General features: G+C 41.6%; 1 protein-coding gene across 3 annotated transcripts; it reads right to left on the bottom strand.

The window, feature by feature from the left end:
* Positions 1-58107: 58107 nt before the first annotated feature.
* smoc2 (SPARC related modular calcium binding 2) lies at positions 58108-143909 on the bottom strand. 3 transcript variants are annotated; one of them, XM_029670024.2, is made up of 14 exons: positions 143220-143909; positions 116585-116747; positions 111747-111853; positions 106768-106867; positions 105743-105787; positions 101144-101227; positions 100413-100487; positions 93564-93750; positions 93361-93417; positions 92527-92609; positions 60997-61096; positions 60481-60728; positions 60242-60279; positions 58108-58892 (listed from the first exon to the last, which is right to left on the bottom strand). In XM_029670024.2, the coding sequence occupies exons 1-14, from the start codon at positions 143292-143294 to the stop codon at positions 58869-58871; spliced, it is 1386 nt and encodes a 461-aa protein (XP_029525884.1). In that variant the 5' UTR covers positions 143295-143909; the 3' UTR covers positions 58108-58868. The 3 variants fall into 3 exon arrangements, with proteins under 3 accessions (XP_029525884.1, XP_029525885.1, XP_029525886.1); XM_029670025.2 differs by having other exon boundaries at positions 101144-101194; positions 143220-143907; XM_029670026.2 differs by lacking the exon at positions 93361-93417.
* Positions 143910-144179: the final 270 nt, after the last annotated feature.

The raw sequence follows: 144179 nt of genomic DNA, 5'->3' as shown, positions 1-144179 counted from the left end.
AAAATTGAGAAATTAAATTAAATCTCTAAAGAGTGGTAAGATGGATTCCCTGGTGAATTTTATAAAACATTCAGCAACATTCTCTCTCCCTACCTGCACAAACTGTTGGTTCAGGCAAATGAGGATGGAGCTCTCCCACCTACTTTGGATGAGGCATTTATTACAGTTATACATAAAATACATTTAAAAAGGGAAAAGATCCGGAAGAAGTAGGGTCATACAGACCAATATCTCTCCTCAATACAGACCAAAATACTTAAGCAAAACTCTGTCTAACCAGCTTAGTACTTTAGTGGGCAAATTGGTCAATTCGGACCAGACTGGCTTTCTCCCTAATAGAAACTCATTCTTCAATATCAGGTGCCTCTTCAACATTATGTATTCTCTGAGGTTATCCAATGTGGACCTTGCCGTTATATCTCTTGATGCCGAAAAGACCTTTGACCAAGTTGAGTAGTCCAATCTATTTAAGGTCTTACAGAAATGTAATTTTGGAGATGGGTTCATAAAATGGATCCAGCTTCTATATAGGAACCCCTTTGCGAGAATACTCACGAACCAATTGCTGTCACCCCTATTTAACCTTTATAGGGAGACAAGGCAGGGTTGTGCGTGTACTCTTTGCTCTAGCCATTTAACCTCTCGCTCAGGCGATCACGTCTTATGTGGCAATACACGGTAATAATACTAAAGATACTCTAAAGAAGATTTCTATATACGCAGATGACATTCTCCTCTATGTAATGGAACCCCAATCTAGTATTCCAGCTATTCTTGATTTGATTAACCTGTTTGGTGCTTTCTCGGGATATAGAATAAATTAGAACGAGAGTGAATTAATGCCCATACAGTTGCAAAACCCCTCTTGGTTAGAATGTCTTTTTTCCATTTAAGTTAACTTGGGCATTAGAATTATGATCGGATAAATTATATTTTGTTAAACCACAGTTGACACATTTTAGGTAGACAACTAGTTATAACTCGGAAAATAACAATTCCTTTAAAAGGCGTCCCACTAGCCGGACAACGTCCTCTGAAGCTGAAGGGCGCGCAATTCAAATAAATAATAATACAAATTATGGATATGAAACTTTAGAAACACTTAAATTCGTGTTTATCTAACTACACTGTGCGGTTTACTATAGGCTTTACAGTGAAAGCAATGCCATGTGATTGTTTGAGGATGGCACCCGACATAAAAATATTTTTCAACCACACAGGTTTCATAAATTCACAAATAGCGATTAAATATTCACTTACTTTTTGAAAGTCTGATTTGTCATCCAAAGGGTCCCAGCTACAACATGTAGTGTTGTTTTGTTAGATAACATCTTTCTTTATATCCCAAAAAGTCTGTTTAGTTGGCTCCATCGATTTGAGGAATCTACTCGTTCAACATGCAGAGAAAGGAATCCAAAAAGCTACCGCTAAACTTTGTTAAAACAAGTAAAAATATGTTTCTATTTAATCCTCAGGTACCCTAAAACATCATTAAACTATAATATTTCATACAGAAAGAAGTATGTTCAATAGGAAAACGATATTAGCAGGTGCTCATCCTCTTCGTCACGAGCGCATAGACTGATTTCCAAGTCTGTATCCCAGTACTAAAACTCATAATTATTCCTCGTTTGTGAAAAAACAAGCCTGAAAACCTTGAACAAAGACTACTGACATCCAGTGGAAGCCATAGCAATTGCATACTGGGAGCTCGATTTCAGTTTTTCCCTATACATTCTAATGGAAGAGCATGGGCTCTCAAAAATAAAAAATCTGTTGGATTTTCTCATACCATATATATTGTGTTATAGTCTCCTACATTATTGTAACAGTTAAACAATCTTCAGAGTGTTTTCTTTCCAATAGTACCAATTATATGCATATCCTGGATTCAGGGTCTGAGCAACAGGCAGTTTACTTTGGGCATGTCAGTCAGGTCGGTGTCCATTTTGAATTTAGACCAATATCGTTCCTGCTCCCTATTGTGAGGAATCCCTCCTTTGCCCCATCTAACCTTGATAACACATTTGAGCGATGGGGAGAGTTAGGGATCAATACCATAGGCATTTCATATGTAGAAGGACCATTGCTTCCTTTGATTTGCTGAGGGAAAGCTATAATCTTCCCAGAAGTAACTTTTTCAGATACCTACAGATGAGAGACTATGTTAGAAAACATCTTCTGAAATTTGGAAATGTTAAACCTTCCGTGTTTGACAGATGCATAACATTTGTCCAACATCAGCAAACTGATATCTCATCTATATGACGCTTTTCAATGGGAGAAATAGCAAGGGACTGACATTTATATGGCAGAGTGGGAGGATAGCTTGGAGTATACAGTGGGGAGAACAAGTATTTGATACACTGCTGATTTTGCAGGTTTTCCCTACTTACAAAGCATGTAGAGGTCTGTAATTTTTATCATAGGTACAATTCAACTGCGAGAGATGGAATCTAAAACAAAAATCCAGACAATCAGATTGTATGATTTTTAAGTAATCAATTTGCATTTTATTGCATGACATAAGTGTTTGATACATCAGAAAAGCAGAACTTTATATTTGGTACAGAAACCTTTGTTTGCAAATACGGAGATCATACATTTCCTGTAGTTCTTGACCAGGTTTGCACACACTGCAGCAGGGATTTTGGCCCACTCCTCCATACAGACCTTCTCCAGATCCTTCAGGTTTCGGGGCTGTCGCTGTGCAATACGGACTTTCAGCTCCCTTCAAAGATTTTATATTGGGTTCAGGTCTTGAGACTGGCTAGGCCACTCCAGGACCTTGAGATGCTTCTTATGGAGCCACTCCTTAGTTTCCCTGGATGTGTGTTTCGGGTCATTGTCATGCTGGAAGACCCAGCCACGACCCATCTGCAATGCTCTTACTGAGGGAAGGAGGTTGTTGGCCAAGATCTTGCGATACATGGCCCCATCCATCTTCCCCTCAATACGGTGCAGTCATCCTGTCCCCTTTGCAGAAAAGCATCACCAAAGAATGATGTTTCCACCTCCATGCTTCATGGTTGGGATGGTGTTCTTGGGGTTGTACCCATCCTTCTTCTTCCTCCAAACACGGCTAGTGGAGTTTAGACCAAAAAGCTCTATTTTTGTCTCATCAGACCACATGACCTTCTCCCATTCCTCCTCTGGATCATCCAGATGGTCATTGGCAAACTTCAGACGGGCCTGGACATGCGCTGGCTTGAGCAGGGGGACCTTGCGTGCGCTGCAGGATTTAATCCATGATGTCGTAGTGTGTTACTAATGGTTTTCTTTGAGACTGTGGTCCCAGCTCTCTTCAGGTCATTGACCAGGTCCTGCCGTGTAGTTCTGGGCTGATCCCTCACCTTCCTCATGATCATTGATACCCCACGAGGTGAGATCTTGCATGATTGACCATCATCTTGACCTTCTTCCATTTTCTAATAATTGCTCCAACAGTTGTTGCCTTCTAACCAAACTGCTTGCCTATTGTCCTGTAGCCCATCCCAGCCTTGTGCAGGTCTACAATTTATTCCCTGATGTCCTTACACAGCTCCCTGGTATTGAGTGTGTGGACAGGGGTATTTTATACAGGTAACGAGTTCAAACAGGTGCAGTTAATGCAGGTAATGAGTGGAGAAAAGGAGGGATTCTTAAAGAAAAACGTCTGTGAGAGCCGGAATTCTTACTGGTTGGTATGTGATCAAATACTTATGTCATGCAATAAAATGCAAATTAATTACTTAAAAATCATACAATGTGATTTTCTGGATTTTTGTTTTAGATTCCGTCTTGAAAGGAAAGCTAGCTAGCTACATTATATCAAACATGTCATCTGTTTTGCCTGGTTAGCTAGCTAGCTAATAGCCAATGCCATGGCAAGCAAGGTTCAAATTAAGCTAACTAGCCTGTTATGCTAGCACTGATGCTAACCATTTAGCTAGCTAACGTTAGTAAGCTAAATACTTGGCTCTGAGTCTGGCTGGCACTGGCAGGAGTATGGGGTAACGTTAGTTACAGCATGGTGAGGATAAATTAAATTATTCAAGATCTTGCTAGGTAGCTAGCAACATTAGCAAAGCCAGCTGTAATCAGATTTTGGCTACACTCACCCACACAATCACCCCGCACACTGCGCCAAAGAAAATGAGGAATAGGGATTTTTAACAATGCAGATAATTCAGTATTCAAACTCCCAACCCCCTCGCATACAGTAGGAATGTGGGACTACATTACATAATTTATTTTTTCTGGAGGCAGTGGAAACGCAGTTGAGCTAGCCCACCAAGGCCAGCCCAACCTGTGTTCACTTCAATGTGTCAATGGAAATGGGCAACATGTGAGGTACTCTATATATAATATACTGTAAATATACATGCAAAATATTACTCCCACTATGGTCATTTTTCCTCTCTAAATTGTTAATGGCAATGAAAACCTATTCAAAATTATTACTTTTATGTTCAGCCATGTCTTTCCTTCGAAATGGCTATCCATGTTTTGACCTAAGACTTAAACACTACATTTCATTTAACATCCATAACATCCATTATTTGCTTTATTTCTCCAACTTGCCAATATTTAGATGTCCGATTTTTTGGCTATACACCCCACAAGGGTTACTACAGACACACATCAAAAGTTTAATTAATATTTTGTATGTCCATTTTGTGAGACCTTAAAGTTGTTATTTTACGTGCAAATGTAATGCTGGAATCGCCCTCACATGGAATCTACCCCGATTTTGTCTCAACCAATTCAATGACAGCCTGTGAGTCTGTTGAGAGAGGTGATGGTTGGCCTTTGAGCAGGCTTCTTCCCTGAAACACCTTGCTCTTATTGACAACCATAATGATTACATTTGGTTCAAATGCCGCAATGAAAATATTGTCTCTGTAAAGCTAGTGCAAGTGTACAGAGAAGGGTCTAAACAAAACAGTCCTCACAAGAGGGGGTTTGTGGATGGAAACCTTGTATGTTTGCAGTGCAAATGTTAGCTTTAATAATTACAGTAAGAGTGGGACCATGCCATTTTTTTTTGCCTAGATTCTCCTAGTCAATCAGATCCAGTTGACAAATTGCTCACAGAGGACATGTTAAAGAGAGCGAGAGTGAGTATGTTTCTTTGCATTTTCTTCTAAACACGTGTGTCTATATTTGATGGTGTTTCTGTAACCTTAGATGTGTGTGTGTGTGTGTGTGTGTGTGTGTGTGTGTGTGTGTGTGTGTGTGTGTGTGTGTGTGTGTGTGTGTGTGTGCGCATGTCAGTGCGCCTCCTGAATGAGTGTGCGTAAGTGTAGTCCCACATTCCTACTGTATGCGAGGGGGTTGGGAGTTTGAATACTGAATTATCTGCATTGTTAAAAATCCCTATTCCTCATTTTCTTTGGCGCAGTGTGCGGGGTGATTGTGTGGGTGAGTGTAAATTAAACATTCTGCGCTCGATTCAGGACAGGGTTTCTCTTGACTCATCGTCAATCGTTGTATAAAGCTTGCTCTCCACCGTGAAGTAGCACATTCTTCTGCCATGGTGAGCCTGGCAGTAAATTCTAAGGGCCCTCGTTGTTGAAAGCTCGATCTAGACCCCTCTCCCCCTCCATCTTCACCAACATCTGCAGCAGCTTTGGTGGACCACAATTTATGCTGATGGCCGCGCGACTGTGCCTGGTGTGTCCATGTTCACTTAGTGGAGCGGGAGGCAGTCCCAATGGATTATTTAAAAAAAATCTAAAATAAAAATTACCCAGGCTCCATCCAACCATTTCATGTGGATGACTTAGCTGACGCATGAAAAAATGAACAGGCTGATGGAAACAGGAAATGCCGGAACAATTTTATAAATGTTGACAATTTGTTTGTTATTTTTGTGTCAGTAAAAAATCATAGTGTAAACGCATTTATGCGCAAATATTGATATAAAACCATCATATTAAAGTAAACTTTCACGCAATGATCAGCATGCAGTTTATTAGAATACAGATGAAATAAATGATTAACTTTACAGGGTGGTGAAATTGCACAGTGATTTCTTCATTCCAGTACATATCGAGGGCCTTATTCTGGTGACGTGATGATCAATGCTTGGCTGCCATTTTTATCCATAAAAATCTCATCATGTAGGTAGCCTTCCTTCATTTTATCTTTGCTATTTAATGCAACATTTGTTGTGATAAAACATTCATTCGAGTTGAAAATGCAATGGAAACCCATTTAATTAGTTTTTTTTACAAGATACATGGGAATTTAACCGCAAAAGTTATTTTCATGTGCACTTTGTTCATCTTTTGTTCATCTTTTCCCATCATCACGCACAGCCTTTTATTCACATTAAATCAGTTTGATGGAAACACATATCCTTGTGAGAAAATGCGCAGATTTTAGAATACTTGTAAATATGTCTCCAATTGGATGGAAACCAAGCTAGTGGCATACATTTAGCCATTTTGCCAGTTTCGAAACTGAATTTCAGATGACGGGAAAAGATGAATCCATGCCTAGTACTGTATTTCTCCTCCCATACCGCTTTCCATTGCATAGAAATGTATATCATATTCAGGCCTCAGAAAGGCTCCATTGTTGATCAGTATTGGCATAGTAGACACTGAGTGTTCAAAACATTAGCAACACCTTCCTAATATTGACTTGCACCCAGTCTACAAGGTGTCAAAAGCGATCCACATGGATTCTGGTCCATGTTGACTAAAATGCATCCCAACAGTTGTGTCAAGTTGGCTAGATGTCCTTTGGGTGGTGTCCAGTTTTGCAGTTCTTGACACACTCAAACCGGTGTGCCTGGCACCTACTAGCATACTTCGTTCAAAGGCACTCACATCATTATGTCTTGCACATCCACTCTCTGAATGGCACACATACACAATCCATGTCTCAATTGTCTCAAGACTTAAAAATCCTTCTTTAGCCTGTCTCCTGCACTTCATCTACACCAGTGGTTCACAAACTTTTTATAGTCCCGTACCCCTTCAAACATTCAACCTCCAACTGCATACTCCCTCACTTCCCACAACCCGGCTTGTGGGAAGTGACAAAGAGCTCTTATAGGACCAGGGCACAAATAGTATTAATAATCAATAATTTTGCTCTTTATTAAGCCATCTTACATATAAAACCTTATTTGTTCATCAAAAATTGTGAATAACTCACCACAGGTTAATGAGAAGGGTGTGTTTGATGATGCACAACTCTGCATTGTTGGGATGTATTGGAGAGAGTCTGTCTTAAATAATTTTCCATACACAGTCTGTGTCTGTATTAGTTGTCATGCTAGTGAGGGCCAAGAATCCACTCTCACATAGTTACGTGGTTGCAAAGGGCAGCTTTTGACATTATTGATCATAGTCTGCTGCTGGAAAAACCTATGGCTTTACACCCCCTGCTATAATGTGGATAAAGAGTTACTTGTCTAACAGAACATAGAGGGTGTTGTTTAATGAAAGCCTATCAAATATAATCCAGTTAGAATCAGGAATTCCCCAGGGTAGGTGTTTAGGCACCTTGCTATTTAAAATGTTTATTAACGACATGCCACTGACTTTGAGTAAAGCCAGAGTTTCTATGTATGCGGATGACTCAACACTATACACGTCAGCTACTGCAGCGACTGAAATGACTGTAACACTCAACAAAGACCTGCAGTTAGTTCCAGAGTGGGTGGCAAGGAATACGTTAGCCCTAAATATTTCTAAAACTGTAAGCATTGTATTTGGCACAAAACACTCACTAAACCCTAAAACTAAATCTTGTAATAAATTATGTGGAAGTTGAACAAGTTTAGATGACTAAACTGCTTGGAGTAACACTAGATTATAAATTGTCATGGTCAAAACATATTGATGCAGTAGTAGCTAAGATGGGGAGAAGTCTGTCTATAACAAAGCGATGCTCTGCCTTCTTAATAACACTATCAACAAGGCAGGTCCTACAGGCCCTAGTTTTGTCGCACCTTGACTACTGTTCAGTTGTGTCGTCAGGTGCCTCAAAAAAGGACTCAGAACATGGCAGCACAGCTGGCCCTTGGATGTATACAGAGAGCTAATATTAATAATATGCATGTTAATCTCTCCTGGCTGAAAGTGGAGGAGAGATTGACTTCATCACTACTTTTATTTATGAGAGGTATTGACATGTTGAATGCACCGAGCTGTCTTTCTAAACTACTGGCACACAGCTCGGACACCCATGCATACCCCACAAGACATCTCTTCACAGTCCCCAAGTCCAGAACAGACTATGGGAGGCACACAGTACTACATGGAGCCATGACTACATGGAACTCTATTCCACATCAAGTAACTGACGCAAGCAGTAGAATTAGATTTTAAAAAACAAATTAAAAATGGAACAGCGGGGACTGTGAAGCAACACAAACATTAGCACAGACACAGGCATATACAAAATGCACACACATATGATAACATACGCACTATACATACACATGGATTTAGTACTGTAGATATGTGGTAGTGGTGGAGTAGGGGCTTGAGGGCACACAGTGTGTTGTGAAATCTGTGAATGTATTGTAATGTTTTAAAATGATATAAACTGCCTTAATTTTGCTGGACCCCAGGAACCCCCTTCTGCACATGCCTTCCCATCCACACGCAAGCCTGGGTCTATGTCCAGTATCTTTGTTACACACTGTTCATAGTATTTATAGAGCCCAAGGCGTCCCTGCCTGTGGGTCAGTTTCCCTTCTGCTTTGGCACAGCTAATGAGGATCCATAATAAATACAAAAATACAAAATACCTGAGTCATAATTTTTGAGAGCGACGGGACCCAACACCCCCCTGCACATGGCTTCCCATTCACACGCAAGCCTGGGTCCATGTCCAAAATCTTTGTTACACACTGTTCATAGTATTTATAGAGCCCAAGGAGTCCCTGCCTGTGGGTCAGTGGCCTCGGGTCACCTTCAGGTCTTACAGTTGTGCTTGCCTCCCTTGTTCCGTCGAATGTCAAATTCAGTTCTCCCCAGAACCAGCCATCCTGGTATATGCTTACAATACCTTCTGCCTCCCCCGATCCACTGTTTCCACATACCCTACCTATGGTCTCAGTTCACATCCAAAACCCGAAAGCCAGACTTATCATTCAAGTCAGTGACCCCATTATCCATCAGTGACCCAATTATCCAGCCCTTTTGTACAGTTGTTACCCATATTGTTCAACTCCCTGCCCATTGCTTCGTTGAACCCATTCCACTTTTTGCTTATATTCCGAGCCTGAATAAACAACTACACTCTCCACAAGTTTTTAGCTATTATATTCCGACAACATTGACACTCAATATATTTTTTGTTCTCAACCATATCTAAGCCGTATTAAAAATGTAATTCAAGGCAGATAGCATACATAATTGAAGTTGTATGTTTCGTTAATATTGTAAGGTCATCTCGCTAGCTTAGGTTCCTGGGTTCAGGTCTCGTTCGAGCAGCCCAGCTATGGCACAAGTATACTAGCTTGTTACTAGTTACTAAATTGATTTGATTTAATTTGCATTGTAGAGTAATAGTGACCACGTCAAAACTATGAAATAACACATATGGAATCATGTAGTAACCAAACAAGTGTTTAAAAAATCTAAATATATTTTATATTTGAGATTCTTCAAATAGCCACCCTCAACCTTGATGACAGCTTTAAAAACTCTTGGCATTCTCTCAACCAGCTTCACCTGGAATGCTTTTCCAACAGTCTTGAGTTCCCACATATGAGTTCCCACATATGCTGAGCACTTGTTGGCTGCTTTTCCTTCACTCTGCGGTCCGACATCCCAAACCATCTCAATTTGGTTGAGGTCGGGGGATTGTGGAGATATAAATATATGGATGAGCAATGACAGAGTGGCATAGGCAAGATGCAATAGATGGTATAAAATACAGTACATACATATGAGATGAGTAACGCAAGACATGTAAACATTATTAAAGTGGCATTATTAAAGTGACTAGTTTTCCATTTATTAAAGTGGTCAATTATTTCAAGTCTGTATGTAGTGTAAGAATATTTCGAAGATAAATACACAACGCAGAGGACGAGAGGTCAATTAGAGCACTAAACGTCAAGAGGACTAGAAGTCAATCGGGTACTAACGATCAATGTAATTAGTGGCCCAGTTTTATTGCAAGGAATTCTAACTGGTCAACCACAGGCTAGGACTGGGTTATAAAACTACATCCTGTACCTTTGTTCTCTGGAGAGAATCACTGGAGAGTAATGTCAACTGCTAACAGTAGGCAGCAGCATCTCTGTGTTAGTGACGACTGTTTAAAATTGTTTTGCAACTTCCAACAAGTGAAAACCCAAACGTACAAAAATAATTAGTAATAATAATAATGAGCAAGCTATCATTCCCCCGCTAATAAGTGAATCCTCCCCCACGGAAAGTTTGATCGCTGACCTCAGCAGCGATGTAAACCCAAACTATGCCAAAGGGCAGAGAATGGTTAGATCACATTCTCAAAATAAACCATCAGCCGCAGGCCTTGTAAAGGTTCTCTCCAGTTTAGCCCTGAAGTATGGCCGCCAGCAGAGATTGACATCAGTCCAGTACCGTAGCGCACAGCAGAAGCACAAGCAAGAAACAGTTGAGATGAAAGGACAGGTTGAGAGAACCAGGAAACTAATGACAAAAGCCTAAAAAGAAAAGATACTGCAAGCCGAGGAACTGCGTTTAAGAACAGAACAATTTAAAAAACTTACGAAGAACGAGCAAAAAAATTGTCTTCGACAGAAACAAAATCGTCTTCTACAGGAACAAAATTGTCTTCTACAGGAACGACTGAATTAACCCCAAAAATAAATATGACAAATTCCACGCAAAATTAACACAATTTGCAAGGACATAAACTATCAAAATACCCCTGCGCACACTCAAAACCCTAACCAGGGCCTGCTCGATCAAGAAACAGGCTTTGACTAAAGACTCAGATACAAATATTGCGACACACAAGGTAAACCACATCGCAATAGCCAATTCCACTCAAACTCGATCTGTTTTCACAATGAACACAAATAACACATCACGCCAACAATCAGTCCACTTTGTTGGGAATATGACCATAAAACGCAACTCTGAAAGTCGCTACCTAGAAACAGCGCTGGAGGACTGCTTAGCCCGTGATGCGCTAATTGATTCAAGCTCGACAATATTGCTCGTCTTTCAAACATGGTTCAATAATCTCAAATGGGCTGTGAACCCAGCTATACGTTGTTTAAAAATGGAACGATGCGACACTAAACTTTGAGGTTTCATTTAGACTACCTCACCTCTCACAATGCGACTCATGCTGAAACTGCACTTCAAAAATGTATCTCTTGTTCACCATGTGTATGTCACCAGCCTCGAAACTGAACATCTGCTACTCTGAGAAGACTTGATGGATCGTTTAGTCCCACTGATGGATTGGAAAAACAATCAATTGTGGTCACAAGTAACCATGCCGTCTCCACTGACAAAACTGTCTTCTCCTAACACTGGCTCCAACACAGTTATCCACAAGCAGTATCTTTCGACGGGACCCCTTGGGAAAAATCGTTTTCCTGCCTCTTGTTGCAAAATCTGACTCAAGAAGATATTACGATATCCCTGCACATACACCTGATAAACTATTATTTTCATGATTTCGAGCCAGCAGTCTCTGTGAGTGAGCAACTTCCCTCCTCCTTGGAGTCATGTGATATTGTAGCTAAGATGAATTTCTCTTGTCCTTCAGACACTTCCGCAAGCACCACGGCCATCTCAGGAAACAAAGTGTCAACGTTCAGTGTGGACTCTGCTTCCAATGATACATTTTCCGCTTTGAGGGGGACAGAAATCCCTTACAACGAAATGAATGGTGTCAGTCCCGCCACTGACACTGTGACTCCAAGTGGTGAAACACTGTGCGATATCTCTGAAAGATATCCTTGTCTCAGATCGCAGGTACTGTAACGGTTGACTCACGTGGATGCTGTGGTGAATGGCAGGCCACGACAGCCACTGAGCACTTTGAAGCAAAAACACTGGGACTTTTAATTAAAAGGTTACAGCCACTACTAACAATGCGGCTGCTGATAACTTGTACAAAGGGCACCATCTTTTTGTTTGTGCCTCAGACACCAACACCAACTGCTTGTGGGGGGAGTGTCCTGAGACACAAAAGGGGGGAATACTAGCCCAGACCTATGATGAGCCTCGCGAGACTACGTGCAAACCCTCCCACTCAGGAAACAAATCAAATTGTGGGGCTGGAAGGGGTTTGATGTATTGTGGAGAGTTTGTTAGAAGTTGGTATGGTTCTTTTTGATTTATTTTCTAATATAGGAATAGGTAGGAGGTTTTAGTTGCTCTTAATTTTTGCCTCTTTTTCCAACATACAGACTCAAATCTCTGGCCACGATGAATAAATGGACTTAATAAAGGTATCACTTGTCACTTTAAATAACACCACTTTAATAATGTTTACATATCCATGTTTAGAATATAGTGGGGAAAGTCCAAATAGATTGTGAAAAATTCATTAAACACATACTCTATCATTTTCTAAATATTGTATCAAACTTTGAAAAGGCAAGGCAGACAGCTCAAAGGTCAAGGTAAGAAGGTTAATGGCCCTTTTCATTATTTGGACAGTTCCTCTTGCTCACTCTGCCCCCCTCTCTCCCCACTGGCCCCCCAACTTCACCCCTTCAGAACGGGCCCTTCAAATTCAGGCATAACAATATTTGCTTTCATTCTTGAGTATTTGTGAGGATTAAAACCCCTAGAGGCAGGTGTGAGAGGCTGAGGGAGGAGGGGATGTTGTATTGAAGTCTCATTCACACAATGTCTACCTTTGGCACGGCGGTATCCCGTTTGAGCCTGACCGGGATTGGGTTGGGGCCGCGGTGGGAGAGTGCCAAGGCTGAGGAAAGGGCTATGGTGGGTTGGGGTGGTGGTATGTGGGAGCTGTTGGGATGGCCTGGGCCTAAACTCAGGGGATTAACGGGGTGACTTCTCCTCTGGAATGTTCCGCTGACAGCCAAGGCCCTCCCACCCACAGGTGCACGGCTGAGACGGGGGCGGGGGAGTTGGGAGGAGGAAGGATGAAGGGGGTGGGAGAGAGATGGTGAATGGCTAAAGGAAGAAAACAATCCCTCAATGACAAGTATATCATTAAACAATTTTGGGCCAAGACATAGCCCTGGGAAGTAGTTTGGGGGTGGGGGTCCTAGACCTTTTTTGTCAACAGGGGAATGTTTGTGCTACAGATGGCTATATTGGTCTGCTAACACAGGACTAATAAAGGCACAGTGCACTACTACTTTCCCCGGCTATGGGCAGAGACACTCAAGCGTTACAAAGCAAACAGAGAGGTTCAAATCTTTCAACCTGTGGGCCATCCATTTTATTGGGAGTTTAACACAAGTGACAAGAGGAGAATCCCTGTCCTGACTTGAAACAAAACAGAGAAACTATTGTAAACAATATGAATGATTTTAGGATATGTAGAGCAAATAGTTATCCCTGTCTTACAATGGCTTATATCATAGCCTAGGACTATAAGCATTATGACTTGCATATTAACAGTACAGTTAGGGCATGTTTATATTTCACTGTTTACTCTCTGAGCTCTCTCTCTGGGCCTAATCCAGAATCCAACCCCTTGGTCCCATGTATGTACACCTCTGTGGCATAGACAATTGAACATACTGTATGTGCTCAAGGTTGCCACCCACAATAGATTTATTGTAAATCAGTTTAATCTCTAGTGGTCTATTCAGTTTATACCATTCAGTTAATACCCAACATTGAAATGCTACAGATCAGTAAAAATCTACTTGCTCGATAGGTACCTCTACGTGTCAGCCAAACATTAGTTTAATCTCCAAGTTCAATTTTCCAACAGTTAACCAATGACTATGTCTTATTTTACCGCAATAGGAAAACAATATGTACTGTCTCTCGACCAGTCTTTTTATCAGTGTTGTGTATGCAAAGCAGACATGGCAGCATGGGTAGTAACAGACACCAGAAGGTGAATACATTAGTCTTGTCAAGATGTATGTTTGGGAATGTACAAGAGCTTGCCTGTGCTTGTGGCGCAATGTCAAGCATTGCTTTGTAGAAATAGGAAACAAAATAGTATTTTTTATCCATTTACCATGTTTAGTCCTTATAGCTTAATATGCCAGACTACAGTCATCAACATATTCAGTATCAGATAAAAACAAAGGAGTAAAGAACGCTGCTGTTCTGTTACAAATAAGAAAACCTTTCTTTTGAAGTGTCCTTGATTGGGTAACACTTATTTGGATAGTCCATCTGTAGATGCTCTACAGTAACATGTCAACTGCATGTATGTTAACTTTCATCAAGAAAGTGTCTGTAGTCCATCTACAGATGATCTGTAGACTATGAGCAACATTTCAACAGAATGTCTTTAGCCTTTCAGTAGCATTTCAGGAGTATATCTAATCATTTTCAACAAGCTAGACAATAGATGCTCATCAAACCATTGCAGACTATCAGCAGCATTTTAAACAGCATACCTGTAGCCTGTCAGTATTATTTCATCACTGGCACAAATGCCAACCCGATCTATAGACGATCAACAAACAATCAGGAGACTATCAGCAGCATCTCAAATGCATATCAGTAACAACGCAACAGCATATTTGTTGTCATTCTAGTAACTATCTGTCAATATGCTTTGGGACTGTCCTCATGAAGTGAAACACAAGTTGAGCTTAGTTGATGGTCTACACAGACTATCTTCTTCCCATTCAAACATCTATCAACTAATGAGCATGTTCAGTGCATTCACTAACACTCTAGTAACCCTCTGTAGATATGCATTAGGACTATCTAAATAAAGTGAAAAACTGTTTAATTACGTTCATGTAACAATCACTCAACACACATAGAACACTAGGAACACCTGATCTTTCCATGACATAGACTGACTAGGTGAATCCAGGTGAAAGCTAAGATATCTTATTGATGTCACTTGTTAAATCTACTTCAATCAGTGTAGATGGAGAGGAGGACACAGGTTAAACGATTTTTAAGCCTTGAGACAATTGAGACATGGATTGTGTATGTGTGCCATTCAGAGGGTGAGTGGGCAAGACAAAATATTTGTGTCTTTGAATGGGGTATAGTACTAGGTGCCAGGTGCACTGGTCATCCAGCCAACTTGACACAACTGTGGGAAGCATTGGAGTCAACATGAGTCAGCATCCCTGTGGAACCCTTTTGACACCTTGCAGAGTCCATGCCTCAACGAATTGAGGCTGTTCTGAGGGCAAAAGTGGGTGCAACTCAATTTTAGGAAGGTAAATCAAATAAAGTGAAAAACTGTTTAAGTTAATATGAAATAATCACTCAACACTTCCAAATGTGCAACTGTTGTTGGGATGACTGAAATTACCTTGGAGCATCTGGGGAAAGAAATCAAGAGGGAAAAACAAGCAATCACTATGTTTAACCCCTAGAGTGTAAGGGCCCGGTGCTAACATATGGAATTGTTTTAAGATGGTCATCCAACAGATCATTTAGCTTCTCGATTTAGAATTTTTGGACCCCTGTAGGTATAAATATAACAATTATTTGATGAAACATTGAATTTGCCCTTATTGCTATTAGTCCATATAAACGTATTGATTAACACTAGAACTCCCAAGAGGGTCAATCTGACCATTTTCAATTTTGCTATATCAATAACTTCAATAACTAACCTTGAACTCACTTGTTTTAACTTTTCATAAATATATGTATTTTACACTCTAGCAGCACTTTCAGACAAATATGATGGCGCCGGAGAAGATGGCAGACGTTTTACGTGCCCCCAGCCAGCCGATTGTGTTTTGTTCGTTTATTTGGGTTGTTTGTAACTTATTTTGTACATAATGTTGCCACTACCGTCTCTTATGCACTGCTGCTCTTCAATTACTTGTTACTTTTATTTCTTACTCTTATCTTATTTTTTTTTACACTGCGTTGTTGGTTAGGGGCTCGTAAGTAAGCATTTCAATGTAATTTTATACTTTTTGTATTCAGTGCATGTGACTAATAACATTTGATTCGATTTGAAATATCACTAAAGACAAAAACTTTGAGCATTTCATCCTCAAAGCGTCAAAATTACCGTATGCATACCTAACAGTAGAATAGCCAGGAGTCGAGAAGTACCAATAACCACCAGTCTAATAAATCAATTTAACTGCATAGAAAAGCATGGCCTCATTGGACCCCCCTTCATGCCAATATAATTTTGTTGTGTTTATGAAGGCGTTGGGTAACATTATAATACAAAATGTAAATATTTGAAAGAACTTAACGCTTTTATTTGTTTATGTTACTAAACTCAGCAAAAAAAGAAATGTCCCTTTTTCACGACCCTGTCTTTCAAAGATAATTCGTAAAAATCCAAATTACTTCACAGGTTTAAACACTGTTTCCTGTTAAGCGGAGCGACACAGGGGAACGCAAGAGCAGACTCAGATGAATAAACATGGATGAATGAACCAAGATATTTCTTGTTACACAGGGAGATATGGAGTGCAGATCTAGGGAAGCTTGGATGAGTTGCATAAAAAACAGATATGGAGACTGAGGTTGGATTTAGCTGAGTAGAACAGGGTAAACAGGTCCTGAGGGGAATCCAAGGTAGTGGTAGTGAGGAAAATCCAGAGCAAGGTAGTTGGGTGGTGAGATGTGGTACAGGAGACAGGAGCCAGAGACAGAGCGGTAACTGCAATGAGAGGATAAACGTTGTCAGGCAGGGAAACAGGATCTTGAATAATCATAAATGGCAAGAATCATGAACTGACTGAGCAGAGATTACAATCTGGCAGAGTGGAAGTGGCAGGACTGAGTATTTGTAGAGGTCTTGATTATGGAACAAGTTGCAGCTGGTAGGGATCTGCTCTGACTTCAGCATACCTGTCTCCAACCACACAATCACACAGAGAGGGAGAGAGAGTGTACAGGGGGAGTAACTGCAGGTCAAGAAGACATCGGATGAAAACCAGCGGGCGTAGCAGAAGCAGATGTGACAGTTTCCCATGCTTGAAGCATAAACAATTAATGAACATGCACCTGTGGAACGGTCGTTAAGATACTAACAGCTTACAGACGGTAGGCAATTAAGGTCACAGTTAGGACACCAAAGAGGCCTTTCTACTGACTCTGAAAAACACTAAAAGAAAGATCCCCAGGATCCCTGCTCATCTGCGTGAACGTGCCTTAGGCATGCTGCAAAGAGGCATGAGTACTGCAGTTGTGGCCAGGGCAATAAATTGCATTGTCCGTACTGTGAGACGCCTAAGACAGCACTCCAGGGAGAGAGGACCGACAGCTGGTCATTCTCGGAGTGGCAGACACGTGTAACAACACCTGCACAGGATCGGTACATCCGAACATCACACCTGCGGGACAGGTACAGGATGGCAACAACAACTGCCCGAGTTACACCAGGAACGCATAATCCCTCCATCAGTGCTCAGACATTCCGCAATAGGCTGAGAGAGGCTGGACTGAGGGCTGGACAAGACAGGACTGCCAAAAAAGTGCTCTTCACTGACGAGTTTTGCCTCAAGGCTGATGGTCGGATTCACATTTATCGTCGAAGCGAGGCCTGTACTCTGGAGCGGGATCGATTTGAAGGTAGAGGGTCCATCATGGTCTGGGGCGGTGTGTCACAGCATCATCGGACTGAGCTTGTTGTCATTGCAGGCAATCTCAACGCTGTGCATTACAGGGAAGACATTCTCCTCCCTCATGTGGCACCCTTCCTGCAGGCTCATCCTGACATGACCCTCCAGCATGACAATGCCACCAGCCATACTGCTCATTCTGTGTGTGATTTCCTGCAGGAAGACAGGAATGTCAGTGTTCTGCCATGGCCAGTGAAGAGCCCGGATCTCAACCCCATTGAGCACATCTGGGACCTGTTGGATCGGAGGGTGAGGGCTAAGGCCATTCACCCCAGAAACGTCCGGGAGCTTGCAGGTGCCTTGGTGGAAGAGTGTGGTAACATCTCACAGCAAGAACTGGCAAATGTGGTGCAGTCCATGAGGAGGAGATGCACTGCAGTACTTAATGCAGCTGGTGGCCACACCAGATACTGACTGTTACTTTTGATTTTGACCCACCCCCCCTTTGTTCAGGGACACATTATTCCATTTCTGTTAGTCACATATCTGTGGAACTTGTTCAGTTTATGTCTTAGTTGTTGAATCTTGTTGTGTTCATACAAATATTTACACGTTTTCTGAAAATAAATGCAGTTGACAGTTTATTTTTTTAGTTTTTATAAGCTTTATGTAAAAACCCAAAAAATTCAAGTGTAAAATCTATTTTGTGGGCCTTTGTTACAACTATGAAACAAAAAGCATGCGCAACGAAACCCAGTAAAAGCTTATTGGCATTATAATGAATATAAGTGTCGAAATGACAGCGGTCAAAAATTCTCTATTATTGTCAGTTACTGGAAACATTATTTGTGGCCTCGGTTGTGCTTACAAAAGTTGGATCTTATTTAGCTGTTATCCCTTGTCCTAACAGTCACAACAAATCCTTGTCACTTTCACTTGATTGCAACACTTCCCACAAACAAGTCACGGGAGCTGTGCTCAATTTGGCTTGCGTGGAATCTTTGCTGCTGCCTTGGTCCTAATTTGTCTCTCACATAGCCTGTGTGCCAGAATCATTATGAAGTCTCTCCTGCTCATTGTGTTGTTCATGCACTGCATAAACAACATGTGTGTGTTGATTGCAGCCAAGTCAAGCATGTTGTAGAACACAGGAACAGGCCTATATTAGATGTATTTTTTATTTTGAATCCCAGGCCCCTGTCCCCGCAGGAGGCCTTTTGCTTTTTGGTAGGCTGTCATTGAAAATAAGAATTTGTTCTTAACTGACTTGTCTAGTTAAATAAAGGTTAAACAAATACATTCAAATGTTTTAAGTGGTCCGCATTACAGCGTAATTACATGTGTAATTACACTAACAATCATTGTAGTTAACTGTAGTAACTCATTGTTACACTGTAATAACAACATGTAACTGCCAATAATTGCAGTCCATAATTACAGATGTGTAACAACGAATGCTTGTTACCATGCTTGTTACAAATGGGCAAATTTCCACAAAATTAAAAAATGGTGTTTAATTTCTTCTCAGCTGCATCCAATTTAATAATAATTATCACAAGGTTGTAATCTCTTGTGGACAGATGTACTGGATGAATGCACACCTCAAAATGTCCACTCATTGTTGTTGCTTGGTTGAGTTTTTGTAAACTCAACCAAGTTATAGTGCAACCGTTGCAGAGAATATCGTCATCGAGTTTCATCTGGAAACGGCAACATGGTGTATAATAACATTTGCGAATACATTTCAAATAAATAAATAAAAATATGATGAGAAATCATTGTTCCATATCACCTTCCAGTTCAACTGTTCTCCAAAACCTAGGAGGTCTCAGTTTCAAATGGAAGTGACCTCAGGTGCACTCTTGTCAGTCGAGTTACATTTGGAGTGGAGACAAGGCCAACAGATGTGGGAGTATTCAAAAGAGTCCTGTTGGGGCTAGCCCTGAATACTGCCCCTTCTGGAGGAATTCGGCACCCATATAAGCCATGATAAATTTTTGTCAAAAGTTGCTAATATATGCATATAAAAATTATTATCGAATAGGAAACACTCTAAAGCTTATAAAACCATTTAAATTTTATCTCTATGTAAAGCAGAAGTCTCAGGGCATGCATTCTCCCAAAATCTCTCTTGTAATGGAAAAAGTTGCCACCACTTTGACGTCATCGTATACACACTTCCCAAGCAGTTATAACCATGGAAACAGTTTCTACGTCTTCAGCGTGAAGCCTGCTTTCGATGAGGCGTGTAACTGTGAGAATCGCGCGCTCACGAGACGTTCAGCGTGCCCAAACGTCCCGGTGACGCAAAAAAAAAGTTTCACCAATGGGAGCTGGGAAATTTCTCTCTCTTTCCCTCAGGATGGACTGAACAACGTGTGTTTCTCTGAACGCCCTCACGATTGCTGTAGACCTTTATAACATGTTAAGGCTTAATTATAAACATAGTTTGACAAGTTTACTCGAAATATAATGTATACTTTCGACGTTTTGGTGCGCATCCACTTGAAATTTGCATACATTTCGACCGAAAAGTGTCTAGTTTGAGAACGGAAAGACACAGACTTGAAAACTGAACGCTAACTTGGTGAGTATTAACCCTTTCAGGTCTTCTGCAGGAAGAACAGCCATGGTAAGGGAATATTTATGTCTTCATTTTGGGTTTCTGTCGACTCCAAGATAGAGGAGTCAGTATGCTAAATGAGAGCGCCGACTCTCTATTATAGCCTAGTGAACGCCAAATGTAACGTTAAAAATAATTGTAACATAGCGATTGCATTTAGAAGAAGTTTATCTTGCCATACATATGTAAAACATGCATATTTAGTCAAAGTTTATGATGTGTATTCCTTGTTAGCTGACGTTATCTGCCGGAGCTATTTTATTTCTCCTGACATTGCAGTAGCATTTTTGGAACGATGCATAATTGTAAACAGAGATTTATGGATATATATTGCATATTATTGAAAAAAAAATGAATGTACTGTGTAACATGTTATATTACTGTCATCTGATGAAGATTTCAAAAGGTTAGTGAAATGATTTTTCTTTTAATCCTGCGTTTGTTGATTGCATATTTTTTCCTACTTGGCTAAGCTAATGAGGTATGTATGCAGTGGTGGTTGGACATAAATATGTGCTATGTTTTCGCCGTAAAACATTTTAGAAATCTGACTTGCTGGGTAGATAAATAACTTCTTTATCTTTCATTTGAGCCATTTTTCAAGCGATTCTGTGGAGGTTAAATATTTTTAGGATTATTTCTTGCGTTCCCTGCGCCACATTACAGCTCAGGGGGGATGGGGGGTGATCCCAAAGGGGATCATGTGTCCCCATCACGAACAGATGTGGGAGTATTCAAAAGAGTCTTAACCAGTGGATGGGTGGCAATAAGGGAATCCCAGTGTAGGATTTAAGGTCATATGTACATGTAGGTAGGTGTAAAGTAACTATGAATAGATAATAAACAGCGAATAGCAGCAGACTAAAAAAGGGGTCAATGCTAAAGGTCTGGGTAGCCATTTGGTTAACTGTTCAGAAGTCTTAAGGCTTGGGGGTAGAAGTTGTTAAGGAAGCCATAGAAAATATAATATGTTGATATCCCATTCACTGCTCAATAGGGAAGCATAGGAAGGGACTCTTATTTAGAAACCGCTGCGTTCCTGATTGGATTTATCTCATTGTTTTGCCTGCAATATCAGTTCTGTTATACTCACAGACAATATCTTTACAGTTTTGGAAACTTTAGAGTGTTTTCTATCCTAAGCTGTCTATTTTCTGGTCCTGAAAAATAGCCCGTTTACTTTGGGAACGTTATTTTTCAAAAAATTAAAAAAATGACCCCTAGATTCAACAGGTTAACAACGCACGCACGCACACACACTCATGAAATATTTCATTACATTTCCTCCCAAATGAGCGGCGTTGTGGAACTACCTGATGGTTGTATGGGGAAGTTGTTTATGGCTCTATCACTTTCTACGTGCCGAAGAAAATGAAACAAAATGAATGAAAGCATAAACCAAACAAAATATAGTTATGCCCCTTTAATCATCTAATTGGATCGTATTCTATCTACGTCCATGGTCTTGGCAAAATGACCCTATCATGGCATTGTCTTATGTCATATCTAGGGCTTTCCTAATTTGCTTAGGGTACTATCCTAAGTTGATAACTATATGATAAGTGTACAGCTGTAAGGCACTAGTTTTGGGCAGTCGACTTCTGGGAAGAAAACTGGTGAGTACTGTAGCTGTAGAGTTAAAGGCCTCAAAATAAATGTTCAACTTTACTAAGGCTGGTATTTTGCTCGGACCCTTAAGTGATCCTAGCATAAATCCTAATTGGATGTTCCGTAGTGCATGTGCGTTTATGCTTACGCAAGCACACATGTCAAGGGAAGGAAACCAAGTAGCCTGGCAGATTACAACTCCAGAATGAAGAATGAGTCTGACGGAGTCAGGTAATTTTCAGTTCAATGCCCTGAGGTCAGTCAGAATTGGTGTCGAGGGAGTCAGTGACTGGTAGTAAAACCACTACAGTCTTCCACTATTGTAGTGAGGGTAGGTACGTGTGAAGAAGTATACTTCATAGCTATGTTATCCACGGAGGAGCTAACCTCATGACGGAAGACCTCTTTAAGTACTAGACCAGTCGTACGTGGTGTGATCGTGGTTCATGACTCTAATAACTTTTCTCCTGAACGGAGGGTTCTTTATTAGTGGCGTGTGTAACCATTGGAAAAGTGCAATGGAGATTCCATTCCCCGTGATGCACTCTGAGTGACTCCGATGTCGTTGTTATCAAAAGCAATTTAACTTGTGAGGTTACTAATCCTCTTACTGAGTGTTGCTTGACTGACTGTGGTATTGGTACTGGTACTCAAGGGGTCCAGTTGTCCTACCGAAATATTCAGAAATGTTATCCTACAGGAATACATGATTAGAGCATTTTACTAGTTGTTGTAGTGAATACTAAACATGGCAAGAAATTATTATTGTTGCCATTTTTTGGGGAGGTGGACAAGTCCACTGGACTTCCTTTACGACCAGTGTGGTACACCTCAGTACTATCTTAGATGTGTTCTAAGATAATCCCCGTCTAGAGGCCTGTCTGCTCCTCGCTGTTCTCAAAGGGGAGTTTACAACTAGATTTGATTTATGCTCTGGCGGCCTCGTACGGTGTTGTCCGTAGTCTCGACCCCCCCCCCCCCCCCCACCGGCCTCGATAAAGGCTCATCATGGGTCTGGGCTACTATTCTCCCCTTTGTGTCTCGGGACCCCCCCACCAGCGCGTGGTGTTGGTATTCGAGGCGCAAACGAAAAGTTCGAACCCTATGTATGAGTTGTCAGTGGCGCGTTATTATGAAAGTGGCTGTAACCTTTCAACCAAGTCTCCTGGTGTTTGTGCTTCAACACCCTCAGTGGCTGTCGAGGTCTGTCAGTCACCACAAACGTCCACGTGTGTCATGTGTTTCACCATTGGGAGTCATCGGGTCAGTTGCTGGACTGACGCCATTAGTGTCATTGTAAGGGTTTTTACAGTCCCCCACAAAGCGGAAGGTGTGTCGTCGGAAGCAGAGTATACTCTGCGCATCAATGTTTTTCTTGCCGGGACAGCTGCAGTGTTTGCGTTCCACTTTTAACCAACGTTTAGTTGGCTTCAAAGCGCTTTTTAGATCATCAAACAATGTTTGAGAGATGAGTGATATTGTCGCACCCAAATCAATTAGCGCATGACAAGTAAGCAGTCCTCCAGGACTGTTTCCAGGTATGGTCGTTTTGATTCAAGTTTAGTGGACATATTCCCCACAAAGGGGAGTGGTCGTTCCCAACGACTTGATGTGTCAATTCTGTTCAAGGTGGAAGCAGATCGACTTTTCCGATTTTGAGTGGGCTTGGCTTAAAAAGCGTATGACCTTTTTCTTCGCAACCTTTGTATCAGATTCTATAGACAAAGCCCGTGTGCTTGTTTCCTGATCAAGCGGGCCCTGGAAAGGGTCTCGAGTGAGAGCGGGAGAGATTTGAATTTTAACATCCTTGCTATGGGTGTTAATTCCTGCGGACCTGGTGTCCGGGATAATTCCCCGTCTAGTCCTTGTGACTTATCTTTTCCCCTTTTCTCAAATGTTTCTCGCTTTAGTTCATCACGCAGTGGACCTTCTGGGGAACATTGGTCTATGTTTTGATCATCCTTCAACCCTTTGTTACCCTTGTGCTCTGACACTTTGTGTGGGTTGGGTGCAGGAACGTAGTGAACATGTAGCGGTAGTTGTTTTGATGGCGACGTACTTTACAGTTATTTCGACAGCGGAGGTTATTAGAATCATGGTTTCCTGGTAGAAACTGTTGTTGTGCATCATCTCTTAACTTGTTATGGCTGCAATCCCACTATCGGGATAAGTGTCATCAACAACCGCTGAATAGCGTAGCGCTACATTAAATAAATATTACTACAAATATTTATATTCATGAAATCACAAGTGCAATATAGGAAAACACAGTTTAGCCTTTTGTTAATCCACCTGTCGTGTCAGATTTTGAAAATATGCTTTACAGCGAAAGCAATCCAAGCGTTTGTGTAAATATATCGATCGCACGACAAAACATCAAGTACACTTAGCATCAGGAAGCTTGGTCACGAAAATCAGAAAATAAATAGTTTACCTTTGATGATCTTCGGATGTTTTCACTCACGAGACTCCCAGCTACACAAAAAATGTTCCTTTTGTTCCATAAAGATGATTTTTATATCCAAAATACCTCCGTTTGTTTGTCGCATTATGTTCAGAAATCACCAGGAAAGAGCGGTCACGACAACGCAGACGAAAATTCCAAATAGTTTCCATAATGTCCACAGAAACATGTCAAACGTTTTTTTTATAATCAATCCTCAGGTTGTTTTTAAGGGAACATTTTGACATTTGCCATATGGTTAGTAAGAAAGTCCACATTGCAAATGTACGGTCCCTTACTAGACGTCCGACAACGTTTCTAAAATTTGCGGACGGCGGCGGGCCGTGTAGCAGGGCTGGGTCTTCCAGGAAGTCATCAAACAACGTCTCTCGGACATTCGGTTTCCGTTTTATAAAATGTTCACATTTTGGTCATTTTTCTGCTGTCCAGGGAAATCCCACAAGAGGGCGAGTGGAATCGTATTGCAATGTACAAAACATCACCAATCACGACGTGGCCTCATCTCCTAAACGGAAAAGACTTTGAAGACGATACTTAGTGAGCATAGGTTTGGCATAATGGGCAGTTGGCCCCGAACAAGATGGCGTCCAGGCCTCAACGGTTTTTGAGTTATGGCCATTTTTCTGGGGGGTCAAAAATTAAAATAGAGCAATAATTTTTCCACTTCACGTCAAAGTAAATGAACCTACGGTGTCAATAAAAAAAGAACCAGCCATTTATCTATCGTAATTTCAGAGAAATCGTACAATGTCATTTTAAAAAAAAGTTACAGATCCAGTTCCAGCGTGTTCAGACTAATCTTTTTGAATTGTGTTTCCGAGCTATGCAAGATTTCTGTGATTTTCTGTGATTTTCGGAGATAACACACACTCATTCAACCCTTTAATTTATGGATAAAAAACGTTCCCGTTTTAAACAAGATATTTTGTCACGAAAAGATGCTCGACTATGCATATAATTGACAGCTTTGGAAAGAAAACACTCTGACATTTCCAAAACTGCAAAGATATTGTCTGTAAGTGCCACAGAACTAATGCTAAAGGCGAAACCAAGATGAAATTTCAAACAGGAAGTGCCCCAGATTTTGAATGCGCTGTGTTCCAATGTCCCCTTATATGGCTGTGTATGGGTCACGAATGAGCTTAGACTTTCTGTCGTTTCCCCAAGGTGTCGACAGCATTGTGATGTATTTGTAGGCAAATCATTGGAAGATTGACCTTAAGAGACTACATTTACCAGGTGGCCGCTTGGTGTCCTCCGTTGCAATTATTGCGTAATCTCCAGCTGCGTGTATTTTTCGTTTGCTTCGAGGAGAAACACAGCTGCCACGAATGATTTATCATGGAATAGATATGTGAAAAACACATTCAGGATTGATTCTAAACAACGTTTGCCATGTTTCTGTCGATATTGTGGAGTTAATTTGGTAAAAAGTTCGGCGTTGTAGAGACTGCATTTTCAGATTTTTTTCTTAGCCAAACGTGATGAACAAAACGGAGCGATTTCTCCTACACAAGTAATCTTTTTGGAAAAACTGAACATTTGCTATCTAACTGAGAGTCTCCTCATTGAAAACTTCCGAAGTTCTTCAAAGGTAAATAATTTTATTTGAATGCTTTTCTTGTTTTTGTGAAAATTTTGCCTGCTGAATGCTAGGCTTAATGCTATGCTAGCTATCAATACTCTTACACAAATGCTTGTGTAGCTATGGTTGAAAAGCATATTTAGAAAATCTGAGATGACAGTGTTCTTCACAAAAGGCTAAGCTTGTGAATGAATATATTTATTTTATTTCATTTGCGATTTTCATGAATAGTTAACGTTGCGTTATGGTAATGAGCTTGAGGCTATAATTACGCTCCCGGATATGGGATTGCTCGACGCTAGAGGTTAACATAAAGACTTAAAACTCAATATTCTATAAGTGCCTACCCAAAGGAGGATATGTGTTCACTTTCACCTTCCTGTGTAAACCGGAAGTGCCTTAAAATGTTGTCATAGTTGCTGGGTTAAAAAGGTCTGATCTTTTCAAAACTTCATATGTGTTATTAGGCAACCCTAATGAACTGTAAAATCAGTCATTTCTCCCAACAGATGTCAAAGAAAAGCTCTCTCTCTCTCTCACACACACACACACACACACACACACACACACACACACACACACACACACACACACACACACACACACACACACAGGAAGGATGGAGTGACAAAGTGCAGTGCTTAAAGACACACAGAACCTGCATTTCCATATTGTCAAGGCCATGCCGAGTTCAACAAGATGCCCCGCTTGACCGTAGCTCGCTCTGAGTGCAGCGACCGTGAAAAAAGTAGGCCCAAAATGAAGCCCGGCCCTAAATTTAATTTGCTTTTGGGTGACAGTGGGAGAACCTTTGGGGTGAGAAGCACAATTTGACCTCAGGAAAGTTCCTGAGATCCTCCCGATCTGCGCAAGCCTAACCTTGACAGTGTGACATTAACCCTTAACCTCTCTGCGCACCGAACCCATAAGCGGGATTAAATTCGACAACATACGGTGATCGCTACATAAATAGTCATATTAAACATTCATGAAAATACAAGTGTCTCACATGGTTCGAAAGCCTAGAATCTTGCTAATCCAACTGCGTTGTCAGATTTAAAAAATGATTTATTGAGAAAGAATACGCTGCTATTATCCGAGCACAGACCCCCATATCAAACTACTTATTCAACCAGCACTAACAAAATCACAGATTGCATTGAAATAAATTGTTTACCTTTGAAGATCTTGCTCTGGTTGCAATCCCAAGGCTCATTGCTACACATTGAATGGTCTTTTGTTCAGTTAAATCTATTTTTTATAGCCTAACACGAAACATTTTGTGAACGCTTATCTCGTTGAATTTCGTGTCATTGAATTTTCGACGTAACATCCAACGTAAAATAGACAGACTTTCCCTGACTTTATCCAGTCATGTTTGGTTTCCTTGCAATCAACTGTTTGTTTGTAACACAACCAAACTTGATGGGTCATTTTGCGGGACGTATTGACCCGGGAAAAACGATTGGAAGACAACAAGTGACGAGCCCATTGTGCACCAATTATATGACCACTGTCTCGTTGATTGACTGTATTTTAACCCAATGACCACTGATTGTCTTGAAATCTAGCTGGGTAGATAGCCAATGTGCAGAGGTAAACGGCAATATCCCATGGTTCTTTGTTGTAAGACAAACCTTTCCATTGAACGCTGGCGTAAGGACCGTTCTTTCGCCATTGCCAATTCAACCGTGAAGGAGTGGCGCTTATTACGCACAGCAGTATTTCGGTGACTTGCATCTTCAGCTGTTTATTTATCCAACATCATGGCGAATAAGTCAAGGAAAGCTAATTCTAAGACTAGATATACGAATGTGGAAACAATTTTAGAAGGAATTGATCGTGAAAGTGAGACAGATCTGCTTTTTGAAGACTCCATTATCTCCCATAGCTTTGATTCTGAAACTGAGGCATATTTTTGAACGGAGAGGACATTGTTTTGGACTGGTAAGTTGCTCTCATGCTAATACCGTTATTTGAAATTAATATAAAATATTATCTGTGATTGTTTTTACATTTTATTTGCAATATATAAAGATAAAGTACACATTAGCTAGTCATTGTGAGTGAGGGTCTGTTTGTTTGTAATGAGAACGACCATAGCCTATGTCTGTGTGTGTGTGTGTGTGTGTGTGTGTGTGTGTGTGTGTGTGTGTGTGTGTGTGTGTGTGTGTGTGTGTGTGTGTGTGTGTGTATAAATGGTATGGTGTAGAATGCAAACCCATGCATCTCAACACAGCCAGCATGCTTCCTCCAATAAGTCTACATTAGAGGGAGCATCAAGGAGCTTGCTGGCTACAGCACCACTGCACCAAGCCCTGTCTCTTCTGCTCCTGCCACAAGTGTTCATCTGCCCAAATATATTTGTGCAGGCATGGGTGTGCCTATGAGCCAAAAGGGCACAGCATGGAGGCGTTGCTGTGTTATTTGCAAGATGAAGTCTCCCATCACATGCACCACATGCTCAGTGACCCTCTGTTTTACATCAGAAAGAGACTGCTATGACATCTGGCATCAGCAGCAGAATATTGTCTAGAGTTTTGGCAAAGTTGGTGGGGTTATATGGCAAAGTGGGTGGGGGCTAGGGTCAGTATGTTATATCTGGAGTACTTTTCCTGTCTTATCCGGTGTATCGTGTGAATTTAACCTCTTGAACCTCTGGGGGCAGTATTTCATTTTTGGATGAAAAATGTTCCCGTTTTAAACAAGATATTTTGTCACGAAAAGATGCTCGACTATGCATATAATTGACAGCTTTGGAAAGAAAACACTCTGACGTTTCCAAAACTGCAAAGATATTGTCTGTGAGTGCCACAGAACTAATGCTACAGGCGAAACCAAGATGAAATTTCATACAGGAAGTGAGCCAGATTTTGGAGGCGCTGTGTTCCAATGTCTCCTTATATGGCTGTGAATGCGCAAGGAATGAGCCTACACTTTCTGTCGTTTACCCAAGGTGTTTGCAGCATTGTGACGTATTCGTAGGCATATCATTTTAAAATTGACCATAAGAGACTACATTTACAAGTTGTCTGCTCGGTGTCCTCCGTCGAAACTATTGCGTAATCTCCAGGTGCGTGCATTTTTCCATTTTGAACAGAGGAGAAACCAAACTGCAACGAGTGATTTATCATCGAATAGATATGTGAAAAACACCTTGAGGATTGATTCTAAACAACGTTTGCCATGTTTCTGTCGATATTATGGAGTTAATTTGGAAAAAAGTTTGCGTTGTAATGACTGAATTTTCGGGGGGTTTTCTTAGCCAAACGTGATGAACTAAACGGAGCGATTTCTCCTACACAAATAATATTTTTGGAAAAACTGAACATTTGCTATCTAACTGAGAGTCTCCTCATTGAAAACATCCGAAGTTCTTCAAAGGTAAATTATTTTATTTGAATGCTTTTCTTGTTTTTGTGAAAATGTTGCCTGCTTAATGCTATGCTAGCTATCAATACTCTTACACAAATGCTTGTGTAGCTATGGTTGAAAAGCATTTTTTGAAAATCTGAGATGACAGTGTTGTTAACAAAAGGCTAAGCTTGTGAGCCAATATATTTATTTCATTTCATTTGCGATTTTCATGAATAGTTAACCTCTTGCGTCCCCCCGACACGCAGGCGTCCCATCTAGACATCTGGAAATGCAAATGCGCTATGCTAAATGCTAATAGCACTCGTTAAAACAAAATAATTAGCATAGTCGGCGCTACACAAAACGCACAAATAAAATATAAAACATTCATTACCTTTGACAATCTTTGTTGGCACTCCTAGATGTCCCATAAACATCACTATTGGGTCTTTTTTTCGATTAAATCGGTCCATATATAGCCTAGATATCGATCTATGAAGACTGTGTGATCAAGGAAAAAAACTGCGTTTTATAACGCAACGTCATTTTTTTTAATTAAAAAAGTTGACGATAAACTTTCACAAAACACTTCGAAATACTTTTGTAATGCAACTTTAGGTATTAGTAAACGTTAAAAATCTATCAAATTGATCACAGGGCGATCTATATTCAATAGCTCCATGTCTTCAAATAATTTCAGGATATTTCAAGACCAAAACACCCGGTCGGAGACCGGAAGAAATGGGCTGTCTCTTCTTCGTTTGACCTAGAAACAAAGCCTAGGCAATTGACAAGACTGGTGACATCATGTGGAAGCTGTAGGAATTGCAATCTCGGCTCCAGGTAATGTGGTTTCCTTTCAACAATAGATTCAAGTGGCGCATTGATATATTTTCCCATTTTCAGTGATCAGATTTTCCTGCGCTTTTCGATGAAACGCACGTTCTGTTATAGTCACAGCCGTGATTTAACCAGTTTTAGAAACGTCTGAGTGTTTTCTATCCACACATACTAATAATATGCATATACTATATTCCTGACATGAGTAGCAGGGCGCTGAAATGTTGCTCGATTTTTAACAGAATTTTCGAAAAAGTAGGGGGTAGGATCAACAGGTTAACGTTGCGTTATGGTAATGAGCTTGAGGCTATAATTACGCTTCCGGATACGGGATTGCTCATCGCAACAGGTTAAGTCTGCTCTCGCTTTCTCTCCTTCTTTCTCTCTGAGGACCTGAGCCCTTGGACCATGCTTCAGGACTACCTGCCACGATGACTCCTTGCTGTCCCCAGTCCACCCGGCCTTGCTGCTGTTCCAGTTTCAACTGTTCTGCCTGCTGCTATGGAACCCTAAACTGTTCATTTTTACTCTTGAGGTGCTGTCCTGTTGCACCCTCTACAACCACTGTGATCTCCACCCGGCACAGCCAGAAGAGGACTGGCCATAACCTGGTTCCTCTCTAGGTTTCTTCCTAGGTTTTCCCTTTCTAGGGAGTTTTTCCTAGCCACCGTGCTTCTACACCTGCATTGCTTGCTGTTTGGGGTTTTAGGCTGGGGCTATATAAATAGATTTGATTTGATAGAGGACTGAGGGTCTTCCAAATATTGAAAGTGTGTAAATAGTTACCCATGTTATTTTGTAAATGTATATATATATATTTTTTTCATATATTTTTTTTATCATTTTTTTTTTTATTTCATTTTTTTTCTCATTTTTTTTTTTGGGGGGGGTGTGTTAGAATACCATTTTGGTATTTTGTATATAATTATTTGTTTCAAAATGTATACCTTCACCAATTTGGCCACTTAGGTACATTTGGGCTACTTGTGTGGGACAACTGGGTGACTTCATGATAAATGTAGCACACTCATTTTGGAAGTTATCATTCTGAAACTTTGCACAAGTACTGTTGCCCTCTTATATTTTTCACTGAAATTGTCCCCATCATCCTATCTGAATGTTTGTTCTATCCTGTTCATTTTAAAGATGGTGATATAAAAATTAAAAAAGTATGTTTTTTTTCATTGTTTTATCTAAACCAGATCTATTGTTTTATATTTTCCTATATTCACATTTACACAAACTTCAGAGTGTTTTCTTTCAAATGGTACCAAGAATATGCATAGCCTTGATTCTGTGCCTGAGCTATAGGCTGTTAAATTTGGGCAGGTCTTCAGGCATAAATTGCACAAAGTAGGGGGGAGCTCTAAGTTAAAAGAAGGTGTTTACATCAAACAGTTTTCAATGACTTCTCTCCCCATAGGAATACATTGCCTGCACCCCTAAATTCAACCTGAAGCCTATGTGAGTTATGAATGCTGTATGAACCTGTCTTCGATGACAATCCATCAGGCCACCATGAGGTCTACCTGTGTTGATTCTAAGATTCCTGGATTAACCGGAAGTGGTTATTAAAATCACCCTAAAAGTGTTTTTCCATACCCAACCAGCAGTTTGTGATACATAGTACATTCAACCCTGTGTAAATCGCGCGATTCTTAACGTAAACACTTAAAATTCCGGATTCTGTAAAGGCATGCCCCAATCAGGATATGTGTTTACTTCCTGTGCCAACAGGAAGTGCCTTAAATGGTGTCATTGGGGCTGTTTCGAAAGGTTAAAAAGGTCAGATCTTTTCAAAACTTCATATGTGTGATTAGGCAACCCCTATGAACTGTAAATCATTCATGTCTCCCATAAAATTTCCAAGAAAAAAATCACACACACACAGCTAGGACAGAGGGACACAGTGTGGTGCGTAGAGACAGACAGTGCCTGCAATAGTTGCCTTTGTTTGAACTCAAAAATAACCGTCAGACCTAGAGTTCTGAAACTTTATAAACCTGTTCTAGACCTCAGGTCGATAGTACGTGGTGAGTTACATGGCTCTAGAAGGTTCTCGAACCGTGAAACAGCCTCGTACATTTGCAATAACTTCAATTCATTTTGACAATTACGAAAATGACGACATTTAGAAAAGTCCCAGAGTCGCAAGACTAGGTGCATTGAAACCGGCTCAGCCCATAGAGATGGACCCCAATGTTTCTGTCCGATAGCTCATTCAAGGACCCCGTACCAAGGCATGGAAACAATATGTTTTTTCAGCACCAATTAAGGTTGTTGCTCGGGCACCGAATGACCTATCGAGCCGAAATTTGGGGTCGCCTCACATAGGTCTACACATAATGTCAGAAATGGACCCGCAGCTAGAACATAACTACGTGTTTACGTTTTTACTATGTTTTAAACAGAAGGTGCTGTGAATTATGGGCCTGCTCTGAAATATATCATAGTTGGAAACGAGTTGGAAAAAGTGGGTGTGGTGTCAGTTTGTATCAGTTTGGTGTCAAAATTATATCTAATTGACTGATGGACGGTGACTTGCTGGCTGACTTTTGTCCATTTGCAATATGTTTCAACAGTGAGGTACCATCACCAAAATGACCTTCTGAAATCAACTCCAATGAGCGATGGAGAGGAACCACTATCACTGCCCGGCCATCCCGAGTTCATCAGGCTAGTCAATTTTGCTTTTCAGCAGTATTTTTGAGCATGACAAATTCGTGATGGTAAATGCACATTGAAGCATACTGCAAATTTACAGCCATGAACCTGGTGAATGGAACGGTTTACCAGGAGCACATTTAAAAAAAAATAATAATAATTAAATGCCATTATGGGGTAGCAAGGGTTCCACGGTTGGGTAGGGAGCACCCCCGACCCGTGCCCATCCAATAGGGGGCTCCCCTTGTCATTTTGGACGTTTAAAAAAAAATCTTTAAAAAACAACAGTCCCACTAGGTTGATTCATGGCTTAACATAGTGCTATATATCCTTTTCGCAGTATAAATGCCTTTTGGACATAGTTCACTGACTTTTGGGTTTGTAAACCGACTTCCATTGATCGTACATGGCAAATGGACATAACATCCTGATTTGGCACTTTCAAATCTTTCATATTGCTTTTGGACATTTTATATGGCATTCGGCCAAAGAACAAAAGTTTCCTTTGACTTTTGACTTCCTATGAAATCATATTGCAAATGGACAAAACATATGCCTTATGCAGTAGTAAAAAAAATATGAAACTCAAAATATGACAAAAGTATGTTCATACACATTTTATACATGTGTAATTGGCAAAAAATTGAAAGAATTTCGTAAAACGGTCCAGAAAGCGCTTTTTTAAGGAGTGATACGTTTTTGAAAATGTTTTCACATTTTCGAATTTTGACTTCCTATGAAATCATATCGCAAATGGACAAAACATATGCCTTATGCACAAGTAAAAAAATATATTCATTTTATGATAATAAAATTTGACAAAAGTATATTCATACAGTTCTTACACGTGTAATTGACAAAAAAAAATTAAAGAATTTCGAGAAACGGTCCAGAAAGCACTTTTTTAAGGGGGTGATAAATGTCCAATTTTTCAAAATTTTACTCTTGGGTCATGACTTGTGTTACATTTGCAATATGAAAAATCACGGTGGAGCGCACTCGCCATCTGTTGGATTTTTGCAGTGTTACACTTGGCATTTGCCATATGGCATTTGCAATCAACTTTGAATGAAACCACACCAAATTGAGTGATATTGGACACCGTGTATATGTTTCGTACGGTGTCAATATGTTCCCATTCATTTTTGTACATTTCAGGGAGGTGTTCCCTTACTTTGATAGGAATGCACACATGTCCAAAGTTATTATTAGTAGTGAAGGCAAGTTGGAAAATGTGCCTGGGAGGAAAGAGTTTGTGCTTTGGCTCTTGTCAAAGAGAGAAGTTTGTCCTGCTTGGTTTGGTTTGAGGGCAGTGTGGGTTAACTCTCCTGTTGCATAACAATCATATTTTGGAACAGTGAGTGCAATCTGACATCACGCACATAAAAAAAATCTCATGCCTGGGCGACCTTTAGAGATATTTAGAACTCACACGTTAAAATGTTAAAGGTGCCGTGTTTGTAGACTTTCATACTGTTTCTATATTGCAGAAACGTCTAGGGGTCAAACTATATGCTTCACAGTACCCAAGCCAAAAGGTTTCGACTTGAAGTTTTAGTAACCCTTCCTTCTAGTAGAAAGGGTCATATTTCAATATGTTTTCACATCAGTGAACGAGAACGGAAATGGTTTGAAAATGTATCTTAATCCAGGGATGGAAGGTGTCGCTGTACTCCTAATTATCCTATTATCCCATCATGCTAGGCTCACTAATGCTCAAGCAGTCCATTGGATTCCATGACAATGTGACGTCTAACGTTGGGGTGAGTAGCTGCCGAAAGTATTGGGGAATTAAATGGGCAGCTTTAACATTAGCTATCTAGCATGAGGATGAAAAAGGCAATTTAATAAAAAACGAGCAGGATTTAAATCATCTCGATTTGCTGCATGTAATGGTACAACCCAGAAGTCCGTAGCTCAAACACACAATGCCAAAAACTTGCCAGCCTCACAGTGGGACTTTAAAATGGAGAGCTGTCTGTCTGATGTGCTGAAGTCTTAGCGATTTCCTGAAAAGGATCTCTTAGGTCATTTTAGGAAAATAATCTGAGAGACCAGATGTGAGTAATAAATGTAGACATTCCTGGAAGTACCTGTATAATTCGAGGGACCAGGTCCCGTATTCCAAAAGCATCTCAGAGTAGGAGTGCTGATCTAGGATCAGGTCCACCCTGTCCATGTTCATTATGATCTAAAAGCTGACACTGATTCTAGACCAGCTCTCTTTATCTGAGAGGTACAGTGAGTGCCCTCCTCAGTGATCCCCACTGTCTATGGCTGTTGTGGAGGAGACCATCGATCATGTTGTAATACTACGTACTGGTTTAACAACAACATGGCAAAGTCATGTTTTTGCATGAAGTCACCTTAAGAAAACAGAACTTGAGAAACCGAGTGAAAGGAGTCCTTGTGAAAGTCGCAGTTCATTTCATAGCAAACACTTCGCACTTGAATGTTTTTCTTTTTCGCCACCCTCGTAAAAACTCACACCTCAGCAATTAATCTCCTAGAGAGTAATGATTGTGGCAGTGTCCAGGGGCGATGTAGTGAATTGGGCTGAGTGGCCCAGTGATCCAACCAAGTGAAGCTGTGAGAAAGGCTCCTGCCACACTTCCAAGACACAGCCATCCTCAGACTGTTTACCCACAGAGGAGTGCCTCTCATGGCGAAGAGAGGAGGAGGAAACCCTGGTTAGGTCTTTGAGGCGACAAGTAACCTAGTGCTTAGAGTGTTGGGCCAGTAACCGAAAGGTTGCTGGATGGAATCCCTGAGCTGACAAGGTAAAAATATGTTGTTCCACCCCTGAACTAGGCAGTTAACCCACTGTTCCCTGGTAGGCTGTGTTTCAGACATAAGGAAGTGGAAGGCAGCAAATGTTCAACTTTTAAACTAGGACAAAACAGAGATGCTAGTTCTAGGTCCCAATAACCATCTTGATGGTTGTACTCTGGACCCTGATCTCTCTTTTGATGAACATATCAATATTGTTTCAAGGACAGCTTATTGCTATCTACGTAACATTGAAAAATTGGAAACTTTCTGTCCAAAAATGATGCAGAAAAATTCATCCATGTTTTTGTCACCTCTAGGACCAAAGCATGCAATGCTCTACTTTCCAGCTACCCGGATAATGCAATACATAAACTTCAGTTAGTGCTAAAATTGTCTGCTAGAATCTTGACTAGAACCCCAAAAATGTATCATATTACTCCAGTGCAAGCCTCTCTGCACTGGCTTCCTGATAAGGCAAGGGCTGATTTCAAGGTTTTACTCCTAACCTACAAAGCATGACATGGGCTTGCTCCTGCCTATCTTTCCGATCTTGTCCTGCCATACATATCTACACGTACAGTACAGTCACAAGACACAGGCCTCCTTATTGTCCCTAGAATTTCTAAGCATACAGCTGGAGGCAGGGCTTTCTCCTATAAAACTAAATATTTAAGGAATGATCTACCTATCCATGTGAGAGACGGAGACTCAGTCACAACCTTTAGGTCTTTATTGAAGACTCATCTCTTCAGTAGGTCCTATGATTGAGTGTAGTCTGGCCCAGAAGTGTGAAGGTGAACGGAAATGCACTGGAGCAACGAACCGCCCTTGCTGTCTCTGCCTGGCTGGTTCCCCTCTCTCCACTGGGATTCTCTGCCTCAAACCCTATTACAGGGGCTGAGTCACTGGCTTACTGGTGCTCTTCCATGCCATCCCTAAGAGAGATGCATCACTTGAATGGGTTGAGTCACTGATGTGATCCTCCTGTCCAGGTTGGTGTCCCTCCTTGGGTTGTGCCGTGGGGGAGATCATCGTGGGCTATACTCGGCCTTGTCTACTCGGCTATACTCGGCCTTGTCTCAGGATGGTAAGTTGGTGGTTGGAGATATCCCTCTAGTGGTGTGGGGGCTGTGCTTTGGCAAAGTGGGTGGGGTTATATCCTGCCTGTTTGGCCCTAGTTGGACGGGGCCACAGTGTCTCCCGACCCCTCCTGTCTCAGCCTCCAGTATTTATGCTGCAATAGTTTATGTGTCGGGGGCTAGGGTCAGTCTGTTTTATCTGGAGTATTTCTCCTGTCTTATCCGGTGTACTGTGTGAATTTAAGTATGCTCTCTCTAATTCTTTCTTTCTCTTGGAAGACCTGAGCCCTAGGATCATGCTTCAGGACTACCTGGCTTGATGACTCCTTGCTGTCCCCAGTCCACCTGGTAATGCTGCTGCTTCAGTTTCAACTGTTCTGTCTGCGGCTATGGAACCCTGACCTGTTCACCGGGTGTGCTACCTGTCCCAGACCTGCTGTTTCCAAGTCTCTAGAGACAGCAGGAGCAGTTGAGATACTCTGAATGATCATCTATGAAAAATCAACTGACATTTACTCCTGAGGTGCTGACCTGTTGCACCCTCGACAACCACTGTGATTATTATTATTTGACCCTGCTATTCATCTATGAACATTTGAACATCTTGGCCATGTTCTGTTATAATCTCCACCCGGCACAGCCAGAAGAGGACTGGCCACCCCTCATAACCTGGTTCTTCTCTAGGTTTCTTCCTAGGTTCTGCCTTTCTAGGGATTTTTTTCCTAGCCACCGTGCTTCTACACCTACATTAATTGCTATTTAGGGTTTTAGGCTGGGTTTCTGTACAGCACTTTGTGACATTTGTGACATTTGATTGATTGATTGATTGATTGATAGGCTGTCACTGTAAATAAGAATTTGTTCTTAACTGACTTGCCTATTTAAATAAAGGTTACATTTTAAAAAACAATTTAAGCCCTTGATGGGTTCTGTCAGTAATTTACAGCCTGAGGTGCCTGTCAGTGGTCAAAGCCAAAACGCTTAGTCGTGTTGCTTATTTTTCTCCACCACTCACTCTCTCTCCAACCAATTGGAACTAATAAAAAAATGTCCTGCATTGAGGTCCGCCTGTAAAAAGGTGTTTAGGTGGGTCTTGGCCCTGGGGAATACAAATTATACATGTGTCAACACTTTAATATTGTATTGGGGTGGAATTTGAAATGTTGGCAGTGTTGTAGTGGTATAAATGGTGGTTTGGGTTGAGGGTAGTGGTTATTGGTTTGTGGAATAAGAAAAAGGGTAAAGACAGGATTAAGCTACCTCTACTCTAGAGATAAATATTTTCCTGAAAATCTACCAAGTTTCAATACTGGGAATATTTTACATTTATGAGAGAGAGTCCCGAGAAATACCGTAAAAATTGGAAGTGACCAGTTAAAGCGTTTAAAACCAAAATATTGTCACTGTGCCAGACTTCTCCACAAATAAGAGGGGCACTGCGTCACCACTATGTAAAGATTTAAGAGCCAATTAAACTGATACAGTATATACATACACCAACAATCAATAGTTTGGGGTCACTTAAAAATGTCCTCGTTTTTGATAATGGGCCTCTGTATGCCTATGTAGATATTACATAAAAAAATCTGCCGTTTACAGCTACAATAGCCATTTACAACATTAACAATTCCTACCATGTATTTCTAATCAATTTGATGACAAAAATGTGCTTTTCTTTCAAAAACAAGGACATTTCTTAGTGACCCAAACTTTTGAACGGTAGTGTATGGCAAATTGAAATCCAAAATGGATGGTGTTAAGAGATAGATGGGAGGCGTTGAATGGAGCTGAAGGGTGGGCCTAATAACAAGATAACCAATGTAAGACATACAAGGTTTGTAAAATGTATATAGGTGCTGTATTCTGGCTGGTCTAGTCGAAATTCACAATTTTAACATGGCGATCGTCACCTCCACATTATCTTGTCTCATATAAATATCATTAGGTTGTACTTGAAATGAACCCTTTTAACCGTACGGACAGCAGTCATCGGAGACTCAGGTTGACTTCTATCAACAGGCTTTTGTACTGGGCGAGAGAAGGTCTTGTTTCATAGTTCTCAACCAATGTCTGTTCACTTGGGCGTGGCCACTGAAGTGTTACTATGAAACAATTCTCTTATTTAGGAGGATAACGTTACATTTAATCTTTACACAAATAGTTTCATACTTAAACATTTAAATTCCACAACAACTCCATGTGAATCTGATGTGAATGTGTAGACTTTCCATGATACAATTTATGTCGTCCTATCATCAGATATAATGTCCCAGACAACAACTGATCTGACATCATATTCTTTAAGTACCAACGGACACTTTCAACCGGTTGAGAAAGGGAATTATTGTTCCATTCCCCATAATTTTTGATGTTACCAAACGTTCTCTGTGGTAACAAAGAGCTTTCCAAGAGTCCATTCTGTAGAGTGGAGAGAATGGGGTAAAGGTATTTATGGTGGGGGTCATAAACAGTGGCTACTTTGAAGAATCTACATTTGTAAATATTGTAAATACTGTTTTTTGTTTACTACATGATTCCATATGTGTAAATCATTGTTTTGATGTCTTCACTATTATTCTACAATGTAGAAAATAGTCTAAATAAAGAAAAACCCTTGAATGAGCAGGTGTGTCCAAACTTTTGACCGGTACTGTACATTTGACATTTTAGTCATTTAGCAGACGCAATTAAGACACATTTAAAGATTTACATTTAAAGATTTTTCACCTAGTGGCAAAGATTATTCACCTAGTGGTAAAAAATGTTTTACATCACCAGCAGAACCTCTATTGCACTATGAACCGCTGCTCATTGAAGCATATGATTGGGGTTGAATGCACATTTTAAAGAAGCACCCTCAAGAGTAGAGTGGAGCTGATAGAGAGACCGTACAGTATTTTAAAAGAGCAGCACGGTTGCACTGTTTTATGTACAATGATGTCAACACAATTAGGTTGGTGTTACTCCCATCCCTGCTGCAGAATACAGCCTTTTGACAGCATGTATTAAAGCTGATTTAATCCACACATGTTTAAGTCCCCTCGTTTGGTATTGGCATTGAGGCTGTGACGACAAAAAGGCAGCAGACAGACCTACAGTATGTTGTAGCAGGGAATATTGGTAGGGTGACCTCACATATTGTGAACCCAAAAGTGTAAGTTTGATTCAAGAGGGGGAAAATACAGTTGAAGTCGGAAGTTTACATGCACCTTAGCAAAATACATTTAAACTTATTTTTCACAATTTCTGACATTTAATCCTAGTTAAAATTCCCTGTCTTAGGTTAGTTAGGATCACCACTTTATTTTAAGAATGTGAAATGTCAGAATAATAGTAAAGAAAATTATTTCTTTCAGATTTTATTTCTATCATCACGTTCCCAGTGGGTCAGAAGTTTACATACAATCAATTAGTATTTGATAGCATTGCCTTTAAATTGTTTAACTTGGGTCAAAAGTTTTGGGTAGCCTTCCACAATAAATTGGGTGAATTCTGACCAATTCCTCCTGACAGAGCTGGTGTAACTGAATCAGGTTTGTAGGCTCCTTGCTCCCACATGCTTTTTCAGTTCTGCCCACAAATTTTCTGCAGGATTGAGGTAAGGGCTTTGTGATGGCCACCCCAATACCTTGACTTTGTTGTCCTGAAACCATTTTGCCACAACTTTGGAAGTATGCTTGGGGTCATTGTTCATTTGGAAGATCCATTTGCGACAAAGCTTTAACTTTAACCTGACTGATGTCTTGAGATGTTGCTTCAATACATCCACATAATTTTCCTCCCTCATGATGCCATCTATTTTGTGAAGTGCATCAGTCCCTCCTGCAGCAAAAAAAACACCACAACATGATGCTGCCACCCCAGTGCTTCATGGTTGGGATGGTGTTCTTTGGCTTGTAAGCCTCCCCCTTTTACCGCCAATCATAACGATGGTCATTATGGCCAAAAAGTTATATTTTTGTTTCATCAGACCAGAGGACATTTCTCCAAAAGTACAATCTTTGTTCCCATGTTCAGTTGAAAACCGTAGTCTGGCTTTTTAACCTGTTGAACCTATGGGGGCGCTGTGTCATTATTGGATAAAAAGACGTGCCCGTTTTAAGTGCAATATTTTGTCACGAAAAGATGCTCGACTATGCATGGAATTGACAGCCTTGGAAAGACACAACTCTGACGTTCTGAGTGCCCCAGAACTAATGCAACAGGCGAAACCAAGATGAAGTTTCATACAGGAAATGCCCCAGATTCTGAAGGCGCTGTGTTCCAATGTCTCCTTAGAATTTTCTAAAGTCATGACATCATTTTCGGGAAATGTCCAAGGCACATTCAATTTAGTGTATGTATACTTCTGACCCACTGGAATTGTGATAAGTGAAATAATCTGTCTGTAAACAATTGTTGGAAAAAGTACTTGCGTCATGCACAAAGTAGATGTCCTAACCCACTTCCCAGAACTATAGTTTGTTAACAAGAAATTTGTGGAGTGGTTGAAAAACGACATTTAATGACTCCAACCTAAGTGTATGTAAACTTCCGACTTGAACTGTATAAAGACAAATTATTTGGTTAGGGTGTTGGGGAAGATTTATGTCTTGTTTTCAGGAGAGTTTATTTTCAATGTACTTTATTTAGTCATTGGAACAATTCGCATTCTTAACAATGGGCAAAAATATATGGTCATTTCTGTGCTTGTCAGCAAGAACACTACTTATCACACATTTTATTTTTCCGATTCTTCCCAATTTTGCCTGTGTAATCACATATTTGAAATCTTTTATGCCTTCTTGTGTCTTTGAAAATTAATAACATGAGGATATGTATTTTTGCAGCCATTCATGGACAGTTTTAAATAAGTCATAGAAATAAGCATTGGATATTAAATGCTCCAGGCCTCAAATATTACAATGATAGTTTTTTGCAAAAGCCAGGCAGAAATGGTAGGGGGACTCACATCTCAGAAACACATCATATGTTGTCTATGTGGAGTAAGATGATGGAAAGGATGTTCAAGTAGTAGGCATAATCGACCTAAATAAACAAGTCAACTTCAATCTACTAATCTACTAATCTTCAAGTAGTAGACATTAACGACCTCTTTTCTCGGTATATATCAATGATGTCGCTCTTTCTGCGGGTGATTCTTCGCTCCACCTCTACGCAGACGACATCATTCTATACATCTGTCCCTTCTTTGGACACTGTGATAACCTCTTAGAGCCCTTCTTTCAATTTTCGCCTGAAGACATACCCAAATCTAACTGCCTGAACAAGAACCAAGGACATGCATATTATTGGTACCATTTGAAAGAAAACACTCTGAAGTTCGTGTAAATGTAAATTGAATGTAGGAGAATATCACACAATAGATCTGGATTAGATAATACAATGGAAAAAAAGTACATTTTTTAATGTTTTATTGTTGTATCATCATCTTTAAAATGAACAAGATAAAACAAACATTCAGATAGGATGATGGGGACAATTTAGGTGAAAGACATAAGAGGGCACCAGTACTTGTGCAAAGTTTCAGAATGATAACTTCCAAAATGAGTGTGCTACATAATATTTATCATGAAGTGACCCAGGTGTCCCACACAAATAGCCCAAATGTACCCAAGTGGCCAAATTGGTGAAGGTATACATTTTGAAACAAATAACTATATACAAAATACCAAAATGGTATTCTATAACACCCCCCCCCCCAAAAAAAAAAAAAAAATGTAGAGAAAAATAAATGGAAAAAAAAGATATGAAGAAAAAATATATACATTTACAAAATAACATGGGTAACTATTTACACACTTTCAATATTTGAAAGACCCTCAGTCCTCTATCAAATCAAATGTATTTATATAGCCCTTCGTACCACAGCTAATATCAGTGCTGTACAGAAACCCAGCCTAAAACCCCAAACAGCAATGCAGGTGTAGAAGCACGGTGGCTAGGACAAACTCCCTAGAAAGGCCAAAACCTAGGAAGAAACCTAGAGAGGAACCAGGCTATGAGGGGTGGCCAGTCCTCTTCTGGCTGTGCCGGGTGGAGATTATAACAGAACATGGCCAAGATTTTCAAACGTTCATAGATGACCAGCAGGGTCAGACACTAATAATCACAGTGGTTGTAGAGGGTGCAACAGGACAGCACCTCAAGTGTAAATATGAACAGTTTAGGGTTCCATAGCCGCATGCAGAACAGTTGAAACTGGAACAGCAGCAAGGCCAGGTGGACTGGGGACAGCAAGGAGTCATTCTGCCAGGTAGTCCTGACGCATGGTCCTAGGGCTCAGGTCCTCCGAAAGAGAGAAAGAAGGAGAGAATTAGAGAGAGCATACTTAAATTCACACAGAACACCGGATAAGACAGTAGAAGTACTCCAGATATAATAAACTGACCCTAGCGCCCCGACGCATAAACTACTGCAGCATAAATACTGGAGGCTGAGACTGGAGGGGTCAGGAGACACTATGGCCCCATCCGATGAGACCCCCGGACAGGGCCAAACAGGAAGGATTTAACCCCACCCACTTTGACAAAGCTCTACACAATATTGTGCTGCTGATGCCAGGTGCCATAGCAGTCTCTTTCTGCTTTAAAGCAGAGGGTTACCAAGCATGTGGTGCAGGTGATGGGGGACCATCTTGCAAACAACACAGCGACACCTCCATGCTGTGCCCTTTTGGCCCTTAGGCACATCCATGCCTGCAGAAATACATTTGGGCAGATGCACACTTGTGGCAGGAGCAGAAGGGACAGGGGTAGAGTAGGTAGAACGTGGTGCAGTGGTGTTGTAGCCAGCAAGCTCCTTGATGAGCAGCTCTCTGAAGGCTTTCTGTGAGAGGAAGGGCTTTCCACAGCTCTTAGCCATTTCCTTGTGTAGGATGAATGCATTCACCACAGCAATGTCGATGAAATGATAGAAGGTCTTGTACCATTTCATCATCTTATGGATAACATTGTAATAGCCTATCACCTCCCATGCTCTTGTTGTAGTCCTTTACTGCAGTTGGAATGGGGACATTTTTGGTGGTCCATGCCCCGGCAACGTCCTTCATACGTCTGACGACATGATCCCCACTGAAGGACTTGTGGATTGTTGTGCACATCACCACCTCTCTGGTATCCATCCACTTTACAAACAGCAGGCCATCTTCATGGATCCATCGCATGGTCCCCCGCTTAGGCATGTCGTTCACCTTCTCCTTCGGAATGCCCACCCTGTTGGTACGAATGGTGCCACAAGCCCACACTTCCCACTTCCTAAGGTCTGCAAACAAGGTAGGACTTGTTTAGAAGTTATCCACAAACAGTTTGTAGCCCATACCTAGCAGTTGAAAATCCAATATCTCCATTACAGAGTCATAGCTCCCTTACCGGTAGCAAAACTGTTCTTCCCCCTCATAGACAAAAAAAATTGCATGTGTAGGCACACACAGAATCAGCCAACACAAACAGCTTGTAACCTCACTTGGTTGGTTTGTTTCTCATGTACTGTTTGAGGCCAATTCTGGCCTTTGAGGCTACCATCCTCTCATCTATTGACACATTCTGGGCTGGCTGAAAGTAGGTTTTTCAGGCCTCAACAATGCTGTAGTAGAGAGGTTTTATTTTGCATAGTCTATCAAACGTTGCTGTGCCTCTCTTCTTGTCATTCGCTTCATCAACCTTTGGGTCACTGATGTGAAGCGCCTGTGAGATAAAACCAGAAACCTTTTGCAAGACATAACAGTCATGGGGAAAGGCAGTTGGTAGAGAGATGATGTTTACCAGTAATCACTCAAGCTTTTCAGCTTCACCAGCCCCATGTAGATGACCAGTGAAAGGTAGCAGAAAAAGTCTGACATGGATATGGGCTTCCATGCTACCTTTTTGCCTGCTTGCTTCTTCTCCCCATACTTATTTGTGTTAGACACGGGCGAATCGACAACAGATTGGGTGAAAAACAGTCGAAAAAGCTGAAGGGGGCTGTAAGTTGCAGTCATGTTCACCTGTGGTCCTGGCTTCCTTTTCGGCCTAAATGTTGGTTGAAGTGGCTCCCACATCATCTTCTAGGTCAGTGTGCCAACGCCCTTCTGTCCCTTCGTTAGCAGGTGGCACACTTCCCCTCCTCCAGGGTGGAGCGGCAGACACACACATTTACATTACATTTAAGTCATTTAGCAGACGCTCTTATCCAGAGCGACTTACAAATTGGTGCGTTCACCTTCAGACATCCAGTGGAACAGCCACTTTACAATAGTGCATCTAAATCTTTTAAGGGGGGTGAGAAGGATTACTTTATCCTATCCTAGGTATTCCTGAAAGAGGTGGGGTTTCAGGTGTCTCCGGAAGGTGGTGATTGACTCCGCTGTCCTGGCGTCGTGAGGGAGTTTGTTCCACCATTGGGGGGCCAGAGCAGCGAACAGTTTTGACTGGGCTGCGCGGGAACTGTACTTCCTCAGTGGTAGGGAGGCGAGCAGGCCAGAGGTGGATGAACGCAGTGCCCTTGTTTGGGTGTAGGGCCTGATCAGAGCCTGGAGGTACTGAGGTGCCGTTCCCCTCACAGCTCCGTAGGCAAGCACCATGGTCTTGTAGCGGATGCGAGCTTCAACTGGAAGCCAGTGGAGAGAGCGGAGGAGCGGGGTGACGTGAGAGAACTTGGGAAGGTTGAACACCAGACGGGCTGCGGCGTTCTGGATGAGTTGTAGGGGTTTAATGGCACAGGCAGGGAGCCCAGCCAACAGCGAGTTGCAGTAATCCAGACGGGAGATGACAAGTGCCTGGATTAGGACCTGCGCCGCTTCCTGTGTGAGGCAGGGTCGTACTCTGCGGATGTTGTAGAGCATGAACCTACAAGAACGGGCCACCGCCTTGATGTTAGTTGAGAACGACAGGGTGTTGTCCAGGATCACGCCAAGGTTCTTAGCGCTCTGGGAGGAGGACACAATGGAGTTGTCAACCGTGATGGCGAGATCATGGAACGGGCAGTCCTTCCCGTGAGGAAGAGCAGCTCCGTCTTGCCGAGGTTCAGCTTGAGGTGGTGATCCGTCATCCACACTGATATGTCTGCCAGACATGCAGAGATGCGATTCGCCACCTGGTCATCAGAAGGGGAAAGGAGAAGATTAATTGTGTGTCGTCTGCATAGCAATGATAGGAGAGACCATGTGAGGTTATGACAGAGCCAAGTGACTTGGTGTATAGCGAGAATAGGAGAGGGCCTAGAACAGAGCCCTGGGGGACGCCAGTGGTGAGAGCGCGTGGTGAGGAGACAGATTCTCGCCACGCCACCTGGTAGGAGCGACCTGTCAGGTAGGACGCAATCCAAGCGTGGGCCGCGCCGGAGATGCCCAACTTGGAGAGGGTGGAGAGGAGGATCTGATGGTTCACAGTATCGAAGGCGGCCGATAGGTCTAGAAGGATGAGAGCAGAGGAGAGAGAGTTAGCTTTAGCAGTGCGGAGGGCCTCCGTGATACAGAGAAGAGCAGTCTCAGTTGAATGACTAGTCTTGAAACCTGACTGATTTGGATCAAGAAGGTCATTCTGAGAGAGATAGCGGGAGAGCTGGCCAAGGACGGCACGTTCAAGAGTTTTGGAGAGAAAAGAAAGAAGGGATACTGGTCTGTAGTTGTTGACATCGGAGGGATCGAGTGTAGGTTTTTTCAGAAGGGTGCAACTCTCGCTCTCTTGAAGACAGAAGGGACGTAGCCAGCGGTCAGGGATGAGTTGATGAGCGAGGTGAGGTAAGGGAGAAGGTCTCCGGAAATGGTCTGGAGAAGAGAGGAGGGAATAGGGTCAAGCGGGCAGGTTGTTGGGCGGCCGGCCGTCACAAGACGCGAGATTTCATCTGGAGAGAGAGGGAGAAAGAGGTCAGAGCACAGGGTAGGGCAGTGTAAGCAGAACCAGCGGTGTCGTTTGACTTAGCAAGCGAGGATCGGATGTCGTCGACCTTCTTTTCAAAATGGTTGACGAAGTCATCTGCAGAGAGGGAGGAGGGGGAGGAGGATTCAGGAGGGAGGAGAAGGTGGCAAAGAGCTTCCTAGGGTTAGAGGCAGATGCTTGGACTTTAGAGTGGTAGAAAGTGGCTTTAGCAGCAGAGACAGAAGAGGAAAATGTAGAGAGGAGGGAGTGAAAGGATGCCAGGTCCGCAGGGAGGCGAGTTTTCCTCCATTTCCGCTCGGCTGCCCGGAGCCCTGTTCTGTGAGCTCGCAATGAGTCGTCAAGCCACGGAGCAGGAGGGGAGGACCGAGCCGGCCTGGAGGATAGGGGACATAGAGAATCAAGGGATGCAGAAAGGGAGGAGAGGAGGGTTGAGGAGGCAGAATCAGGAGATAGGTTGGAGAAGGTTTGAGCAGAGGGAAGAGATGATAGGATGGAAGAGGAGAGAGTAGCGGAGGAGAGAGAGCGAAGATTGGGACGGCGCGATACCATCCGAGTAGGGGCAGTGTGGGAAGTGTTGGATGAGAGCAAGAGGGAAAAGGATACAAGGTAGTGGTCGGAGACTTGGAGGGGAGTTGCAGTGAGGTTAGTGGAAGAACAGCATCTAGTAAAGATGAGGTCGAGCGTATTGCCTGCCTTGTGAGTAGAGGGGGAAGGTGAGAGGGTGAGGTCAAAAGAGGAGAGGAGTGGAAAGAAGGAGGCAGAGAGGAATGAGTCTGATCACAGATCACAGAAATCATCACCTGATCACAGAAAATGGAAATAAATATCCTTGCGCCACTTCCAGCAATTGTTCACAGTGAGCCGAATTAGATAAGACCGAGCATTCAACTCCCACAGCATCCCCATGTTGTCTAGAGTCTTGTGAATTGAATCATCTTTGATTCTTGGTTGAACCGAAACAGGGGAACCACTTACCTCCAGTCTCCGCCCAGATCATTTGGAAGAGCTCTCTCGTGAAATTTTTTCCAAGACGACAGCTAATGATTTTTACATCGCCTCATGATGATTTTTATCGCTTATTAACGTTTACTAATACCTAAAGTAGCATTACAAACGTATATCGAAGTGTTTTGTGAAAGTTTATCGTCTACTTTTTGAATTTAAAAAAATGACGTTACGTTGTGAAATCGCTGTTTTTTTCGTTTATCACACAGTCTACATATAACGATATCTTGGCTTTATATGGCCCGATTTAATCGAAATAAAGACCCAATAGTGTTTATGGGACATCTAGGAGTGCCAACAAAGAAGATGGTGAAAGGTAATGACTGTTTTCTATTTTATTGTGCGGTTTCTGTCTCCGGAAGGTGGTGATTGACTCCGCTGTCCTAGCGTCGTGAGGGAGTTTGTTCCACCATTGGGGGGCCAGAGCAGCGAACATCTTTGCAAACATTGAATCTATTTGTTTTGACCATCACAATTTATAATCTAAGGTAACGCCAAGTAATTTAGTCTCCTCAACTTGTTCAACAGCCACGCAATTCATTACCAGATTCAGCTGCGGTTTAGCACTTAACCTCTAGCGTCGAGCAATCCCGTATCCGGGAGCGTAATCATAGCCTCAAGCTCATTACCATAACGCAACGTTTCCTATTCATGAAAATCGCAAATGAAATGAAATAAATATATTGAAACACAAGCTTAGCCTTTTGTTAACAACACTGTCATCTCAGATTTTCAAAATATGCTTTAACCAAAGCTACACAAGCATTTGTGTAAGAGTATTGATAGCCTAGCATAGCATTAAGCCTAGCATTCAGCAGGCAACATTTTCACAAAAACAAGAAAAGCATTAAAATATAATAATTTACCTTTGAAGAACTTCGGATGTTTTCAATGACGAGACTCAGTTAGATAGCAAATGTTCATTTTTTTCAAAACTATGATTTGTGTAAGAGAAATAGCTCAGTTTTGTTCATCACATTTTGCTAAGAAAAAAAAACGAAAATGCAGTCACTTACAACGCTGAACTTTTTTCCAAATTAGCTCCATAAATATCGACAGAAACATGGCAAACGTTGTTTAGAATCAATCCTCAAGGTGTTTTTCACAATTCTATTCGATGAAAAATCATTCCTGGCAGTCGGTTTGTCATCCGAGGCAAACGAAAAATACTGCAGCTGGAGATTACGCAATAATTGCGACGGAGGACACCAAGCGACCACCTGGTAAATGTAGTCTCTTTATGGTCAATCTTCCAATGATATGCCTACAAATACGTGACAATGCTGCAGACACCTTGGGGAAAACGTGGAAAAGGTAACCTGACTGCTAGCTCCTCCACAGCCATATAAGGTGTCATTGCCATGAGGCGGTTTCAAAAAATGCGGCACTTCCTGATTGTATTTTTATCTGGGTTTTTTCTGTAACATCAGTTCTGTGGCACTCACAGACAATATCTTTGCAGTTTTGGAAAAGTCAGAGTGTTTTCTTTCCAAAGCTGTCAATTATATGCATAGTCGAGCATCTTTTCGTGACAAAATATCTTGTTTAAAACGGGAACGTTTTCCATCCAAAAATTAAAAGAGCGCCCCCTATATCGAAGAAGTTAAGGAATGATTTGTATCAAATACAATGCTCTTAGTTTTAGAGATGTTCAGGACCAGTTTATTACTAGCCACCCATTCCAAAACAGACTGCAACTTTTTGTTAAATGTTTCAGTGACTTCATTAGCTGTTGCTGATGCGTATATGGTTGAATCATCAGTATACATGGACACACATGCTTTGTTCAGTGGTGGGTCCTTGGTAAAAATAGAAAAGCGTAGAGGGCCTACAGAGCTGCCTTGTGCTTACACCACACTTTACATGAAAACCCTTTTGTGTTCAATTAGATAGATAGCTCTGAATCCACGATATGGCAGAGGTTCAAAAGCTATAGCACTTAAGTTTTTTCAACAACAGGTTATGGTCAATAATGTCAAAGGCTGCACTGAAATCTAACATTTCAACAGGTGTTGCTTTGCAACCTACACGAATAACCAGATGTCAATATTCCATGAAGGAACCTTATGTGACTTGCTTCAGCTCTTTGAAAGTATTTTCATGGTAGTGGAAGCAGTTTAAAATGTTTTACTTAAGAGAAGCAGTGAAATATAGTACTTAGTTAAATACACTATACAGTGCATTTGGAAATGATTAAGTCCCCTTCCCTTTTTACACATTTTGTTACATTGTAGCCTTGTTCTAAAATAATCTACACATAATGAAAGTAAAATACAGGTTTTTAGAAATATCTGAAAATGTATTAAAAATTGAACTCTGAAATACCTTATTTACATAAGTATTCAGACCCGTTACTGTGAGACTTGAAATGGAGCTCAAATGCATCATGTTTCCATTGATCATCCTTGAGATGATTCTGCAACTTTGATTTGGGTCCACCCATGGTAAATTCAATTGATTGGACACGATTTGGAAAGGTAAACAGCTATATAAGGTCCCACAGTTGACAGTGCATGTCAGAGCAAAAACCAAGTCATGAGGTCGAAGGAATTGTCCGTACAGGTCCACGTCAGGATTGTGTCGAGACACGTATTTCTGCAGCTTTGAAGGTCCACTAGAACACAGTGGCCTCCATCATCCTTCCAGAAGGACAACCATCTCTGCAGTACTCCTCCAATCAGGCCTTTATGGTAGAGTTGCCAAATGGAAACCACTCCTCAGTGAAAGGCACATGACAACCCGCTTGGAGTTTACCTAAAGGTACGTAAACGACTCTCAGACCTTGAGAAAGATTCTCTGGTCTGATGAAACCAAGATTGAACTCTTTGGCCTGAATGACAAGCATCACGTCTGGAGAAAACCAGGCACCTTCCCTACGGTGAAGCATGGTGGTGGCAGCATCATGCGTGGGGATGTTTTTCAGCAGCAGGGACTGGGAGACTAGTCAGAATCGAAAGAAAGATGAACCGAGCAAAGTACAGAGAATTCCTTGATGAAAATTTGCTCCAGAGTGCTCAGGACCTCAGACTGGAGTGAAAGTTCACCTTCCAACAGGACAACCCTAAGCACACAGCCAAGACAATGCAGGAGTGGCTTCAGGACAAGTCTCTGTGTGGCCCAGCCAGAGCCCAGACTTGAACCCAATCAAAAATCTCTGGAGAGACCTGAAAATAGCTATGCACTGACACTCCCCATCCAACCTGACAGAGCTTGAGAGGATCTGTAGAGAATAATGGAAGAAACTGCAGGTGTGCCAAGCTTGTAGCGTCATACCAAGAAGACTTGAGTCTGTAATTGCTGCCAAATGTGCTCCAACAAAGTACTGAGTTAAGGCTCTGAATACTTATGCAAATGTAATATTTCAGTTGTTTTACATTTAATACTTTTGCAAAAATAAAAAAAATAAACCGTGTTTGCTTTATCATTATGGGTTATTGTGTGTAGATTGATGAGGGGAAAATAATTTAATACATTTTAGAACAGGCTGTAACATAACAAAATGTAGGAAAGTCAAAGGGTCCGCATACTTTACAAATGCACTGTATATACAAAAGTATGTGGACCCTTCAAATGAGTGGTTTCAGCTATTTCAGCCACACTTGTTGTTGAACGGCATATCAAATCGAGCACACAGCCATGCATTAGACAAACATTGGCAATAGAATGGCCCGTACCGTAGAGCTCAATGACTATCAATGCGGCAACGTCATAGGATGCCACCTATCCAACATGTCAGTTCATCAAACTTCTGCTCTGCTAGAGCTGCTCCGGTGAACTGTAAATGTATAAGAGCAACAACAGCTCAGCCGCGAAGTGGTAGGTCACACAAGTTCACAGAGAGCTGAAGCGCGTACCGTGTAAAAATAGTCTGTCCTTGGTTGCAACACTCACTACCGAGTGCCAAACTGCCTCTGGAAGCAAAGTCAGCTCAATAACTGTTTGTCAGGAGTTCCATGAAATGGGTTTCCATGACCGAGTAGCCACACACAAGCCTAAGTCTCCATGCGCAATGCCAAACGTAGGCTAGGGTGATGTAAAGCTAGCCGCCATTGGACTATGGAGCAGTGGAAAAGCGTTCTCTGGAGTGACGAATCACGCTTCACCATCTGGCGACGGATGAATCTGGGTTTGGCGGATGCCAAGAGAACCGTACCTGCCCCAATGTATAGTGCCAACTGTAAAGTTTGGTGAAGGAGGAATAGTGGTCTGGGGCTGGTTTCATGATTCGGGCTAGGCCCCTTAGACCCAGTGGAGGAAAAACTACAGCATACAATGACATTCTTGAAGATTTTGTGCTTCCAACTTTAAGGCAACAGTTTGGGGAAGGTCCTTTCCTGTTTCAGCATGACAATGCCCCAGTGTACAAAGCGAGGTCCATACAGAAATGGTTTGTTGAGATCCGTGTGGAAGAACTTGACTGGCCTGCACATAGCCCTGACCTCAACCCCATTGAACACCTTTGGGATGATTTGGAATGCCGAGTGCCAACTGTGAGCAAGGCCTAATCGCCAAACATTAGTTCCCGACCTCAATAACGCTTTTGTGGCTGAATGGAAGCAAGTCCTTGCAGCAATGTTCCAACATCCAGTGGAAAGCATTCAGAGAAGAGTGGAGGCTGTTAAAGCAGCAAATGGGAGACCAACGGCATAATATTCATTCTTGGGATTTTGGAATGAAATGTTCGACGAGCAGGTGTCCACATACTTTTGGTCATGAAGTGTATATATCATATGGATGTTTTGCTGTTGAGATTAAACTCTTCTCCAATCCTTGTACTATCTGATATTCTGTGCACAGCAACATAAAAAAGACATGTCACCAGCCAATCACATTTAGTCAAATGTAATAAAGATGCAGCCCTGTCCATTGTCCCGCATTTGTGAACAGTGTGGGGACATTACAAGAGATTGGTTCCCCAAAACACAAAATCTGTCCAGTTGTGCTGATAATTAGTAATAGTTTTTAGATCATGCAATATTTCCCATTATAAACTGGGTGATTCAAGCCCTGAATGCTAATTGACTGACAGCCATGGTATATCAGACAGTATACCATGGGTATGACAAAAAACATTTTTTATTGCTCTAATTACATTGGTAACCAGTTTAGAATAGCAATAAGACACCTCTGGGTTTTGTGGTATATACCATGGCTAAGGGCTGTGTCCAGGCACTCCGGGTTGCGTCGTACTAAGAATAGCCCTTAGCCATGGTATATTGGCCATATATCACACCTCCTCGGGCCTTATTACTTAATCGTACCCTTGTATGACTGATAGACACATGCAATGCAAATATGGGTCCAGCTTAAATTAAGTTCAGCTTATGAAGGCCTCATAAAGCCTTCATAATGCCTTCATAAGCACTACATAAATGTGTTAAAGCATCTAGAAAACCGTAAGTCATGCTTTATAAAGGGTTCATAAATGTGGCATAACTGTGTGACATAACCAATGTCAAATGTGACATAACCCACTATGTTAAATATGATATAAACATGTGCTTTATAAAGGGTGACATGTTGTACTGAAGGATGGCATACTCTTTAAAGTTATGGCATGTTAGTCACATTACACATAGGTTTAAAATCTCATTTTAAGATAAATTGTGGAAATGGGCAGGGTTTAGCCAGAATTATGACTTTTTGACTGTGTTAACTAGTGACGATGACAAAAACTTTACTCAGTAAGGTTACTCCTATAGAATTCTATAGGCACTCCCACTAAGGCCCACTTTGAATGGTTAATATCCCAGGCTTATATGTGCTGTGTGTGCAATTGCCTGGGGATGACTTTACACCAAGAACCACTTAAGTTGATGAAAGCCTCCAACCTAAAGAGATGTTAAGTGTCTGTCTTCTGGAACCAAGTTACATGTTCCTCAGTACATTCACCCACTCCCCCACTGAAAGATGAGCCACAAAATGTTGGCACCATTGTAACAGGTTGTAAATCAATCCCTTGTCTCCAGCATGGGAACAGAAGAGGAATACCTGGTGCGGTAGTCTCAGGTTGGACTACTCCAAATCATCTTGGTTCTGCCACACACACATACAAACGGAAGCTTTGCAGGTCCGTCAATCCATTTAAATACCTCTCACCCTATAGTAACCTGTGGATAATGAGAGAACCTTCCTAAATCAGCAAAACGTTAATAACCTATTTATTGACACTTTATGTAGTGTCCTGTAATACTTAGTTTGAAGTGAGAAACCTTTAGTCATTCATAACACATCCATAAAGACTCTATATCGCATGACGCCATACTTCATTTAAAGTCAGACCCCTCATTTTTAACACATACATAAATGCCTTGTATCATATACTGCTGTACTTACTATAAAGTCAGGCATATTTGGTCATTTATAACAAAAAGGCTTAATGATATAAACACAAATGTGTTAATAACACTTAGGGAATTATCACTAACATGAATACATGAAGTTTCAAAATGTCCAGAAATGCAATTACATTGAACAGCAGATTGTCCTTGAACTGGCAGAGGAAATGGTCTCTCCTCCTGCTGGAGATACTGCATGTTGGTTCCAACCTTAAAAGTAACAACAAAGAAAGTTAGCAGGTCTGTTAGGAAATGCCTTTGTCACACCATCTGGATAAGGGCATTTCTATGCTGCGCCAGAAACTCTAAATGGGAAGATGATAAACTCCATTCAATTCATATTGTTATGTTCCTCTGTAATTTACAAATCTCATGATGTGACTATGAGACGTGTCTGTATGTAGGGGGATTTTTATTTAGCTGAGCCTGCTAGCTAGCAAAATTATTTGAAATAATGATCGAGATAGCTACGGTATGTAATCCATCTCATCACTTAACTTCTACAAACAAATTTAAATGGGAAGATGATAAACTCCATTCAATTCATATTGTTATGTTCCTCTGTAATTTACAAATCTCATGATGTGACTATGAGACGTGGCTGTATGTAAGGGGGATTTTTATTTAGCTGAGCCTGCTAGCTAGCAAAATTATTTGAAATAATGATCGAGATAGCTACGGTATGTAATCCATCTGTCACGTTCTGACCTTTATTTCCTGTGTTTTGTAATTAGTTAGTATGGTCAGGGCGTGAGTTGGGTGGGCAGTCTATGTTTGTTTTTCTATGATTTGAGTATTTCTATGTTTCGGCCTAGTATGGTTCTCAATCAGAGGCAGGTGTCATTAGTTGTCTCTGATTGAGAATCATACTTAGGTAGCCTGGGTTTCACTGTGTGTTTGTGGGTGATTGTTCCTGTCTCTGTGTTTGCACCAGATGGGACTGTTTTGAGTTTTCACATTTCTTGTTTTTTGTAGTCAGTTGTTCATGTGTACCTTAACGCATTAAAAAGAACCATGGACACTTACCACGACGCATATTGGTCCTCAGATCCGTTTCGCCTCTCCTCTTCGGAGGAGGAGGAGGAAATTCATTACAGAATCACCCACCAACCAACTCGGACCAAGCGGTGTGGTAAACAGCAGCGACGACAGCAGCAGCAGCAGCAACAACAGCGGCCAGCATCACAGGACTCCTGGACATGGGAGCAGATACTGAACAGAGAGGGACCCTGGGCACAGGCTGGGGAAAATCGCCGCCCCAAAGCAGAGCTGGAGGCAGCGAAAGCTGAGCGGCGGCAATATGAGGAGCCAGCACGGCAGTGCGACAGGTACGAGAGGCAGCCCCCAAAATTTTTGGGGGGGAGGCACACGAGGTGTTGTACTAAGCCAGGTAGCAGACCTGAGCTCACTCCTCGTGCTTATGATAAGCAGCGCATTACTGGTCAGGCACCGTGTTATGCGGTTAAGTGCACGGTGTCGCCAGTGCGTGCCCATAGCCCGGTGCGCTATAGGGCAGCCCCCCGAAAGTGCCATGCGAGTGTGGGCATTGAGCCAGGGTGTATGGTGCCTGCTCAGCGGGTCTGGTCGCCGGTACGCAGTTTTGGTCCAGGTTATCCTGCGCCGGCTCTGCGTGCTGTGTCTCCGGGGCGCTGGGAGGATGCAGTGCGTCCTCTGCCTGCCCTCCGCTCGTGCCGGGCAAATGTGGGAGTGGAGCCAAAGGGAGAGGTGCGTGTAGTAAGCACTAGATCTCCCGTGCTTACCCACAGCCCGGTTCAACCTGTGCCTGCACTCTGGAGGGTCTGGGCTAGAGTAGTTGTCCAGCCTGGGGAAGTGGTGCCAAGGTTGCGCACCAGAGCTCCAGTGCTCCCCCACAGCCCGGTCCTTCAGGCTCCTCCTAACACCAAGCCTCCTGAAGGTCTCCCCAGCCTGGTGGTTCCTGTGGCAGCCCCACGCACCAGGCTGTCTCTCTGTCTCCTCCCTGCAGGTGGTCCCGCCTGTCCGGCGCCGCTGCCGGAGAATCCCGCCTGTCCAGCGCCGCTGCCGGAGCCTCCCGCCTGTCCGGCGCCGCTGCCGGAGCGTCCCGCCTGTCCGGCGCCGCTGCCGGAGCGTCCCGCCTGTCCGGCGCCGCTGCCGGAGCCCCTCAGCCCAGAGGCGCCAGAGCCCCTCAGCCCAGATGCGCCAGAGCTCCTCAGCCCAGAGGCGCCAGAGCCCCTGTCCCTCTGTCCCGAGCCCCTGCCCCTCTGTCCAGAGCTTCTGCCCCTCTGTCCCGAGCTGCCCCTCTGTCCAGTGGGGTCATTGAGAGGGGTTGCCATGGTGAGAAAGCCACGGAGGCGGACAATAAGGCGGACTAAGACAATGGTGAAGTGGGGTCCGCGTCCCGCGCCAGAACCGCCACCGCGGACAGACGCCCACCCAGACCCTCCCCTATAGGTCAAGGTTTTGCGGCCGGAGTCCGCACCTTTGGGGGGGGGTACTGTCACGTTCTGACCTTTATTTCCTGTGTTTTGTAATTAGTTAGTATGGTCAGGGCGTGAGTTGGGTGGGCAGTCTATGTTTGTTTTTCTATGATTTGAGTATTTCTATGTTTCGGCCTAGTATGGTTCTCAATCAGAGGCAGGTGTCATTAGTTGTCTCTGATTGAGAATCATACTTAGGTAGCCTGGGTTTCACTGTGTGTTTGTGGGTGATTGTTCCTGTCTCTGTGTTTGCACCAGATAGGACTGTTTTCACATTTCTTGTTTTTTGTAGTCAGTTGTTCATGTGTACCTTAACGCATTAAAAAGAACCATGGACACTTACCACAACGCATATTGGTCCTCAGATCCGTTTCGCCTCTCCTCTTCGGAGGAGGAGGAGGAAATTCATTACACCATCTCATCACTTAACTTCTACAAATGAATTTAAATGACAATAAATAAAAATTAACTTACTTGTTTTTTGCTGTCCAGTGGCAGCACAAGTGTGCCTTTAATTTGCAAACTCATCACATGATCAGCTTCTCGTCAGCAACATTAAAAAAGTACTTTAGGGTCACATAATTTCTGAAATTTTTGAGAGAAAAAAAGTCCCCCACGGAATAGTAGAAAAGTGTCAATAACCATTCATGATATATGACAAATAAATGTCTAAATAAAACAAAGATTCATATTTCTTCATGTTTAAGTGACATTTGCATAAATGTGGATTTGAAAATATGTTCCAAGGTCAAATAAATGCCCCCAATGCAAATCACTATATATGGAATACATGTTAGCTTAGAGCAAGAATTATTCTAGGTGCCGCAGTAAAAGTATTGTAGGGAATACTCAGTATGAATGTATATTGTATATGATGTCGTTTCATAGGGCTTTGAAGTGTTACTGGCCTTTTATTCCACCCATTCCATTGCCGGCTGAAACACATGACGTGTGCTTACTGCACTACAAAAAAACACTAACCAATTATGGCATGGCATGCTCATCCAAAAATCTACGTTTTTTTTTTTTACCAGACCTCAAAAGTTAGCCCCTGATGTTAAGCATTTGCTGTGAACACAGAACATCAAAATATGGTCGTGTTTCTATTAAACTGGGGTAAAGCAGAAAAAAAGGAGGGAAAATCAAAACCTGGAAAAACAAAATCAAGAAAATGGAATTTGGGAAAATTAGGCAATTTTTTAAAACTGATTTTAAAAGGCCCTACCAACTTTTTTTTTTACTTTGGGAGAAGTTTAGGTCAGGTCCAACTCTTTTTTTTTTATATATATATTTTTATTATTGTACCCCTTTTTCTCCCCAATTTCGTGGTATCCAATTGTTTTAGTAGCTACAACTCCCGTATGAGCTCGGGAGAGACGAAGGTTTAAAGTCATGGTTGACAGTCACGGACCTCCGGGTCGCGGCCGGTTACGACAGAGCCTCGGCGCGAACCCAGAGTCTCTGAATGCACAGCTGGCGCTGCAGTACAGCGCCCATAACCATTGTGCCACCCGGGAGGCCGGTCAGGTCCAACTCTGACTATGCTGGCTTTTTCTGTGGCTTGACCAACAAGGCTTGCAATTTAGAAATTGTATTTGTATTTACAGATGGCATACAAATTTGTTATAAAGGCACTTGGAAGTTCACATCAAAAAACACATTTTGATAAAAAAAATATGTTTTAGGTTCAAACGGTTCACCTAGGTTCCTGAATTGGGTCACATTTGACATAGTGGGTTATGTCACATCTGACATTGGTGGTTATGTCACACAGTTATGCCAGATGAATAAACACTTTATAAAACAAGACATAGTTATATATGACACTTGTAGTGTTTATGAACGCTATATGGAGGCTTTATTTAACCAGGCAAGTCAGTTAAGAACAAATGGTTATTTACAATGATGGCCTAGGAACAGTGGGTTAACTGCCTTGTTCAGGGGCAGAATAACAGATTTTTACCTTGTCAGATCCGGATTCGACCTGGCAATCTTTCGGTTACTAGGTAACCCAACGCTCTAACCACTATGCTACCTGCCACCCTTTATGAAGCCTTTTTAAGCAGCATGTCATTTAAAGCGGGACCCAAATGGGTCATAAAAGAGTTCTTTATTTCTAATAAACATGTATACATTTTGAACAAAATTAATTGTGTGATGATCCATGTTTAATAATACAAACTGCTGTACAGAGCTCAGGAAGGGCTGCTAGGTCAGTAAGTACATAAAAAAATGCGGAGGGGCCTAAGTTAATGTTTTAGCCATATAACAAACTATACATACATCTGCATTAACATCAACAACAGTAAAACGTAACAATTCAAAGCGGACACAAAATGCAACATCACAAAACTTGTACAACTCCGAAAAGTATACTTTCTTTAGACACAAAAGACACATACACTGTATGTGTTAAATATTTTTTTGTAAAGACATAAAAAAAACTACATCATTCACAGATTCAGCAGTCTGTTTAAATACCTAATTTCTACAAAGGGAATTTACATTTCTTAAAGTACAAAGTGCAAATACTATGGTTTCCATTGCCGATTGGCAGAAGCTCCAAAAGGGGAGGGGAAATCTCGGTTGTTGGCTTAGCCTTGCTTCTTTGAGGGATTCTGCGAAGAGGGAGAACCAAGCACTATAGCAAACTATATCTGTGATACATATCTCACACATCTTTCTCCAAAGTTATTATAACCTCCTTTTCAAAGGCAGTGTTAGCACTGCTAGGATCTTATAAAAAGAGATCATACTGTAACAGAAAACTGTAATTTATACGGTAAATGTATATATGTATCAACAGTAAAATACTGTAGAAGCATTATACTGCATAATACAGTAAATTAAGGTGCAGTATTGGAAAATGTGAGAGGAAAAATAATTGCTGTATTTCCACCCTACAGAATAGATTATTTTGCCATATTTTTGGAGCGCCAACATCTTCTTTTTTTTTACCACCAATTGGTGCATGGTATTGTTGTTTCTGACTCATTATCATATTTTTGCGTGTCCCTATATTCATTTTTGTTGCATCCGTTTGTGAGACTGCTGCACCAATTTAACTGATGTGTGGTAGTCAACCATCAATCTAAAATGTATAGGATACAGATTGGAGTGGGAGCAAGTCTTAAACCTTTAAAGGTTAAGCATTTTGGCATGTTCTTTTGGTCTGCTTTTAACTGTAGTCACTGCCAGTTTGAAGCCTTAACTATGGCCTTTAAAAGTGCAAGTGATATAAAATACAAATATTAATAGATGCTGTAATGTGAAAACATTTTACCTAGCAGCCAACCTGCTTGCACCAATCCGAGTAAAATACTGTAATATCCACCCCCATCTCTCATCAATTAATTTAATTTAATAAATTCATCCATTCATTCATTCATTTATTTTATTACGACTACAGTAGTATTGTACATTTTACATTATTGTACTGTGTGTCGTTGATCTGATATTCACAGTAACCTACTTGCCACTAGCTGCTTGTATGTTACGGTAAAATTTGCAAGAACCCCAAACTGGAGGTTCAAATGCAAAAATATGTATAATTTATTAGGGCATCATACTCCCAAAAAGTGCAAGGTGCAGAAAAAATGCATAAATAAAAGGTTCAAATTTCAAACCATCATCAGTGTCCTCAGTGTGCATTTCAGTATGCACCTTGCACTTTTAGGACATTATGATGTCCGAATAAATTATTTATATTGTTGCATTTGAGCCTCCGGTTTCGATTATTCCAAAATCTCAACGGAGTACAGTCTCTGTCTTTCTATTAATAAAAAAAATATATTTAAACAATGCACCTGTTGGACTATTTGATATTAAGGACATTTAAAGAGGGCAGACGGGTTCCCATTATTTCACTGCTTGGATCTCAACTCTCCTTATTGTCACTCTGATATTTGCTGACCTTTTAAGTGCAGCATATAATACTCACACAAGTAATTGCCAGGGTTTTACTTACCAGTTTACTGGAGGATGTACCTTCACCTGGTTTGGTCCCTGGAGTAAAACAGTGTCACAATATAATCAGCCTTACATGATGAAAGCAGTTTTCATTTATAAAATCACTTCATAGTCATTTTCGATTAATCGTTTAGCAGCTTATTACAACATTAGTATTTGTGAGGTGTACCAATCCCATTTGTGTCAGGCAGCATTCCTGGTTGGGAATTCTCTGGGAATGAAAATTTGGTATCTCACCTTCTTCCTTGGTGACGCCCAGGCATCCCATCAGCTCCTGCAGGGACAGAGCCTTGTCATTGCTGATGTCACAGTACTCCACAAACTTCTTCACACACTTCTTGGGCTTGGACTTCTTGCGCAGGAAACGTTTGAAAGGTTTGATCTCCTTCTTGCCGATGTCACCGCTGGAGTTTTTATCTAGCTGACTAAAGTACCAGTGGACCACTCTCTCCTCTAGTGTGTGACTTGGGTCTGGCTCCAACATCCTGTGGATCCATGATTGTTCGATTAATCAATCAATCAGGGAATTAATCGGTTAAAGGCCCACTCTGTGATATTTACATCAATTTAATATAATTTAAATTCATAATATTGTATGATATTAAAGAATACCACTCAGCTTCATAGCAAAAGAATATCACTCAGCTTTAAAGTGACTTGGCTGCCATTTTGTTTATTTTTCTAATTAAGGAGCGGGCCAAACCATTTAAATCAATAAAAAACTATGAATAAATCAATCAGTGACATTCTAACCTGCCGGCAGACGCTGGATCTGTGACAGCATGCACCATATCTGTTGACAGCGCGTCGAGAACACTCGTCAGAAATTCAGTTTTCTTTGCCCCGGGACACCCTGGAAAGGAAAACAAAGGTAGCTGAATAAGTGCATATGCACCTATTATGTATTTTATTTACAAAAGAATGTCAACATCGGCGAGTGACGAGACAGAACAATGACTTTCCATCCAATGTCATGCCATTCAATTTCTCAAAGGTGGTTGCCACCATAAAACCCCTTTGGGAAGGGAAGTAAAATAACTGAGACTGTAGTTTGAACATAAGTAGCACATAAAGATGACAGAGGGGGATATAAAACCCAATGCGACTGTCACACAGTTTTCTTTTTAATCCCTTTCAATAAGTGTCAGAATTCCCCAATCATGGAGAAGGAAAATGTATCTGGAGGCTCCCAGAGCAAACCTATCACAGTTTTCACAACTGTGGGCTACAGACCAGGGTCCCTGGCCCCGTATCCCCCGACGTGACTAACCAACGCCTGGTACCATTTCATAGGCAAACTGTAGATATTATTGACTATAAGAATCTCCCCCTCTATACTGCCCCTGTTGGAGAAAGTGCGTGCCCATAGTAAACTGAAAATATTTTTCCCCAAAATTGCTAATATATGCATATAAAAAATATTATCGAATAGAAAACACTCTAAAGCTTCTAAAACCGTTTAAATTTTGTCTCTATGTAAAAGCAGAACTCTCAGGGCATGCATTCTCCCAAATGCTATCTTGTCATGGAGAAAGTTGGTCCATCTTTGACGTCATCTCACACGCACTTCCCAAACAGCTACCGCCCTGGGAACAGTCTGTATGTGTTCAGCGCGAAGCCTGCTTTCAATGGGGCTTGTCATTGTGAGAATCGCGCGCTCACGGGAGTTTGAGCGAGCTGAAACCTCTCGGCCACGCGAAAAATAAGGTGACTGTTACGCGCGCTCTGGCCGGGTGAAGTCCTTTCTTCAGGATCGATTAAACGACGTGTGTGTTTCTGTTCGCCCTCACGATTTCTGTGCACCTTTATAACATGTTAAAGCTTAATTATGAACATAGTTTGACAAGTTTACTCGACATATAATATGTACTTTCGACGTTTTGGTGCGCATCCACTTGAAATTTGCCTACATTTCGACCGAAATGTGCCGTTTTTGAGAACCGAAAGACACAGACTTGAAAACTGAACGCTGATTTGGTAAGTATAATCCCTTCCAGGTCTTCTGATGGAAGAACAGCAAAGGTAAGGGAATATTTATGTGTTAATTTTGGGTTTCTGTCGACTCCAAGATAGAGGAGGGATACTGCTAATGTTGGAGCGCCGACTCCTAGTATAGCCTAGTGAACGCAACCTGTAACGTTAAAAATAAATGTAACACAGCGATTGCATTTAGAAGAAGTGTTTCTTGCTATACATATGTAAAACATGCATATTTAGTCAAAGTTTATGATGTGTATTCCTTGTTAGCTGACGTTATCTGCCGGAGCTATTTCATTTCTCCTGACATTGTAGTAGCATTTTTTGAACGATGCGTCATTGTAAACAGAGATTTATGGATATATATTGCAGATTATTGAAAAAAAAATGAATGTACTGTGTAACATGTTATATTACTGTCATCTGATGAAGATTTCAAAAGGTTAGTGAAATGATTTTTCTTTTAATCCTGCGTTTGTTGATTGCATATTTTTTCCTACTTGGCTATGCTAATGAGGTATGTCTGCGGTGGTGGTTGGACATAAATATGTGCTATGTTTTCGCCGTAAAACATTTTAGAAATCTGACATGCTGGGTAGATAAACAACTTGTTTATCTTTCATTTGAGCTATTTTACTTGTTAATGTGTGGAGGTTAAATATTTTTAGGAATATTTTTTCGCATTGTGCGTTATGTTAATGAGCTTGAGCCCTAGTCACGAACCCGCGTCCGGTATTGGTGGACTATGAGGTTAATATTCCCATCCTTTTGGTCTCTTTCTACAACATTATCTGATAATATAATCAATATGTGGGCCGGCAGGTAGCCTAGTGGTTAGAGCGTTGGATTTGTAACCGAAAGGTCGTTCTGCCCCTGAACAAGGCAGTTAACCCATTGTTCCTAGGCCGTCATTGAAAATAAGAATTTGTTCTTAACTGACTTGCCTAGTTAAAAAAGGCCAAATAAAAAATGTGTTTGATGGACTGAGTATTTGAACTTTGAAAAAATAAATAATTTAAGAAATACACAGCCGGTATGTGCCCTATATGTGTCACTGTGTAAATTGGAGTCATCACATGCAGAACAGTCAGGAAAGAACCTCTCCAATATGTACGTACGTACATATGAGGGGGCAACTGAAGCAAATGAACCTAATGATAGTAGTTTTGTGTTCGGCCATAATGTTTTAAGAATAAGGGGCCAAAGTTGTTCTGGAAGAGCTGAAGGCCATAGAGGCCCGAGAGATTCATGGACTCTTCCTCTAGGGGTTTTTAGGTTTTCTCACAGTCACCCCCCTCCATCCCCCTTTCCCCCAACCCAACTTGCCGCCTGCGGGAGGAAAAGGAGAACATTATCCAGGGTTTCTTCTCTTCTTATGACCCAGGCCTACGGGGCCATATTCTCCTGCACAGGAGATAATAGCATGCTTGGCCCATCTCAAACAGGTGGCGTCCAGCGCAGTGGTAAACACCCAGCACCCAGCCTCATTTCCTCCTTTCCCAGGTAAAGACACAAGAGAAAAGCAAAGGTGTATGAGCAGCGTAATAGAGGATTGACGACAGAGCAAAGCAAAGGTTTATCAGCAGCTGAACCGAGTGTTGACGACTCGACTGACTCTAACGTTTTAACCTCTTGAGTGTAGTGGGCAGTATTTTGATGTTTGGATGAAAAACGTACCCATATTAAACTGCCTATTCGTCAGGCCCAGAATCTAGAATATGCATATAATTGTCAGATTAGGATAGAAAACACTCTAAAGTTTCCAAAACTGTCAGAATATTGTCTGTGGGTATAACAGAACTGATATTGCAGGTGAAAACCTGAGGAAAATCAAACCAGGAAGTGGCTTCTATTTTGAAAGCCATGTTCCATAGCCTGCCTTCGCTCCATTTTAAAAGGATGTCAACCAGATTCCTTTTCCTACGGCTTCCCCATGGTGTGAACATTCTTTAGACATAGTTTCAGTCTTTTATTTTGAAAAATGAGCGTATGGCTGGGTATGGCTGGGTGCCAGCAGCGTTTTGTATGCGCAATAGCATCCCGGTTGATATATTATCGATTATATATTGTAAAAACAACCTGAGGTTTGATTTGTTTGACATGTTTGACATGTTTTCTCGATTATTACGGATACTATTTGAAATTTTCATCTGCGATGTCATGACCGCTCGAGCCTGTTGATTTCTGAACATAACGCGCCAACCAAATGGAGGTATTTTGGATATAAAAATAATCTTTATGGAACAAAAGGAACATTTATTGTGTAACTGGGAGTCTCGTGAGTGCAAACATCTGAAGATCATCAAAGGTAAGCAATTTAATGTATTGCTTTTCTGACTTTCGTGACCAATCTACTTGGCTGCTAGCTGTTTGTAATGTTTTGCCTACTGAGAGAGATGTGCTTACATAAATGCTTGGTATGCTTTCGCCGAAAAGCTTTATTGAAATCTGACATGCCAGGTGGATTAACAACAAGCTAAGCTGTTTTTTGTTATATTGCACTTGTGATTTCATGAAAATTTAATATTTTTAGTGATTTAATTTGAATTTGGCGCTCTGCAATTCTGCGGTGGTTGACGAAAATGATCCCGGTAACGGGATGGGTGCATCAAGAATGAACTGTTAGAGTGACTTGGCTGTTTCTGCTCTGAGACTTGCATTTACATTTGAGTAGGCCCTCAATGACCCAGAACCACTAAAATATCTAGATTCTAGATGCCTCTTCCCAATAGCTAAAGTGCCTTCAGAAAGTATTTAAACCCCTTAACTTCTTTGTGTGTTTCAACCTGAATTTGCCTATTTCTTATTCTATACAGGCTTTGTTCTTGTCACTTGGTCAATTAGGTTAATATTGTGGAGTAACTACAATGTTGTTGATCCATCCCCAGTTTTTTCCTATCACATCCATTACACTCTGAAATTGTTTTATAGTCACCATTGGCCTCATTATGAAATGGCTGAGGGGTTTCCTTCCTCTCCGGCAACTGAGTTAGAAAGGACGCCTGTATCTTTGTAGTGACTGGGTGTGTTGATACACCATCCAAAGCGTAATTAATAACTTCATCATGCTCAAAGGGAAAACCTCCCTGGTCTTTGTGGTTGAATCTGTGTTTGAAATTCACTGCTCGGCTGTGAGACCTTAAATATAATTTTATGTGTGGTAGAGAGATGAGATAGTCATTCAAAAATTATGTTCATGCAACTTATTATGTGACTTGTTAATAAGCAAGTTTGTATTCCTGAATGTACAGATGAAGTCGGAAGTTTACATACACTTAGGTTGGTGTCAGTAAAACTTGTTTTTCAACCATTCCACACATTTCTTGTTAACAAACTAGGCCAATTTACATTTATATACACCTTCGCCAAATACATTTAAACTCAATTTTTCACAATTCCTGACATTTAATCCTAGTAAAAATTCCGTCTTAGGTCAGTTACGATCACCACTTTATTTTAGAGAATGGGATATGTCAGAATAATAGTAGAAAGAATGATTTATTTATACTTTTATTCCTTTCATCACATTCCCAGTGGGTCAGAAGTTTATATACACTCAATTAGTATTTGGTAGCATTGACTTTAAATAGTTTAACCTCTACTGACTCCCCATCCTGCATGCGGGAGCGTAATCATCGCCTGACACGAATTAGCATAACGCAACGGACATCAATATCCCTAGAAAATATTCCTATTCATGAAAATCACAAATGAAATATATTGAGACACAGCTTAGCATTTGTTAACCACCCTGTCATCTCAGATTTTCAAAATATGCTTTACAGCCAAAGCTAGACAAGCATTTGTGTAAGTTTATCGATAGCCTAGCATAGCATTTTGTCCAGCTAGCAGCAGGTAACTTGGTCACGGAAATCAGAAAAGCAATCAAATTAAATCGTTTACCTTTGATGAGCTTCGGATGTTTTCACTCACGAGACTCCCATTTAGATAGCAAATGTTCCTTTTCCAAAAATATGCGTTTTGTAGGCGAAATAGCTCCGTTTGTTCTTCACGTTTGGCTGAGAAATTGCCCGGAAATTGCAGTCACGAAAACGGCAAAAATATTCAAAATCAGCTCCATAATATCGATAGAAACATGGCAAACGCTGTTTATAATCAATCCTCAAGGTGTTTTTCAAATATCTATTCGATAATATATCCATCGGGACAATTAGTTTTTCGGTAGGACCGATTGGAGTAATGGCTAACTTTTACGCGAGAATCTCTCTGGGGTTATCAGGTGACCACTTGCGCAATGTAGCCGCCTACGGCTATTCTTCAACATAAATTTCGTAAAACTACGTCACAATGCTGTAGACACCTTGGGGAATACGTAGAAAGCGTAATCTGGTTGATAGCCTCAATCAACCAGATTGCTCAATAGGGACTCATTGGAACGCAACGCTTTCAAAACATGGGGCACTTACGGATTGGATTTTTCTCAGGCTTTCGCCTGCAACATCAGTTCTGTTATACTCACAGACAATATTTTTAACGTTAGAGTGTTTTCTATCCTAAGCTGTAAATTATATGCATATTCTAGCATCTTGTCCTGACAAAATATCCCGTTTACTACGGGAACGTTATTTTTTCCAAAAATGGAAATACTGCCCCCAAGTCACAACAGCGTGGGTCAAACATTTGGGGTATTTTTCCACAAGATTCCCACAATAAGTTGGGTGAATATTGGCCCATTCCTCCTGACAGAGCGGGTGTAACTGAGTCAGGTTTGTTGGCCTCCATGCTCACACACGCTTTTTCAGTTCTGCCTACACATTTTCTAAAGGATTGATGTCAGGACTTTGTGTTGGCCACTCCAATACCTTGACTTTGTTGTCCTTAAAGCCATTTTGCCACAACTTTGGAAGTATGCCTGGGGTCATTGTCCATTTGGAAGACTCATTTGCAACCAAGCTTTAACCTGACTGATGTCTTGAGATGTTGCTTCAATATATCCACATAATTTCCGTCCCTCATGATGCCATCTATTTTGTGAAGTGCACCAGTCCCTCCTGCAGCAAAGCACCCCCACAACATGATGCTGCCACCCATGTGCTTCGCGGTTGGGATGCTATTCTTCAGCTTGCAAGCCCCCCCTTTTTCCTCCAAACATAACAATGGTCATTATGGCCAAACAGTTCTATTTTTGTTTCATCAGACAAGAGGACATTTCTCAAAATCTTTGTCCCCATGTGTAGTTGCAAACCGTAGTCTGGCTTTTTTATGGCGGTTTTGGAGCAGTGGCTTCCTTGCTGAGTGGCCTTTCAGATTATGTCGATATAGGTCTCGTTTGACTGTGGATATAGATATCTTTGTACCTGTTTCCTCCAGCATCTTCCCAAGGTCCTTTGCTGTTGTTCTGGGATTGATTTGCACTTCTCACACCAAAGTATGTTCATCTCTAGGAATCAGAACATGCTTCCTTCCTGAGCTGTATGACGGACGCGTGGTCCCATGGTGTTTTTACTTGCGTACTATTGTCTGTACAGATGAACGTGGTACCTTCAGGCATTTGGAAATTGCTCCCTAGGATGAACCAGACTTGTGAAGGTCAAAATATTTTTTATTTTTTTAGGTCTTGGCTGAATTCTTTTGATTTTTGATTCACTTTTTTTCTGAGGTTTTGGCTGATTTTCCCATGATGTCAATCAAATAGGCACTGAGTTTGAAGGTAGGCCTTGAAATACATCCACAGGTACACTGCCAAATGACTAAAATGATGTCAATTAGCCTATCAGAAGCTTCTAAAGACATGACATCATTTTCTGGATTTTTCCATGCTGTTTAAAGGCACAGTCAACTTAGTGTATGTAAACTTCTGACCCACTGGAATTGTGATACAGTGAATAATCTGTATCACAATGTGAAAATAATCTGTCTGTAAACAATTGTTGGAAAAATGACTTGTGTCATGCACAAAGTAGATGTCTAACCGACTTGCCAAAACTATAGTTTGTTAACAAGAGATGTGTGGAGTGGTTTAAAAACTTGTTTTATTGACTCCAACCTAAGTGTATGTAAACTTCCGACTTCAACTGTGTGTGGAATTTCAGTAGTCCTCCAGGATTTCAAATGTCCCTCCAGTTGATACAAATGTTAAGCCTTCCGGTAAGGATCCAGATCCAGCTAGACATTCCCTCTTGGCAGCAGACAGTGTGTGTAGGGGCGTTCAACACTTGTCTAGTCGTCAATTTGGCAGGGGCAGGACACACATGTTCTTGCTGTCATTCAAATGAAATTGAGTTTGGACATTTTCAATTCAGGCCCAGGCTGAAGCATTAAATGGTTGCAGCCGGAATCGGTTAATGATTATAATTACTTAATTCCAACCAGAATTAGACGTCTACCCACGTTTCTCGAGACGTCAAAGGTTAAGGGTTACATATTTGTATAAAAAACGAGTGTCCACCACTGTGATCAAACACGCAACCTTCTGATCCAGAGTAATGGAATTCCGCAACCTTCGAACCATCAAACACGCAACCTTCTGATCCAGAGTCATGGGATTATACCCATCCACCACCCCTGTCCACAACGCCCTAGTAAAATCCAAGTTTACTTGATGGTAATAGCGCTCACTGCTGCCCCTAGTGGCCGGTTTCAAAATAATTTCCCGACATCTTCAGGGCATGGATAGACGTCCAATTTCGAAGTCACTCTTGAGTGATCTGCCTGGTTAATTAATAAACCCACATGGGGCAAAGCCCTGTCAGCACTCAGTGCAGCAGCAACCAGGAGTTTAGCAGGAGTTTAGCAGCAAAGCTGGTGAAACACTATTGTATTTGTTTCCGTTGATCATTAAGGGTTCAGCAGCAAAGCTGGTGAAACCCTATTCTATTTCTTCTGGTTCATTATTATTAGGGGTTCTAGCAGCTAAACTGGTGAAACCATATTGTATTTGTTGGCATTCATTAGGGATTCAGTAGCGAAGCTGGTGAAACCCTACTCTATTTGTTGGCGTTCATTATTACGGGATCAGCAGCAAAGCTGGGATAAGAGTCGGGCTGATCTGTATGGCTCAGTTCGCTCTTGGACAGGAAAAATCATTAATATGAGATCATTTGATTATTGGGGCCGTTTTGTTTGAACAAGAGTCTTGAAGATGTGCATCCATAGATGTTATATACCAAATTAGGTATTTGTGTTTGTGGAGAAGAAGCCATTTTAAAGAGGTTAACATCATAAAATATTTTCCAAAATGTGCGGAATATGTGATCTGTTCAATTTTTTGTTGTGATAAGGAGTACAGAAGTAGCCTCCTCCTAGGGAAACGTGTCCAATTTGTCCTGATGGTGGCGCAATGGGCCCACAGCTTGAACCCTGGCATTGCTGCTTGCAACTATATTTCGGGGTTCTATCTGCGAAGCTGGTGAAACACTATTTTATTTGTTGGTGTTCATTATCATTATTAAGGGTTCAAGTAGCGAAGCTGGTGGAACCCTATTCTATTTGTTGCCGTTGATTATTATTATTATTATTATTATTATTATTGGTTCAGCAGCAAAGCTGGTGAAACTCTATTGTATTTGTTCCAGTTCATTATTTGTATTATTATTATGATGTCCCTTTTTCTGAAATTTTGGTGAAAAATGTAAAAATCCTGTGAGATCAAAAGGCTCAAGACTGTGCAATTTAGCAATATGGTAAAGGCTCAAGGGCCACACTCTCTCATGCAATACCATGCCAATTGACCATATGGTGGCACTATAACAAGCGATTGAAAATGCTAACTTTGAAAGGTCAGCCCACGCACCCCGTAAGACCATGAGATGTAGTCCATATGTCCCGTTCCTCACATGGAACAAATTTGCCTCAAAATCCATAAAGTCCGCCATGATGGATTTTCCACCATTTTGAATTTTGTCAAAAACACTTCAAACGCTATTCCGCTGGCACCGAATTACCGATTGTCACAAAACCTGATAAATAGCATCTATGGACCAAGGTCTGTAAAGGCACTATAATCCAGGCTTGTATGTCAAACAACATGGCTGCAACTGACCAATAAACACTCAAGTGGGAGTGGTCTGTCACAAATTAATATAAATCAGTCACGGATATTTGTATTATAACGAAACTTGGTACACATGTTCCAAATAATGTGAAGCCTCAACATATGCAAGCACATTCATATAGACCACACGGTGACACTATAACAGGCACATGTTTATGGCTCTTGATTTGTTTGACTCAGAGTGATGAAATTTGGCACACATGCTCAAGGATATGAGTCTCAATAACCTGTCAAATATGGTTGACTTTGGCAACGTTGTTGCGCTGCTGGTCAGGAAAAAACATTCATGCAAGCTTATTGGCTCATAGCGGACATATTGTTTCAGCTAGAGTTTGGGAAAATTGTGCAAATACCACATTTGGTTCTGATCAGTCCAGCGGTTCTGAGGAAGAAGATGTTTAAAGTAGTCAACATCATCAAAAATTGTAAAAAATACAGATGTAGGCACACAGACACACACAGTCACTCATAAACATAAACACACACATACACACACTGGAATTGAATTGAAAATAGGGCAGGACTTATTCATTAAATCAACAAGCGCTATAAAGATTTGCTGTATTACAACTCATTGCTGTAGATTGCAAGATGGAAAAGGTATTAGATATACATGGTGATCGAAAGGCAAGACAGCAGGTTGAAAGTAGGGAGGTTTAAAGACCTCAGGAAAAAGAAAGATAGAGAGTTGTTGATCCTTGGGTTTAGATTTAGTGAATGATTTTATAATGGTCAAAATATGGCAAAAAGTACGTACATGAACTAATAACCTACATTCAATTTCTGGTTGTGTATTAATTGTGGCAACTTGTCTTGATTGGATATTTCTGCTACAGAGTGACATAAATGGATGCAGTTAAACTGAGGGTTTAACTGAAACAGGGTCATTAACATGAGGCAGGAGGATTCTAAAGCACAAACGAAAGAAAGTATGCTATTGGATCCATGGGAATTATTTGAGCCACTTGTGCATGTTATGATGCTTAAAACATGTTGGGCATTTGCCTATATCCACTCAAATTTTATCACAATGAGAAAAAGTTACGTATATTTATATTTGTAAGTGTCTGTTATAGATAATTTAGTGAACATCTTCAACGGCCACATTCAATAAATTAAAGTGTTTTTCTAACAGTGTCACAGTAAAAACAGTGCTGACGCCTGCACAGTATGTTGCCCAGTGAAAGTTTATCAGACAACCGAAAATCTGACATTTGCATGGTTGTCCGTGAGCAAAGTGGGTATCAAGGTAAGCATGTGAACGTTGTGCCAGTTAACGTGTTTGTGTTCAAAGTAAAGATTTCAATCAAATGGGTTTGTTGGTATTTGTAGCAGTATTATCTCTGATGGTATGTAAGCTAGCTAGCTACAATGAACCGGAGATGGATATCAAGCTAATGTTAGTAACAAAATAACAAATGATTGATTGGTGTTTTTGTAAGCAGTTTTATATCATTGAGAGAGTGGATAGTGTCAGACTTCAATAGTAACGTTATCAACATTTCAATAGCCTGTCTGGCGGAAGCTTTGACATTCATGAGCATTCATTTGTGGCAGCATCATGATGTCTTAAGGCTAAAAAGATAATGGCAGGCAGCTAACGTGTTAGCCACCTAGCTAAGGCCTATAAGGGGGGAAGCTGGTAAGATGGTAAAACTGATCACAGATGCATTCTCTCCACTGAATTCTCACTTTGTACAAATTGTCCCCATGTGGTTTGACTGCCTTCTCCTCAAAGTCAGTCAGTGACAGCGTCATGATTAACTTTTCAGGGCTCTCGATAAATGTATAAACGCTAGCTACCTTTTCCAACAATAACAGTGGTGGAAATGTGTTTTGAAAAGTTAGGTTACTTTTATGTTATCATATCATTGACTGTCTGATTTATGATTTACAGTTGAAGTCGGAAGTTTACATAGACTTAGGTTGGAGTCATTAAAACTCGTTTTTCAACCACTCCACAAATTTCTTGTTCACAAACTATAGTTTTGGCAAGTTGGTTAGGACATCTACTTTGTACATGACACAGATAACTTTTCCAACAATTGTTTACAGACAGATTATTTAACTTATAATTAACTGTATCACAATTCCAATGGGTCAGAAGTTTACATACACTAAGTTGACTGTGCCTTTAAACAGCTTGGAAAATTCTAGAAAATGATGCCATGGCTTTAGAAGCATCTAATAGGCTAATTGACATCATTTGAGACATTTGGAGGTGTACCTGTGGATATATTTCAAGGCCTACCTTCAAACTCAGTGACTCTTTGCTTGACATCATGGGAAAATCAGCCAAAACCTCAGAAAAAAAGTGAAGACCTCCACAAGTCTGGTTCATCCTTGGGAGCAATTTCCAAATGCCTGAAGGTACCACGTTCATCTGTACGAATAATAGTACGCAAGTATAAACACCATGGGACCACGCAGCTGTCATACCGCTCAGGAAGGAGGCGTGTTCTGTTTCCTAGAGATAAACAAACTTTGTTGCGAGTAGAGCAAATCAATCCCAGAACAACAGCAAAGGACCTTGTGAAGATGCTGGAGGAATCAGATACAAAGATATCTATATCCACAGTAAAACGTGTCCTATATCGATATAAGCTGAAAGGCCGCTCAGCAAGGAAGAAGCAAGTGCTCCAAAACCGCCATAAAATGCCAGACTACGGTTTGCAACTACACATGGGGACAAAGATTTTGAGAAATGTCCTCTTGTCTGATGAAACAAAAATAGAACTGTTTGGCCATAATGACCATCGTTATGTTTGGAGGCAAAAGGGGGAGGCTTGCAAGCCGAAGAACATAATGCTTCATAAAATGGATGGCGTCATGAGGCACGAAAATAATGTGGATATATACATCTCAAGACATCAGTAAGGAAGTTAAAGATTTGTTGCAAATGTGTCTTCCAAATGGACAATGACCCCAGGCATACTTCCAAAGTTGTGGCAAATATCTTAAGGACAACAAAGTCAAGGTATTGGAGTGGCCATCACAAAGTCCTGACCTCAATGCTTTAGAAAATCTGTAGGCAGAACTGAAAAAGCTTGTGCAAGCAAGGATCCTACAAACCTGACTCAGTTACACCAGCTCTGTCAGGAGGAATGGGCCAAAATTCACCCAACTTATTGTGGGAAGCTTGTGGAAGGCTACCCAAAAATTTTGACCCAAGTTAAACAATTTAAAGGAAATTCTACCATATACTAATTGAGTGTATGTAAACTTCTGACCCACTGAGAATGTGATGAAAGAAATAAAAGCTGGAAGAAATCATTCTCTCTACTAATTATTCTGACTTTTCCCAATCTTAAAATAAAGTGGTGATCCTAACTGACCTAAAATGGAATTCTTACTTAAATGTCAGGAATTGTGAAAAACTCAGTTTAAATGTATTTGGCGAAGGTGTTTGTAAACTTCCGACTTCAACTGTACCTATCAGGTGGAATAGGTCCATTTTCAAATATTTAGATAGACTTGCTTCTACACTATATGAGCTTTTATCGTCTGTACAATTTGATTAATTCCAGTCATGAAAGTTAACAATGGTTTAGAAAGAGGCAATGTTGCCAGCATGTTATAGCCACAATCATCTACCATCTAGTACTTGTCGGATAAGGATTCATTCTTCAGCAATGAGTAGACCTATTGAACATTGGACAGTAAAGAATGGAGTAGGGTGGTTCACAGAAGGGAAGCATACTAGTGACATTCCGGGTAATTAACCTATTCCTACCACACAGGGCTTGACATATTTATTTTGTTGCCAAATCTGCCCAATGACCACTGATCTTCTTGAAATCTAGCTGGGTAGATAGCCAATGAGTTGAGGTAAACGCCAGTATGTAATGGTTTGGGGTTGGACCACAATGCCTTGGTTGTAATCGCACGCGCAGGGAACTCCATTTTTCGCCTTGACGATCAGAGGGGTTGCTGTAAGGCTTTTTACGCGCAGCTGTATTTCGGAAAGTTGTAGTTTCAACGATGTCATTGAAGATATCCTGGCGAATACTTCATGTAAAGCGAAGTCAAACTCTAAAGTAAAAGTGAAAGTGAGACAGATTTTTTGTTTGACGAATCTTGGAGTGTTATGATTCAAACGAACTGAGGAGCTGTTTCTGCAAGGACAGGACGTACTTCTGGACGGGTAAGTGCTAATGCCGTTTTATGAAATATAAAAATATATATATATATATATATTTTTTTTTTTGCAATGAAATGTGTAGTTTGTTTTTGTGTGTGTGTGTTGGTTTGTTTGGGTGTGTGTATATATATATATATATATATATATATATATATATATATATATATATATATATATACACACAACAATGGCCGGAGTTGAATGGAACACCTTAGTGACTGTTCCCTCTGCTCTATACAATCAATACATATCTGTTTATTTTATGTGATGATAAAAGGCTCATACAATACAAATATTTTTTTAATGTTTTCTTTCACAGTGATAGCGACTCTGACTGGGAGGCCCCGGTGCCAAGTTGCCCGCTCTACCTGTGCTCCCAGTGGTGTTCATATGCCACAGTTCATTACTGCAGGCATGACTGTGCCTCAGAGCCAAAAGGGCACAGCATGGAGGCGTCATTGTGTTCTGTGTCGCATGAAATGGACCACTTGTTCAGTTTGCCTCTGCTTTACATCAGAAAGAGACTGCTATGGGACATGGCACAGGCAGCAAAATATTATGACGAGGACTTCCAAGGGGTGTGTACTGTTTTTTTTTTTTTTTTTTTTTCAATTTTTTTTTTTTTTTAAAACATTTGTTTGCGTGTGTGTGTGTTAGAATTGCTTTTTGATATGTTGTATATAGTTATTTGCACTGCTGTATATAGTTATAGGTAATTTCACCAATTCGGCCACTTGGGTACATTTGGGCAACTTGTGTGGGACACCTGGGTGACTTCATGCTAAATGTCATGTAGCTCACCCATTCCTGAAGTTATCAGTCTCAAACTGTGCACACCTACAGATGCCCTCTTGTGTTATCCATCAAAATTATCTCCAGCATGCTATCAGACTGTGTGGCTATTCTAGTCCATGTGAAAGATGATACTACAACAATAAAAAACAGAAAACGTATGCTCTTTCTTTCTCATTTCTTCCACCAGATCTACTGTGTTATATTCTCCTACATTCAATTAACATTTCCACAAACTTCAGAATGTTTCCATTCAAATGATACCAAGAATATGCATATCCTTGCCTCTGGGGCTGAGCTACAGGCAGTTAGATTTGGGTATGTCTTCAGGCGGGAAATTGAGAAAAAAGGGTTGCAGCCATAACAGGTGCAATTCAATTCAATAACAGTGCAATTCAAGAAGAGTTAAGAAAATATTTACCAAATAAACTAAAGATTTTTTTTTTTAACTAACACAACAACATAACAATAACGAGGCTATATACAGGGGCTACCGCTACCGAGTCAGCGTGTGGGGGTACAGGTTAGAGGTAATTTGTATATGTAGGTAGGGGTGAAGTGAGTATGTATAGATAATAAACAGCGAGTAGCAGCAGAGTACAAAACAAATGGGGTGAGGGTCAATGTAATAGTCCGGTGGCCATTTGATTCATTGTTCAGCAGTCTTATGGCTTTGGTGTAGAAGCTGTTAAGGAGCCATTTGATCCAAAAGACTTTGCGCTCCGGTAACGCTTGTCGTGTGGTAGCAGAGAAAACAGTCTATGACTTGGGTGACTGGAGTCTCTGACAATTTTATGGGCTTTCCTCTGACACTGTCTATTATATAGGTCTTGGATTCTCAGGAAGCTTGGACCCAGTGATGTACTGGGCCGTACGCATTACCCTTTGTAGTGCCTTATGGTCAGATGCCGAGCAGTTGCCATACCAGGCGGTGATGCAACCATGCTCTCGATGGTGCAGCTGTAGACATTTTTGAGGATCTGGGGACCCATGCCAAATAATTTCAGTCTACTGAGGGGGAAAAGGTTTTGTTGTGCCCTCTTCACGACTGTCTTGATGTGTTTGGAACATGATAGATCGTTGGTGATGTGGACACAAAGGAACTTGAAACTCTCGACCCACTCCACCACAGCCCCGTCGATGTTAATGGGAGCCTGTTTGGCCCGGCTTTTCGTGTAGTCCACTATCAGCTCCTTTGTCTTGCTATCACTGAGGGAGAGGTTGTTGTCCTGGCATCACACTGCCAGTTCTCTGACCTCCTCCCTATAGGCTGTCTCATCGTTGTCGGTGATCAGGCCTACTACTGTTGTGCCGTCGGCAAACTTAATGATGGTATTGGAGATGTGTTTGGCCACACAGTCGTGGGTGAATAGGGAGTACAGGAGGTGACTAAGTAGACACCCCTGAGGGGCTCCAGTGTTGAGGATCAGCGTGGCAGACGTGTTGTTGCCTACCCTTACCACCTGGGGGCGGCCAGTCAGGAAGTCTGAGTTCCAAATGCAGAGAGAGGTGTATAGTCACAGGGTCCTTAGCTTAGTGATGAGCTTCGTGGGTGCTAATGGTGTTGAATGCTGAGCTGTTGTCAATGAGCATTCTCACATAAGCGTTCCTTTTGTCCAGGTGAGAAAGGGCAGTGTAGAGTGTGATTGAGATTGCGTCATCTGACGATCTGTTGGGGCGGTATGCGAATAGGAGTGGGTCTACGGTATCTGGGAAGATACCCTGTGTGTCATTAAGAGGGTGCATGGGCAAGACAAATAATAGAAGTGCCTTTGAACAGGGTATGGTAGTAGGTGACACAACTGTGGGAAGCATTGGAGTCAACATGGGCCAGCATCCCAGTGGAAAGCATCGCTGGTGAACGCTTTTGACACCTTGTCGAGTCCATTCCCCTGACAATTTGAGGCTGTTATGAGGGCAAAGTGGGTGCAACTCAATATTAGGACGGTTTTCTTAATGTTTTGTACACCCAGTGTAGATGCCATATGTCAAGGTTCATACAGATCGGTCCAGTGGTTCAGGAGGAGATTTCTTAACAAGTGAAATCAGTAAGGAATCATAGCTTCACCTGGATTCAGCTTTGCAGTCCATGTCATGGAAAAAGGTGTTCTTAATGTTTTGTACACTCAGTGTATGTACCAAGGTCTCTGAACCCAATATTTTCCAGACTAGTATGTCAAACATCATGGCTAATACTCACCAATAAACATTAATGTGGGTGTGGTCTGGCACACTCATGCGTATGAATCGGACAGATATTCTCATTGTAACCAAACTTGGTACACATGTTCGAAACACTGTCAAGACTCAACAAATGCAAATATATTCACATTGAAGACACGGTGGAGCTATATCGGGCACATGTTTATATCTCTTGATCTGTTTGACTCAGAGTGATTACATTTGGCACACATGCTAAAGGATATGAGTCTAGCTAATGTGTAAACTATGGTTCACTTCGGCCACATGGGGGCGCTGTTGAACAGAAATGTTTTCGCACAAGCTCATTTGCTTATTGCCGCCATATTGTATGAGCAAGAATCTTGAAACATTTAGTGCTGATCGGTCTAGCGGTTCTGGAGAAGAAGGCGTTTAAAGTAGTCAGCTTCATTGAAAATGACCAAAAATCCATCAAGATCAAACTGACAATCCAATTTTATCACGAATGTTTGAATGTTTTACTATTGAGTCCACATTTTCAGCACCACTAGTATACAAAATAGAGATTCTTTTTAATTCCTTCATGTTAACACAAACATCATCGTAAATGTTTTAGTTTTTCATTTGGTAACTACTGTGGCTTGTGAAAGTATTCACCCCCTTGGCATTTTTCCTATTTTGTTGCCTTACGTGCATAACTATTCACCCCTCCCCTTTTGTAGTGGCAGCTTTTGCAGGAATTACAGCTGCAAGTCTCTTGGGGTATGTCTCTATAAGATTGGCATGTTTAACCAGTATGATATTTGCCCATTCTTCAAGGTAAAACTGCTCCAGCTCATTCAAGTTGGACGAGTTCCAATGGTGTACAGCAATCTTTAAGTCATACCACAGATTGTTAATTGGATTGAGGTCTGGGCTTTGACTAGGCCATTCCAACACACTTAAATGTTTTCCCTTAAACCACTCGAGTGTTGCTTTAGCAGTATGCTTAGTGTTATTGTCCTGCTGGAAGGTGAACCTCTGTCCCAGTCTCAAATCTCTGGAAGACAAACAGGTTTCCCTAAAGAATTTCCCTGTATTTAGCGCCATACACCATTCCTTCAATTCTGACCAGATTTCCAGTCCCTGCCGATGAAAAACATCCCCACAGATTGATGCTGCCACCACCATGCTTCACTGTGGTGATGTGGTTCTCGGGGTGATGAGAGGTGTTGGGCTTGTGCCAGACATAGTGTTTTCCTTCATGGCCAAAAAGCTCAATTTTAGTATCATCTGACCATATGTTTGGGGAGTCTCCAAAATGCCTTTTGGCTAACACCAAATGTGTTTGCTTCTTTTTTTCTTTAAGCAATGGCTTTTTTCTGGACACTCTTCCGTAAAGCCCAGCTCTGTGGAGTGTCCTAAAGGGGTCCTGTGGACAGATACTCTAATCTCCACTTTGCAGCTCGTTCAGGGTTATCTTTAGTCTCTTTGTTGCCTCTCTGATTAATGTCCTCCTTGCCTGGTCCGGGAGTTTTGGTGGGTGGCCCTCTCTTGGCAGGTTTGTTGTGGTGCCATAGTCTTTCCACCTTTTTATAATGGATTTAATGGTGCTCCATGGGATGTTAAGTTCCTGATATTTCTTTATAACCCAACCCTGATCTGTACTTCTCCACAAATTTGTCCCTGACTGTTTGGAGAGCTCCTTGGTCTTCATGGTGCCGCTTGCTTGGTGTTGAAAACTCTGGGCCTTTCAGAACTGGTGTATATTTACTAAGATAATGTGACCGATCATGTGACACTTAGATTGCACACAGGTGGACTTTATTTAACTAATTATGTGACTTCTGAAGGTAATTGGTTGCACCAGATCTTATTTAGGGCAGTCATAGCAAAGGGGGTGAATACACACACCATTTTTCCTTTGTACATTTTTTGAATTTTTTTAAACAAGTCAGTTTTTAAATTTCACTTCACCAATTTGGAATATTTTGTGTATATTTATTTCATAAAATCCAAATAAAAATCTATTTAAATTACAGGTTGTAATGCAAAAAAATTTAAAAATGCCAGGGTGGATTAATACTTTTGTAAGGCATTGTAATTGCTTGCAAGGTCTAGAAGGATAAATACATTTTTTATAAAATGATGACATTTTTGATCACTTGTGGTCAAAGTTTACCCCTGTTGGTGCTTTTACGGTAACATAAACAACATATAAGATTGTCAAGGCGACAGGACAATCAGCAACAACAATATTCACTTTGGAATAGTGCATGATATACTGAAACTTCTGTACTTTTTCAATACAAAAAAATATGGTTCGGTACTTGAATTTGGTTACGTTTGGTACTTCTGTCAAATGTGTCTCACGTGATTAAGAGGATCATGTCTGTATTAGCAGAGCCCCTTTACAGTGAAGAGCAAAGTGCCTGCTCCACTTAATCATTCATTTCCAGAGCTGTCTGGACTGCATTGTTAGCTCCCCACTCATGCTGCACAGACGTTAAATACACTTGAATAATGCAACACGGCATGGAGAAATATTGAAACTGTTCATTACTTTTTGCAAAAAAAATGGGGGATTGTTCACAAAAACTGGGAGGTTTAAAAAAAGCTTCCAAGAAAGTAAAGAAACAGCATTCTTTTAGGGGAATTTCGGTATTTTCGCAGAACGTACCATACAAGTTCCCAAGTGGTTCTATATAATTTCATATTTAGAATTTGGTGTGACATCAGAAATATTCTCAGAATGTTCAGAGAATACAGTGCATTCAGAAAGTATTCAGACCCCTTGACTTTTTCCACATTTTCTTACATTACAGCCAGTGGTGTAAAGTACTTAAGTAAAAATACTTTAAAGTACTACTTAAGTAGTTTTTGGGGGTATCTGTAATTTACTTGACTATTTATATCTTTGATTACTGTTACCTGTACTTTACGACATTCCTGAAGAAAATAATGTACTTCTTACTCCACACATTTTCCCTGACATCCAAAATTACTTTGAATGCTTAGCAGGACAGGAAACTTGTATAATTCATGCACTTAAAGAAAAACTCCCTGCTCATCCCTACTGCATCTGATCTGGCGGACTCATTAAACGCAAATGCTTTGTTTGTAAATTATATCTGAGTGTTAGAGTGTGCCCCTTGCTATCCGTAAATTTAAAAAACAAGATTGCTCCGTCTGGTTTGCTTAATATAAAGAATTTGAGATTAGAATTTGAAATTATTTAAACTTTCACTTTTGATACTAAGTATATTAAGTATATATACTTATACTAGTATATAAGTATATTTTAGCAATTACATTTACTTTTCATACTTAAGTATATTTAAAACCAAATACTTTTACTTTTACTCAAGTAGAATTTCACTTGGTGACTTTCACTTTCACTTTTAATTGTGTAATTTTCTATTAAGGTGTCTACTTTTACTCAAGTATGACAATTGGGCACTTTTATCACCACTGGTTACAGCCTTATTCTAATGGATTAAATAGTTTTTTCCCCTCATCAATCTACACACAATACTCCATAATGACAAAGCAAAATGTTTTGTTTTTTTGCAAATGTATTAAAAATAAAAAACTGAATTTTCACATTTACATAAATATTCAGATCCTTTACTTTAATCCTTTACTTTGTTGAAGCACATTTGGCAGCGATTACAGCCTCAAGACTGGACATTGACTCTATGTAAACTGGAAACTGTATATCTGGAGGCTGCATTTATTGTAGCTGGGGATTTTAGCAAAGCAAATTTGAGAACAATGCTATGTAAATTTTATCAAACAATAGGGCTAATTCTTCCGCGATGCATACAAAGTAGAGGTTAACCGATTATGATTTTTCAACGCCGATACCGATACCAATTATTGGAGGACCAAAAAAAGCAGATTAATTGGACGATTTTTTAAATGTATTTGTAATAATGACAATTACAACAATACTGAATGAACACTTATTTTAACTTAATATAATACATCAATAAAATCAATTTAGCCTCAAATAAATAATTAAACATGTTCAATTTTGTTTATATAATGCAAAAAGTGTTGGAGAAGAAAGTAAAAGTGCAATATGAGCTATGTAAGAAAGCTAACGTTTAAGTTCCTTGCTCAGAACATGAGAACATATCAAAGCTGGTGGTTCCTTTTAACACGAGTCTTCAATATTCCCAGGTAAGAAGTTTAGGTTGTAGTTATTATAGGAATTATAGGACTATTTCTCTATATACAATTTGTATTTCATATACCTTTGACTATTGGATGTTCTTATAGGCACTTTAGTATTGCCAGTGTAACAGTATAGCTCGCCCCTACCTGGGCTCGAACCAGGAACACATCGACAACAGCCACCCTCGAAGCATCGTTACCCATCGCTCCACAAAAGCCGCGGCCCTTGCAGAGCAAGGGGAACAACTACTCCAAGTCTCAGGGCGAGTGACGTTTGAAACGCTATTAGCACGCACCCCGCTAACTAGCTAGCCATTACACATCGGTTACACCAGCCTAATCTCAGGAGTTGATAGGCTTGAAGTCATAAACAGCTCAATGTTTGAAGCACAGCAAAGAGCTGCTGGCAAAATGCGCGAAAGTGCTGTTTGAATGAGCCTGCTGGTGCCTACCATCGATCAGTCAGACTGCTCTATCAAATATCAAATCATAGACTTAATTATAACATAATAACACACAGAAATACGAGCCTTAGGTTATTAATATGGTCGAATCGGGAAACTATCATTTCAAAAACAAAACGTTTATTATTTCAGTGAAGTACGGAACCGTTCGGTATTTTATCTAACGGGTGGCATCCCTAAGTCTAAATATTGCTGTTACATTGCACAACCTTCAATGTTATGTCATAATTACGTAAAATTCTGGCAAATTAGTTTGCAATGAGCCAGGCGGCCCAAACTGTCGCATATACCCTGACTCTGCGTGCAATGAACGCAAGAGAAGTGACACAATTTCACCTGGTTAATATTGTCTGCTAACCTTTCTTTTAGCTAAATATGCAGGTGTAAAAATATGTACTTCTGTGTATTGATTTTAACTGACATGCCTCGTTAAATAAAGTTGTAAAAAAAAAATATCGGCATCCAAAAATACAGATTTCCGATTGCTATGAAAACTTGAAATCGGCCCTAATTAATCGGCCATTCCGATTAATCGGCCGACCTCTAATACAAAGCCCTCCCCCGCCCTCCCTTCGGCAAATCCGACCACAAAAACATCTTGCTCATCCTGGCTAATAGGCAGAAACTCAAACAGGATGTACCAGTGACGAGAACCATTCAATGCTGGTTTGACCAATTGGAAGCCAATCGGAGGCCACGATCAGCCTCAGAGGACAATATTGACCTATATGCTGACTTGGTGAGTGCGTTTATAAATAATTGCATTGGAGATGTCGTACCCACTGTGACCATTAAAACCTACCCTAAACAGAAACCGTGAATGGATGGCGACATTCGCGTAAAACTGAAAGCGCGATCCACCGCATTTAACCATGGAAAGAGGTCTGAAGATATGGTTGAATATAAACAGTGTAGTTATTCGCTCTGCAAGGAAATCAAACAAGTGAGATGCCAGTACCGGGACAAGGTAGAGTCGCAATTCAACAGTTTTAGACACAAGACGTATGTGGCAGGGTCTACATGAAATCACGGACTACAAAAACAAAAAAAGCTACGTCATGCATACCGATGTCACGCTTCTAGACAAATTCAACACCTTCTTTGCCCGCTTTGAGGATAATACAGTGCCACCGTCGTGGATCACTAACAAAGATGAAGGTAGGAAACAACATCTCCACTTCACTGACCTCAACACTGGTGCCCCAAAAGGGTGTGTGCTCAGCCCTCTCCTGTACTCCCTGTTCACCCATGACTGAGTGGCCATGCACGCCTCCAATTCAATCATCAAATGATGTGAGCTTGATTACCAACATCGACGAGACAGCCTACCAGAAGGAGATGAGGGCCCTCGTAGTGTGGTGTCAGGAAAACAACCTCTCACTCAACGTCAACAAAACAAAGGAGATGATCGTGGACTTCAGGAAACAGCAGAGGGAGCACCTCCAAATCCACACCGAAGGGACAGCAGTGAAGAAGTTTTAAGTTCCTGGGTGTACACATCACAGACAAACTGAAATGGTCCATCCACACAGAGAGTGTAGTGAAGAAGGTGCAATAGCGCCTCTTCAACCTCAGGAGGCTGAAGAAATTTGGCCTGTCACCGAAAACCCTGACAAACTTTTACAGATGCACAATCGAGAGCATCCTGTATCACAGCCTGGTATGGCAACTACACCACCCTCAACCGCAAGGCTCTCCAGATCCCACTTCCTGGATGGATTTTCCTCCGGTTTTCGCCTGCCATATCAGTTCTGTTATACTCACAGACAATATTTTAACAGTTTTGGAAACTTTAGAGTGTTTCCACATCTACCAATTATATGCATATCCTAGCTTCTGGGCCTGAATAAAAGGCAGTTTACATTGGGCACGCTTCTCATCCAGATGTCGAAATACTGCCCCCAAGCCATAAGTTAAGCAAGTTTTTATTCCTGAATTTATTTATGCTTGCATAACAAAGGGGTTGAATACTTATTGACTCAATACTTTTCATTTTTATTTATTTGTAAATATTTCAAAACACATATTTCCACTTTGACATTACGGGGTGACAAAAAAAAATGGAAATGTAATCCGTTTTAAATTCAGGCACACACAACACAACAAAATGCAGAAAAAGTCAAGGGGTGTGAATACTTTCTTAAGGCACTGTATATTTTAAAAACAGAGAAATCATGTTTTTGACTGCACTGGGTCTTTAAAACTGTAACATATTCTTTAGTCCCCATGACAAAATGTGTAGAATTGCAGAAAATGAACTCTAAACAAAAATCTACCCACCATTAAGAGGGGGGCCAATAAAATGTTTTGCCGTGAGTTGGGGTGCCCACTAACCATATCTTCCTTAGGGCCCCCAAAATGCTAGAGCCGGCTCTAACTCCAAACAAAAGAACATTAAAAAATTTACTGAACTCGTAAATGATGGTTATGAAATAAACGAAAACGTGTTTCTCACAAGTGTAGCATGTTGTGAACTCTGTAAACAAAGTTTCCACTCAAAGAAGGAGAACGGTAAATTACTGTAGGCTAATCATTACATGCGTTAATTAACGAAAACAATCCAAGATGGCGTAGCAGTTAGGCGTCTTTGTCTTCGTCTTGTCGTGTCCCGTGTATATATCTTTTTTCTTCGCATATATTTCGTAAATGTTTTTAAAATATTTTTTTACCCTCAACTCCAACAAACTCTCCTGCAACCCGCCTCCCCAATGTGGTATGGATCTGCTATTTTTACTTTAGAACTAGAACCCCCAACAGAAGCTAGTCAGCTAACTAGCTACTAGCCACTGCTAGCGGTCATCAGCTAACCTTTAGCCCGGACAACTCCTGCCAGTCAGCGCAACGCGATTCAACTCACAGCATACCGGAATCTGTACAGCGCGATTCAACCCACAGCATACCAGCGCAATTCAACCCAGAGCTCTGAACCTTTTCACCTGGATCATCGCAGCTAGCTAGCTGCTACCTGAGTAGCTACTCCTGGCTAATGTCTCTGCCCCGAAGTAGGCGCCAATTAGCCTGGAGCTAGCCTATGCTAGGTCCATCAGCCACTCCTTGGGCTACAATAACAATACCTATTTTGCCAATTGGCCTGGACTCCTCTTACTGCCGATACGCAACCCCGCCGATCCTTCCCGACTGGACTACCAATGTAAACCGCCTGAGGAGGTTTTCAACAAGCTCCTCCATCGCGACGTCCCCTGAATGCCCATCTGCTAGCCTGCTATCCGCGGCCTGCTAGCTGTCTAGAGCATATCGGACTGTTAGCTGAAGAGGTCCATCAGCCAATTTTCTTGGGCTACAATACCTATTTTGCCAATTGGCCAGGACCCTTTTACTACACATAGCCCTTCCGGTCCATCACAACTGGTCTGACGACGTAACTGCCCGAGGGGGCTACAACTGACTCTTCCATCACGACGTCCCCCTAAGGACCTTCTGATAGCCTGCTAGCCCGGCCCACTAGCTGTCTGAATTGCCGTGTCTCCAGCCCGCCTAGCTACTCACAAGACTCCATGATCACTCGGCTACGCATGCCTCTCCCTAACGTCAATATGCCTTGTCCATTGCTGTTTTGGTTAGTGATTATTGTCTTATTTCACTGTAGAGCCTCCAGCCCTGCTCATTATGCCTTATCCACCTCCCACACATGCGGTGACCTCACATGGTTTAAATGGTGTCTCTAGAGACAATACCTCTCTAATCGTCACTCAATGCCTAGGTTTACCTCCACTGTATTCACATCCTACCATACCCTTGTCTGTACATTATGCCTTGAATCTATTCTTCTGTGCCGAGAAACCTGCTCATTTTACTCTCTGTTCCGAACACACAAAACGACCAGTTCTTATAGTCTTTAGCCATACCCTTATCCTACTCCTCCTCTGATCTTCTGATCCACCTCTACGCAGACAACACCATTCTGTATACTTCTGGCCCTTCTTTAGACACTGTGTTAACAAATCTCCAGACGAGCTTCAATGCCAATGACCAATGAATATGTGGACAACTACAAATACCTTGGTGTCTGGTTAGACTGTAAACTCTCCTTGCAGACTCACATTAAGCATCTCCAATCCAAAATTAAATCTAGAATCAACTTCCTATTTCGCAATAAAGCATCCTTCACTCATGCTGCCAAACATACCCTCGTAAAACCGATTCTTGACTTTGGCTATGTCATTTACAAAATAGCCTCCAACACTCTACTCAGCAAATTGGATGCAGTCTATCACAGTGCCATCCGTTTTGTCACGAAAGCCCCATATACTACCCACCATTGCGACATGCTCTCGTTGGCTAGCCCTCACCTAATTTTGTTGCCAACCCCACTGGCTCCAGGTCATCTATAAGTTTTTGCTAGGTAAAGCCCCGCCTTATCTCAGCTCACTGGTCACTATAGCAGCACCCACCCGTGGCACCCGCTCCAGCAGTTATATTTCACTGGTCACCCCCAAAGCCAATTCCTCATTTGGCCACCTTTCCTTCAAGTTCTCTATTGCCAATGACTGGAACAAATTGCAAAAATCACTGAAGCTGGAGACTCATATCTCCCTCACTAACTTTAAGCACCAGCTGTCAGAGCTGCTCACAGTTCACTGCACCTGTACATAGCCCATCTGTAAATAGCCCATCCAACTACCTCATCCCCATACTGTATTATTTTTTGCTCCTTTGCACCCCAGTATCTCTACTTGCACATTCACCTTCTGCACATCTATCACTCCAATGTTTAATTTATATATTGTAATTATTTTGCCACTATAGCCTATTTATTGCCTTTACCTCCCTTATCTTACCTCATTTGCACACACTGTATATAGACTTTTCTATTGTGTTATTGACTGTATGTTTGTTTATTCCATGTGTAACTCTGTGTTGGTGTTTGTGTCGCACTGCTATGCTTTATCTTGGCCAGGTCACCGTTGTAAATGAGAATGTGTTCTCAACTACCCTACCTGGTTAAATAAAGGTGAAATAAATCAAATGTAAAAAACGTAACTAAATTATGGGGATTAATGGTACATTTACCAGGCCTACTTTTGACACGTAATGGAGAATTTACAAAAATAAACAAACAATCAAAGGGCAAATAATTCACACAATGAATGCGCAAGAATTAGAGGGAGACAGCTGAGCGCATTCTGGACAGCTGAGTGTATGCCTTCTGGAGAGAGATTTGCCATATTTTAGCTACACACACCTCCCATTCTTGTCTCAACATTTTAAATTATACTCAAGACACATTATCTTCACACATATTTTAGATGCTTTTCACTGACAGACGCAACTCAATACTCAAGCGTCAAGCTTAGGGTTGCATATTATTAAGCCTGTAGAAACGCATTGGGCGTATTCTGGACACATTTTGGTGTGAGTGAGCCCTCTCACTTCGCCTCTACCTCTCTGCTGAAACTATGTCACCTGAGAAAGCAGAAAGCATCCGAGTGAGTGAAACAGGGCCCCTCTGTCTATATGTAGCCCATGTATCAGAGGCTGTCTGGTGTTGAGAATATTATATTTATTATTTTTTATTTGTTTCTGCCTGCTGCCTGGAGTGTGAATAAGAATGAAAGCTGTTTTCAAGGCAGACGTCTTTTAACACAGTTGTGAAAGCAGTGTCAATCGGCTTTCCTAAAAGAGCCTTATTAAACCAGATCAGTAGATTATGCCATTTTTCCTGCTTCATTGTTTACCTAAAGCTGCCCAACGCTAAACACACTACTGACAAAGCTCCCTTGGTCTGAATTTTACACACTATTAAAATGGCTGTCATCCCATTAGAGGCTGGGTTTACAGATGAATTGAAGGGATAGTTCACCCAAATTCAAAACATTTCATATGTTCTTCCTTACCCTTTAATTAAGCAGTCTTTAGACAAGAAGAGACAGCAATCCATGATTTGGTTTTGTTTAACCTGGCTGCTCTCATCAAATGCTAACTTTGGTTTTTAGACTAAAATGCTGTAGGTGAATGAAACTAAAGGTGACAAAACTAAAGCATAGATTTGTCCAAAGACTACTTACAGAGTAAGGTAACCAATATGTAATTGGTGTAATTTCCTGTCAAGTATCAACAATATTTTCCTGTAGCCAACTCAACGTACTTTTGGTAACAATTTCATATGGGAAACACGGAATTTTTTCACCGCAGATACTTTAACTTCAATATAATCTGTACTGAATGGCATTCCTGTACTAAAAAAAACAAAAAAACAACCAGGAGTCCCTCTTGGGATTTCCCCTGCCCACACCTATCTATCCCTGTCGTCCATCCATCTTCCACTAACTATCCATAGTATCCCCCATACTTCCTGTCCTTCATTATCTTTCCCTCTCTCACACATACGGTTTCACTTCCATCCTCAACTGGCGATTCCTGTCACCGGCCTATTTCACATCTCTCCCTGTTAGTCCCTGATTACATACCTCACTAATTAGCATCTGTCTCCTCTCTATCACACACAAACACACACACAATGTGAGGGGTTGTGGGAAATATCAAGCCAGCCTGCGTCAAGCATTTCATGGATAAACACTAATGATGTCAACAAAGACACACACACAGGCACTGTGTTTCTGCCCCTTGTGTTGGGATCAGCAGACAGGGTAAACTGCTGTGAAACCAACATGGTCTCATTAGAATGTCACCTAAACTGACATATTACTTATATTACTTACATGTTACTTATAGTAACCAGGTTTCCATCCAACCATTTCATGCGGATTAATTACCTAATGCAAAAAAACTGCAATTTTGGCTGTGAAATTTCCCAAATGTCGACAAAACAGAATACTCTAGACAAGTTACGATAATTTTTTTGTTGGTTAAATAGAATCATAATTGAGGTTGAAACGCATCATGTCGAATTAAACTTGGAGTCACGAGATGATATATTACGTTCTACCACAACCACAATGTGGAAAAGCATTTAAAGGCAGATCAAATAAGTTATGATGAACTTCATAATTTATTTCGTAAGTTTATAACTTATGGTGGTTAAGTGCACAGTGATTACCTTCATGCACAATTACATCGGTAGAGTAAAATGGGATGGAAACATATTCGTTTTTTTATTCGGTACACAGAAACTTTAAGCGCAAAAGTGCTTTCATGTGCACTACGTCATCACACAACTTTTTATCAGCGGGAAATCTGGTGGGATAATGCACATATCATTTCTTATGGACTTTAGAACATTTGCATGAAAATCTTTCGCCAATTGTATGGAAACCTAGCTAGTGATCATCTTTAAACCTTATAGTGACATATTCATTATATTTTACTTAGAGTGACATTTTATTTACAGTGCCTTGCAAAAGTATTCAGACCTCTTGGATTTCTTCACATTTTATTGTGTTTCAAAGTGAGATTCAAATGGTTTAATTGCCATTTTTGGTCAACAATTTACACAAAATAGGTCAAAGTGGATTTTGTATTACTAAAATGTAGTTGTTGCATAAGTATTCAGCCCCTTTGTTTAGGCAAGCCTAAATTAGTTCCAGAATAACATTTGGCTTAACGAATCACATAATAAGTTGGACTCACTCTGTGTGAAATAATAGGGGATCACGTGATTTTCGAATGACTAACACTTCCTCTGTCCCCCATAGATAGAACATCTGTAAGGTCCCTCAGTCAAGTATTGAATTTCAAGCACAGATTCTAAAGCCTCATAAAGATTGGTAGATTGGTAACAATAGCAAATCAGACACAGAATATCTCTTTAAGGATGGCCAAGTTAATAATTTTGCTGTGGGTTGTTTGGGTATATGGGACCCATTTTCAATGTTTACTCAAATAAAAATACAATTCATAATTTTTTCAACCTGAGACTCATTGGCCTTGGCTCATTTTCTGTGAAGAACATGTAAAAGAAAACATTTTCATTGAATGCACACTGTGCACCCCCCTACACATTTACATTACATATGTCGTGTTCGGGTCCACTGGTCCCGAGGGTAATAAAAGTGTGGAAAAGTGTGTGTGTGTAGGTGAAAACAAGTAAAAATTAAACAAAAAGGTTTGCTGTGTGCCTTCAGTCTGTCTTCCTCCTCTCTGGGCTTACTGTTTCAACATAGCACCAAGAACCTGTCTGTCTCCCTGCATGTCTGCCTGTCTCCAGCTTTTCACGCACTCTTTACCCTTTGTAGTGTGTGAACCTGCACAATGTTATTACAATACATGATTTGTATGACAATACATTACACTTTTTTACTTCACACAAGCTGGGACTGCAGCTCCTCAAGAGGAATCTGACGATGGCAGGAACAGTACGAAAAAACAAGCCAGAGCTCTCACCTCAGCTGTTGAATACACGGAACAGGCCTATCAATTCCTCTAAGTTTGTGTTCATGGCTGACACGTCCCTAGTGTCCTACATGCCAAAGAAAGACAAAAATGTGGTACTCATGTGTACGCTCCATAGGGATGGGAGAATCTGTAGCTAGGAACATCAAAAGCCAGAAAAGGAGAGGTGGACAATTTAGACAAGCTGGTGACTGGCTACAGCTGCAAAATAAGAACCCCACACTGGCCACTTGTGATATTCTTCAACATCTTGGACATCTCGGCATAAAATGCGTTTGTCATCTGGATGGCGTTGAACCCAGATTGGAACAGAGGGAATCTCCAGAGGAGATAGCTCTTTCATAGTGGAGCTGGAAAAGGTATTGGTAAGACCTCAAATCCAGAGGAGGCAACATATCCCAAGGACCCCAGATTTTGCAGCCATCGTGAGGGGGATTCAGGAGGAGGATGGTGGTGCCACATCCGCCCGACGCACAGAACCAACAACTTCAATACCAGAAGTAAGTGTGAGCGATGTTGTTGCATGTGTGTGTGTCTGACTCTCCTACCTTGGCCTGCTGTAACTATATATGTGAGTGAGATGTTAATAAAATTCCTGAACTAAGTGTTTTCATCATTCTAGATTGCAGCCGGTAGCAACAAGAAGTGTGTGGACGCATGAAGGACAGGAAGACACAGTACACATGCATCAAGTGCAAGAAATATGTTTGCAACACACACACAGTAAAACTCTGTGGTGTGTAGAACAGCCTTCATTTGTATTCAATGGGTCTCATTTATCATTTCCATAAAATACCTTATGTAGAATGGGTCCTTCCGATTTGTTCAGTTCATAGCAATAAACATTAATAGTGATGAAAATCTTGTTTCATTTATATTTGTTCAAGATAAACGTGATCTAATCCACATATGTCTGGATTTTTTTTTAAACTAATAGCACTTTTATTTATACATGTGATCTAGATGAGGTAAATAGCTAATATGAACCATGTATGTTGTCTATATTCCTCGTAATTGATATAAGCCAACATCTAAGTATGAAGTATTTTTATGTAAATTGTTACGGCTGTATTGTTTTAAAAACCCAATCATGTTGTGGGTCCATCAGACCCGCAAACATTGGGTGAATAACAAAAACATGAACTCCACACAAGGGTTAAATCACCCAGACACATCAAAGATACAGTCGTCCTTCTGAACTGACCTGCAGGACAGGAATTCAACTGCTTAGGGTGTGTTACCATGAGGCAATTGGTGATTTTAAAACATTCAATGACTGTGATGGGAGAAAACTGAGGATGGATCAACAATATTGTAGTTACTCCACAATAATGACCTAAATGACAGAGTGAAAAGAAGAATACAAATATAAAGAATAAAAATATTCCAAAACATGCATCTTGTATGCAACAAGGTACTAAATTAATACTGAAGAAACAAAAACACAGCAAAGGAATATACTTTTTGGCCTAATGCAAAGCCTTATGTTTGGAACAAATCCAACACAACACATCACTGAGTAATTGCCTCGTTATTTTCAAACATGGTGGTGCCTGCGTCATGGTATGGGTATCCTTGTTATCTGCAAATACTGAGGATCAAAATAAATGGGATGAAGCTAAGCACAGGCAAAATCCTAGAGAAAAACCTGCTTCAGTCTGCTTTATACCAGAAACTGGGAGAGGAATTCACCTTTCAGTAGGACAATAAACTACAACACAAGGCCAAATCTACACTGGAGTTGCTTACCAAGAAGACAGTGAATGTTCCTGAGTTGCCAAATTACAGTCTTGACTTAAATCTGCTTGAAAATCTATGGCAAGACTTGACAATTGCTGTCTATCCATGATCCCCAACATATTGACAGAGCTTAAAGAATTTTGAAAATAATATTACACAATCCAGTTGTTCAAAGCTTATAGACACCCAAGAAGACTTTCAGCAGTAATCAATGCCAAAGCTGTTTCTAACGTCTATTGACTCAGGGAGCTGAATACTTACGCAACAACTATATTTTAGTTATTTAATTTCTATTAATCTTCTTCCACTTTCACATAGTCTTTTCGTGTAGATTGTTAACAAAAAACATACAATTAAATCAATTTTTATCTTATTTTCTAACACAATAAAATATCACTATATAGTGATATATTAGTTACATAGCATAGTTAGGGTCAGAGACAAGTTGGTTAGGATTAAGATTCCACAATGTGTTCTGGAGAGGAAAGAGGAAAGAGACCATGTAGACTTCATCTACCAAGACCCACCTTGAAGATGTCTGCTTCTGTAATGGTCCTTCGGTTTGGTGGGATGGGCTCTGGCGTTGCCATCACACTTTGGTTGCTCATATCTGTGATACACAATGTAAAGAACTATTAATGTTGTTCAGTTCACTCTTATGGTTAAATTAACAGTGCTATAATTCATCCCCCATCTCCCCATGCAATCAAATGTCAGCAGTTTAAAGTCCCACTTAATCTAGAAATATTACTGTGGCTAAATACTTTCCCTGCAACTTGGAGAGAGGGTGAGAAGCTGCTCCCAAAACAGGAAGGGATAGTGGAGGGATAGTGTGTGTGTGTGAGAGAGAGAGAGAGAGAGAGAGAGAGTGAAAGAGAGAGTGAAAGAGAGAGTGAAAGATGAACAGTGAAAGTGAGATGGGAGAAAAAGAGTGAAAGAGAAAGGGAATTGTGTGTGAGATAGAGGAAAACAGAGAGCGTGGGACACAGGGATGTCTTTCATGCCCTCCCTTGGAAAACGCTTGAGAGCGAAGCCCCGATTGCCACCGCTGTGCCATGCGTCCTGGCCAAGAACAGACTAATGCGCTGTCTGGCACCCTGCCTGGGGCCCTGCCTGGGGCCTTGTTAATCCGATACCTAGCTCTGCATCATTCCCCCCGCTCATTAAAACTGTACCCGCACGCATGCCCCTTCTTTGCCAGCCTCGCCGACCCCTGAACCCCACACTCAACCTCACCAACCGCTCAATCACACACACAGCAGTGCCCATTATGGACCGCTTAGCTACTGGTGACTGGCACTCAGTTTAATGTGTGATTGGACTCTATAGGAAATGTGGATGTGAGGGCATTCTGTATGTACCTGCATGTACGTTGGTATGTAGTTGCATCTGTACACTTGGAAGCTTCAGGACGTACACTATACAAAGCAGGACACAAAGCAGGGTACCCAATAAGACGATATATCGATATCCTACTGTAATACAGGTTGAAAACTTCCATCTCCAGCCCCCAGTCAGGTGTTTTGTAGCTGTACTGTCAAAGTGGGCAGTGCCAGTCTCTCACCTGGTGGAGGTGCCAGGAATGGGCCGCCCTGTGTCCACCAGCACGCACCAGCAGTACCCGGTGGACGGGTGACACTGGACAGGTTTGTAGAGGCCCCCTTGGGCACAGTCGGGCACGAACACCGCCTCGTTCTTGTGCTGCCGTGCTTCCTCCTGGGCCGACTGCTGCTCCTGGTCACATGATGAGGCTGAGGGGTCAGGGGTAAGAGGATGAGCAGCGAGAACAGATCAGAACATCTCAAATCAGCGCAGTGAAGATGGTCCACCTTGGTATATAGACACTCAAACACAGTACACCTGGAGAAGATTAATTTAACTTCTTATGGCTTGGGGGCAGTATTTCGACGTCTGGATGAGAAGCGTGCCCATAGTAAACTGCCTGTTACTCAGGCCCAGAAGCTAGGATATGCATATAATGGGTAGATGTGGATAGAAAACACTGTTAAAATAATGTCTGTGAGTATAACAAAACTGATATGGCAGGTGAAAACCTGAGGAAAATCCATCCCAGAAGTTGGATTTTTTTGATGTGGGTATTTTCAATTGAATGCCTATAGAGTGTCTAATGGGTTAGGACTCAGATTGCAGCGCCTATGGCTTCCACTAGATGTCAACAGTCTTTAGACATTGTTTCAGACTTGTTTTCCGAAAAATTAAAAAGAATGAGACCTTTCTGTCAGTGGACTGTAGAATCATGCAGTGCTGGTTTGCGCGTGTGACCGAGTGTGCCCCCCTCGTTGTTTTTCCTTTCTATTGAATACGCTATTGTCCGGTTGAAATGTTATCGATTATTTAGACAATTGACGAACTGAGGATTAATTCTAAACATCGTTTGACATGTCTCTATGAACTTTACCGGTACTACTAGGAACTATTCGTCTGCATGTTTTGACCGCCTTTGAGCCAGTGGATTACTGAACAAAACACGCCAACAAAACAGAGTTTTTGGGATAAAAAGAGGGACTTTATCAAACAAAACAACAATTTATTGTGTAGCTGGGACTCTTTTGATTGCAACCATATGAAGATCTTCAAGGGTAAGTGATTCATTTTATCACTATTTCTGACGTTAGTAATTCCTTTACTTGGTTGTAAAATGTTTGTATGCTTTTGTAAGCGGGGCGCTGTCCTCAGATAATCACATGGTATTCTTTCGCCGTAAAGCCTTTTTGAAATCTGACAAAGCTGCAAGAAGTTCATCTTTAAGCCGATGTGTAACACTTGTATTTTTTATGAATGTTTATTATGACTATTTCTGTATTTTGAATTTGGCGCTCTGCAATTTCACCGGATGTTGTCAAGGTTGGTCGCTAGCGGAACGCCTGTGCAAGAAAGGTTAAACACACCATTGTTGTATTTAAGCCCTGACCCAATATAACTGAAGTTTGGACTTATAAAACATTTTCTCTTGACATACCTTCCCATCCCTATCCATATTCTGCATCAGACCCTAGACCCACACAGAGGATGAACCAGAAGGTAGCAGTTGTAAATAAAGAGTGCCCCGACAGACATGCAGTATTTTGATTTGTATTGTTGTTATTTCTCACATTATTACATACTGCCAAAAATAACTTTTCGATATTAGATCAACGGTCACTCACCAGCATTTCAACCGGAAATCCGACTTTCTGAATTGGAACCTTTATTTGTACTACCCGAGGCATTTCCACTCATCCCAGGGGCTGCTGCAAGACGCCGGCGACGTAGAAGAGGAATATGGAGTGGGCTTTTATTCTGACTCAGGAGGCGTGTATGCTATCCACTCTGGACAATAAAGTAGACGAGCTCAGGGTGAGGATCTTTTTCCAGAGAGGCATTAGGGACTATAACATACTCAGTTTCACAGAATCATAGCTCTCAACGGATATACTACCCCCGTCCATACAGCCAGCTGGGTTCTCCGTATATCGAGCGGACAGGAAGAAAGATCACTCCAGAAGGAAGAAAGGCGGAGGTGTATTTCATGATTAACTACTCATGGTGTGATTGTGATAAGATACAGGAACTCAAGTCCTTTTGTTCTCTCGATCTGGAATACCTCACAATCAACTGCCGACCACATTACCTCCTGAGATCATTATTTTTGGTCATCGTCATCGCCGTGTATATTCCCCCTCAAGCCGACACCACAATGGCTCTCAAGGAACTACATTGGACTTTGTGCCAACTGGAAACTGCATATCTTGAGGTCGCATTTATTGTAGCTGGGAAATTTAATAAAGCATTTCTGAAGAACCACTACCAAAGTATTTCCAACACATCGCCTGCCCTACTCGCTCAATAAAAATGATTGACCATTGCTACTCCCCCTTCCAGGGTGGCTACAAGGCCCTCCCCTGCCCTCCCTTCAGCAAATCAGATCGCACCTCCATTGCGCCTCCTTTTCTATAGACAGAAACTTAAACAGTAAGTACCCGTGGTAACGTCGGTCTGACCAATCGGAATCTATGTTTCAAGATTGTTTTGATCACACGGACTGGGATATGTTCCGGGTTGCCACTGAGATTGACATTGACATATACACTGACTCGGTGGCTGAGATCATCAGGAAGTGCATAGAGGATGTTGTTCCCACTGTTACGATAAGAACTTACCCAAAACCAAAAGACGTGTTAACACTTGCAGGGCTGCAGGCCCAGACGGCATTCCTAACCGTGTCCTCAGAGCATGCGCAGACCTGCTGGCTGGACTGTTTATGGACATTTTCAATCTCTCCCTATCCCAGTCTGTTGACCTCACTTGCTTCAAGATGTCCACCATTCTTTTAGGGATGGGCATTTTACCTTTTTTGACTGTTCGAGTACTTGCATGCTTTTTTAGAGTACTCGAGTACTCAAATAAAATAAAATAAAAAGCTATTTCCAGAAAATTGCACATGTATCAATATGCCAACAGCGAGTAACAATGCCTAATTTATCATAACCATTACAGAAAACTCATACTAATTGCTAAATTGACCCATATATATATATTCAGTCAATTTATAAAACAAGTGCCATTTAAGATGTATTTATTGAAAACTGTCAAATCAACTGGTTAACATTGTGGAACACAGTCTTCAAAAAGGTAGTAACCTCAGCAGTGTGGCGCTTACTTGTAGAAGCTTTTGCTGTGCAATGGAATAGCCTTGTTTTGTTAATTTTGCAGACAAGACCCTCTATTTCCGGAACCCTCATCACAGTAAAGACACCTATTTTCTAGTAAAAAAAACATGTAATATATCAAAATAAAATAGAATAGTGCAAAGCCATTCGTGTCTCGTGCCTGGAACAGTTACTCTTAGAGTGATAATGTGAAATAGGCTCAATTTGGCAAGAATTTACAAACCAAAACCAAACGAAAGTCTTCCTTTTGATAAGCAGATTGAGTTTATTATGCCTGTTCCTTCTACATTGAACACTGCATGGGGATTAATTATGGCCAAGACATCTGTTTGGGGAGTAGGCCTAGGCTTAATGATTCTGATGAAAATACGCCCTTTGTCTTCATCAAACTAATATCTTTTTCCATATTTTCAGTGTGGAACCTGTCTATGTTTAGTCGGGTAATAGTTTGGGCTAGCCAATTCTAAATGCCGCTAGCAGTTCGTAGGATCGTCACTAACATTAGTTACCACAAACACAAAGTCATAAACCCTGTCTGTTTCTACAAGTTTGCTTCTTAAAAATCAGATTAAACCTAACCCTGACCTGAACCACACTGTTAGCCTTATGCCTAACCTTAAATTAAGACCAAAAAGCACTTTTGTTTTCATGTATTTTTATGATATAGCCAATTTTGACTTTGTGAAACTTTTGACTAGTACCAGTATCCTAAACAACTAATGACAAATGTTCCAAATCTACAGTTCATTGTTGGAAACACATATATCCATACTTCAGTCAACCAGTCCATTTAGAATTTGTGATAAAATTGTCATCATTTGGCAAGGAATGTAGCTTGTGTTTCCCATCAGTTGGATACGTTTTTATAGGCTTTTGTTTCTGTAGGCGTACACAGCACGTGTGTGTAGAGGGAGCAGTCCGAACACAATTGAGTGAGTAGTGAGACATGGAGGGGAAAGGGAATTAAGTGAGCGGAACTGTGAGATGCTTGGCTTGGTTTATTTTGTTATTGTGTCCCTGAAATGCACATGTACAAATGGAACACTAGAGTCAAAGCAAATTAACCTTGTCTTCAAGACTAAATTTAGACCAAATAGTTTTACAGGTTACAGATCGAGTTGAGGTCAGTTCGAGTACTCAAGTACTTACTCATGCCCTTCCCTACATTGTTCCTGTACCTAAGAAAGCACAGGCAACTAAACTAAATTACAAATCGACCCGTAGCACACACTTCTGTCATCATGAAGAGCTTTAAGAGGCTCGTTAAGGATATAAGGATCCACGCACACCTCCACCTTACCCAACAACCTAGACCCACTACAATTAGCAAAACACCCCAACAGATCCACGGCTGATGCAATAACCGTTGTACTGTACACTGCCCTATCCCATCTGGACAAGAGGAATACCTATGTAAGTATTCTGTTCATTGACTACAGCTCAGCCTTCAACACCATAGTGTCCTCCAAGCTCATCACTAACCTTGGGGCCCTGGGTCGGAACCCCACCCTGTGCTACTAGGTCCTGGACTTCCTGACAGGTCGACCCCAGGTGGAGGCTACAACACCTCAGCTATGCTGATCCTCAACACGGGAGTCCCCACAAGGGTGTGTGCTCAGCCCCCTCCTGTACTGCCTGTTCACCCATGGCTGCTTTGCCACGCATGTCTCCAACACAATCATAAAGTCTGCAGACGACAACAGTGGTAAGCCTGATTACCAACAAGGATGAGACAGCCTAAAGGGAGGAGGTGAGGGCCCTGTCAGAGTGGTGCCAAGAAAATAACCTCTCCCTGAATATCAACAAAACAAAGGAGTTGAGCCTGGAATTTAGGAGACAGCAGAGGGAGCACACCCCCATCTAAATCAACAAGGTCTCAGTGGATAGGGTGAAAAACGTCAAGTTCCTCCGTGTGCACAACACTCACAACCTGAAATGGTCCATCCACACAGACAGTGCAGTGAAGAAGGCGCAACAGCGCCTCTTCAACCTCAGGAGGCTGAATAAATTTGGCTTGGCACCTTAGGCCCTCACAAACTTCTACAAATGCACCATTGAGAGCATCCTGTCAGGCTGTATCACCACCTGGTACTGCAATTGCAGCATCCGGAACCAAAAGGCTCTCCAGACTCTGACATTGCTCATCTAATATGTCTTAATTTTGGCGATTTACGTGTATTGTTTTGTATTGTAAGGTATTACTGCACTCTTGGTGCTAGGAACACAAGCATTTTGCTTCACCTGCAAAATATGTGTATGTGACCAATACAATTTTATTAGATTTTTTTTTTAAAGGAGAGGAAAAGAAGCAATGGAGGAGGAGGATGAGTGTTCGGAGACAGTGTGTCCAGACTGCTTTATCAGCCCCCCACTGCACTGTTTACCGGCATTGAAGGGCTAATGACTGAACAGAGGTCCCTGTGCTCAAGTTAAGTAAATATTTACACACACACACACATTTTCCCAGAGAGAAAAATGCTACATCTACTGTATCTAAAGCAACTAGCTTTTATGTCTGCATATTTTTCCTTAAAAATTCCCAAACACAGTAGTAAGGACTTACTTTGGCTCCACCGAAGAAAGATATCTCTCCAAGAGTCCCACCAGAAATAAATCAGATCACTCCCTGTAGCTGAATTTTCCCTATGCCACACAGCTCTCCAGCAAAGCTTTAAAGCATTAAACTTCTATGCCAACACATTTTCTAAAGAGCTCCTCTGGGCCATTGGGGCTTTCAACACTTCTTCTTTCTTTCCTCTACTTCTTCATTGTGGCTTCCCTCTGGGCATGGAATCAACAGTAAGATAATGCATATCCCCTTTGTCTTTGTTTGTTTTCATTTTACAAGAGCTTTAGCCACACAAAAGACCCTAAATACCTCCTTTGCTCTCTTAACTCTCTCTTCCTCTCTCTCTTTACTATTTTTCTCTCTGTGTGTCTCTCTTTTGATAATTTTTTAATAGATAGAAATCCAATACCCCACAAGGAGCACATGGGAGTTCATTGGGTAATCAAAACCATCAACACTGCATTTGCAACGTTTTCATTGGTCTAAAATCAAGACTGAGTGATTATCACACACACACACACACACAGGCATGCACATGCGCACACACACACACGTATCATGACAAGACACCAAAAATAACATTGTTTCATACAGCAAGCAGTCATTTTCCCCAAATGAGTAGATGGGAATAAATAAAATGCCATTTTTCACCTTTATTTAACCAGGTAGGCTAGTTGAGAACAAGTTCTCATTTGCAATTGCTACTTGGCCAAGATAAAGCAAAGCAGTGTGACACAGAAAACAACACAGAGTTACACATGGAGTAAACAATAAACAAATCAATGACACAGTAGAAAAAAGAAAGTCTATATACAATGTGTGTTAGAGGATAGGGGAATGGAGGGGAATAGGGGAATGGAGAGGATTCTGCAATGTGCTGACAATTACAGGCACATGGCATAAGAAAAAAGACAAAGACAGAGCTCTAAACCATCATCAATTGTGAATGCAGCATACTCATCCCATATACTAATATCATATAGATTTGCGTATCCCATTCAATACTCTCATAAAATACTTAATCATAATGAAAGTCTTTCTTCTACTAAGATATTCTCACAAAACTCTCTTGCTATTTTTAAAATAAACTAAAGAGCAAGAGCTTCATCAATTCAGTTCACAATGCAATCTAAAAAACAATCATTGGATAGGTAGAAATGCCTCTTGAACTCACATTGTGTTCTGGTCCTGTTGTTCTGCCGGCTGCGGACCTGCTCTGTCCAGAGGGTGGGGTACTGAGAAATGATGTCTGAAAGAAGATTACAGAATTCAATCAAACACACATTATCCATCACGATTATTTTTTTTAAAATGTACCTTTATTTAACTAGGCAAGTCAGTTATGAACCAATTCTTATTTTCAATGACAGCCTAGGAACATGTTGTTCGGGTGCAGAACAACAGATTTTTACCTTGTCAGCTCAGGGAATTGATCTTGCAACCTTTCAGTTACTAGTCCATCACTATGACCACTACGCAACCAGCCGCGCCCAGTTCAGAAACTATCTTGACCCTTTTCGAATACTGAAGAAATGTCCTTTCTTGTATTGTTGAGGTGAAAACAAGGTTACTAATTTATTTATTTTATCAAATCAAATTTTATTGGTTAGCAGATGTTAATGCGAGTGTAGCGAAATGCTTGTGCTTGTAGTTCCGACAGTGCAGTAATATCTAACAAGTAATCTAACAATTCCCCAACAACTACCTAGGCAAGGTGCAGTAGATGGTATAAAATACAGTATATACATGTGATATGAGTAATGTAAGATACGTAAACAGTATTAAAGTGGAATTATTTAAAAAGTACCCAACCAATTCAGATTTGTTATTACTTGAAGGTGAGTAAGGAAGGACGCATTTCTGAACTAATCGAACAGGGCCCAGAAAGGAAGAAGAAGAGCTCACCTTCCTCATCTGTCGGGGAATTCGGCTCCCCCACTAGGCCAGCTGACTCATCTGTGTTTAGAATGGAAAAGATTTGCAAGGAAACTACAATTGAGAGTGTACGCTAGATTTTTACAACACTAAATCAACCATTACAGATTTGCACATTGCCCGGCCAAGAGAGGTAGAGAGACTAGAGGATTGAAAGAGTGAGAGGGGTGATAGAGGAGATGAGATGCACTCAAGGTGTCAGTGGATGTACAGTACATATAGTGGTCATAGTTGGACATCAAGATTGCAGAGCTTCAATAATACTCATCATCATTAAAAAATGTTAGTGGCTATTCAAAGACACATAATACCCATATCTAACTTCAGACACCCCACACCATCCCCTTTGATCAATGGAAAATGTAAGGGAAAGTTACATATGTATACAGTACATCTCAAGCTAGGATGCAGCCCTACATACAGCACACTTATTGAGGACCTAACCCAAAGTTAATGAGAAGGGATGTGAACGTTGCTAAAGGCTGACACTACTCTGTGGTATACACTTCTCCATCCCTCTGTGGATCTGCATGTGGGGAATGCATGAGTTTGTGTGCGTGCATACGTTCCTGTGCGTACGTGCATGTGTGTACCGCCAGCTGAAGAACAGGAACAAGGAGAGGAGAAGGCGTGCAAGGCCCAACCAGAGAAATATGCAACATCCAGGCGCACACATGTTCCAGATGAATCAATTAACAAGAGGGTTAGGGTTGGGCTTGGTGTTCGTTTAGGCTCTGTTTGTTTGTTTGATTTTGAGGGGGGTGGAAGGGAGGACTGGGAAAGGGGTTAGTTGGGTTCTGGCTCGTTAGTGTAAAGCGCAGGTGTGGGTAACCTCACAGCAGGTCACAGAGGAGGGCTCAACCACTGTGGGGACTGACTGGGGACACAGGCTTATGGGAACTCGAGAGATTGAAGAATGTTCCATCGTATGGACAATAAAGCTTTTGGGATTGAATTCACTTGAACCCTGTCAGCCTTCAGTTACAAATTAATTCAGAAATGCACAGGAAGTCATAGCACTACACAGGAAATGAGATTCTAAAAAGGAAGTCATATTTATGACTTGGATTTAACATAAACCTCTAATAAACATTATTTTGAAAGGTTTTTATGGCTGTAATTCCTTTTTTCGTGTGCAGTAGGAAAATCACATGCCATTTGTTGTTGCACAGCATTAGTTACTGTCAGTCTTCAGTGACCAATTTTTTCAGAATGTGTATGAAATATGTATGAATGCAGTCAAAAACTAGATTTTGCTGTGTTTTATACTGAACAAAAATATAAACGGAACATGTAAAGTGCTTCATGAGCTAAAATAAAAGATCCTAGTAATTTTCCATATGCCTAAAAGGTGTATTTCTCTCACGTTGTGCACAAATGTGTTTACATCCCTGTTAGTGAGCATTTCTCCGTTGCCAAGATAATCCATCCACCTGACAGGTGTGGGATATCAAGAAGCTGATTAAACAGAGTGATCATTACACAGGTGCACCTCGTGCTGGGGACAAGAAAAAGACACTCTAAAATGTGCAATTTTGTCACAAAACACAATGCCACGGATGTCTCAAGTTTGGAGGCAGAGTGCAATTGGCATGCTGACTGCAGGAATGTCCACGAAAGCTGTTGCCAGATGATTTAATACGAATTTCTCTACCATAAGCCACCTCCATTGTCATTTTAGAGAATTTGGCAGTACAGTGGAGAAGATGGAAAGAGGACACACAGGCTACTTAAAGAAGTGGCTCGGAGTTTCACGATGCCTTACCACCATAGGCCTCTATGGGGATGGTGTCCTCAAGCTGCCCCTCACCAGTCTAACAGAGGAATTCAAGTGTGCAAAAACCAGGCTCCAGATGACACTGAATGAATCTGTATTGTGAAGAATCAACAACAAGTGGGACACAATCATGAAGTGGAACGACATTTATTGGATATTTCAAACTTTTTTAACAAATCAAAAACTGAAAAATTGGGCGTGCAAAATTATTCAGCCCCTTTACTTTCAGTGCAGCAAACTCTCTCCAGAAGTTCAGTGAGGATCTCTGAATAATCCAATGTTGACCTAAATGACTAATGATGATAAATACAATCCACCTGTGTGTAATCAAGTCTCCGTATAAATGCAACTGCACTGTGATAGTCTCAGAGGTCCGTTAAAAGCGCAGAGAGCATCATGAAGAACAAGGAACACACCAGGCAGGTCCGAGATACTGTTGTGAAGAGGTTTAAAGCCGGATTTGGATACAAAAAGAGGAGCACTGTGCAAGCGATAATATTGAAATGGAAGTAGTATCAGACCACTTCAAATCTACCAAGACCTGGCCGTCCCTCTAAACTTTCAGCTCATACAAGGAGAAGACTGATCAGAGATGCAGCCAAGAGGCCCATGATCACTCTGGATGAACTGCAGAGATCTACAGCTGAGGTGGGAGACTCTGTCCATAGGACAACAATCAGTCGTATATTGCACAAATCTGGCCTTTATGGAAGAGTGGCAAGAAGAAAGCCATTTCTTAAAGATATCCATAAAAAGTGTTGTTTAAAGTTTGCCACAAGCCACCTGGGAGACACACCAAACATGTGGAAGAAGGTGCTCTGGTTAGATGAAACCAAAATTGAACTTTTTGGCAACAATGCAAAACGTTATGTTTGGCGTAAAAGCAACACAGCTCATCACCCTGAACACACCATCCCCACTGTCAAACATGGTGGTGGCAGCATCATGGTTTGGGCCTGCTTTTCTTCAGCAGGGACAGGGAAGATGGTGAAAATTGATGGGAAGATGGATGGAGCCAAATACAGGACCATTCTGGAAGAAAACCTGATGGAGTCTGCAAAAGACCTGAGACTGGGACGGAGATTTGTCTTCCAACAAGACAATGATCCAAAACATAAAGCAAAATCTACAATGGAATGGTTCAAAAATAAACATATCCAGGTGTTAAAATGGCCAAGTCAAAGTCCAGACCTGAATCCAATCGAGAATCTGTGGAAAGAACTGAAAACTGCTGTTCACAAATGCTCTCCATCCAACCTCACTGAGCTCGAGCTGTTTTGCAAGGAGGAATGGGAAAAAATGTCAGTCTCTCGATGTGCAAAACTGATAGAGACATACCCCAAGCAACTTACAGCTGTAATCGCAGCAAAAGGTGGCGCTACAAAGTATTAACTTAAGGGGGCTGAATAATTTTGCACGCCCAATTTTTCAGTTTTTGATTTGTTAAAAAAGTTTGAAATATCCAATAAATGTCGTTCCACTTCATGATTGTGTCCCACTTGTTGTTGATTCTTCACAAAAAATACAGTTTTATATCTTTATGTTTGAAGCCTGAAATGTGGCAAAAGGTCGCAAAGTTCAAGGGAGGCGAATACTTTCGCAAGGCACTGTATTTTCAGTGTCGGGATACCACAAATCTATGGTTTATTCTGGTTTCAACCATCCTGTTTATCCAACCAAATCAAGCTGAACTATACTCTCTGTGTGCACCCTAAATGGCACCCTATTCCTTATGTAGTGCACTACTTTGACCAAAAGTAGTGCACTACATAGAGAAAATGGTGCCATTTAGGATGCACTCTCTTTCTCTGGCCTCTGCATTTGCATTTTCTCTGACTCTAATAACAGCTGACCTACAGTATGGGTAATGACTTGGCTGGGCTCAAACAACATACATTCTCTAGGTTTAAGCTGTTAACTGAAAAGAGGTGCAGACATAAATGTCACACAGCAAAGAATATCACGACACCGCGTTCTGGAATCAATCGGAAATTAACAACATCCTTCACAGGATTCACAGGATTTCAAATCAGCATGCCCTTAAAATGAAACTCAGTTGTGAGGTAGAGAGAGAGAGAGTCAGAGGATAAAGGAGGTAAAATGTTAGGGGGGACTGAGAAAATTATTGTATCTGTTGTTTCTGAGGACACTGCTGCTGAAAGGAAATACAATTATTTGTGTTGGTGAGTTCTGCCACTCTGAGGGCCCTTCAATATCGTTGTCTGGTTTCTGGTAAAGACAAGCAAAAAGGCAATGGGGTCTGATGCCCTTTTCACAATATTGTGCCGACCCCGAATCAAAGTTTACAGGCTTGATATTTCTTTCCACATTGTCTTTTTCATTATGGTTCCAGCAACTATGGTGGATGCGTAACCAGCCCAGCTCAGTACAGTTTGGTTTGGCTTGACCTGGTTTGGCTCAGTAGTGTGAAAATCCCTTTAGTCTAGCTGCTGGGAGTAAACTTTATACAAGCCAAACACAGCCTCTCTTCTCTGGCCTAGTTACTGTGTAACAAGCTGTCTTTTATTCCAGCCCTGAGGCTGCTCTCTCGCACTCTTTCAATTGTCAAAATATTGAAAAGGCAAGCTATAACAGGTGACCATCCTGTATGATGTACATATATTACAGATTCAAATACACACAGGTGCATGCACACAAGCACACACATGCACTCACTCACACACTCCCTTAGGCACGGATGAATGCACACCCACTATAGACACACATAAAATATACCAAAAACAACAGTTTGATCATGTTATTGTCAAGGTACTAATGTACTAAGTACTTACCTGCTTTTCCGGGTTCTCTTGTGCTAGCTCTCTCATGTTTTGACCCTGAAAATGGAAAGCAGTTAGCTTTTCTTATTGGACAAGTCCAGGTAGACACTCTCTGTTTCAGTCAGTTTTCTTCATTTGGTGCCTAATGAACATGACCCAAGAGTCCTAGTACATCAACCAGTGGCTCCTATATCCGCCATGCTTTCAATCATTGGCCTCATACTGTGACACCAACATGGACTGCAAACCCAAACCCACACCCTGAGATCTCTGTAGTTGCCTCACAACTGAAATCACACTGACTTCCAATTGAGCTCCAAAGAGGGAAAATATAGGGACATGTGGCATTGGTTATTTGATTGTTTGGCAGACTCTTTTATCCAGGAACGCTCACATTCCGTACAGTTTAACTTTGTTGCTCAACTCCACTACAGGATTTTCTGCTGGGCCTATTTACACCATGTAGCCCATGAATTGAGCAACATCCTTGGACTCCTAGGTTGCGTCCTAAATGGCACATTATTCCCATTATGCTGAATAGCCCTTATGGACCCTGGTCAAAATAACTGTGCTCCATAGGGAAAAGAGTGACATTTGGGATGCACACCTAACCCTCAAAGCCCAAGGTCTGCTGGATCCTGACTTTCCCATAGGGAAGGGCATACATGGTGGTCCACACAAATATGTCTCACAATCAAAAGAATGTCAAGTTGTTTCCCTACGTAAGTGAATTGAGCAAGCATTGTCATTGTTACTCAGCTACATGCTGCTAAAGCTAAATTACAATACACATCATTACTGTAATATTTGGATGTGGTTCTCCACTGTCAGCAACTGATCAATCAACAACAACATTGCGACAACATTGTAACCAAAAAGTGCCCGAAAATTAACACATTAACACATACACAATTGTGCAAGTAGACACGTACACAGACATGCACACACAGAATATACAGCTACAGTAACAACTAGATGGTTTCTAACAAAAAAATATATATATTAAAAAGGACCCAGGTTGGGAGGAGTGTACCTACCTTGGCATCGGGGCTTCTTATTGGCCACGGCTGAGCCACTGATAGGACGGCCATTGGGCGTGACACACCAACAGTAGCCTGTGTAACTATGACACTGCACCTGTAACCAACACAGCATGGCATAAGAGCTCAGCACAGGGTAACGCTGAAGGAAAAACTCCTTCACTAGAGACATTGGAGTATTTTAAAGTATAGTTATTTAAAGGGATACTTTGGGATTTTGGCAATGAGGCCCTTTATCTACTTCCCCAGTCAGTTGAACTTGTGAATAACATTTTTATGTCTCTACTTGCAGTTTGAAGGAAGTTGCTAACTAATATTAGTGCAGTGACTCGAAGTCTATGGTTATCTCATTGCGCTAACGCTAGTTAGCATTGGCTTGTGAAACTACCTCTAACTCCCTTCATACTGGACACAGAGACCCTATTGCCAAAATCCCAAAGTATCGCATTAAGAGCAGGGGTGGTTTCCCAAAGGCATCTTAAGGCTAAGTTCATCGTTAGAACCTTCGTAGGAGCATCGTTAAATCTCCAAACTGTTTCCCAAGACCAATGTTATTAACGTTGCACTTGGAAATTCTCGTAATCTAACGCCTGCCTCAGACCGCTCGTAGAACAGCTAAGTGTGTCGTTAGATTAATTTTCGCCTTGCAACCATTCCGTACAAATGTGAGCTACCGCGACATTCAAACGAGGCCGCAAAGAAAACTAATGGGACTGTAGCGACTGTGTTGACTTCAAAATCTGGGGTATGAAGAACTATGTTTCTATTTAAGTGTTGATCGACATGGTAATGACTCTATAGTATTGGTGAAAAGTTGAAAAAACTGACCCTCCGTTACATCGTGCCGTAACGTACAGCACGCATAAAGCAACTATTTCTGTCTTACAATCTCTCTCCACCAGGTGTAGCACTTCTCTCATCGTTTAAAAACAAGAAATGGACAGTGACGGGGGTAAGGGGGGATACCTAGTCATATTTTGCGGCGTCACTGCCAGCGATCACGACTCTCAAAAAAACGGTTTACTTCTGAAGATCACTTTAGCACCGTCCTAAAAACCAGATTCAAATTCAACACAAACCTTCAAATAGGTATGTAATCACACATTATATAAACTCTTTATAGTGTTGTATTTACATTTTAGAGGCGATAAGGTGATAAATTGGACAGATTGAGTGAAAAAAAACCATTTTCCCTCACATCTCTCCTTCTCACTATTAGTTTCGCTTCCCCACCCTCCATTTTTAAAAAGACCCGACGGGGCTCATTGCCGTCTTCAATTATGCAGAAACGGGCAGCATTTAGGTCATGTCATTTATTTTGTTGGAAAGGGGAGAAAGTGTGCTTTACAATGGTATTGACATTACAGTTGATCTGGAAGTATTACGTTTTTGGTGCGCTAAAATACGGTCAATTGTACGGACCAAGGCGATGTACAAAAGTGAGTTTACATTAAATGTATACAAAGAAGATCTCCGCTAAACATAGAATCACATGGTTTACCCATCTCTCTGTGACCACTGATAACTTCATAGGGGTATCCTACGAAGCAATCTAGATCTACTTAGGGTTTTGTAAAGCTAATCAGCTTCAGTTAACTTCACATTCCAGCTCCGGCTTCATCCATACTACAACTGTGGATATTGCTCGTATAGTTACAAGCCTCTAGCAGGCTTGTAACTATGCATGCATGTCGCACATGCTAGTCGAACGCCGAACTCTTCATTGAGACAATGATGAAAAATCAATCCATGGGCAAGTTATTTCATTTCATTCAGGGTAAGTGGAGTTAACTGTGAGTTAGCCTGCCCCGCAGCAGGTTAGTTCTGAAGGATTCATTGCCATAGAAATGTACCTGGCTAAAAGGTGATACATTTTCGTATGACCGTTTATTGATACAAGCAAGCGATGTATAGAAAGATGATTCAAGTGAAAACTGAGATGACTGCATTAAAATATAAACAGTAGGAAATAATATTGAAATACATTTCATGTTCAATCAATTGAGTCCCAATGCTTTTAGGCTACTGTCTGTAATTTCATGATGTGTATCGTAACAGGTGCGCAATAATGTGCCAAATCGGTGATTGAGTATTTTTATTGGGTATGCGTTAGAATAAGCCGCCTCAATATTTGCAACCGTAGGTGGTAATATCTCTCTAGGAGCTTATCCATCGTCAGTATTGTGAAATAATTATAATGTTAAGGTAAGATTTTAATGGATTTTAACTGTCTTTCTTTCGATTCTATCAGTATCGACACATGCTCCACTTAACAGCCGTTCTCTCTGCATGGTGTTTTGGGAAACGCATGTTACATTTTCAGCCATTGTAGGAAAGGTGCATCGTTAAAACACTTGCGAGCCTAAGTTCCATCGCTATCAGGAAACCGGGCCCAGGTCGTTCGTATATTTTGAATTGATTCATTCATTCGTCATTCCAATACTTCCATATTTAAGTGCTTTCTATCAGTATCACCTCATGTAGTTAATTGTTTCAATTGTGTTTTAAATGAGCAGATTGGCTAGTTTTGCATGGCAGGTCACATTCCAGGTGTACCCAATTAGGTAATTGCTCAAACCAGAGTATATTACAGGTATATTCAGTATGTTCTGAAAAGTGAGTTTCTTTTTTTTTACCGGCAATCTGGTTTGTTTTAGCTTGCTCAAACACTTTAAAAAAAAGTTTTATTCTCAGTTTATTTTGAGGGGATGGCCAGCCTTGTCACGTATGGAGGCAGTGGTTGGATATTTACCCCTAGCGGTTTTGGAGGCTTTTTTTGTAGAAGGCTTTAAACTGAGATGTTTTTGCAAGAGCAAGCAATGTCAAGGCCATCGTCTACCAGCACCAAACCATAATTCAACAGGATGTGGGCGGGTGGCAACTGGTGTGTATCCTCTGGAGGACCAGCATGGAAGACCCGTGAGAAGGGGAAGCGGTTCTGCTCCTGCTGAGGAGTACAGCCGTTCCATTTTACATTTCAGTCATTTAGCAGACTCTATTATCCAGAGCGAATTACAGGTGCAATTAGGGTTTAGTGCCTTGCTCAAGGGCATTTTTCACCTAGTTGGCTTGGAGATTCAAACCAGTGACCTTTTGATTACTGGCCCACCACTCTTAAGGGCTACCTGCTGCCCTCAGTGCCTAGGCTGCAGTGTTCTGGGAGTGCGGTGGAGGCACTCCCGCAGTTGCCGATATACCAAAAGGGGAACTACGAGAAGACTTAGATAAAGTCAGGGGGCTGTCCTCTTGAGGCTAAATGGGGAACTGCAAAGAGATGTGTTTATTGGCTGTGTACTGGATGATTTCAAGGCCTTCAAAACTTAACTGTATTGGCAGCAGACTCCCTAGCTGTGTTTACACAGGCAGCCTGATAATTTGTCAAATTTTCTGATCTGATGGGTAGAAAGACCAATTAATGGCAACATATCAGCATTGGGCTGCCTGTGTACAGATTTAATTCGTATCACTTTTCATTACAACAATACTCTTTAAGATGCTCTTAAAACAAAACATTTCAGAAGTGAAGGAAAGGCTCCGGTACTAGAGCCCCTCTAGTCTTAAAGTATGCATGTTATTTAAGAGCAAGTGTGTTTGTTTTGTATTGATTCATTCAAATCCTTCCATATTTAGAACAGCTGAACAATAAAATAAACGACTAGATAAATGAACTGTGGCATCGGTAGTAGTCATAAATATCAATTCTAGTCCCAAAATTTACTAACAACTGTAAGTAGTGGGATAAATTTGGTCACTAAGTATTTTCCAAAACAAAGATTTTATGAAAATGACATTGCTGATTTCCTGGGATATTTGAGGGTTGGGTTTGGAATTCAATCATGCCCGCTAACTCGGGACAGCTGCCTTGCAGCACAAATGATAGGAGCATGCTGCACACTACCAATTGTAGCAGCAGAATCAACCAACAGCCTGTCAATTTCTTTACAGACAGCAGAACTACCAAATTGAGTAATTAGCGCACATAGCCTGGGGACTTACATTTACATTTACATTTAAGTCATTTAGCAGACGCTCTTATCCAGAGCGACTTACAAATTGGTGCGTTCACCTTAAGACATCCAGTGGAACAGCCACTTTACAATAGTGCATCTAAATATTTTAAGGGGGTGAGAAGGATTACTTTATCCTATCCTAGGTATTCCTGAAAGAGGTGGGGTTTCAGGTGTCTCCGGAAGGTGGTGATTGACTCCGCTGTCCTGGCGTCGTGAGGGAGTTTGTTCCACCATTGGGGGGCCAGAGCAGCGAACAGTTTTGACTGGACTTGTTTGACTGACATGAGACAACTTTCAATAAGTATCACCTCATGCAGTTAATTGTTTGGTTAATTGTTTCAACTGTGTGTTAAATGAGATTGGTTAAGATTTGCATGGCAGGCCACACTCCAAGTGTACCTAAATAGTTAATTGCTCAACCCGAAGTGTAAAACAGGTATGTTCTTGAAACGTGAGGTTGTTTTTAGAATCTTTGAACTGCTAATCTGTTTTGTTTTATATTGCTTTTTTCACAATAACTCAAGTTTTATTCTCAATTCATTTCTTAAGCCTTTAAGTGCACAAGGTGACTGACGGCCTTGTCAAAAATACCAAATAATTCAAATCCAATCTACATTATCAGTGTTTCCCAAACCTGTCCTCGAGTGTCCCCAGTGATTCTACATATTTGATAAACAGAACTAACACACCTGATTAAGTTCTGGAATTTATAGCCTAGCAGTTAAGCATGCTGTACCAGTAACCAAAAGGTTGCTGGTTCAAATCAAGGTGGAAAAATCTGTTGATGTTCCCTTGAGCAATGCCCTAAACCCAAATTGCTCATGTAAGTCACTCTGGAAAAGAGTGTCTGCTAAATGACTAAAAAAGTGAACGTTAAAATATATAAAATACTTGAAATGGCTGGGGGTACTCGAGGAGAGGATTGAGAAATGCTGATCTAGCTCCTATAATTGCACTCTATCTTACCTCACTGTATGTTCCGTCTGGGTTGCAGACAGGTACAAACACCTGAGGGAAGAGCTTCTTGGCCTGCTGTTCCGTGTACTTCTTCTCTGCCACACATCTGGATGTATCTGCAGCACAGACATCATAATCATCACACGTCCAATAATCCAACCAATCATATACTAAACAATATAATATCTCAACCAATCATATGTCTATAAAACACTGTTTATAAAAACAACTAGGCTGGAATTCAATCCAATCCATGCTTGACATAAGGTAAGGTAATTGACTTAAGGTCATTTCCGATTGAGCCCACATTTCCAGCGCTTACCATGAATGTGATACACACGAACATCGGGGAAAATGCCATTGGCTCTTCAGTGCACATTGGCTGTTCAGTGCACTGCGCTATGAATTGAATTGCAGCCCTACTGTCTGGGCAACAGAAACCATAACAATCATTGCATGTCCAGCAAGAGCAGACACACTCAACCTCAACAAGAATCCAGCTTGTCATATCTACATGTAGGCTTCAAATACTCTGTTAAAATCCACTAGTTTTAAAAAAACTTGTGAGTTTTATGACATTCACTAAAAAGCCAAGACAATAAATATGGTTAAAAGACAGAGGGAGACGTTGAATCACATATTCATATTATGAAGAGAGGAAAGAGAAAGAAAGACTAAGACAGAGGGGAAATAATTAAATCTGTTTCGGAAGTTGCAGATTCTTGTGTCTTGTGTGGCTGGGAATCGAACCAACATCGCCATCTATTAGTAGCAGACAGGCCTCTGCACCAGCCAGTCCAATGACCAAGTGGTAAAGCCATTACGGGGCTGGACAGATCACTTTCCCTCTTTCTCCTGGAGTACATTCCAGTCTTGGCCTAGCTCAGAAAAGGGCTGATGCACAGAAAAAAAATTCTGGAAGGTCGGAACGTTGGGATGTCCACCTCTTCCTTTCTCTCTAAACCCTACTCCATCTCTTCACACTCTAAACCCCACAGCATCCTCTCTCTCTCTCTCTATCTCTCTATCTCTCTCAACCCCATTCTCTAGACCCCACTCCATCTCTCTCATTCTCTTTCCCTCCCTCTCTTTAAACCCCACTCCAAAACAGTTTAGATTCTGGTCACTTATTTTTTCTCTCCTGGCCTTTAAGGGTTCTTGGATGTAAAAATGGGTCCTATTTTTATTCTCTTATGGTAATGGCCTCAGATCAGATTGCCCTGTCAGGAGCTATAGTGGATGGTGTGTTGATGCCACAGCTGACTATTACTATGTGTGACACATTACCCATAATGCAAACCTGGCTGGCTGGTTCGAATCAAGTGAAAACAATGACGCATGCTAAAACGTTTAAAAGTTGTCTCCAGTCTGGTGAGGAGGCTCTTTGTCGCTGGCTCTTTGTTGCTCGTCCATTAGAGGGAGAAGGAGAGAAAGCGTGCTGGTTTATTTCAGCCTGAGTGTTTGTGTGTGTGTGTGCACCACTGTCACAGGCGTGGAAGAGGGGGCAAGGCAAGACAATGTTCTGGAGGGAGGGAAACAGGGACTTAAAGTTAGCTTCAGTGGAAAAAAAACAAACCTCTCGTCCTTCACTAGGGGGCTCCAACCAAATACCCGACGACTGGAAAAAATGACAGGACAGTTGAATCATCTGAGCTCTGCTTTGTGATAGAAAACAAATGTGGTGCCAGTCTCGCCTTACCCGCCATCCCGAATGCACAAACCCAACTCTGTGCTTCCAATGCCGCCTAGTCTCTGCTGGCCTCTGGGTTATTTCTGGTCCCGACTGGCCTGGGCTTCAGTCTGGAAAAGTCACTTTGTGTGTCTTGCCCCAAGGAATGGATGGGGTTTTAGACTTCCCAGCATCTATGTTATTTACTTATACAATAGGACTTTCATGGACCCTTGTCCCTTTCAGCCCTCCTAGCTGGAATCCTCCATTCTCTCTCCTGCCTTTCTTTGTTGGCCACATCCAGATGTCCCACTCAAAGCAGTTGCCGTGGCAACCCAGCACAAGCATAAATGCGAAAAATTGTTTTTTGTCATGTTACGTATTTTCTTTTTTTGCAGCAGGGCAGATTGGCCATCTGGCAATTCTGACAAATGCCAGATGGGCTGGACAATTATTTTTGGGGGTGGGTTTGTCGGAATTGACACCCCTAAAATATATTTTTTATATAAAAGGTGACATGGCCCTTAAGCCTGTTAATATTTTTTTTTATTACGATTTTTGCACAATTTCTTTGTTAAACTAATCTATAATGAGCCTTTGGCTGCTCAGTGGGCAACGGCCGGCTCGGTTCTCTGACTGAGCTGAGGTCACGCAAACTCACATTCAAAGTCAAATGCGGCATCAGCAAAGAGATCTGCTCCGACTCTGTCATCAATTAGGCAGCCAAGATCATGGATCATAAAACATTTTTAAAAGGTACCTATAAATGCGGAAAGAGCACATTATACATTGTCAACTCACTCAAAACGTCCTGTTTTTTTGGGCGGCTAAAACCATGAATTGGTCAAAGAGTAAAGTGCATTATCTTCATAATTTCTGTAATGAAAGTGCCAATTAGACTATAGTTGCTATATTTTACTGTCAAAATAGGACTCCAGAATTTCAAGATTTATTTTGTGTTCAATAGAGATGAATTGCCGCTGTGCTTGTTTCACTGGAGCCTGCTGCTGTGATGAGGGAGCCACTCTCCTCTCCCTCCATGAGCTCGAGTGAAAAATTTGTTCTGGTCGTTTAACATTTCAAAATGCAATTGCAGGAAAAACACAGCTTTGGATGCTTTGTCCCTGTCAGAGAGGAGGGTCTCCGCTTTCTGTAGGAATCATTTACATTTCTCAACTCTCAATATTCCACTCAATAGCATCTATTTTACAACCAAGATATTTGATATGGCTTTGAGATTTGGAGTGCCGTGCGGTCATAGGCATATATAGGTCTCATGGGTAATAGCCTACAGCTGTGTGTTTTTTTTAGGACATTACATTTACTGGTGGATCATGCATTTTGCAATTCATCTGATATGTTACAAATCCAATCTGTGCAATATGTTATGAATTGGTTGTGCGTAGTTTGAGCTTTCACTTCCTCAGGTGTTGAACCCCAAATGTTAATATCCTGATATTAGTTAGTGTACATAAAGATGTACGTAATTCATCTCTATTGAACACAAAATAAATCTTGAAATTCTGGAGTCCTATTTTGACAGTAAAATATAGCAACTATAGTCTAATTGTCAACCCAAAATTCATGACAATCACCTTATAAGGTTAATAATAAATTGAATCATGCATTCCTGCTTGGATGTGTTAGATTGAACAACTTATGTCTTGAATACATTAGTAGTCCATTTATTACACTTCCTAATAAAGAACTATTAATTATTTTATAAGATGATAAAGAAGATTACTCGTGACTTGAGTCCGACAAAATCATGGGGCTGGTGCCACCAACTGTAGAAGATAGTGGCACCAGTGACACCAGGGTAAAATATTAGTCTGGAGCCCTGTAATAGTAATTAAAACTTAAGGTAGGTGTTGATTCAGGGGAACAGATAACAGCGCACTAATTTGCAATATAGCCTAAGTCGTTAGCTTGGCATTTGTAACGTATACAGCTTAAGCAGACATTCAAAAAGAGGCACAATGTGACAGGATAAAAGATGTCAAGATAGATAGAGAGCACGACAGGGAGGCAAACAAAGGTGAGTTGGTGGCCCGCGCATTGATGTGGGCAGGTGTGGATAATATGTCAGGGCCGAATTTTTGTCCAAGTCCGCCCCTGCCCACAATCCTCCCCTGTTACTTTCTAGTGAGTGCAGCAGAGGAGTAGGAGGTGCAGAATTGGGGGTGCTAGGATTCTATGGGGTCTTCCTACCACCACTCGCACAATGAGTGGGTCTGTGAGCTGCTTGACCTTGTTGGGTTCTGATTGCATTACACTTTTCATCCCAAATCTGCCATCGGTCCCATATATGTCTATGCTAGCATGCATATATAATCTATATAATGAAAACGACCCCATTAACTCTTGTCAAGGCATTTCATTCAGACACCAGGCACATCATTTATTCTGTTCCATCAGACGGAGGATAAAAAAATCTGTTTCTAATCGATGAGGATGCTTCACCCATAGTTTGACATTGTGATTGGATAGAAAGGAAAGGAAATAATGTAAAAATAAACATAAAGCAAAGGGGGAACCATGTTGCAGGATACACACCCTCCAACACATTTACACATCTAATACAAATCATTCAAGAACTTCATCAACGCAATAAACTAGAATGGTGTTCATTCTTCTACACGTCGACTGTCTACACTTTTACCTGCCAATTATTCTTTCATCATCCCTCAAGTTAGACTTATTATACCACAAGAAAACATAACACTTTTAAAACATTGATGGGGAGTTGGGAACTTGTCCTGTATAATGCATGAATAGTAGCTACACACAAACCTATAAGACCAAACCAGCAGAATTCACTTTACATTATACTCTCTATAGGCCTGCCTGTGTCAACTCCAGTTGTCATCCCAGTGCTGAAAGAATCAATTATTATTTGTATTTTTTTAAATTTACCTTTATTTTACTAGGCAAGTCAGTTAAGAACAAATTCTTATTTTCAATGACGGCCTAGGAACAGTGGGTGAACTGCCTGTTCAGGGGCAGAACGACAGATTTTGTACCTTGTCAGCTCGGGGATTTGAACTTGCAACCTTTTGGTTACTAGTCCAATGCTCTAACCACTAGGCTACCCTGCCGCCCCATTATGCTGAAATGAAGTTTCTGCTGTGACCCGGGGCTCATTTGCGAGGGGCTGAAGCGTGACTCATGGCCTGACCTTTGCATGGCCCTCGGATGACCTCCAGCTGGGGGTCTCGGCACTTGGCACGGAGGAACTCGCAGCGCGATGAGAAGGTCCTGCCGTCCGACGCGCACAGGGGCTTCCTGGGACCACCAGTACACTCCATGTTACACTCCTTATCCTGCTCCACACGCAGAAACTGAGATAGAAAGGAAAGAGAGGGAGGGAGAGGCAAGAGGGAGATATGGACAGAAAGGAATATGAGAGTAGAGAGAAAAGGAGACAGAAAGACAGAGAGCAAGATAGAGTGGAGAAAGGGACAGAAATAAGAGGGAAGTGTTAAACATGTTGAAAATCATTACACTGAATAATTTCATTGACCTCTCTGACAAAACAGTTTAATCTTCTCAAGCAGCTGGTGTGATTTCAAAGGGATGCACAGTATGTAGCCTAAATACACGGTGTAATTGGGGCCTGTGTATAGGCATATGCCTTGCAGAACCATATTGTGAGACTCTTATGCCAACAAGGTACAGCTGTTCAACCAAATATCGTAATTGAAAGTTCCTTTTTAGCAGTCTTTTCTAGTCGTTACTGGTGGTAAAAAGAAAACAAGCATAACATCCTCTCATTGATATACAACCACACAGACACCCTGATGAAACCGTCTCTATCACAGGACTGAGGAGAAGCTTGTCAGTCACAAGGAGTAGCCATGCCCTGTCTTGTCCCGGGGGTGAGGGGGTTGAGGGGGAGGGGAGCTGGATCAGACTTGAGTGACGCTTCCTGCATGCCTTTTTTTCGTGCCAACACCTGTGCAGGAATTCACCTGAAATCCCTCCAGATTCCCGATGGATGTTTGACTGAGGCATGAAAAGAGAGCAACAATGATGCAGCCTCCTGGCTGAACGCATCAGATCACCTGTGTCAATGCCACCATTGTGTCTGCCGACCGCAAACTGAAACCCCCTCGCTGGTCCATACAAAGGAGCAGGCAACAGGCTGTGACTGCTACAATGAATGGAAAGACACTGAATGAGAAAGTGGCTAAATAAAATAGAAGTCTTGAGGGTTTTGTGTGACTTAGAGTACAAATGTGTGGGTTTTCATGGTGTTGGCTTGATTCTTGCATGTTCTGTACGATATTCAGGTGGATTGAATGGTGAAAACACACTGTTTTGTGCCCTCTCCTGTCTCCAGAACACACGCAGGTGTTGTTTTCATTTCAATCCAATAGTAAATGCCTGTTTGTGGACTTAACTGTCCTCTCCTGACACTTGAATTCTATTGTATCTGAAGTCATGTAAATATTGGACCACTCACAATAAACACAAACAGTTTTTTGTTTAAGTTGTCATTGTAGGTACGCAGTATACACACTCCTGAACAGCCATAACCTCCAACACCCTCACACCCACCCACCCACCCACCCTCACACCCACACATACACACACACACCTACAAGTTACCCACAGCAAATAAATCCATTGTTAGTGATCAAATGACAGGGCAGCGGGCCTAGAAAGATGAAAAAGGAAACATCATCCATATAGGTGGACGGGATGATCACTAATAAAATAAATTAGCTTTGTCTGACATGTAACAAATGAAGAGAGACTTGACGTGCCGAGGGTTTAGGGTTGTTAGCAGATGGGCCTCTAACAGTGCTCAGAAGAGGAGAGCTGGAGGGGCTGCACTGCACCTGGAAGAGCGCTAGCCTGGATCACGGCATCGCCCATGGCCGGGGGAGACAACCCCCTCTGTCATCTCTGATCATAAATCTCCCAGGGAGGAATCAGAAGAGAGAGGCCAGTTGAAACACATTGAGAAAGAGAGAGGAGCCACGAGGGAAGACTTGGATTAAATAAAATAAAATATATCTTTTTACAAGCCCCTGTCTTTCTGTCTGTCTTGCTTTTCTTCCCTCGCTGCCTTTAAACTGATGCGTTGTCATTCTTTAAAAAAACATTGATCTGGAAGCTAAAGGGAGTAGAGGAGATGAGACGGTGGAATAAAATGTTTGCACGTGCTACAGGGGCCCCACGTCTGTTTTCACAAACACACCCTGTGTCTGAGTCACGACTACAGTCTCTGCAGCCTTTCTTTCTTCCCTCCTCCTTCTCCCTTCTCTTACCCACTTGGGATACTATCTTCTGGATTGGGAGATAAATGATTGTCAGTGAATCTTTTAAGCCCACTTCCTCTGTCTTGGTTTTCTTTTCACTGATCTATGCAAAACATCCATGTGAATGTTCATCCAATTTATGAATATCATCTCGAGAAGAAAAGAGGAGGGCTTGTTGCCCATTTCTGAGTGTGTTGGGGGTCTATCCCTAACCCCCCTTCTCTTCCTCCATGTCTCTCATCTCTCAGTTTCTTGGATCGTCTGCACCACTGCTTCTGACTGACAGTCTCCCACAGTCTTGGGTCAGAGAACTCTCTCACCCCCTCCCTCCTTCCTTCCCCCCCTCCTCCCTCACTGTCTTCCCTTCCCATCGTACAGAAACAACATCTCCCATTAGGGTTTTCCCCTGCAGCTGTGACCTCCATGCACCCGGCCGCTCTCTTTCACAGCTCCCCGTCACATAAAGGGCAGGAGGCAAGAAAGACTGGGCAGAAAATGGCTTTCTTCAAGACCACAGCCGTAGCGGGCCAGGATCAGCTCTGACAATGATCAGTCTGTGTGTCCTCCAGACTTCAACCCAGACCCACCCCACCACAGCAGGCTAGCAGCCCCAGAGCCCCACCACAGACCAGAGTGCTACTGCTGCTGCCCACCTAGAGAACCAGACCAGATCATCATTTTCAACCACAGCCAGTGGGCCTGACACTCCCCCGACATATCACTCCAACCTCATGGCAACCATCACACACCATAAGAGGGCCTGGGCCACAATGTGATGGATTGTCCACTGCATCCCCACTGGGCACAAATGTCAATTCAATGTCTATTCCACGTTGTTTAACATTTTTTTAAATTATGTGGGAACAATGTTGATTCAACCAGTGTGTGCCCAGTGGGTCTGCTACAGCTAAGTGCATATCTCCGCCCTCCGCTCTACTGTGACTTACGACTTCTTCATAGAAGGAGAAGAAGAGAATTCATGCAAGACAGACCACTTGTTGTGGCTTTTGTTGTTGTCCTTTTCATGTACCCTTTTAATGTGTCCATTTCTCTCTCTTTCTAGTCTGTGTCCTTTTTATGCTATTTCCTTAATCTCTGTTGGAAGAAGCTTTTTGCATCTGCTAAAATAATGCAATGAGAGGTTTGAAGATAACGAGGGGGAATTGAGAAAGGGAGTGGGTGTGAGAGAGAGGATTTTTCTTTTCTAGACCAACCAGCATACAAATCAAATCCTATTACCTCCCCTGGCTCTGCAGCTTTTTGGGATTGAATGGAGTGGTCTGGAGGCGAAGCTCCAGCAGAGAGCACATTGTAGCCCAATGAGGGCCTTCTGGGCTGGGGTGCCCCCTCTTCTACTGCCCCGAGAGGCCCCTCACACCACGGCCCCATACGGTCAATGGGGGCCCCAGCTGAGAGCCGTCACAAACATGTTAAATCGCCTTGGCGGGGGTTTCCTGCACCACCGCTTGGATGCAAAGGAGATCATTAGTTTCCAGAATGGTGGACAGGGAAGAAATTGACAGCTTTTTAACCAGGCTATTAACTCAATCAAAGGCAAAGGCGTTTAATTGCTGTGAAATATGTAAAAAATAAGAGAAATCTGTGAAAGGCCGCTGGTAGTTTTTTATGTGAGGTTTTTTTAAAGTAAAGAAATGTTTGCAGGTGCTAAGTTTCGTGAATGACAAGGGGGCAATAGAGACCATGTGTTAAGTTAAAGCATGATTTTTCTTTTTATAGGTTTGTGCCAGAGGCAGGCATTGTTCTACAAGTTCTTTTCCGATTTAAACACAATTCTAGACAGGTCTAACACCTTTCACAGTACAATGACAAAAACATAACCTACCCAGGAATAACATAAGTGGCACATTGTTCAGCTGCCTAATAACATCAAGAGGGCATCGACAAATGTTTTAGGCAGAGAACATAACGTTATGACTATAACTATAGTTCCCTGAAGGAGGGAAACGAGGTACAATATACTATGGGGTGTCATACTCTCGCGACTTTGGTTGAAGGATCTACAATCATGCCTGACTAGGCCAATGATATCCGTGCCTTGCTGGAGGCCCTGCCCTCCACAGGTGATAAGCGTGAGGCTAGGATTCATTCTTTAAATGTTTTATACAGCTCTTCAAGGAGCCCAGGAATGGGCGACGCCGGGCCAAACAGGTGTTGTACCTCGTTTCCCTACTTCAAGTAACAGTAGTTATAGTCATATCATTACGTTCCCTTTCAGTCAGTCAACTCGGTACAACATACTATGGGGAAATGTAATCATGCCCCAGGCCGACCCCAATGAATACTATAAATGAAACGTCCCTTGGCAGACCACCCACTCCTGACCCAGCCAGATGCGTCAGTCTGGGTATTGCACACAAGGTGCGCTGCTTATTGACTTTCCCCTGTCAAAGCCTTAAGGACACTGTGGGCTACACTGGGAGCAGTGACATCCAAGCAATAAAACCTCACAAAAATGTGTGGTGATACTCAACTCGCCGCAGCACAAATATCTCCTACAGTCAACCCTTTAAACAATGGGCAATGTGACCTCTGTTGCTCTTCAGAAGCAAAAGGAGGTGGCGAGATGGGAAATAGCCCAAAGCTAAGGACCTGGGCCCGGTTGCATAAAACATCTTAAGTTTTCTTAAGGGTTTACCTTTAGGAATAATTTGACCTTACCTAAGGGAATTGTTTAAGGATGTTGCATAGAGCCCCTCAAACAGTTTCCTTAGGTAAGTGGCATACTTAAGTGTTTTTACAGTAGTTTGAAGGCATGCATGGCAGAAAGAGTGTCTGGTTACCATGGATACGACCTGATTCACTGACTAAACATCTCAAAGAAATCACATTTATCTTAGTAGACAAATTAATTAGAAGATAATAAAACACGTCTCTTTTTAGTTACTTTTTTCTCAACTATTACTTTCTAGCCAGCTAGCTAGCTAATATTAGCCTACCTCAATACAACTTGGATTTTGCTTGGAAACATAACATTTAAAAAGAAGGGAAATAATTAGTAGGAAAACCTTTTGTCATGATGTCGCCAGATTGACTTTAGATGCAGTATAACTTTAGCCAGCTAACTAAGATTGAGGGGACCACTGTATTTTAGCTAGCTAACATTAGCATTGCTAGCTATTTTTGAAAAACTTTTCTCGTAACATAAATGGCAACATTTGTCACGACTCCTACCGAAGGTGGCTCCCCTTCCTGTTCGGGTGGCGTGTGACCGCGTTAAGGCCGTGCGTAATTGGCCGATTCCAACCACGGTGAAGGAAGTGCAGCGGTTCTTAGGGTTTGCCAATTACTACCGGAGGTTTATCCGGGGTTTTGGCCAGGTAGCGGCCCCCATTACCTCACTGCTGAAGGGGGGGTGGGTGCGTTTGAGGTGGTCGGCAGAGGCTGACAGAGCCTTCAATAGGTTGAAGGCGCTATTCACAGATGCCACCGTGTTGGCGCACCCAGACCCCTCTTTAGCATTCATAGTGGAGGTGGACGCGTCCGAGGCTGGGGTGGGTGCCATGCTATCACAGCGCGCGGGTACGCCACCGAAACTCCGCCCCTGCACTTTTTTTTCGAGGAAGCTCGGCCCGGCGGAGCGTAACTATGTGGGGGACCGGGACTTCTTAGCGGTGGTAAAGACCCTGAGGGTGTGGAGACACTGGCTTGAGGGGGCTAGGCACCCTTTTCTCATCTGGACCGACCACCAGAATCTGGAGTATATCCGGGCAGCTAGGAGACTGAATCCGCATCAGGCAAGGTGGGCCATGTTCTTCACCCGATTCAGGTTCACCCTGTCTTATAGACCAGGCTCCCTGAACATGAAGGCCGACGCGCTGTCTCGTCTCCATGATATGGAGGATCGGCCCACCGATCCTACTCCCATCCTTCCAGCCTCTAGGCTGGTGGCACCAGTGGTATGGGAGGTGGACTCGGACATCAAGCGGGCATTACGGGTGAAACCTGCACTTCCTCAGTGTCCGACTGGTCGCAAGTACGTGCCGCTTGGTGTTCGCGATCAACTGATTCGGTGGGCTCACACCCTACCCTCTTCGGGTCATCGTGGTGTGGCGAGGACAGTGCGGAATCTCAGGGGGAAGTATTGGTGGCCCACCTTGGCTAGGGACGTTAGGTTCTGTGTCTCTTCCTGTTCGGTGTTCGCCCAGAGTAAGGCTCCTAGGCACCTTCCTAGAGGGAAGTTACAGCCCCTCCCCGTTCCACAACGGTCATGGTCTCACTTGTCAGTGGATTTCCTGACCGATCTTCCCCAGTCTCAGGGGAACACTACGGTCCTGGTTGTTGTGGATCGGTTTTCTAAGTCCTGCCGTCTCCTCCCGTTGCCCGGTCTCCCTACAGCCCTACAGACTGCGGAGGCGCTATTTACCCACGTCTTCTCTGATCGAGGTCCCCAGTTGACGTCTCGGGTATGGAGGGCGTTTATGGAGCGTCTGGGGGTCTCGGTCAGCCTGACCTCCGGTTATCACCCCGAGAGTAATGGGCAGGTGGAGAGAGTAAACCAGGAGGTGGGTAGGTTTCTGCGGTCGTATTGCCAGGACCGGCCAGGGGAGTGGTCTAGGTACGTCCCATGGGCGGAGTATGCCCAGAACTCACTCCGTCTTCTATGAACCTATCACCATTTCAGTGTGTGTTGGGCTACCAGCCGGTCCTGGCACCATGGCATCCGAGTCAGACCGAGGCTCCTGTGGTGGAGGAGTGGGTGCAGCGCTCCAAGGAGACCTGGAGAGCCGTCCAGGAATCCCTCAAACAAGCCAGTGGATGGCAGAAGAGGAGTGCTGACTGCCACCGCATTGAGGCCCCCATGTTTGTACCGGGGGACAGGTTCTGGCTCTCGACCTGAAACCTACCCCTCTGCTTGCCCTGCCGGAAGCTGGGGCTGCAGTGTGTGGGGCCCTTCAAAGTCCTGAGGAGGATAAACGAGGTGTGTTATAGATTACAACTCCCTTCCTATTTTTGTATTAACCCCTCGTTTCATGTGTCTCTCCTCAGGCCGGTGGTAGCTGGTCCCCTGCAGGAAGGTGAGGTGCCGGAGGTCCCTCCGCCCCCTCTGGATATCGAGGGGTCCCCGGCGTACAGGATACGTGCCATTCTGGACTCGAGACGCCGAGTGAGGGGCCTGCACGTCTTGGACCCGTCACTGTTGAGGGATTTCCATCGCCTCCACCCGGATCGGGGTCGCCCTCGGGGCCGACGTCGGCTCACTGCGGGAGCCGCGCGTCAGGGGGGGGGGGGTACTGTCACGACTCCTACCGTGTGGCTCCCCTTCCTGTTCGGGTGGCGCTCTGCGGTCGTCATCACCGGCCTACTAGCTGGACTGTTTGAGTCCCCGTGTTTGGGGCATTTGGATTTTGTGCTTCGTGTGTTTCGTGGGGAGGCTTATGTTCATCGTTAGTGCATTAAATAGCACTCCCCTGAACTCTCTGCTTCCTGCGCCTGACTTTGCACCCACTACACCCAGATCGTTACAACATTGCTATCTCTCTAAAGTAAATTTGACGACAACACAATTTGGCAAAGTTTTTTTTAAATAACTATTTGTTTACTTTAGCAATGCCATCGTATTTCCATGCCACTCTAAGTTAGTGTAATTCAGACAAAACAGTCACATTAGCATCCGAGGTGCAACCCTTGTCTCTAGGGCACAAATAAATATTGAATGCAGCTATGGTGGTACTAGCTAACTCATGTCTGACTATAACAGTATACTAACTAGCAGCAACAAACTCAAACTAGCCCAGGGCCATAGCAAAACATGTCACAGTTGGTTGCATAATGTAACGTGTTTATCTAATACAATCTGGAGCCAGTCAGTCTACATCTGTAAAGCATAGAATTAGCTTCCAAATGAGATTACGTTATTTCTCAAGCTATGTTTATAACTGAGGGATGATGACAATTGTTGACCCTGTTTTCCTGTTTGACAAAGTGCACAGTTGGGTGTCAGATGGATCCCCTGCTCAGGAATACATCCCGGGACCTACCAGAAGGAGCAAAGGTGGGTATCATAGCATGTCCGGTGATGTGATTGCCATTGATTCCAGAGTCTCCCTTGACTCCTATGAAAAGGACACGCCATCATCAGGCCTCTGACAGTGACCCGAGTTACTACCCTGATGACACAGGCGACTTCATCAACAATGACAGGTGAGGTGTGTTATATAAAAAGTTGTATTCAAAAATACCCGTCTTGATAAAATAGTTGGCCAATTACCCAGCCAAGCAGATACAACAAGTACAGTAATTTTGGTTCTGAAGTATATTGGCAAAAAGCCTTGTCCTTTCTTTATAACAAAATGCAATTTACCACTTGGCTGTCTAATATATCACCATGTCACAGTCCCTCCCAGTCAACAACACCTCATAAAATTGCCTGCTGCAGTTGATCGAGATATGTCCAGTTTGCAACCGAACATGCAGCATAGAAACGACCAGCAAGGGAGCCCTCATCAATATCATGCAGACATTCCCTCGCTGTGAGCATTCCTATAAATTGAACAGTCAATCAATGAATCAAATGTATTTATAAAGCCCTTTTTACATCAGCCCATGCCACAAAGTGCTGTAGAGAAAACCAGCCTAAAACGCCAAACAGCAAGCAATGCAGATGTAGAAGCACGGTGGCAAGGAAAAACTCTGGGAACCTAGGAAGAAACCTAGAGAGAAACCATGCTTTGAGGGGTGGCCAGTCCTCTTCTGGCTGTGCTGGGTGGAGATTATAACAGAACATGGCCAAGATGTTCAAACGTTCATAGATGATCAGCATGGTCAGATAACAATAATCACAGTGGTTGTAGAGGGTGCAACAGGACAGCACCTCAGGAGTAAATGTCAGTCAGCCACATGTTGGCAAGTATCCGGCCAGTAACCTTCACCTGTCAGCGGCAACAGCTTTCAAAGGCTCATCATTTGTACAAATACAGAAGGTGACCCACTTCATTGCTTTGACACATTTGATAACCCAATTATGAAACATGATTTATGTAACTGACATTTGTTTCTTGTTTTCTACTTCTTAGATGCATACAGTGCCTTGCAAAAGTATTCATCCCCCTTGGTGTTTTTCCTATTTTGTTGCATTACAACCTGTCATTTAACTAGATTTTTACTTGGATTTAATGTAATGGACATAACAGAAAATAGTCCAAATTGGTGAAGTGAAATGAAAAAAAAGAACTTGTTTCAAAAATGTATAAAATATACAAAATGGAAAAGTTGTGATTGCATATGTGTTCACCCCTTTGCTATGAAGCCCCTAAAAAAGATATGGTGCAACCAATTACCTTCAAAATACAGAATTAGTTAGATTGCACAAAACTTATTTAAGTGTCACATGATCTCAGTATATATACACCTGTCCTGAAAGGCCCCAGAGTCTGCAACACCACTATGCAAGGGGCACCACCAAGCAAGTGGCACCATGAAGACCAAGGAGCTCAAACAGGCCAGGGACAAAGTTTTGGAGACGTACAGATCAGGGTTGAGGTATATAAACATATCCGAAACTTTGAACATCCCAAAGAGCACCATTCAATCTATTATTAAAAAATGTAAAGAATATGGCACCACAACAAACCTGCCAAGAGAGGGCCGCCCACCAAAACTCACAGACCAGGCAGGAGGACATTAATCAGAGATGCAACAAAGAGACTAAAGATAACCCTGAAGGAGCTGCAAAGTTCCACAACAGAGATTGGAGTATCTGTCCATAGGACCGCTTTAAGCAGTACACTCCACAGAGCTGGCCTTTACGTAAGAGTGGCCAGAAAAAAAAGCCATTCTTAAAGAAATCGCCAAAAGGCATGTTGGAGACTCCCCAAACATATGAAAGAAGGTATTCTGGTCAGATGAGACTAAAATGTAGCTTTTTGGCCATTAAGGAAAACACTATGTCTGGCGCAAACCCAACACCCCCCATCACCCCAAGAACGCCGTCCCCACAGTGAAGCATGGTAGTGGCATGGACTGGGACACTGGTCAGAATTGAAGGAATGATGGATGGCGTTAAATACATGGAAATTATTGAGGGAAACCTGTTTGTCTTCCAGAGATTTGAGACTGGGACAGAGGTTCACCTTCCAGCAGGACAATGACCCTAACCATACTGCTAAAGCTACACTCGAGCGGTGTAAGGGGAAACATTTAAACGTCTTGGAATGGCCTAGTCAATGCCCAGACCTCAATCCAATTGAGAATCTGTGGTATGACTTAAAGATTGCTGCACACCAGAGGAACCCATCCAACTTGAAGGAGCTGGAGCAGTTTCACCTTGAAGAATGGGCAAAAATTCCAGTGGCTCGATGTGCCAAGCTTATAGAAACATACCCCAAGTGACTTGCAGCTGTAATTGCAGCAAAAGGTGGCTCTTTACAAAGTATTGACTTTAGGGGGGTGAATAGTTATGCACACTCAAGTTTTCTGTGTTTCTGTCTTATTTCTTGTTTGTTTAACAATAAAAAATATATATTGCATCTTCAAAGTGGTAGGCATGTTGTGTAAATTAAATGATACATACTTTTTTCCCAACTTTTTATTCCAGGTTGTTAGACAACAAAATAGGAAAAATGCCAAGGGGGGTGAATACTTTCGCAAGCCTCTGTATAATGCCCAGGGCATGATATATCTGAAGTGAAATAGAAAGGTGAAAGCATAGATCAGGTTGGTTTCATCAGGCTAATCAGAAACAAAATTTCCAAATGCACTCGCACATCTGAGCTGTCTTTTTTGCAGGTGCATGGTAACAGTTGAATACAATGAGAGAAAAGAAGGAAACCGCACACTGCTCTTGATAGTATCACAGGCTAATCAGAACCACCATTGATAATGTAATCAGTGCTTTGTGTGTTTGTGTGTGTCAAATAACGTCAAATGCCTTATGAAATTATGACTTTACAATGATTTCCAAGCTTTTTAATGGAAATTCCAAAGCCAAATATATTGAATATTGAATATTAAACAAAATATTGAATTGAAAATATTTCAGTTGTGTATATTACTTAGTTTTTATTTGATTAGTTTATTATTTTTCATTTCATAAAGTAATCATCTCATCTCTACTCAAGCAATTGCAGTCAGCCAGCCAGGCCATCGAAAATGATGTCCTACCCATACTGTACTGTTTTTAGTCATCTTATTTAGCTAGCCTGCAGAGCTGTCTGATGAAATAATTTTACTTGTTCTTCAAAGTAGATAAGGCATACTTTCACGAACTGTCTCTATCCCTCTCCTCTTGTGTTGTGTACATTCCTCTCTCATGCGGTCTATGTGGTCTGTGTGTATCTAACCTAACGTAGCAGCCATAAAAGTGTATCCATCCAGAAATATGCATACTGTATATGACAAGATGCCCATGTCTCTGCCCTAACAATCTGAGTCATAAAGGTGGGAAGGCAGGTTACAATCGTAGGTCCAAAATAAGCCCACAGAAATGCATTGGGCTTGTTTTTTCACCGAGTTTGGCAAGAGTGAAACCTCTCACTTCGCCTCTTACTCTCTGATCCATCTAAGCTGGGCAAAAATGGCGCAATAGTAAAAAAAATGGTCATTGTAGTTAATTACCATGTTTCTGCGCTGAACTAGGTTGAATATTTGCTCAATTAAAACTATGACTCCCTTCAACACAGCATCCCAAATAGTACTTAATTTGATTTATTTTGTGAATGATTTGATTTCCTCTCTAGATTAACAGTGCACTGGGTTCACAAAATAAAAAAACGTAATGGAATTCATGTAACTGAACTTGACGACTTAATAGCCCGAAAAAAGTATATGTTGTTTAATCGCTCAGCACTACCGACCAGTATCTTTGATGAGTGGCCAGGAGCTGATCTACGCTGCTATGCCCATCAATGGGGCTCTGGCAAAGACCTCACCTCTGGCCTGCTCACCAATGGTCGTCAATGGGGAGAACAGAATTAGGTAGGTTTAGTCTGACAAGGCACTCAACACATCAACTCAACACATTCACAATGAGGTGATTACTAATAATACAGTACAGCACAAATGTCCAGTAACAGTAATACTATTTTCATTCCATGTGTCGCTGATGAAATCTGCCTCAACTCTGCCTATTTCTGCAGATGGATTGGAGATGCTTTTTCCAGATGGCAGCCTCAGTCATTTGATGGGAAGACTATAGTTGGGTAGGTTTTATCTGACCTGTTCAATCTTTAACTTCTTCGAGATAGGGGGCGCTCTTTTAATTTTTGGGTGAAAAATGTTCCCGTTTTAAACAAGATATTTTGTCACGAAAAGTTGCTCGACTATGCATGTGATTGACAGCTTTGGAAAGAAAAAACTCCAAAACTGCAAAGATATTATCTGTGAGTGCCCCAGAACTAATGCTACAGGCGAAACCAAGATGAAATTTCATACAGGAAATGCCCCAGATTCTGAAGGTGCTGTGTTCCAATGTCTCCTTATATGGCTGTGAATGCGCCAGGAATGAGCATGCACTTTCTGCCGTTTCACCAAGGTGTCTGCAGCATTGTGACGTATTTGTAGGCATATCATTGGAAGATTGACCATAAGAGACTACATTTACCAGGTGTCCGCCCGGTGTCCTGCGTCGAAATTATTGCGTAATCTCTAGGTCCATGCGCGTTCCATTTCTTCAGAGGAGAAACTAAACTGCCACGAATGATTTATCATCGATAGATAAGTGAAAAACACCTTGAGGATTGATTCTAAACAACGTTTGCCACGTTTCTGTCGATATTATGGAGTTAATTTGGAAAAAAAGTTTGCGTTGTAATGACTTAATTTTCTGGTTTTTTCTTACCCAAACGTGATGAAGAAAACGGAGCGATTTGTCTACACAAATAATCTTTTTGGAAAAACTGAACATTTGCTATCTAACTGAGAGTCTCCTCATTGAAAACATCTGAAGTTCTTCAAAGGTAAATTATTTTCTTTGAATGCTTTTCTTGTTTTTGTGAAAATGTTGCATGCTGAATGCCAGGCTTAATGCTATGCTAGGCTATCAATACTGTTACACGAATGCTTGTTTAGCTATGGTTCAAAAGCATATTTAGAAAATCTGAGATGACAGTGTTGTTAACAAAAGGCTAAGCTTGAGAGCTAATATATTTATTTCATTTCATTTGCGATTTTCATGAATAGTTAACGTTGCGTTATGCTAATGAGCTTGCGGAGAGAATTACACTCCTGGATACAGGTTTTTTTCGTAGCCAAACGTGATGAACAAAACAGAGCGATTTGTCCTACACAAATAATATTTTTGGAAAAACTGAACATTTGCTATCTAAATGAGAGTCTCCACATTGAAAACATCTGAAGTTCTTCAAAGGTAAATTATTTTATTTGAATGCTTTTCTTGTTTTTGTGAAAATGTTGCATGCTGAATGCCAGGCTTAATGCTATGCTAGGCTATCAATACTGTTACACAAATGCTTGTTTAGGTATGGTTCAAAAGCATATTTTAAAAATCTGAGATGACAGTGTTGTTAACCTCTTGCTTCTACTCGGGACGCTTGCGTCCCAACTAGAGCTCTGGAAATGCAAATGCACTACGCTAAATGCTAATAGTATTAGTTAAAACTCAAACGTTCATTAAAATACACATGCAGGGTATCGAATTAAAGCTACACTCGTTGTGAATCCAGGCAACAAGTCAGATTTTTAAAATGCTTTTCGGCGAAAGCATGAGAAGCTATTATCTGATAGCATGTAACAATACACTACAACACAAAAGACCCGCAGGGGATGTAAACAAAATAATTAGCATATTCGGCGCTACACAAACCGCACAATAAAATAGAAAACATTCATTACCTTTCACCATCTTCTTTGTTGGCACTCCTAGATGTCCCATAAACACTATTGGGTCTTTATTTCGATTAAATCGGTCCAAATAAAGCCTAGATATCGTTATATGTAGACTGTGTGATAAACGAAAAAAACAGCGTTTCAAAACGTAACGTAATTTTTTTAAATTCAAAAAGTCGACGATAAACTTTCACAAAACAGTTCGAAATACTTTTGTAATGCAACTTTAGGTATTAGTAAACGTTAATAAGCGATAAAATTCATCAGGAGGCGATGTAAAAATCATTAGCTGTCCGTCTGGAAAAATGTCCGGCTAGAAACTCAACCAAAATATCCGGTCCTAGACCTGAAGAAATGCGCTGCCTTGCATGTGTTTGACCAAGAAAAAACTCGTAGGCAAATGACAAGACTCTAGACACCGTGTGGAAGCTGTAGGTACTGCAACCTCAGTCAATTAATTGTGGTTCACCTTTATCAATGGGTTCAAGTAGCGCAGCAATATATTTTTCCATTTTCAGTGATCAGTTTTTCCTGTGCTTTTCGATGTAAATGCCGTTCTGGTAAAGCCACAGCAGTGATTTAACCAGTTTTATAAACGTCTGAGTGTTTTCTATCCACACAGACTAAGCAAATTAATATACTATATTCCTGGCATGAGTAGCAGGGCGCTGAAATGTTGTGCGATTTTTAACAGAATGTTCAAAAAAGTAGAGGGTAGAGGCAAGAGGTTTTAACAAAAGGCTAAGCTTGAGAGCTAATATATTTATTTCATTTCATTTGCGATTTTCATGAATAGTTAACGTTGCGTTATGCTAATGAGCTTGCGGAGAGAATTACACTCCTGGATACAGGTTTTTTTCGTAGCCAAACGTGATGAACAAAACAGAGCGATTTGTCCTACACAAATAATCTTTTGGAAAAACTGAACATTTGCTATCTAACTGAGAGTCTCCTCATTGAAAACATCTGAAGTTCTTCAAAGGTAAATTATTTTATTTGAATGCTTTTCTTGTTTTTGTGAAAATGTTGCATGCTGAATGCTAGGCTAAATGCTATGCTAGGCTATCAATACTCTTACACAAATGCTTGTTTAGCTATGGTTCAAAAGCATATTTTGAAAATCTGAGATGACAGTGTTGTTAACAAAAGGCTAAGCTTGAGAGCAAATATATTTATTTCATTTCATTTGCGATTTTCATGAATAGTTTGAGGCTGTATTCACGATCCCGGATCCGGGATGGCTAGAATCAAGAGGTTAACATAGTACTTGTTTGTGTGCCATTGCTAATAAAACTCATACACTATGTGTGTGTATTCACAGAAACATGTATGGAGCCAGCACATGGAGACTTGAAAGATGAGGTGATGAAGTCCAGACTGACAGACAGGCTTGATACTGGTGTCTCTGAATGGGGAGAGACCTGGCAATCGGCATAACATTTTTACTAGACGCAACTTTTACTTGTATTGTCTTTTTTATTATTGAATTGAGTGGTATCAGTCAATATCGGGAGGGAGAAACCCTGTGTATTCTGCACCAGGATCAGGGAACTCCTGTTGTATATGGGACACCACACAGGAAGGTATGACCACTCTGACATGTTTGCCAAGGTAGCCCCATTACCACCAGACAGAATGCTGTGAATGGCAATGAAAGATGAAAGGTGGACATTGTTATATTAGTAGAACACTGCTTCTACGGTATTACGTGAAGGCTTGTTTATTATATATGGACCTGTTACTACATTTAAAAGTTATCAAAACACTTTGCTTAGATTATCTACATAAATTCAGCAAATGCATTCTTCTCATATTACTCTGTAGGCTACTGACCTATTCAAAGCTATTGAACTCAACCTGAATGAAGTTAGTTTGTTGTGATTAAGTTGAGGGAAACAGCTGCGGGCTGCTGACAGATGGGTGTGTCTTGGTGGTGGCAAAGGCACACCCAAGAAGCACCCACATCGAACCACACCCACAAGCCAACTCACGTTTGGCTTCTGTCATGGCCACTAAGCATTTCTTGAGGAGCAAGCTAAAAAATTAGGCAAAATCAGCGGGTGCAGTTCCCCTTTAAAGTTAAAGGAAACTTTAAGGGAAAAGATAAAGGGAAAATTAACTTAAGATGTTTTATGTAACTGGGCCCATAGCTCATAGTCATGGACAACATCACCTTAGAGTCACCCGGAACGAACTGAGTACAGGAAGTGTATACAGATAAAGCATGGAGGTCCCCAACACGTTTAGCCGATGCCAAAGCCATGAGCAAGGAGGTTCTTTAGAAGAGGATCTTCAGACTCCAGAGGCTCAAAGGGGAACACAGTGCCTCCAAAACCAGCATCAAGTACCATGTGGGCGAAATAGGTTTAGAGACACGTCTGATACGACGTACACCGTCCAGGAACCACACAACCAGGGGGTAGGCCCCCAGTGTGTCTCCATCAATTACCACATGACACTCTAAGATTAGTGGCCATGTACACTTTTAAGGTGGAGAATGTCCGCTCCTGCTCAAAAAGCTCCTGTAGGAACATAAGGATGTCCCTCACAGAGCAATCAAAAGTAACAAGCCCTTTATCATGGCACCAGAGCTCAAACGCTTGCCTCTTATACGCATACAGCCTTCTCGTGGAGGACGCCTTTGGGGATTGAACGGTAAGCAATAACATTCGGAGGTAAACCTCTGGCCATCAAGGGCCAGGCACATAGGAACCTAATCTCCAGCCTTGCATGCCAAACCCCTGTACCCCGTTGTTCCTCTTTCGCATGGTCCACAGAAATATTGCACATGGGCGCTATTGATTGGAGCAGACAGTGAGCCTCCCGTCAAGTCCCGTCTGAAGGGGCGGGACACCACCTTGTGGACTGGGAGAGATTGGTTATTTTTCCCTTTCCACCACTTGACCACATGTGTTTGAATGTGGAGAAGGGACACTTTTCATTACACCCACATTTGGGAGACACAACCCTTTTGTCACCCATGAACACTGTGGAACTTTAGGTTGACAACTGTGTTCATGCACTAAGGTTTGCCTGAAGCCCAGTCCACTCTGGGTTTTGGGGCACCAGCAATCCGTGACGTACTCCGATTGGCAGTGCCCCTCGTTTTAGGCGGTAAGTGGCACCCAGCACTTGTGCTGGCACCCAGCACTGAAGGTTATCATACCCACCAGTCATAGGTACCATTGTCACATCACCTTGTAACCCAGCTGGAAAAGGGACATACGGCTCTGAAAAAGCTAATTTAATTCCCAGGAATCAAACCAATCACCTATAAAACCCATTACCTGTATCACTAAGCACCTAATAGGGACTAGTGAGCTACAAGCACAAATCAGCTATTAATCCCAGTAATGAGCCACCTATGGGGGAGATTATTACTCCCACCCTGGGAGATTGATATACCCTTTGAACCAGGTGAACACCAAGGAACGGGGGGGTATCAGGGGGCTTTAAACACGGACAAGATTCCAAACTAAGTTGTGTTTCCATGAGACTGTATAGGCTGGACAAAGCCCGGCCCCTTATGGACACAGGGGCTACGGCAATGGTTGACGTAGCACCCTGTTTGGCCGTAACCATACGTGGAGGCACTGATGTCACAGTAATGTTTTTGTGCAGGGGCTCACCAGTCACTCAGACCTGTGCTAAGGTCCCTCGCTCCGAGGATTTCCCGAGCCAAGTGCTCGGAGTCTGCTTTCTCATCGGAGGTGCCCGCAAGCCCCACTTCCTCCACTCCCTCCAACTCCAGGAATTGGAAATAGGAATGTGATTGCCTTAATGCTGAGGGAAAGCTAGTAAGCTTAATTTGCCAGAAGTTATGCACGCTAACCAACTTTAACCATGATGAGGCTTCTAGTCTAGCTAGCCTCTTTGACCGCAGCACAATCCGTTTAGAATAACCAAGAAACTGAACGCTAGCTACGTATACTAAATAAGAGAGCTACCCAAGCAATTCCACCGTTAGGAAGCCGGAATAGATGACAGTAGCTAGCTCGCCTCTGCAAGTTAGCTAACCTGGCTAGCATGCTATGCAGCGCTTGTTAGCTAGCCTGATCTCAAAAATCTACTTAGGACCGAATCACCGAGGTGGGACCTTGAGCCTTCATCGAGACAAGACATACAAGACAACAAACGTGAGTATCTTTTAATTAATTTGTGCATGGTCGCAAACCCGAACTGGCTTGTTAGCCTTAGTTGTTTCGGACGCGTTAGCCATCTTACTTACTGCTATAGCCAGGCCAAACTATTCAAAGAATAACTAATTGTTTGTGATTAGGAAACTTATGAGAACCATGCCAAATTCAGCACACAAAGTTATTGATAGTATGCTCTACCACTAAGGGACAGTTAAGTTGACACAATGTAAGACAGTTTCGTGTTACAATTGTTTGTTTAGTAAAGTGAATCGTTCCGTTTCACACCGAGGTGAAGAACATAATAATTGAAGGAATGAATTCGAGCCTCAAGCTTTATCACCTGTGGAAGGCGGGGCTTCCAGCGAGGTGCATATTTCGAGAGTGTGCGACTCCCCATAGTATTTTACCGAAGTTGACTAACTTAAAGGGAACTCCAAACGTCTTCTGGTTAATCAATTTCTCCTAAGGCAAAACATTAAAGCCACTATGTCTCACCAGACCACAACCTAACACCACAACATTCCATGTTATATCTATTGTCTCACAAAGTTCTTTACATGTATTAACCATGTGAAGCATCTATGTAGGCCTTATAAAGGGTTTATGAAGGCTTAATTTAATGAATTAGTTATTGTTTGTGTGACCAAATATAGCCTAAATACAATATCAGTTATGTTTTCTAAGGGTCCTATTAGGACGGTTCACCAATAAAGTGTAATTCTGAGACTCAGCCACCAACTTGAGTCCAGTAGATTATATATGCATACCAGGGAATGTTTTGTGTTGCAATAGTTTACTACATGGTAGAAGTTGTCTCATTGTTATAGTCATATCCCGAGCATGCCCTTGCACCGTGCCCACACAGCAAATTTGAGTTCAAAATTTTAACAACCACAGTGTTAATTGTAATACTTTCTTAGTGTGTAAATGTAATTGACAGAAAGGTTGTTAAAATAATAATTTTCAAAGTGTTGAAAAACTAACACCCCAAGAGTGTTGGCGTGTATATGGGAGGCGAAGTCAAGTGCAAGAGAGCGGAGTATAATAAAAAGGCTCACTTTAATACCGGTTACCAAATGACAGCACATAACTCATACTAGTGCCAAAACACGGTCTAAAACAAAAGTGCAGCGCCTGACAATAACAATAAACAATCACTCACAAATACAACATGGGGAACAGAGGGTTAAATAATAAACAAGTAATTGTTTGAGTGAATCCAGGTGTGATAAGACAAAGACAGAACAAATGGAAAATGAAAAGTGGATCAGCGGTGGCTAGAAAGCCGGTGACGTCGACCGCCGAACGCCGCCCGAACAAGGAGAGGGACCGACTTCGGCGGAAGTCGTGACACACTTAGGCTACTGTTAGTGGATTGAGCACAGTGCACAACAATGGCTGTGAAAGTGGGATAAAATGCTTAATAATTAAAAACCTAAAACAATGTTAAATAATAAGATATGATCTCTGAAAGCTCATGCAAATAATTACCAAATTTTTCTGTGGTAAGCAATGAATACCTGTGGAGTTACAGTAACTCATTCTGGGGTGTTGTTTTAACACTGTATGGTGTAAAGGCCTATTTGCATATTTATTTCCCAGGGTTCCTTTCAAGTACATTTTAGAGGTACTGGTAGTACACATTACGTGTTTGCTAGTGACAGAAACATTATTGTTGCATTTCACAGCTTTCAGTCCTGCAACCTTCAGCAAGTGAGTGGCTAAGTGAATATTTTATCATAAAGATTTAATTATTTATGACAATATATTACTTTTTTTGACAATATCATACTTCGACAGCCTAGTTTTACCCTAACACAGTGGTCTGAAAAACTTGGTTTGCAGGCCACATCGGCAAGTCATATTAGGATACCCAACAATTGGAACTTGTAAGGGATAAATGAGACTACCTAAACCATCTACACTGGAACAACCATCTCAATAACGGATGCAATAAGTCCAACCACTTACAGATCGGATATGTTAAGAAAAATGTGTTATCTTTGGGTAGTATAAGAACAATTAATCAATCAATATGCATGCAGAAACATAGATATTAAAACAAACAATTATAAATAGCAACCTGCAGCAAGGGATACTGGTAAATATGATCATGAGGCCCCTTCCATGTTTTTTGGGCTTACCCCAACACAGTGGAGTAACAAAAACCCCACTTCATTTATTCACCGCAGGTGGCGTCAATTTCAATCCCACTGGTGTTAACTCCATTAGAATCAAAAGTCAGATATAACACTCACAACACTTTTTACCTCAACGCTGAGATGTTAAAACAAACACACACACCAAACACTGCTCCATCCCTCTGCCTCCACAAGGACAGAGTGCACACATATGTCAGCGTGTGTGTATGTGTTTGTGGACGGCTAGTCTCTGCGAACAGTTGATGACGGAAGTTTACATGTACCTTAGCCAAATATATTTAAACTCAGTTTTCACAATTCCTGACATTTAATCCTAGTAATAATTCCCTGTCTTAGTTCAGTTAGGATCAGCACTTTATTTTAAGAATGTGAAATGTCACAATAAAAGTAATGATAATTATTTCTTTCAGCTATTATTTATTTCATTACATTCCCAGTGGGTCAGATGTTTACATACACTCAATTAGTATTTGGTAGAATTGCCTTTAAATTCTTTAACTTGGGTCAAACGTTTCCGGTAGCCTTCCACAAGCTTCCCACAATAAGTTGGGTGAATTTTGGCCCATCCTCCAGACAGAGCTGGAGTAACTGATTCAGGTTTGCAGGCCTCCTTGCTCGCACATGTTTTTTCAGTTCTGCCCACAAATCATCTATAGGATTGATGTTAGGGCTTTGTGATGACCACTCCAATACCTTGACTTTGTTGTCCTTAAGCCATTTTGCCACAACTTTGGAAGTATGCTTGGGGTCATTGTCCATTTGGAAGATCCATTTGCAACCAAGCTTTTACTTCCTGACTGATGTCTGATGTCAATATATCCACATCATTTTCCTCCCTCATGCCGCCATCTATTTTGTGAAGTGCACCAGTGGCTCCTGCAGCAAAGCACCCCCACAACATGATGCTGCCACCCCCGTGCTTCACGGTTGGGATGGTGTTCTTTGGCTTGCAAGCCTCCCCCTTTTTCTTCCAAACAAAACAATGGTCATTATGGCCAAACAGTTCTATTTTTGTTTCATCAGACCAGAGGACATTTCTCCAAAAAGTACAATCTTTGTCCCCATGTGCAGTTGTAAACCATAGTCTGGCTTTTTTATGGCGGTTTTGGAGCAGTGGCTTCTTCCTTGCTGAGCGGCCTTTCAGGCTATGTCAATATAGGACTTGTTTTACTGTGAATATAGATACCTTTGTACCTGTTTCCTCCAGCATTTTCACAAGGTCCTTTGCTGTTGTCTGGGATTGATTTGCACTTTTCGCACCAAAGTACGTTCATCTCTAGGAGACATACTGCTCTTTCCTGAGCAGTATGACGGCTGCGTTGTCCCATGGTGTTGTCCCATAGTTGCGTGCTATTGTTTGTCCAGATGAACATGGTACCTTCAGGCTTTTATATTTGGTAGCACTTATGTGTTTTTCCTTTGCCTCCAACCCCTTTCGACGTGTGGAACGAATGTGGGTGGGGCTAGGTCTACATAACGGTGCTAATTTTTTTTTAAATCACAAAAGCTCTGACGAAAGCTGTGAGACCAATAAGTAAGCTTATTAATATCAGTGATACTATCAAGAGCAGTGTACCGTTTCCTGTTTCCTTCATCTTGTTCAACTGTTGCCAAGCACCTGCAAAAAAGATTGCTCAGATGTGCGAATGCCTTTTGAATTTTGTATTACCTTCAGACTTTTGTAAATTGCTCTCAATGATGAACCAAACATGTGGAGGTCCATACTTTTTTTGAGGTCTTGGATGATTTCTTTTGATTTTCCTGTGATGTCAAGCAAAGAGGCACTGAGTTTGAAGGTAGGCTTTAAAATACATCCACAGGTACACCTCCAAATGACTCTAATGATGTCACTCAGAAGCTTCTAAAGCCATGACAACATTTTCTGGAATTTTCCAAGCTGTTTAAAGACACAGTCATCATAGTGTATGTAAACTTCTAACCCACTTTAATTGTGAAACAGTGAATTATAAGTGAAATAATCTGCCTATGAACAATTGTTGAAAAAATGACTTGTGTCATGTAGAAAGTAACCGACTTGCCAAAGCTATAGTTGTTAACAAGAAATTTGTGGAGTGGTTGAAAAATGAGTTTTAATGACTCCAACCTAAGTGTATGTAAACTTTTGACTTCAACTGTATATCACAGTGTGTGTGAGAATGCAGAGCAAGAGGTGCATCTGCACAATGCAATGCTTCCTCCCACATTCCAAAATGCCATGTGCAGGCAGAGGAGAGAGCTTCTCTGACCCCTCACCTCCAGGTTAACAACCCATGGCCATTTGTTTCCCATTGGATATTAAGGCATCCTCGCACAGCCCATAAATAGTGGCACTAAGGGCGGTGGCTGTCACATCAACCTCTAAATCACAGAGGCAAGACTCTGACACTGCGCATTCCTCTACAGCCACTTCGGCCTCCAGTCTCTACAACTTTCTATTATTCCTACCTGAGCAGAAGTGAGCAGAGATGAGCACTGTGAGCACACATGATTACGGTCGTTAAAAAAAACTCCATCCACCCAAAAATGTGCTCTTGCCTCTCTTTTCTTCATAAGCATGCAAGGGCTGATGGGTAATATGGAATGGGCACTGTAGTGTTGTTGGGTTTCCCCTACTGGGTTATGATGCAATGAACATGTCAACATTACACTCTAAGAGGGGACAGCAATTAGGTTGTTTTTAGAGTTCCCCAGAAGCCTTGTGTGCATGGTGCTTCAGACCATTACTCAGATCTAGAGGGGGATGAACTGACATTGGCCTGTGCTTCGCCTGTGGTAACAATGACAATTGCTTTGTGAATGTAAATGCACTGGTAAGGCAGTCAAAGCAGAGAGGCATGGACCACATCCCAAAAGAGTGCATTGTCATCAAGGCTGTTGGATGTTGGATGCAGTCATGTTTGCATATTTAGCTTCTAGCTTGCTGTCTGGGTGACTAGCACAACAAAACTGGAGAGGATCACTGGGCAAGCCAGGCACTGGAGCAATGAGCAAGCTGCTAACAGGCACATCAGCATCACAGAGACATGCCAGCAGAGATAATCACTCCACTCCTACCATCTGGAGCTGTCAGACCCTACAAACCCAGGGAGATGGCACCTAGAGATTATATCAGGTCAGACAGAGTACATGCACCCAGATGCCACTGCTTGGCAGAAAGAATGCACCCAGAGATTCTGTCAAGCCACTTAGCCAGACGGAATACATGCACACAAAAATTCCTCTTACGTGTCTTTTTGAGGAGCAAAACTTTTGGTGGAAGGTACAATGCTGCGTACAGATCCCCAAGAACTCGTCGAGATACATTGAGTTTCCTTGTAGGCCTATGTGGCGAGGAAACTGTGAAGCAAGCTGTGAAGCAAGCTGTTTATGTGTCTTTTATTAAAGAATTTGAAACAATGTTGTGTCTGTTTGCTGCTTTTCATTCAATCATGTAGCTGTTCCTTAGGCTGTGGCCTAAAATAAATTTGTTCATATGGGCAGAATATTATATTTTGTAGCATAGGCTACCAAATATATGACAATAAACAGTTCATGCAAACATATTGGATCAGGTAAAAGGCAGGGCTAAGGTCGTTTCAATTTAAAGAAGACTCTTTGTCACATGAAAATAGAAATGGAAACATTGTGATTTTAGAGACACAAAGTAACAATAGCCTCTATGATAAAGTATACAGCCCATCCTACGTAATTGGGCACAGTAGCCTAGACATTGATGCTTTCTCTGTTAAATCTTCTAGACCCTGCTGTAAAATCAATCTGACAATAGCAGATAATCAACATAAATGTAGGGGTATTGGATGGAATCCAACATTGATCGCAACAGTCTTCATAGGCGCGGCGAACAAGCACCCCATGCTATATCCCAACATCTGACTCTCATTCAGAAGAAAAAAAATCTGGATGAGCTGATGATGGTTGACAATATCACTAGGCTTAACTAAACACCTGGATTCCAAATGAGCATTCAACAAGTAGTCCTATTGGCCTATGCATATTGAAGTACAACGCAAGTTGGTGACTCGGTTAGAAGCATTCGATTTTGCAATAGCATACATCATTTTGGATTTGTATGCCCATGAAAACTGTAAAATATCAACATGAACATTTGATAAAATGGTGCTGCCATTTTTAGCGAACCACCTCATAGACTGAGCAATACCTTTGTCCCGCTGATGACTCATAAGGGGTCTATGGGTTTCTGTCGTATTCATGATGGATTAGAATTTTAAGCTTCAGAACATTCACACCTAGCCTAATGGTCAATCAGCTCACAATTGTCTGGACACTTTCCTACCTGTACAGTGTAGGTCAGTCACATTTCTGCTTCCTTTTCATATCTCAAAAATGCAACAGGTAGCCTATTGATACAAACTTTACATAGGCTATTGGTGACATCACTATAGCCTAATATTCCTCAAATCGATGTAAAGATTTGGTGTGCTGTTGACAAAAAGCGGTACAGAATCTATAATAATTAGCCTATCCTAAAAAACGAATCATGATGTGCTGAATATGAATGAATCTGCACAGTGCCTTGCTAAATAAAGCCAATTATCATGTTTGAGTAGGCTATAGGCCTCATTTTCAAGAAAATATCATAGGCCTAGTTTTATTATATTGATAATTAGATTATATGGAGCATACTGAAAGAAAATGAATTAATACAAGGTTCAAATAAATGTTATTTCAGTTTGTCTGTTTCTTATATTGAATATGTGCATGTTTTTTTTTATTTTTATGGATGACATTTTTCAACTTATTTCAACCCTGTTTTATTTATTCTATCTAAAAGGCAACGAATGCAGCACATGCGAAATATCACTATAATAAGGCTTCAAGACTATGAGGCTTTTTTCCCCGCCAAGCAACCAGCCAGCTATTCCCTAGCCAATGTGTTTACACTCGCAATGAGAGCGCACAGGCGCGCAAGGACGAAAGACTTCGCTGACATGGAGTTCCACGAAGGAGCAGCGTTTGCACAAAAAATGCTTTGAAAAATGCAATTGTTACAGACAAAATTCACCCAAAGATTCAATAAGGCTAAACTGAAGTATTCTCTAAATTATTTCAGACCTTTGAAAGTCATTACATTAAATTAGCTATAGGTGTTAGCAGTACATCTAGCTTTCACAATGGACTCTTATACCCAGATATTTTTCACTAAAACGTATTTTAGAATGATGGACTCATGTGGACAAGTCAATATTTGGTGTACCTCTAACATTCATAAAGCTTAAGAACACTGCTCTGGTAAAAAAAAATTATAATAATCAAAACCACCACCACACTATGTTTTAATGTATATACAATATGCAATGTTCAGGTATTTAGCGTAATCAGACACACAGCTAATCTTCTTTCGTATCAAAAATAACTATTTTTACAATGTAGTTTGTTCCTCCTTTGCTCAACTAAACATGTTATCTGTCTCATCTACATGATCTAACTCAATCTAACGAAACAAGGTAAGTTGATTGATTTCATCAATCCAATGCAAGTCAATAGTACCTAAACTAGAATTTTCCAAATCATGTCCAAGTCATCTACAAGTTACTTCATTGAGTTACACAGTCATTTTTGTCATACTTTAGGATGATGATTTGGACATGATTTGGCACGGAAATTAAGAGGGACCTTACATGAATGGTCCTATCATTTATGTTAAAAAAATATATTAAAAGAATAGAAATAGAAATATTAAAAAAGATTACATATAAATAAATACATATATTAACATGCCTAAATAAAGAAATACAAAAATGAAAAAAGATAGAAAATATCTAGTTCCAGATAAAACAACACTTAAATCAATAGGCTATGTTCATGGGTTAAAAAATATGCAAGTGGAGAATCCGAACCATATGTTATCCTTCGCGGCTCGTAAACTGGTGAAAAAACGTTATTTTCTTAATTGCCATCACATAAGTACCTCCAGGCTCTGATCAGGCCCTACACCCAAACAAGGGCACTGCGTTCATCCACCTCTGGCCTGCTCGCCTCCCTACCACTGAGGAAGTACAGTTCCCGCGCAGCCCAGTCAAAACTGTTCGCTGCTCTGGCCCCCCAATGGTGGAACAAACTCCCTCACGACGCCAGGACAGCGGAGTCAATCACCACCATCCGGAGACACCTGAAACCCCACCTCTTTCAGGAATACCTAGGATAGGATAAAGTAATCCTTCTCACCCCCCCCCCCCTTAAAAGATTTAGATGCACTATTGTAAAGTGGCTGTTCCACTGGATGTCTTAAGGTGAACGCACCAATTTGTAAGTCGCTCTGGATAAGAGCGTCTGCTAAATGACGTAAATGTAAATAAAGCCACTGCTCCAAGCGTGCATTCTGCGCGTAAGAAGGCTGTATCCAAAATAAACCAATACACAAGACAAATGCTCGACTGCAAAAAGTCAGAGTATTCTGGCAGAATTATACTATAGTATCCTACCGTGAGAGCGGAGAACTTCTGAGCGTGCCCGGCGCAAAGGAGGCAGAGAAGAACCAAGAGCAGGCAGACGCGCATCCTGATGGTGGCTCTCAATGAAAATTACGCACGATCCAAAGTGAAGCCTCCAGCCTACTGTCTCGGCTTCAGCAAAACCAACTGTGTCCTAAGTATCCAAATACTTTTCTTGAGAAAATGCGCTCAATTCAATTACCAAGGAACTCCTTTCAATTGACTTTGTGAAGAAGTTGTGGGGCAGACGTTTATTTTATCACACGTTTTTATCTCTGCCAATTCCGTTACTTCTGCAACCTTCTGATATTATCCTTATTTCTCGCAGTGCGAAATGCCCCTTGTGTCCTGACCTTTTTCCCTCCTTCGGTGCTCTCTCTCTCTCTCACACACACACTCTGTCTCTCTCTCGACTTTTCTCCACACCCCCTCCCTCTCCTCGTATGTGGACTAGATCCCTTATCGGATGCAGGCAGTTCCTTTGGTAGCCTATACGTTTTGAAGTTATCTTTCTGCTGCTGGTAGCTAAGGCAAACAAAGTTCTATTTTCTTTCTTTCTTTCTCCCTCTTTTTCTTTTTTTCCCCTAAACCACAACAGGGAATCCTTTTCTCTTTTGTCCTCTGCTGTGTTATGAGCCTCGCTCAGTAAAGAGAGGACCAGACTGCGTAAAGGCGTAGTGAGTATAGAGTAGCGACTAGCGCATGCGTATGAAAGGTAATGAAAGAGGACAGAACATATAGTGAGCCGCGTGTACAGTCTTGAACTCCCTCTCGAAAACTCCATCTCTCTCTCTTTCTCTCTCTTTCTCTTTCTACTCTAATGCACACGCACACGCAAAAGATAGGGATATGGATAGGTCCACATGTCGAAAGGAATGGAAAACCCATTTGATGCTCTGTGGTCACCCGCATCATGAGCCCTCTGACACCTCAAATAAAAGATGGTCAGGC

The sequence above is a fragment of the Oncorhynchus nerka genome, linkage group LG10 (assembly GCF_034236695.1).
Source record: "Oncorhynchus nerka isolate Pitt River linkage group LG10, Oner_Uvic_2.0, whole genome shotgun sequence".
Taxonomy (NCBI): Eukaryota; Metazoa; Chordata; class Actinopteri; order Salmoniformes; family Salmonidae; genus Oncorhynchus; species Oncorhynchus nerka.
The sequence above is the reverse complement of the archived record's forward strand: the minus strand, read 5'-3'. Positions and strand labels throughout refer to the sequence as shown.

Excerpts from the sequence above, each read along its gene's own strand:
- smoc2 (XM_029670024.2), bottom strand. The coding sequence starts at position 143,294 with ATGCGCGTCTGCCTGCTCTTGGTTCTTCTCTGCCTCCTTTGCGCCGGG. Across the intron at positions 116,748-143,219 it reads AGAAGTTCTCCGCTCTCACG|TTTCTGCGTGTGGAGCAGGA; the intron begins GTAGGATACTAT and ends TTTCTATCTCAG. Across the intron at positions 93,751-100,412 it reads CAACAGGACCAGAACACAAT|CCTCATCATGTGACCAGGAG; the intron begins GTGAGTTCAAGA and ends CTGACCCCTCAG.